General features: G+C 37.9%; 4 protein-coding genes and 1 non-coding gene across 7 annotated transcripts; 2 read left to right on the forward strand and 3 right to left on the reverse strand.

The window, feature by feature from the left end:
- Window positions 1-1317: 1317 nt before the first annotated feature.
- LOC148874928 (alpha/beta-Hydrolases superfamily protein) lies at window positions 1318-29342 on the reverse strand. 2 transcript variants are annotated; one of them, XM_088963889.1, is made up of 13 exons: window positions 28419-29342; window positions 20648-20729; window positions 20419-20522; window positions 20058-20184; window positions 19747-19841; window positions 14183-14306; window positions 10998-11078; window positions 10644-10742; window positions 10292-10477; window positions 3848-3988; window positions 3683-3763; window positions 2591-2734; window positions 1318-1882 (listed from the first exon to the last, which is right to left on the reverse strand). In XM_088963889.1, exons 1-13 carry the CDS (start codon window positions 28457-28459, stop codon window positions 1688-1690), a joined length of 1500 nt encoding a protein of 499 aa, XP_088820015.1. In that variant the 5' UTR covers window positions 28460-29342; the 3' UTR covers window positions 1318-1687. The 2 variants fall into 2 exon arrangements, with proteins under 2 accessions (XP_088820015.1, XP_088820014.1); XM_088963888.1 differs by having other exon boundaries at window positions 20419-20525; window positions 28419-29308.
- On the reverse strand, window positions 10047-10134 carry LOC148874929 (small nucleolar RNA U36a). The gene has a single exon (XR_016106011.1). It is a non-coding gene; the product is annotated as a small nucleolar RNA U36a (small nucleolar RNA).
- A 19147-nt stretch (window positions 29343-48489) lies between the features above and the next one.
- LOC148874930 (nibrin homolog) lies at window positions 48490-53327 on the forward strand. The gene is made up of 2 exons (XM_088984946.1): window positions 48490-48844; window positions 52555-53327. The coding sequence occupies exons 1-2, from the start codon at window positions 48646-48648 to the stop codon at window positions 53004-53006; spliced, it is 651 nt and encodes a 216-aa protein (XP_088841072.1). The 5' UTR covers window positions 48490-48645; the 3' UTR covers window positions 53007-53327.
- Window positions 53328-61131: 7804 nt separating this feature from the next.
- LOC148874931 (uncharacterized) lies at window positions 61132-90578 on the reverse strand. The gene is made up of 4 exons (XM_088964797.1): window positions 89944-90578; window positions 89459-89854; window positions 69205-69616; window positions 61132-61797 (listed from the first exon to the last, which is right to left on the reverse strand). The coding sequence occupies exons 1-4, from the start codon at window positions 90218-90220 to the stop codon at window positions 61593-61595; spliced, it is 1290 nt and encodes a 429-aa protein (XP_088820923.1). The 5' UTR covers window positions 90221-90578; the 3' UTR covers window positions 61132-61592.
- Window positions 90579-130552: 39974 nt separating this feature from the next.
- Window positions 130553-143052, forward strand: LOC148874932 (ubiquitin-conjugating enzyme E2 28-like). Of its 2 annotated transcripts, XM_088963902.1 has the most exons (6): window positions 130553-130885; window positions 138074-138179; window positions 141039-141166; window positions 141540-141644; window positions 142566-142725; window positions 142769-143052. In XM_088963902.1, exons 2-5 carry the CDS (start codon window positions 138110-138112, stop codon window positions 142707-142709), a joined length of 447 nt encoding a protein of 148 aa, XP_088820028.1. In that variant the 5' UTR covers window positions 130553-130885; window positions 138074-138109; the 3' UTR covers window positions 142710-142725; window positions 142769-143052. The 2 variants fall into 2 exon arrangements, with proteins under 2 accessions (XP_088820028.1, XP_088820027.1); XM_088963901.1 differs by having other exon boundaries at window positions 142566-143052.
- The last annotated feature ends 1127 nt before the right edge of the window (window positions 143053-144179 follow it).

Raw genomic sequence — 144179 nt, forward strand, 5'->3', positions numbered from 1 at the left:
CGTGCTTTGTCCTGTTAATTTTGTAAAACAAAAACTTTTTTGGTTTTAAATCATATTTTTTAATATTTTTATAAATTAAAATATAAAAATTGAATTAGAAAACATAAATATAAAATAATACATGTATTACATGAACATAATTATATTATACGTTATTTATTGATAAAATACATGTTTACAAATATATGTATATACATATTGCTAATATGACATGGTTTCACGTTCACCCGTTCAACCTAGATGATCTAGTAGAACTCGTTTGGTCGTTTTAGCAAAAAAATAAAATAAAAGAACTTGTATGGTCTGACCGCCTTAAATAGTGAAATTTAGTGGGTAAGCTGCCAAGGGCCAAGGGCAAAACAACTTGGGATTAGGGGTGCTCACAATTTGATTAACCAAACTGTGGGTTTATATTTGAAATCGAGTTAGTACTATCGGTTTTTGAAAAACCGGTAACCAATTGACCAGTTTGGTTCTTTTTTTTTATTTTTTCATATTTATAATATGTATTATAGATTAATATATAAATATATAATAAAAAAAACTAAAAATGAAAATATATGATACACATATGTAGAAATAAGAAATGCATGTATACCAATTGATTCAGTTAACCGTCGATTTTTTTATATTGGTTAACCAAAATCGAACTAGCATCTTTGATTTTTTAGAAATACTGAACTGAAACTAAACCGACTGATTTGGTTAACCAAAATTTTCGGTTTCATCTAGTTGATTTAGTTTGCTATTTGGTATTACGTTAAAAATGCGACACCACCTGACTCATCCAATGATGGTCAAACACATAGGTAATCTAAGGGCCCTTTTTCTTTTTGATTTTGGGAAAGGATAAAGTTGGTCACCAAAATACTCATTTTTTCCAGATTTATGTGGAATTCACGAAAATATTTTTCCCTGAATATCATTTACTCAGGTAAGTGATCCATCTCCCATGTGGGTTAGTGCCTAGTGGGATAACTTTCCCACCTCAGGAGGGGGATTGTCAACACTTTGATGATACAAAATTGTCCCTTTTAATAATAATTTTTATGACAAACTTAAAAAAAGAGTCATTGTTTTATTTACTCGAGGAAAAAGACCCAGGCCAAGAAACGCTTACCCGAATGAATGCATTTACCCGGATAAGTAAATTCCTATAAAGTAAACGGGCCAAGTAATTAAACATCTAGGTCAAGAAACCTATGGATGAAAGATGGAAGACGGGGGAAAAAGAAATGCTCTTGCTCATTTTGTGGATAACTTCAACATATCATCCGACCATTATAACTCTAATGAAAATGGAACATGAAAAACATATCAAAGAAACCAAAGATCAGTCCCGCAGCATTCATTGTATATTACAACCACTAAACGACAATCACTAATTCTAGTAGTGGCAATGTTTTTGGACATGTTTTAACGCAATCAGGGCTCTACCAGGCAAATACAATGCCAATACAGCCGCATGCCAAACACTTCCTTGAACGGCATAGGAAATGCCAACATTTTCCCTTAACACAAGTAAATATTGAGAAACACATACACAGCACCATGGGTTCCCCCTTGAATACAATCAAAAGCAATCCCTATTGTTTCCTTCAAGAATGAGAGGGGGAGGGGGTTACAAGAGGTAGAGACTAGAAAAATGAAAACAATTACAATTACAAATTTTATGGTACAAAGGCAGTCACGAGGAACGATGCCTTCTATGCTTAACCCGCCTTAGAATGCAAAGCCGTATACGCTGGCTTAAAGCCTCCAACTTCTCAAACTTCTCACGCTTGGGCTTCTTTGGAGCGGTTTGAACCTTCTTCTCCTTCCGCATTTCTGATGATTTTCTTTGTATTCTTCTAAGAGGTGTTGCAAGTGCTTTCAAGGTCATCTGTGAAATAATCACAAGGAAAAAAAAAATCCTAATGAAACACAAACCAGTGAAATGGAATAACTTCATTCAGATACAAACTTACAATTTAGGGATGAAATGCACATCCACATACTATGATAGCAAAAATTATCAGTTACATGTTTGATGATTCTTCTTTTTCCCTTTCTTTGTAACCAAAGACAATAATGAAATAAAGGAGGCTTGCCCCATGTACAAAAACTTGCATGGTCTGTATCAAGACTCAAATAAGATGCACAGTCCGTAAGTCTAATCCCTACAAAAATTTACCAGGACTTCTCAGGATAGAGAACCATAACAAGAGTTTTCTATATTTCTGATTCTGACCAATCAATGCCAACTTCCATTAAGGTTTCTTGCCTTGATTTAAGGGTTTGCATCCTTTCCATAAACAACAGACTATGTTTCTATTTTTCTGACCAATCAATGCCAGCTTTCGTTGTAAACAAGAATGTAATCTCCAACTCCAATTTATATGCTTGTTTTGAAAGCTAAGATGCATAAGCATCACACTGTTAATATCAGCGGAAAAGATTATGAGAAAGAAGAAACCTTCAACAAGTTCCAAGCATTCAATTTCTTTTTTCCTTCTCCGTTTTTTTTTTCCTTTTTCGTCTTTTTCTGAGGGTGTTGGGGAATATACTATTCAAAGAGAACAAAGCAGTAGAATGGAAGAAAGGAAAATACCAGATGTCTGTTGTTAGCATTCCCGGTGCAATCTGCGGAAGACGATTCCTCTTCACTGCCTCCTAGAGAGGAGCATCTTCCCCAACTTTCTCGATTTGAACTTGAATATGAGCAGCATTCCTCATTCTGCCCACTTGTCTTATCCTGGGAAATGTGCAATGGCAAAAACTTTTCAAAAGCAGACTTACACTTAAGGTTAGCCTTCATAGAATAGAAGGTACTTTACTGCTTTTGTAAATTTCATGTTTCCTGTCATCGCATAGGAATTAAAATTCTCACAGGATAGGTCAACATGTATATGAACCACTAAAAAGTCCAGAAGAGTCCTCTTACCATAAAAGAGACAGCTTACTCACCTTTCAAGTAATGTGAGACCTATTACTAATAAAAAGGGTGAACCCACAGTAGAAATGACCATCAACCTAAAGATAAGATACTAACAAGAAACGGTAAAAATTCTCAATACCTATAGATCATGATGCAATAAAAAATGAGGTTTTCTTTACACTGTTCAGAGAAGCCACAAAGGCACTGTGGGAAGTCCACATTACTATGATATCATAGAACATATAGCTACTTACTCACCTTTCAAGTAATGTGAGACCTATTACTAATAAAAAAGGTGAACCCACAGTAGAAATGACCATCAACCTAAAGATAAGATACTAACAAGAAACAGTAAAAATTCTCAATACCTATAGATCATGATGCAATAAAAAATGAGGTTTTCTTTACACCATTTAGAGAAAGCCACAAAGGCACTGTGGGAATCCACATTACTATGATATCATAGAACATATAGCTACACTAGTAATGCAATAAGAAACTGCTGAAAACTGTATGGAAGTCGGTGAAATAACAAAATGGCTTCAAATTTTCCGAACTACTTAAGAATGAAGAAGCACAGATTTCTATTCGGAAGTGAGACCTTGATTTAGCTAGACCTGGAATAAAAATCATATTGTAATCTAGACAACTTAAGGTACAAACAAATGCATTTGTATTGGGGAAGTGGGACATCAATTTCAGAAGACATGGGACCAAAAAGAAACAATTGAAGACAAAAAAAAGGTGCATCAAATGTACAATCACCTGCAAGTGTCGTGATTCATCATCATTGACCCTATCAAAATCATTAGTCATATTATCTTCAACCAACAGGGAATCCTGAATCTGTTAATGGAAAAAACATTTAAAAGAAAGAAAAGAAATTATAATAGTAAAATTAAACTAATGAACAGAAATTGCATAACACACCAAGACATTTGCAACCGGTGCAATTTCAGAAAGAAATTCGCCTATAGATTTTGTTGTAGAAATACTAGGAGGAGCTGATGATGAGCTGGCAGCCTCAGTACCCACATTACGAAGACCAGCAATAATCTCATATAGGAGGCTCTACAAACAAAAGAAACATGACTATATATTAGTCCCATACTCAACTCAACTAAGCATTATTCAAACTACATAATAGGAGTTGGCCCTCCCCCAAATGTAAATTCCCCAGTCCACCAAAATCCCGTAAAGGTGGGGTTTGATCCCAAGTCATTACTACAACCAGCCAGAGACCTTACCAGCAAGCTAGTTGGCACCTTCATGCTCAACTCAACTCAATTATCAGTAAACATGGTTGACGTAAAATAGATGAGGGTGTATCATAATACATTTTATCTTGATGTACAATAGCTAGGTTCTTTTTTATTTCTTTATCTGATGCCATTCAGTCCCTAAGAGGGACTAATCAGCAATTGTACCAATACCATGACCTTTTAAGGGTGGACGTCAATCATTTGACACCCCACCAATCAAGACTCTATAATTACAAAATGATGCAACGATAGAAATTAAGGATAACAAATAGAACTTATTGCCCCCATAGTATAAACCACACTACATGAATAAAAATATGGATCACTGTTTGATTCCATAATTTCAGAACCACAAACTGAAAGGCTAAATTAGAAGGCTTATTACATACAACAGAAAGACCTCAAGAAGGAGGCTTTCCATTGGAATGACTTGGCCCAACAGGCCTTTGAAGACCTCAAAGCCACGGTGACTAAGTCCCCTACTTTGGCATTACCAGACTTCACAAAAATGTTTTTTGTTGAGGCTGACCATCAGGAACAGGATTGGGATCTGTGTTGATGCAGGAGAACCAGCCCATCGCATTCTTTAGTAAGGCACTATCAGCCCAGGCCCACACCAAGTCCACCTACAAGAACTAGCTCATGGCAGTCATATTAGCAGTCCTCAAGTGGAGGCCTTACTTATTGGGCCAGAGGTTCACCATTCATACTGATCAACGGAGTTTGAAGCACCTCTTGGATCAATAGGCTTTAAACCCGGATCAACAAAAGTGGGCCTATAAACTAATGGGCTTTGCCTACCAGATCGAGTACCGGCCTGGACCCACAAACTGGGCCGCGGATGCTCTATCCTGGCTCTCAGAACTGAAATACGTGGGCCTACCTAAACAGGTGTACCCTCTGTTAGATTCAATTCGACAGGAAGCCCAGCAAGACGAAGGCCTCATGCACATCAAAGACTCATGGGCCGTGGATCCTAATTCTGTTCCTGGATACCAGGTGATCAACTCCACTCTTTTTTTCTTTTTTACAAGGGGTGAATGGTGTTGCTTCCAACTTCCACCTATATTCCAGAACTGATGTGCTTATTTCATGAGTCAGAAGGGGGGGGGGGGGGGGGGGGGCACTCCGGCGTTTTTTGAACTTATAAGAGGCTCCCTACACATTACGTAGCACAAGTATAACAGCCAATCCCCAGCAGGACTGTTACAACCATTCCCAGTTCCTCCACAAGTGTGGGAGATCTCCATGGACTTCATAATGGGGCTTCCCGTCTCTGGAGGAAAATTGATCATCTTGGTCATTGTAGACCACTTCACCAAGTACGTGCATTTTTCAGCACTGTCTCATCCTCACACAGCCACCCTAGTGGTCAAGGTATTTGTAAATGATGTGGCCAAAATTCATTGAACACCATTGGTCATAGTCATTGACAGGGATCCTACATTCATGAGTATATTCTGGGGAGAATACTTCAAGGCTATGGAGATGGAGTTGCACCATTCAACCAATTACCACCCTCAGACTGACGGTCAAACTGAGGTGGTGAACCGATCTCTGGAAACCTACCTTAAGGTGCTTCACAAGTGACCGGTCCAGACAGTTGGCCAAATGGCTGTCATGGGCCAAGCTGTGGTACAATACCTCATACCATGCTTCAGCCGACATGACCAATTTTCAAGCCCTCTATGGACGCCCACCTCTAAGTATTCTATTTCTACCTTATGAGGAGGGTCAACAGTGGTAGCCAAAGTGGATACCTATTTGACAGAACGAGATGAAATCCTCAAGGCCTTAAAGGCCCATTTGCATAAGGCCCAAGCACAGATGAAGTGGCTATATAGTCAGTCCACCATTGCGAAGAGAGTGTGTCAGAAGCTATCTCCTAGGAATTACGGGCCCTTCAAGGTGCTACAACCAGTAGGAGAAGTGGCCTATGTCTTGACCTTCCTTCCACTTCCAAACTCCACCAAGTGTTCCACGTTGCCATGCTTAAGAAGTGCCTCAATTCAGCAACCCCTGTAAGCACCACACTGCAAACCCAACCCATTAAGGTGCTTGATCATCGATGGGTTAAACAAGGAAAGAAAAACCATTGAAGAAGTCCTAATCAAGGTTCAAAGTATCAATACGATACGCCACGTATCAGCCGTATCATATCATATCTTTTGGATTCTGAAACTGTTTACAGGTGTTTTCAGGAATCCCTTTTCTAATAAAAAATAAATACAAAAATGTATATAAAAACCAACTTTTGGAAAAAAAAAAAAAAAAACTAAGAGAAATATGAAAGTGCATATTTTTAAGTACCGATACACAGAAATATAGAAGTGTGTCGGTACTTTGAACCTTGGTCCTAATTGCACGGGCCAGGTTACCCATAGATGATGTTACATGGGAGATTTATGAGAAGCTTAAGGAGTAATGCCCAGGCTTCAACCTTGAGGTCAAGGTTGCTGCCGAGGATGGGGCAGTTGATGGGATCCAACAGAGTCCGCAGATCAAGCCCAGCAGTCAGGCCCACAAACAAGTCCAGGGCAAGCAGCTGAAGCATCCCACAGTCACTACAGAACTCCCATGAGCTATCCGTTATGTCTACACAAGGACACGTCACCACTAGTTACAACCTTTTTGTAAAAGGAATGCAGTTAGTTAGCTTGATGAGATATATTCTATAATAAAAGTATAAATAGGGGTAAGGTTGAGTGAGGGAGGCATGCGAATTACCCTAGTCTCTTTCTTCTTCCTTTTCCTCCTCTTTCTCTCTTCTACCTTCAGCTCTGTAGGAGGTTAACCCCCTCAAAGAGGTTCCTGAGTTGGGCAGCACCCCAACACATACAAACATATTCGAAGTGAAAATGTGAAAGTGAAAGCAAGAATATTTGAATTGTAACAACATGCTTCAAGCACAAAACAATTCAAGCATGTGAAACTTCTGAGCGGTGTTTGGAGCCATGGTGTTGCATTCCCATTTTGACTCCACATAAGTGCCACATAGGTACTTTGACTTCAACATAAATGGTTGCACCACTTTTAAAATTGAGTTATGTGCATGGGGGGTATTGGGGAAAACATAAAAAAGTGTTTCCTATATGGTGCATAAATGTTCAAAACTATAACAATATATTGTGCAGCAGGTTGTGTGAAAACACCTCGCTTTCCCAATTTCCAATGTAATGATTTAAGTTGAAATGTTGAGATGAAAAACACCACGTACCAAGCACCCACTCAATCTGTTTTTTTTGTCAGAAGTGGAGGAATTGGATCAAATTTTGTGTTTCCTCTTCCAAGTTCTCAGTCCTGATAAACGGTCAATCTGTGGGGTTTTTTGAAAGTTCTAAGGGCCTTAAACAGGGAGACCCCCTGCTCTTCATCTGCCTAATGGAACTTCTGTCTCAGTTCTCCCTAAATGCTGAGGATAATGGGATTTGGAATGGTTTTGCTGCTCCAGAAGCAGAAAAGGTTAACATCTTGCAGTTTGCTGATGACACCCTCTGTTTCCTTGATGCCTCAACTGATCAGCTGGAACTTTTACTTGGAATTCTGTGCTGGTTTGAGGTGGTTTCACGTCTCAAAGTAAATCTTCATAAAAGCAAAATCATTCCGGTGGGTCATGTTTCACACTTGGAGGATTGTGCTAGGGTGTTGGCCTGTCAGGTGGACTTCTTTCCCATGAAGTACCTGGGGCTTCCTCTTGGGGTAAAATGCTCCTCTTCTGCTATCTGGGGTTCAGTTATTGAGAGAATGGAGAAAAAACTATCCTCATCCAACCTTCCCACCTCTTTCCTATCCCAGCTAAAGTAGCTAAGAAGCTTGAAAATCTGCAGAGGAATTTCCTTTGGAAGGGATGGGAAGAGAAAAGAAAAACTCATCTTGTGAACTGGGATCAAGTCTGTTTGCTTGGGGAGGAGGGGGGTCTGGGTTTAAGGAAATTGAAGGTGATAAATTCTGCCCCACTTACTTAGTAAGTGGTGCTGGAGGTTTGCCTCTGAAAGAAATTCCTGGTGGAGAAGTTTAATTGCCTCTAAATATGGGGTGGACTGGGGTAACTGGAAATCGCAGGACCCAATCCCAAATTGGGGATGCTTGGTTTGGAAAGGCATTCTTAAAAGCCTGCCAATGGTCCTGAAGGTGTGAGATTCAAGGTGGGTAGAGGTGATAGGCTGAAGTTTTGGAAAGATCCCTGGTGTCTGGATAGCCCTTTATCCAAGGCCTTTCCCCTTCTTTTCCAGTGTGCTGCAAATCAAGAAGTCTCAGTGGCTGATTCATATGTCTTCTACAACAGCACAGTAGTCTGGAACCCTCAGTTCAGAAGAGACCTGTTTGACTGGGATTGGATGGGGTTTTGGAGCAGATGGATCTTTTACAGGGTCAGAATATTGATACTAATAATGAGGATGAATGGAACTGGAAATGGAGTGGAGATGGCTGCTTCTCGGTTAAGTCCCTGACATCTAAACTCAGCAGCATTGGTTCTGATAAGTTCCCTTTTAAACAAATTTGGAACTCTGTTTCTCCCTCCAAATCCAACTTCCTTGTTTGGACTATGGTGCTGAACAAGTGCCTCTCTAAAATCAGCTTGGAAAGGAGGGTCCTACAGCTCTCTTCTCTCTTGTGTGGGCTTTGTGAACTCTTTCCTGAATCCACAGACCACCTGAGCATCCACTGCCCTATCTCCTCTAGAATGGGAACATTTTCTCAGGGCAGCTGGAATATGCTGGGTCATGCCAAGATCAGTCAAAGACCTTCTGTTCAGCTGGAAGAAAAAAAGAAAATTAGTATGGAAGACAATCCCTGCGGCTGTTCTTTGGGTAATCTGGTCAGAAACAGTAGAGTCTTTTGTAACAAGTCAAAGAGCACTGATGAGTTAGTGCAGCAGGCAGTCCATTTGGAGTCTGTAATCTGGTTTTGTGCCTTGGCTAGTCCTGTGGCTAGTTTTTCTGTTGTATCTTGTATTTCCTTTATTAATAAAATCTTACCTTACCTTTTCCAGAAAAAAAAAAAAAAACATTTTGCAGTCCCAATCCTAAGAGATTCACACCCTGCCTTCATAATGGCCCCTTGAGGCAAGCCCAAACAAGTCCATGCAAGGACTTGAAGCAGCACCCCCAACCCAAATTTTCGGCTCATATATGCAAAGGGATTGGTTTTGCTATTCCAACTGCAGCGCATTATATAAGATATTAGCTGTCTTGTTGCTTCTTTAGTGGAAATTTTTCTATTTGATATTCTATTTGCAAGAATTAAGGCTTCAAGTATTTAAAAGGTATTTAAATTGCTTATTTAAAAGTTTATAAACCATTACAACAGCAATAAAAGATAATTTAGGAGTTGATAAACCATTACTAAGGTGTAAAAACACAGAAAGATTCTACAAAAAATAATAAAAACTGAATAGTTAAAACACATGCCTTGGCTGAGGCACAAGGCACGCCATGCCTTTAAAAGGCTGGGATAGGTAGTGGTGAAGCATTATTAAGCTATTTAGAGACCACAGTGGTGAAGCATTATTAAGCTATTCAGGTCCAGTGAGAATTGGCAAGTCCTCGAGGACAGAGCTAATAAAATTGCTGAATGGTCTCAAAAATAGCTTCCTCAGGTGGTTGGTAGAAATTGTTGGTTGAAAGTGATTGCCAAGTAGTGATTGACTGGTTCATTACTAGAGGGGATGGTCCTTGGCCTCTTAGATTTCTTTTAAGAGAAGTAAAAATTCTAGCAGGAAATATGAACTGCGCATTATGGACCCCAAGAGCAGCAAATGAAAGAGACAATGCACAAGCAAGGAGTTAACAGGGAAGAACTGGTATGGGATGTATGGAGGTATGGAACTGATCTGTAAACACTGGATGATCTTATGGGTTTCTATGTGTCATTTTTTCAAGGAAGTCTACATTTTTTTCCTTCTATGCTTCATGGATTTCTCTCAGAAGCATGGATAATATATAACCATAGACAGGGTTTCTATGTGTCAGCTTGTGGATGATATTGATTTTTTGTATTTAGCCGGTACTTACCCTCAATTTTGAACACCTTCAAAAGGCTGGGGATGCCTTTTTCTTTCTACACAATTAATAGAATGTGAATTCTGTTACTGATCAAAAAAAGACATTACCTCATCCATACCAGCACCAACCTTCAGGTCCCCCAAATCATAGTACTTCTCAAGCTTGCTTGAATATGCAGAAGAAACTTGAGGCGGATGAAGGACATTGTAGAAGAAAATGGAGACTGAATCATAGTAAAATTGGGGTCGTGGAGAGTTATGATCACCATCAAATTTAATAATATTTTTATCTCCCTGCACATAGAGTAAAGTCAGAGGTAAAGAGAATCACATTCTTGATATAGAGTATGCTGCAAAACTACAAATTTAGTAATAGATCAATGAGCAGTTGAAGTGAATATAAATTCATTTAACAATACCGCAAAGGATTAATAATGCCTCATACAGAATAAACTAATACCACATAGGATTTGAAGATGATTTCAGAATGGTGGGGCTGAATAAATACATCCTCAGCAGCATGGCCAAATAGAGCTGGTATATAAGTATTAGGTCCCACCTGCATGTGTGAGGGAGCATTGACAAATTTACTCAATAATCAGACCTTGTTGTGTCAAATTTCAAGCAGTCACACAGGAAATAGAAGAAAACCAAGCACTGCACATTAGTAAGATTCATGTCCAGAAAGGACCTTATTGTATTATTAAAATGGAATTATATGATTACGAAAAAGGTTAAAATTTACCAAAACCAAATTATTTATTCACAAAGCGGGAAGAAGGGTCTATATCAACAGTTCTATGCATACACAAACCTTTATACAGTTAAGGTCCATGATGTCAAACTTTGCCTTCTTTTGAATGACACGTCGCATATACTGGACAGCCATTTTAACCTGATAAGACAAAAACAAGTTTTACAATTGCCAGCAAGAGAACTGAGAAACATAAACACCTATTTCACTGAATCTAAATAAAATCTCCTCATAATCAGCAAGAATTATGAACTTCTTGTGATTGAGAAGTAAGAATTCCATGTTATCAGGATTAAAACACTTAAAAGTGATTCCAATTCAGAAACATCAGTAGATTAATTAAATGTGGTACAAGCACGGTTCAATTATACAGGGGAAAAACATCTATGGATAGCTAGAATGTGAATAAGTCATGGAATACATTGGGGCTTAAGAATTCATATAGTCAAAACAACTTCAAAATGTAATAATAGAAAATATTCTAGGAGCCGGATAAAAGGGTATGGATTCCTAGACCCAATGGAACCTTCACTTGTGTTTCTTTCTTCAAGTCCATCTCTCAACTTTCTACTCACCAACCCTTTCCATCAAAAGAAATTTGGTGCAGGCCAGTTCCCCCAAAAATTTTAGCATTTTGTTGGGAAGTATTCCATGGGAAAGTAAACACTCTAAATAACCTACAAAAGAGAAGACCTTTCCTCTGTATTTCTCTTAATTGGTGTATCCTCTGTAGATCTCACAGTGAGGATTGTTACCACCTATTAATATCTTGTCCCTTGTCTGCAGACCTTTGGGCTTGGCTACTTTCGTTGTTTGGGAGTAGTTGGAGTCTACCAGCAGAAGTTCACATGCTCTTCAACCATTCTACCTTTTATTGGTCTACAAAAATAGGGAGAATTATGTGGAGATGTGCTCGTGTTGCCTTGATTTGGACTCTTTGGGAAGAAAGGAATGCTAGAATTTTTCAAGAAAAGGAAAGGAGCAATCAGGAATTGAAAGACAGTGCTGAGGGCAATACCTTGGTTGAAGACCTTGTAAATCTTTCATCAGTTCTCCTTTAATGACCTTTGGAGAAATTGGTCAGCAGTAGCGAGGTGTTCATCCCTAAAGGACAAATCAATTACAAGCTGGTCTCCTCCATCCAAAGGCTCACTGAAGTTGAACTTTGATGGAAGTAGCAAGGGTAATCCAAGATTATCCGCAATGGGGGGTGCTTTGAGAAATGAGAAGGGAGAGATTTTGTTGCTCTACTCGGGTCCCTTAGGAATTGGGGACTCCATCAGGGCAAAACTATTAGTTGTTGTACAAGGGGTGCAATTTGCAAACCAGCGGGGGGGTACAACACCTAACAATCGAGGGGGATTCCAAAGTGGTGGTGGGTTGGTTGAAAAATCCCAAAGAGGCTATGTGGTGTTACAAGAATGAAATGAAGATACTCCCTTGATCTATTACAAGACATAGGCAAATTAAGTGCAAGGCCAACAGATACTCCCATGGATGTTGACCACAAGTTGGGTGACTGTGATGGCGAACCTCTGAAAGATGTGAAATAGTTCCAAAGGTTAGTGGGAAAGCTGATCTATTTGTGCATGACTCGTCCAGACATTGCCTATTCAGTTGGGGTTCTAAGCCAATTTATGCACTCTCCTAAGAAACCACACATGGAGGCAACAGAGAGAGTTCTTAGATACTTGAAAAAGTATCCCAGAACAGGTCTACTATTCAATAAACATAATCACCTAAAGGTGGAAGTCTTTATAGATGCTGATTGGGCAAGTGCTGTGGATGATAGAAAGTCCACGAGTGGGTATTGCACATTTGTGGGAGGAAACCTAGTGACCTGGAAAAACAAGAAACAGAGTATGGTAGCAAATCAAGTGTTGAAGCTGAATATAGAGCTATGGCACATGGGGTGGCTGAAGTTCTTTGGCTAAAAAATCTTCTAGGGGAGTTTGGAGTTGTTGTTCATAATCCTATGTCTCTTTACTGTGACAACAAGGCAGCCATAAACATCGCCAGCAACCCTGTCCTACATGAGAGGACCAAGCACATTGAGGTGGATAAACACTTCATAGGGGAAAATTGGAAAAAAAAGGGAAATTTGCATCCCTTATGTCAACTCCAAGGAACAACTCGCTGATGTCCTCACAAAAGGGCTTCCATACTCGCGGCACAATGAGTTATGTCACAAGCTGGGCATGATAGACCTATTCAACCCAACTTGAGGGGGAGTGTTGTGAAGATTATTTAATTGTTATTTTATAGTTGCTGTTAGTGTTAAGATGCTATCAGTCAGTTATTTTCTTTCTTTCTTATTAGTTTGTTTCTAGGGAGTGCCGCCAGGGGCATACTTGTAATCTCCCATTCCTTTTATATTAAGTTAATATAAATAACTAAACTGGCGGCAGCCAGAAGGGGGTAGGTTTTTGTCTCTCAATCATATCTTCATCTTCTTCTCTTTCTCTCTCTCTCTCGTCTCTCTCTCTCTCTGTCCATGAATGATTACAAAACCCAAAGGTAAACTATGACTTAACACCATTATTATTAGTAACAGAAATCCTTGAAGTATAATAGAAAAAGATACAGGTGGCAAAAGGATAGAAGATAAAAATAGGCTGTATGCATTCTTCATTGAAAAGTCCCCCCCAAAAAACAAAAATAACCCCTTAACAGAACATCATAATCAGCCCCTAAGGAATGGGAACACCCAATATTAATATAATTCTGTCCTCCCAAACTATCTGCACCAGTTAACCAGTCAATCCTCTGGTCCAGGTGAATGAGGTATTCACCCCAGCTGCAAGTGCTTTAGATTCTCCTATAAAATGTCACATCAGACATGGACCCTCACATTCTCCATTCATCTAGCTGATAGCAACCCGTGATTCTCCCTCCACCCATAACCTTTGGAATTATAATGAATACACATCTCAATCTCTGTAATGAAGCTAGAATTTCTGCTCTTATAGCAGTCTTGTTACCAGCCATGCATGAGTAAATTATGACCTACATTATAACCTGATGAAATAAGGGATACCCAGCAAGACATATTTTCAACCTATCACAGTTATTATATTATATGGCCAACGCGACACCTTTACATCAGTGTACCATAAAAAGAATAGTTATCAATGAATATCCATTTAGTCCCAACCTTTTTTTCAATAACAAAATAGACAAAAAAGCATGAAAACAAAAGAAAAAAAAATCTCAAATGTGTGTGTGAGAGAGAGAGAGAGACATACTGTGAACTTAGGAAGCCTGATTTTGTAAACATCTACAAGTTCCATCATCAGATCAAACAAGTTAGAGAAGGCACTGTCCAACACCATTCCAGCTATGGAGGGGTCTTCAGCACCATAAAGAAGGCTGCATTTCATTTGTAACAAGGAGTTAGTGGAAGTAAAATTTATGCAGATAGAATATCAGGCAAGCCTTTCATTTGTATAAAAAGGGAAAGAAAATTATGTAATAGTAACCAGGTAAAAGATTAGATTTCTCCAGACTAAATATTTTACCGGACATGGCATTCAAGCATTATTCTAAAGAAAGTTTCAACATGGTATACAATTATAACAAAAACACAGATAATCTACCAAGATAGCAATAGAAACTAGGGCACAGACTGTTGAATGACAATGTTTTCTGATTATTGAATTTCTTAAGCAACAAGTAAATCTGCAAGAGATTTATGTTCCATAAAACATTGACTAGTTCCTCAAATTTTTGACAATAAAAACGAAACTCATTAAGAGGAAAGAAGAAATACAACAGAGGTGGTAAGAAATCACCCCAAAGAAAAGAAAAAACTACTGCTGATCAAAATAAAAAATAAAAAACTACCCCCAATAACAACCTTCAAACAACAAAACCCACAAACTCCCCTATACTTTTGAACTTAAAACTTTTTTTTGAGAGAAAGGTAACCAGATTTCATTAAGGAAAGAACAAGTACATGAGAAGATGTGCAAAAGAAAAGGGGAGGATCCCCAAGAGATTACAGAGGAGGAAGCTTGTCACTATACAAATGATCCAAAAACACCCCACACTTGGCTAAGCCATCTGCTATATGATTTTGTTCCCTTGGAATCCAAACTAAAGTAGCATTTAAGCAGTCCAAAGAGCCCCTAGCCTCTGCCAAATAGTGGCTCAGTCTCCAAGGTCCCCCCTCCTTGTTTCTTGGCCACTTTATGGTATTTGCTGAGTCACCAGCAATTGTTAGGTTCTGAATTCCCAGATTTTTTACTATTCTGATTCCGTGAGAGCAGCCATCACCTCAGCCTTTGTGGAGCCAGCCTATCCAATTGGACCACTGAAAGTCCAGCATATGTTGCCCCTTTCATCCCTTACTGTGTCTCCAATGCCAGCTAAACCAGGACTACCTAGAGCACTCCCATCAAAGTTTAGAGTCTTCTTTCCATCACTGAGAACAACCAGTTGTCTCGGGATTGTTTGATGAGGGTGAGGAAGAAAGAGAAAGCAGTGAACCTCTCTGTTGAGATCAGTGATTGAGATTCCTTCAAACAAATCTGAATTGACTGTCCAGAGGTTACAAAGGTAAGTTATATCAGAAATTAATTCTCCAAGGGGCCTAAATTTATTTTCAAAGATGCGCTTATTTCTTTCATCCCAAACTCCCCACATCACTGCATGAAAAATTGATTGTTTTTAAGCAAGCCTGATCCCTGACTATTGAGAAACAGAATCCCAACGTTATTATGGGGTTCAGAATCTCTTGTAAACTCTTCTTATCCTTCCCCATTCCACCATTCAGCAACAGATCCCAATGTTATCAAGGGGTTCAGAAAGAGAGGTTACAAAGGTAAGTTATATCAGAAATTAATTCTCCAAGGGGCCTAAATTTATTTTCAAAGATGCGCTTATTTCTTTCATCCCAAACTCCCCACATCACTGCATGAAAAATTGATTGTTTTTAAGCAAGCCTGATCCCTGACTATTGAGAAACAGAATCCCAACGTTATTATGGGGTTCAGAATCTCTTGTAAACTCTTCTTATCCTTCCCCATTCCACCATTCAGCAACAGATCCCAATGTTATCAAGGGGTTCAGAAAGAGGCCAATTTGCTGACCTTGCACAAGCCTGATTCAGCCCAACAATGTTAGTTTCCCAATCCCCAACTCTTCATATACCCCCTATTAAAACAATTCCCAACGTCTCTTAATAACATCATCCACCTCCAAACCCGATGAATTTAAAATTCCAAAAATACCCTCATCTTCCATCTCTCGACACTGACCTTTCATCTTCTGTTTCTCCAAATCCCACTCCATTTCTAGCCCTGGTGCAAAATCCGGAGAAGAACCAAAATAGAACCATCTGAAAGGAACACTTCCACCACTATCCTCAAACTGAACTGTTCTCCCGCAAATTTCAAAACCAGCACTGTTGGAATCAAATGAACTTCATCCACTTCAATTAGAATTCTTACTGCAACTACATTTTTCTAGGTTTGATTTCTAGAATTGATATTCTTAAATCTTCCACATGCATCTTCTACTTCTCAAAATGTTTACAAACATTGGGCATGAAGAGTGATACCAAATTGGTGCTTTATGTGTAAAGTGAAGGGTGAGGACTGTAACCATTTGCTGATATCGTGCTCTTTTGCTGCCATTTTGGAACTGGGCTGTATCATTATTTGGGTGCAGGTGTGATTTGAATTCCGGTAACTCCATAAAATTTTGGGAACAAACTTGGGTGGGGAGTGCCCCTCTAAAGGACCAGTTTCCTTCTTTGTATGCTCTATCTGATTTGAAAAATGAGCCAATCTCATCTTTCACCACCCCATCCTCTTCCACTTCTGGGATTGGGTGGAACTTGGGTCTAAGAAGGGATTTGAGAAACTCAAACTTCGACAGTATTTCGAGCCTTATTGCACTTCTTGAAAACGTTGTCTTAGACCCCATTAGGGCGGATTCTAGAATTTGGACACCTACCCCCAATGGCATCTTTTCTTGTGCTTCCTTCTTCAAAGTCTTAAGTCAGTCCACCAGTCCTACTTTCCCCCCTTTCCTTGTTGATGAGGTTTAGTGTAAAGCAATACCTCATAGGGTTGGTAGTTTTTGTTGGGAAGCCTATCTAGAAAGAATCAACACTGGTGATCTACTCCAAAAGAAGAGACCCAATACTTGCTTGTCACCTCATTGGTGTGTTCTTTGTAAAGCGGATGGGGAGACTGGTTTTCACCTATTGGTGTCTTGCCATCTTGCGACGTCAATTTGGGATTGGGCTTTCTCCCTATTTGGATGTAGCTGGAATCCTCCATCCGACTTGCAGGGCCTTTTTTCCCCCTTCTTTTTTCAAGTGACGGATAAAAAGGGGAAAGACTATGTGGAGAGGACTAAGGGCTGCAGTATGTTGGACACTTTGGGAAGAAAGAAATTCCAAGATATTCTCAGAAGTTGAGAGAAGAGCAGCAGATCTGAGGGCTATCATACATATTAGGGTTGTATAGTGGCTGAAATCTTTGGAGCTATTCACAGATTACACTGTGGATGACATGTTGAGGAAGTGGGCTGAAATTGCAAATTGCACACAGACCAAGTCAGTAATGAGTGTGTCTTGGACCCCTCCACCTATTGGATTCTTGAAATTAAACTTTGATGGGTGTAGTAGGGGAAATCCGAGACAATCGGGGATTGGGGGTGTTTTTAGGGATGAGAATGGGGCCATTTCTACCATATTCTCAGGCCCAATTGGAGTGGGTGACTCCCTTAGAGCTGAGATCTTTGCAGTATTGGAAAGAGTCCAGAAAACTAAGGAGTTGAACATCAGGAAACTCATAATTGAAGGGGAGTCCGAGGTGGTGATAGGGTGGCTGAAGAAAGATAACAATGGCTTATGGAAGTACAGTAATGAGAGGAGGAAATTTAAGTGGCCGGTGCAGGAGATGGAAGTTAAGATATGCTGGGTTAAAGATCGACTAATTCCCTAGCTGATGGTTTAGCTAAACAAGGGGCAAAAAGGGATTCATCGTTTTGGGCTAAGCTGTAATTTTAGTGTTTTTTCCTTTTCTTGAGGTCCTTTGTTGCTCTTGGAAGATAAGTGTGTTTGTCTTCCTCTTGTAAATCTTCTATTGATGATTTAATGGAAGTGTTATTGATCAAAAAAAAATTATTTGGGTGCAGGTGAAACTTGCCTTCCGAAGTAAAGTTGTTGTTCACTCCAGCTACCTTTGGGAGATTGACAAAAAGAGGGAAGCTAATGTGGAAATGTCTCAGAGCCACTACCTCATGGATGTTATGGGAGGAGTGAAATGCTAGAATATTTCAAAAAATGAAAGTCTTGCTAAAATTAAGGAATGTGTATTGACAAGGACAGTCTCGTGGCTGAAATCTTCACACTTGTTGGCAGATTACTCCTTTGACGACTTAAGGAGAAATTGGGCAGAAGTGGCTTCTACAGTCTCCACAAAGAACAAATCACAAGCTGAATGGAAATCCCCACAGGATGGAGTGGTAAAATTGAATTTTAATTGTAGTTGCCAAGGTAACCCAGGGTCATCCAGAATAGCAGGGATCCTGAGACAAAGACAATAACATGTTGTCTTTATTTTCAGAACCAGTGGGTGTTGGTGATTCTGTAAGGGCAGAGATACTAGCAGCAGTACAAGGTATACAGATGGCTAGTCATCTTGGAGTGAATAATTTGATAGTAGAAGGGGATTCCAAGGTAGTAGTGGGCTGGTTGACATGTCCAGAAACAGCTTGTTGGGGCTACAGGGATCTGTTAAAGAAAGTTAAATGGCTGACAATAAATATGTCAGTCAGGTTTCAATGGGGCAGCAGATCAGCAAATGCAATGGCTGATTCTCTGTCCAAGCAAGGGGTGTCAAGGGGAGATCTGTTTTGGGCCAATTTATAATTGTGCTTCAGGCTGGTGTATGTTCAGTGGTTATGGTTCAGTCCTAGGGGGTGGTAACACCTCATGCCTCCTCCTAGGCTGACTGTATTGTTGTTACTTTAATTAATAAAACTATTATCATTTATCAAAAACAAAAAAAAAAGAGTGATACCATAGACCACGATCCACACCAGGCTTCTAGCACCCTCTCCAACATTTCTAATGGCACCCACGAGAGGATTCCATCTCCCCATTCCTCAACATAAGCTCATGCGAACAGACTATTTCATTCCTGCCAAAGTACCTCCTCTGCTTCCTCTTTGCAACTCAAAATGAAAAAAAAATTAATATTGCGTTTAGTTTGCTAACCTGAAGCTTTCCTTTCAAACAAGTACATTTCGTAACCTCTTCCTCTACAGGGTCCACATTGACGAACCGTCCAACTAGACTTGATCCCAAAATTTTTATTCGACCTGAAAGTTTTCCCGCATCACTGACAATAGTCAATTACCTTCTTCATCAATAACCATGACATATGAGAAAAATTTCCTCTTATACTTCAGTCATTGCACAAGTTGTTTGTGGTGTCCAAACATATCCAAGTATCCATTAGATCCTAACTAATGTCAACTTAAGTTTCTTCAGAGTTGAGCTAGAAGTTGAGTTATTAGCATTTTTCTTCTTGTTTGGGCTGATAATGTCATTTTTATCATTTCTGTGAGTAGTACTACGATTAGGTAAAGAGCGCATCAGTTCTTTATTCAAAGCAAATAACTGACACTTGTTATCCTACAATAAGCATCTCCGACACTTGTGTAAAATACTCCCGAGAGTAACATAGAAATCAGATCTGAGGAACATCGGGGCAAGAAATGAAACAAAAAATAGAATAGAAAAGAACACAGCAAAAATACACACTCAAAACAATATTAGAACAAATAATACCTTGTGACTGCACCCATTGATCGTCCCCAAAGACCTATACATGAAATCTGCTTGTTGCTTCTTAGGTAAGACACAACAACTTTAAGATCATCTTTCTGACAGGTAGATAGTTTGAAACACATTAAAATTCCAGAAGCTCTTGAAGTGAGAAATCCATAGTAGTGCTAGGACAACCCCTAGCATCTAAACTGCCCACAATACGCCTTCAGATTGGACTGTCATACACCAACCACAGAGATTGGTTGAATGCAGCTTAATCTTAGATGCTAGAGGCCAGCCTAGTATTTTCCAAGAAAGAAAAATCAACAAACCTCATGCCAACCAAGGCTGACATATTCACCACCAGACAAGCCTGAACCCGAAAAATCAAGAGTGAAGACAGTAATATTTGAAGGAAGAAGGATAACAGCAGCCTCATTCGCATCAGCTCGGCATCCACTGATTAATCAACAGGAATGAAATGAAGATATATCAGCCCCTTCATATGTGATATGCTTTTATAAAGGGAAGAAAAACAGAAAAAAAAATAGAACAAGAGAAATTTTATATAAACAAGCAATGAACTTAAAATTACATCTCTCTCGTTTGAATGAAAATGAAATAGTTATCATTTCTCAAAAAAATTAACTTAAAATTTCAGGAAGAAAACAATCCAAGAGAGCCTGAAATGACCTATTTCCATGGCAGTATATAACACAAGGAAGAGGTGTATCTTCTGGGAAAGGTGATGGCACATAATGACTGCATTGCAATGTATGACCCCTTCCATTCACGAGCTGCTAAGGTTCAAAAATAAATAGTACAGAAAAGTTAGCAACCATAATAAATATATCAATGGCATAGAAACTCATTCATGAGTATAAAAGCCAGAACTGCCCAAGTAATTGAACTCCATACTTGCCTCCAAGTCTTGTCTCTTGTATTTTCTGCCTGCAAGAGTGAAATCTGCTTCCCATAAGTACTGATCTGGATTATACTCTGCCCTGTATATGCCAAGACAGGATATCATAAGAGAACAGATGAGACAAAGAAAGGTTTTGCCTAACAACTTTCACCTTAAAATTGCAAGAAGAGAGAGATGATATACTGCATAGTTGTAAATGTAGAATTATAGTAAAGCATATCAAGGTGCAGTTTTAGCCAATCCCATATAGTTGGGATACAGCATGGTTGATGATGATGATGATGAGATCAAGGTGCAGTTTTGCATTTTTTTTCTATATAGATATACAAATGTTCAGTTATAAGGAGAGAAACCAATAAATTTGCAAAATATATACACATGGAAAACTCCACTTGTCAAGGAACGTCTAGAGCTCCATCCAATTAGTAAAGAGCAGATAATCTCATGACTTCCCTTGGAAAGCATAAACCATATCTTTTAGCTTCTCAATGATTATGAATTTGAAGAAAATAAGCATGGATGCACTGAGAAAGTCGTCTTCAACAGTTAGAGAATTTGTCACATTATAACAAAAGGTTTTTGGGTAGTAAAACAAAATTTATTAAAAGAAAAAGAGATTACAAAAAAGGTGACCAGAAGTAACCCAAGAAAGCACACCAAAGATCCAACTCCATCCCAGAACAGTGTTATGTTTGATAAGAAATAAGGTTCAAACATGAAGTATTAGACCACTTAATAGATAATTTTGACAGATTAAAAACACAACACAGAAAAAACAACTGACAAGTACTAAGTAAAGATTCCTGGCTTCATTTTGTTATCTCCATAGAAGAGGGACAGATAACTGGAAGTCAAATTCAGAATAGTTGATTTTAGACCACTGGAAGTCATCTTGTTATCTCCTTGTTTAGCACTCACTTTAACGTTAGGATCCAGAGGAATGTCAACAAGTCAAGCACCCAACAATCCAGTCTCCTCAAAAATGTCCAATACATACTTCCACTGACATAGGCTGATTCCATGGTGTGACCTTGCTACTTCAATGCCCAAAAAATAGAGTAAAGTTCCTAGGTCCTTTGTCTAGAAGTGTTGCTAAAGAAATCTATTAAGTCTCACTCCCTGTAATCACAATATGTCATCAACATAAACTACCAATATGATCTTACCAGACTCTGTATCACAATTGAAAACAAAATGATCAACTTCCACTGACATAAGCTGATTCCATGGTGTGACCTTGCTACTTCAATGCCCAAAAAATAGAGTAAAGTTCCTAGGTCCTTTGTCTAGAAGTGTTGCTAAAGAAATCTATTAAGTCTCACTCCCTGTAACCACAATATGTCATCAACATAAACTACCAATATGATCTTACCAGACTCCATATCACAATTGAAAACAAAATGATCAACTCTGCACTGCTTCAGCCCAAACTACTTCACAAAATCACCAAACCAAGCCCTAAGAAACTGCTTCAAGCCATAAATTGTTTTCGTCAAATTTACACCCAAAAAAAGATAATCAAGTTGGTTGCTTCTAGGTTTAAAAAGAAAGAAACAGAGAAATTGAAAAGAAGAGAGAATAGAGTGACAGAACAAGGAGAGGAATTGAATAAACTCTCTCCAAACAGCAGATCTGCTAATAGACACATTCCTCTTTAAGATTCAATAACAATACTGTCCCTACTTAGTGTGGGGACAGCAACTTAAACCTGGACATAATAGTAATATAATAATATCATAAATCATAATGAATTGAATATACTACCCTTGCCTGTCGTCTATACTTATCTTTTTGAAGAATAAAGAGAAATTTTCATTAAAATAAATATGTATAAGATGGGGTGATAAGATATCACCACAAGTATGTTAGCAGCCCCAAATAAACCCCCAAAGGCCTAAAAGGAAGAACAGAACAAGCCCACTACAAAACCCAATAAAACTATGACCACCAGCCCACCACAGAACCAAAGCTGCAAGCCTTTCTGAAGCCCACATCAGTCTTCATCTGTAAGCTCATCCTTTTGAATTGAGTAATCCTCATCCCAATCCTTGCTCCCTTGATTAAAAGCTTTCTTTTTCTTTTTCTCTTCCTTTTTTGTTCTTTCAAATTTCTCAAAGGCCCTCCTGGCAAATTCCTCACCACCCCAGAAAAACAGACCCGAGCTTTTCCCAACCACCACCTCCCTATCAACTAATTTCCGGATAGCCACATCACTTGAATCTTCTCCATCAACGGCAGTATCCTGTGGCAGCTTGATTCCACTAGATTCAGAATCAACACCACCCACCTTGTTTTCCTGTTGATTCTTCAAAGTAGGGGGAAGCTGTGACTGAACTTGCAATGTCACCCCCCTGACCAGTTTCAGGAGTCCCATTACCTTTCACTCCCTTCTATATACCCATTTGTATTTTTTTGTAGGTCCTGCCCCTACCAAGCCTAGTTTTAGTCTTGAAAATATCCTTGTCACATGAACTGTGTTGAGAGATCTCAGATTACACAGTTTCTTGCTTATTAACCCATTACTCTGATCCTCATTCTCTTCCAGATTACTCCTTCAGCCCAAATCAATGCCCAGCCTTCCAATCTCGACCTCCTCAAAATACATACTATCTTCTGCATTTTTTTTCAGCCTGATCTACAGTAGACTCAACAACATGTCTCAATGATCAGCTTAATACAGCCCACATTATCCAAAACCATGTCTCTAATGATCAGCTTATCTCTAGTCAGGCACTTTTCAAGAGCTGCAGTCCACACCAAAAACTTAATCTTAGACAGAGTAGCAGACTGCCATATCCTGTTAGCAGGGAAATCACAACCCGCCAATGATTTAGCCTCTTATAAAAAGATTTGACTGGCAAACAGCCTCTGTTTTCCCACCTCCATAACTCCATTGCCTGCAATCGGATTGCCCCACCTGTGGGCAGATTTGCTGAAGAGATTGAAGCATCTCAACCACCTGATCTACCTCCCAATTATTTAGATTTCTCCTCAAAATTGGATTCCAAGTAACAACACCAAAGAATTTGGTAGTATTCCTCCACCATAGCCTTCCTGTTTTGAGCTTCCATAAACAAAGAGTGGTACACCTCCATCAACGGTTGCTCCCCACACCACCCATCCATCCAGAATTTAACCTTCTGGTCGTCCCCCACCTTATAGCTGATTCCTTGGGAAATTTGAAGTAGATTTTTTCAATGCCTTTTCATACTGATGTACCATAAGATTTCACATCGTTACCTGTTTCCCAATCCAGTTCCTTGGACTCAAACTTGGCTGTTATCACTCCCCTCCAAAGAATGTCTGGCTCCTCACTTCCCTAATAGAACTAGATTAAAAGCCGTGAGCTTTCTAATTCCCAACTCCCCAACCTCCAAAGGTTTGCATACCCCATCCCAATCAACTAGGTAGAACTTGAATTCATCATTCCACCCCTTCCACGGAAACTCCCCCATCTTCCTTTCCAACTGACTAGCCGCCCCAAAAGGAATTGGAAATAGAGATAAATGGTAAGTGGTGAGTGCAATGAGAACATTCTTTAACAAAACCACTTTTCCTCCTTTTGATAAGTGCCTTGCTTTCCACGAGACCAGTTTCTTGTCAAATCTTTTTAGCATGGGATCCCAAATACTGAGTTGCATCTGGCACCTAGAGGTAAGGCCAACTATCTAGTAGGCAGTACCCCAATTGCCCCAAATTACAGCCCAAACATCTGCCACCTCTGAACTATCCCAACAGCAAGCACTCTTCTGTAAACTTACTTCAACCCTGATACAACTTCAAACCAAGTAAGGATGTATTTTAGAGATTTTATGTTCTCCCTATTAACCTCACAAAAAAAGGCCTTCTCAACAAACTGTAGCAAAGCCACATCCTCAACACCATTATCCACATGGAAACATCTTAGAGCACCCCACCATAGCTCTCTGGACCAATCTGCTTAAAGCTTCAGCAACACAAATGAAGAGAAAAGGAAATAACGGGTCCCCCCTGCCAGAAACTATCTCCCATTTCCCCATTTTGGAGAAATCTCTTCTCTTAGAAAAACAGAGTATTTTTTTCATCCTTATCCATATCTTTGCAGTAACTTCCTTGATTCATTTAAATCTGTGTATGGAATTACATATGCTTTCTTTTATGAGTAATAGTGCAATTTTATTAAAACAGAAACTGATTCAGGATTACAATCTCATGCAAGATCCCTTAGACATATGCTTTTTTTTTTGAGAGAGAGAGTAATTTTCATTATAAACAACGGCCAATAGAAGGGTCATACATGAGAGGATGTATAAGACAGATAAAAAGATCAAAGAACACAATTCCCAACCAAAAAAACTAGACAAGCATAGTGTTGCCACCAGTGTTTTAAAAGCGCAAGGCGAGGCACGCGCCTTTTTGAGGCAAGGTGCATAATTTAAAAAAATGCAAAAAAATCGAAAAGAAATGCAAAAAATTCAAAAAATTCAAAAAAAAATATAAAACATAATATTAATAAAAATATTAACTTAAGTTTTAAAATAAATGTTTTAAAAAACCTATTATCTAAAATTAAAATACATAAATATAATATGTAAAGCATATTCAAATGAGAATTTAAAAATGAAATAAAACATATAAAACATTTTAAAGCATATAAAACCCACAATCTCTTTTTTTTCTCAAATGCATCAAGTAGCTAATGTGATATATTACATTCCTAATTCTACAAGCCGCCTTTGTGCCACACCCCTCGAGGCAAGCCCAAACAAGTCCCGGCCCAGCGGCCAGAATCAAAAAAGGGAAAAAGCAGCAAATTTTCAAAAGCCGCGCGCCTGGGCTAAGGCGCAAGGCGCACCAGGCGTGCGCCTTTTGAATGGGCTGCGCCTAGGATCTGGGCGAGGCGCCTACCCTAAAATGTGCCTCACTTGAGCGCCTAGGCGCGCCTTTTAAATCACTGGTTGCCACTATATAAAAATGCCCCCCCACACCTGATTTATCTAATCTGTCAGCCACTATATTTAATTCCCTTGGAATCCATCTAATCTGACCATTCAGCTGGGATAGGATTTTTCTAATTTCATTAAGAAAGTAATATAGTCTCCAACAACCACGGCACATTGAGACCATGAAAAAGAATTTCTCAAGCCTCCTTCAACATTTAAGGAAGTGACTTCTAGGGCCTTGGATGTTCCAAGACCAACCAACAGGGTTCTAGCTTTTCTGTGAAATCAGTTTGTCCTATTGGTCGAATGAAAGCCCATGAAGTAGCATCGTCTGCCTTGAGGATAATTCCTGCTGCACTTGGACAGCCAGGGATCCCCATTCAGCTACCATCAAAAAGTTTGAAATCCATACAAGTACTGGGATTAAGCACTGATCTTGTAGGGGGAGGGGGGAATCATAATTTGAGGATTAGAGGATTTCTAGAAGGTTACTGTTAAGGTCTCCATAGGCAATGTCTTTAAACAATTCACAGGCAAGCATTTACAAATTCGGCATTGATAAAACCCACCCCTAAGGAATTCAAAGATAGTATAACTTGTTCTCAAATATTCTTCTGTTATTCTTCCTAAATGCACCATATAACTGTGTAAGTTACAGCTTTCAGTATAATCTACTCAGCAATCCAAATTCCTACTTGTCCATTGACTAAAAAAAGTCCTCTAATGTTCCTCATAATTGTGCTTATCTTCATTCTGCTGGGAGTCAAAATCAGAACAAAATGTTAGAATTCCAAAAAAAATGACAAAATTTAAAACCTTGTTACCTAATAACTGGAAAACGAAAGTAAACATGATTGTTTCTCTTTTTTTTTATTTCTTTTCAAGTACACTAGGAATGTTTGATGAAGCCCAGAGTTACCAGACTCTGGAGTCTGGACCTTGGATCCAAGCAAGTGGTGCATCAATTTCTTTTTTTGGCATACATGTTATGTCAACACAAGCATGCCTTACCATCATAGCACGTTTTCTCTTTTAAGTTAACTAACATATTAGACATGATTGTGGAACAACATCCTAGTAACTTCTGGATAAGCTTTTTTTTTTTGGCAAGTCACTAAAAATTTGATCATTGTAAGTTTAAGACATACAAAAGATCAAGAGAGAAAAGAGCTTTACAGTATGACACTCTCTGCACCAAAATAGACCCCCAGTTAAATACAAAACCTATCCTACCAAAAGAGTTAAATTCCTTGAGAACTAAACCCCAATCCACAATAAGGTATTTGACACCACCAGCACAAAATTGTCAGGTTTCATAATCACACATTGTAACTTCTAGATAAGATTTATGCAGCTTGAAGTATATATGATAAAGAAGCAAAAGAATATTCAGGTTTCATCACCTGTTCAGTATGCACATAATTGGATGATCCAATATTCACATGTTATATAAACTATGTTTCTTTTGGATGCCACATATTAAGCCTTATCCACAATTCACAAAAGTTCCAAATTCCAATATGAAGTTTTGTGGTTCAAATACAGTTGAAATAAAGTGACAGGACAATCACTTGGTACTGTTGTACTAGAAAGCAAAACAAAAGGTGATGAGTCAACAGGAGCATTCACACTTGAGAAACACACAATTAGTTCTAATATATTCATCACTCATTGGCTTGAAAATTAAAAAGGGTTAATACATCTTTTAGCATCTAAGTTTCAAGCCATGAGTAATTAATACATCAGGTTTCATCATACAGTTTATCCAGTGTCAATGCTTTCACTGAATCATCAATCAAATGAAACTCCTAAGTCCTAATTCAGAACCTGGTGCTATCTTTACAAGACTTCATTGGCAGAACCAAAGAATCCCTGAAGCAGGGGCTAAGCGATGTCAAAAGGGAGAGAGATAACACTATCTATTTCTTCTAGGTATCACTGCACACTGTCCAGAAACTTAGAGTCCCATCCGTCCCTTTCCATTCATACTCAGGCACTTCTTATGCTGAATTATTTTACACTACAATGCTTTTTAATTGGTTTAATATATTAAAATACTAGGTTAGAGGATGTTTGGTTCCATTTCCGTTTTTTGAATAAATGTTTTGTACAGCTCTAGTCTTGGAAAACAAGAAAAGTGGTTGAAAACATTTATTAGCGTTTTTTTTCAGCTAAGCACCATTAGGCGCCACACAAGCCAAGCAGTATAAAAACGCTAGGGGAATGTAGGAAACAGAATTTTTGACATTTTTCTGATAAACAGCTCTCACATAACCTGAGATATACATTTTTCTGATAATCGGCTCAAGAAATAAAAAATTTAGGCTCCATTTCAAGAAATGCCTAATTGGTGCTGACCTGACACCAATGTTTTGAGAAACGGCAGTGGAACCAAATACTGACTTAGGTTAAATGTTCATATAATAATATAGCACGCCTCTATGGGAATTTGGAAAGAATGTTCATATATTAGTATAGTACAGCTCTATAGCTCTATAGTAATTCGGAACCAATCAAAGAACCCTTCTGTGGACATACTTTTATGGTAAATTTATTGAAATAAATAGTGCACTCTAAATCAAGAAACTAAGTTAAACAAGAGATGAGAAGCACGATAAAGCACCAGTCGGGTGGTTTTAGACTTTTAACATAATGGGTTCTAATGAAAATGAATTACGGGGTCACTAAAGAAGCAGCCATGTTAAACAACACATAGACCTTACAACTTCCTTATGAAGCATGAAGATATTGCAGTATTGAAATGGATTTTAGTTTACACTAAATGAAAGAAAAAGGAAAGAAATATAAAAGAAAGGGTTCAAATGAGGAATGGCCAATATAAGTACCTTGGAGGTCGAATGACAAAATTGATGAATTGATCAATCATCTCCCTTTTAACATATATATCCCTCAGAGTAACTCCACCTCTTTAAAGTAGAACTATAACAAAGTCGCGGAGTCTCTGAGACACCCAGAAATTCAATCCTCCACCATTTTCAGATCTAAAGGCCCTTCCAAATACTAACAAAACCACCCTCCCTTGAGAAAAAGCAAATTTCAACCGGAAAACTTCCCAAAACCAATTCCATCTTAACTTTTCACCATTTACAGATCTGTAACCTGCGAAATTACACAAAATCCCTCTAAAAACCACAGAGTAGAACTTGAATTCCCAGCTCAGCCACTTAACCTCCCAACATTTCGAGTTCTCACCATCTAAAACCCTCAGTCTGGGTCAGAGAATCAATATCAAACAAGGCATCACATTTCCACTTAATTTCAAGGCATTACCAGATCCAGACCTTTCAGCATCCGAATGGTCAGACTTTAAGATCTCAGAGCTGAATAGATGTCGTCAAAAAAAAACCACCAACTTGCCCTCCATCTTTTGGGTTATCGAGCTCGAAGAACTCCAACGAAGACCGCAGTAGCTAAAAGCCTCCGAAAAGTAGAAACCCTAGAAATTGAGTCGAGATCGTCTGTTGCTGGTCTTTAACAGTCCAGTGAAGGAAGGTCCATACGAGAATCAGACGAAATGAGAATAAGAACTTGGGAGAAACGACAAGTTCGTGTGACGAAAACGAAATGCGAAGAGAAAATTAAAATCCTCCGTGACTGCTTTAATGTAGTTTGTGGAAATGTCAGAGGGAGAGAGGGAGAAAGGAGAGAGGAGAGAGGGAGACGCGAACAGCTGAGCTTCGACACCACAAAATAACAAAAACCTCTTAAAAGAAAACCAGCGGATTATTTTAGCTCAGCAACTTGTTTAGTTGTTTAGCATTTTTGTTTTTCTTTTTCTTTTTTCGCCGAAAACATATTTTTCCTCGATGGGTCGAGTAGGATACTTCTCTGGACGAGGGATATATCCTATTTCTTGCTACGTAAGTGCCGTCGTGCCGGTTTGTGAATTGGAATCTGTTACTGACATAGCGCGCCTCACACCAACCTCACAGCTACATCTCACCCTGTATCGATAACATCTCCCATGAATAATAAAATTCAAGGATGGAGATGTTCCTGATGTACGGGCAAGTCATGCTATGAGGCCGGTGTGGGACGCGAATTGTGAGGAGCAGATATGGATTCCGGGTTTGGTGAATCTGGATATCCATGGGACCATGGCATGTGTTTTTAACTTTTTTATCTTTCACTCGGGCATCTCTCTAGATTGCATCAGCATTCTCCTCCCAATAAAAACTATCCCAACACCCTTCTCTCTACACTTTACATATGTCGCCATGAGACCGATGCACGTATAGTCGTATGCATCTAGCCATGAGATCGATGTACTTGGTTCGAGTGACAATTTGTTCCCTACATTTTAAAATACACAATTCGAGGTTGTTAAGTGACATTTGAAAAGTTAATAATGCCATATAATTCTCTTTATCAACCATCCGAACATTGACAATAAAATGAATAGTCCCAAATTTTAGATTCTTCTAAACGATCATCAACTTTTTTTGAATAGAAAAGGTTAAGATTTGGGATTGTTCAGTTTTTTGTCAACCTTTGGTTGGTTGTTAAAGAAGATTAGATGGCATTCAAAAGACATTTTTGATTTTTCAAATGTCATTTAATGGCTGACTAATGAATTGGTTAACACCAGGTATAGATTGTTACATTTTGAAAGTTCAAGTACTAGATTGACACATTTTAAAGTTTGGGGACCAAATTGTTACTTGAGTCAAAATACAGGGTACTGATTAAGAATTTTCCCTTTCAACTTTTTTATCTTGCACTCGGGGCATCTCTCTAGATTGCATCAGCATTCTCCTCCCAACACCCTTCTGAGTCTGCACTTTACATATCTTGCCATGAGATCGATGCACGTATAGTCATATGCATCTAGCCATGAATGAAAATATACAAACATACGAGATGTTTTTGATGTGCAGCTACAAGTGCTGACATGTGAGGAGGAAATTTGATCTCCTAAGGCTCACCAAACAGATGCAGATATGCGTCAAATAAGTACTTATTTTAAGTGATGGGACTACACAATAACTAGATAGTGGGTGTTTTTTTTAGGTGCTTTATTTTTTGACAAAATTGTCACAAAAATGTTTTTGTAACTTCTAGGTATACTCCCCCTTCTTGAAAGGACGATAAAAACCCCAGAATTATCTTTTTTGGCCATCCATAGAGAAGAGATGTGAATGTTAAACTCCATCTCATACATTATAAAGCATAGATGAGCAAAGTGGAGTTTTAAAAAATTTAAATGAGTTCACACATTTGAGGTTTCAATGAATGGAGGGTACGGTAAAGTCCAATAAGATCAGCCATTTAATCACTTTATGAAAACTCAAGGTATGTTTATAATAAAAATGAAAAATCAAACCGAAGTCCCCTGATCACAAAATAACAATCAGTGATCAAAATGCGGCATATGTTTGATGAATTATTGACCTTTTGTTAATGGTAACCAGCTGGTAAAATAAGTTGTCAACTTGTTCTGACGTGGCATAATTGCCTTCTAAACAAAGCACAAAAGATTTTAAAAGATGCTCTACATATAATCAATGATTGAGGCTTTTTTAACCACAAAAAGGAGATAAGTCCTTAAAATAAAATAAAAAAAATGTTGAAGGCAATTTAAAATATAGACATACCTATTCAAAATTGGATATCGATATTCAGGATGTATCAATATGACTGATAGTCTGATATTCTTTTTTATCATTTTCTTTATTTTTTTTTATTTTTCAACTATGTTCAAAATATCGATTCATCCCCGTGTATTGGCAGGGACGTATCAGAACTTAAATTAACCCACTTTTATATTTTTTTAGTTTTTTAATCTGGTTTTTGGGCATATTTTTAATTATATTTTTTTAGTGGTTTCCAAAACCCCTTTAAAAAATGCATCTTAAAACCACCAATACAATACACTCGATATAAAATATATCATATCAAAATTTTAAAACTTAATCAGAAAGATTGGAGAAACTTTCCCAAAATGTTCTAAAATAGTTGTGTATCAGTGTAAGTGTAATCATACGTATCTAAATACACCGATATAGATATAATGTGCCCGATATATGTTAATCATTGCTTATATTTAATCTTTTAACTTGGATAAGAACATTGTATAAAGATATCTTGATCTCCCATGAGGGGACTTCACACCGCTTTGAGCCTCATTGAAATCAATTCCTCCAACTTCATCCCTTTGGGCTTCAACCATAACTTAATTAATTCCATCTTCTTCAAGTTTCAGTTCCGACAGAATTCCACTCGCCTAGTATTCATCTATAAAAAATCCTCACCCAAGCCAATTCTAATCCATTAGACGTTAGACCATCACCATCCTACACCATCGAACATGGTTTTCAAAACCGGACGGTCAAATCGGAAAAACCAGGAGCCAGTCAGGTGATTGGTTCCATTTTTCACTAAAACCAATTTTTGTCAAAAAAAAAACATTGATTTGGTCAACAAGCTGTTGATCCAGACAGTTGAACCATTTAAACTGTTCAACGGTTTTGACCATTTTTTAATTTTTTTATTTTTTTGTACCTGGGAACTAGACCCTTAACCAATTCGTTATCCGGGTCAGTTTTAAAAACCTCGCCATCGAAGTATGGTTCAGTTTTAAAAACCTCGCCATTGTTTTTTTGGATTTTGAGAGGGGGAAAGTTGTCAACACTTGATAGGACAAAATTGTCCCTTTTATTAATAGTTTTTTTGTCTAAAACAATCATTTTATTTACTTGAAAAACAAAAGAACATTGATACATGCACTTATCTTGATAAATAGTTTTCCCAAAAAAAATAGGGCCATAATATAAATATATAAAAAATATAAGTTTTATACTCTATATATTTGTATTTGTACTCTTTCCCAACAGAGCCTAAAGAGAAGATTTCAAGATCCAAGTATAAGACCTTAGGCTTCTCATAGCCATCTAATTACTAGAAAATCCATTCCTATGAAAAGTCGTAACTGATTAATTAATTACTTGCATTACTATTTTAGTGTGGCCCTAGCTAATAAACCTGTTCATGGACCGGGTTGAGACTTGATTTTTACCAAAATTTGAATAGGCCCAACTCAAAACCCGAGCTTAACATAGTGTAAGTTAAACCCGAAGCCTGGCCTGTGAACTAGTAGTTGGATAGTTCACAGGCCAACTACTATTACCACCTACAATCAAGAGTTATTAATGCATTCTGTTAAATACAAAAAAAAATCCTCTTTTTTTTTTTTTACTTTACAATATTAAATTAAGTCTAATTTATAATTAAACATATAACATATAATTTATAAAAAAGAAAATGACTTGCATCAACTAACATACATCTTTCAAAACCTTATGTGATTGGTCATTTGTTTCAATCGAGAATGTATACCAAATTTTATTTGTAATTGAAGGATGTGAACTAACTTTTAATCTAAACTATAATTTTTGAATTAAAATATTGAAAGTCTCAACGACCTGGTTGTGATGGCATTAACCTGGCATTGACATCTATACAACAGCATCCACACCAAACAAGAGATTCAAGCGAAATGGTGGTATATATTTGTGTTTTCGACTCAAAACACTTTTTAGGTTGAAAAACCAATGGCGCGAAATACAACCTCAATAATACAAGGTAAGTAGGAACCTTGCAACCTTATGGTGTCTCTTGTATCGAACCTTTAAAAAAAAAATCTTTATTTTAAACCAATGTTTTTGAACCGCCGTTGATCAGGATGGTTGGACCGTTCAACCCGGGAATCATTCAGGCAACCAGTTCCGTTTTATTCCAAAGCTGATCCCTGACCAAAAACCATTAAATTGACCAATGATCTATTGATCAACGGTCAAATTGTTGATTTGTTTGACCTGTTTAATGAATTTTAGCCATCTTTTATTATAATTATTTTTAATTTTTCATCAGAATGGGCCATCCATTCAAACCATCGACTAAGAAACCAGTGGCCAAAGCGGTTTTAATTTTGGGTCATTTTTTAAACATTGGTGGAGACTAAAAAATATCATTGAGGAAGTGCTATCTTAACATTCATGACCTTCCATGTAGAGGTGGCAACGAGCCGAACTTTTCATGAGCTGCTTGAGCTTGGCTCGTGAGCCTCACGAGCCGGCTCAAATATATATATAATATAATTATAGAAAATAATATATAATAAAAATATTATAATTATTCATTATTATAATTCTTAAATTTTTTAAATATCAAATAAAAAAAAAATTGTATATAATTTTTTATTTTTATAAAATATATTTTTTTCAAAATCGAGCTCAAACTTATGAATTTTTTACTCAAACCGAACTCGAGCTAAAGGTTCTGACTCGAATAGAGCTCGAGCCTTATAAAACAATCAAGCCAAGCTCAAACCTGATAGTATTCTGCTCGGCTCGGCTCAGCTCGAATCCACCCCTACTTCCATGGTCCCTTCATATATTTTGGCTTGTGATTTGGGGACGTGCTATCTCCCCACTCCTTGTGTCTTATAAAAAATATAATTAGCTATAAGTAAATCAATAATTTGTTTGATTACCAACTGTATCATTGACTGAATTTCATAGTCTGTTATACACCTCTTATTCATAGCAGATTCAAAGTATGTTATTCATTTAAACACAAAATATATATAAAAAAAGCGACTTCCTTTTCATTGATGACCAACAGAAATTCGATTTCCTCCTCACAGCACTTGCAACTATGTATTATGAATATTTATTTCCTTGTGAATAAAAGCATACATTATGGGAGATGTCAAGTCTGCAACGTGTTGTGAGGTAAAGCCATAATGTGGGTCGAGGTGGTGGTAGGTTGGCATGGCCTAGCACAACAAGGGTTGTGCCTGGCATGACATGGCCGCTACAGGAATCTGGACCGGGTCGGGCCTAGGCTATAGAGGGGACCGGGCTTCCAAGGCACAACTCAACATTGCCGACACGAGTAATTTGATTAAAATATACCTCCCTAACAGTTATAAATCATCATTAGGGGGTATTTATGTATTTTAAATTATGGTTAAAATGACTTAAATGCCCCCTAACAGTTATATAACAGCTAGTTTAAGGGGTATTTAAGTCAAATAACATATAACCCTTAAAATAACCAAAATATCCCTCCTAACAGTTACAAAACAGTTATTTTTAAGGGGTATTTTGTCAAATTAATTTCCTATTTCTTATAAATACCCCTACCCTTCCTCATTCTCACTACAACTCTCTTACTCTTTCTACAATCAACATACTCTCGTACTCTTTTTAATTTTCTCAATTTTATTTTTTATTCCAATTTCCAAGTTTCAACAAGGAGGAACATGCTTCAAGTGTCTGAAGTCTGCAAACCAAATATTGCAATTTGGGAGCCCGAGATGCTTAGAAAGCTTCATCAGTTGAAATTAAAAATACCGACAATTGGACTGAGTAAGCGGTAGATTAAATTTATTTTTTTCTAAATTTTAATTTTCATTACAATGGTTGGCTCTTCCCAAAATCCTTTTCAAGTCCAATCTCAATATGACAACACCTAAAATATTGGTGTCAATAACAATAATGTTGCTCCAAGTATGGCTTCTCCGATTGGTGCTACTACTAGTAATGCCAAGCCCCACTCTAGTAAGAGATGGACTAGCAATGTTTGGACTATGTTTGAAATTGGGGGGAATCCCTAGAAAGGGAAGAAGATAAGTTTGCAAAAAATGCAGACATGATTTCAGTTATCACAAACACATGGCATCTCACTTAAGATAAAGAGATGACAACTCAAAGCAAATACAGATTTCTTGTGGGGTATTTGGGAATTTCTAATATTCTCAAGAGAAAATAAGGCAATAATTAGAAAAAATATATATATTGTACATGCTATGTAACCCTTTATATTTTTTGAAGACCTTTGATAAGAAAAAATTTTTGCAACATGTTGTTAATCCTCAAGTTAGGAAAGTTTCTAGGAATACAATTAGAAATTATGCTTTAAAAAATTTTCAGTTATATGAACAAGATTTAATTTAAACTCTTTCTAACTTAAATTATAAAATTTCTCTTGCATCTGATATATGGACATATAAATATAACATTAGTTATATTTGTGTCATTGCATATTTTATTGATCAAGAGTGGAATTTGCAAAAAATAAATTTAAGTTTTACTATACTAGAATGGCCACATACTGACACTGCAATCTTTACGAGTATTTTAAATTCTTTATATGAATATGAAATTAAAAATGATTTTTTCTTTTATTTTTTATAATGCTAGTAGTGATTGTACAATAAAAATGTTAAACCAACTTTTAATGGAAAATTAATCTGTGCATGTCACATATTAAATTTATGTGTACACGATGCATGGGAATTTTTTTCACCCCATATTAATAAAGATAGAAATGTATTGTGTATATTAGAACCTTAGGGGTTAAAAAACAAAAATTAAAAAATTTATGTCACTAATATGGAAAAAATATAAAAGATTAGTATTAGATGTTGAAATTATAGAAATAAAACTTAATATTGGGAAAATATTTATCATTTATATTGTTTAGCTACAACTTTTTACCCTAGAATTAAAAGATCAGGTTTAGATGTTTTACTTAATCTTTATTATGATAAATCAAATTGGAACAAAAAAAAAAAAAAAAAGATGATGTTAATACTTTGTCATTTCAAATGTATGCAATGCACGAATCTAAAAGTTTAGTAAGAAATAGGAGAAGTTCAACACCTACACCACGTGAAAGTGATAGTAGAAATAAAATTTGGTCAATAATAAGGGGAGGGAGGCAACAATCAACTACCACCTCTTCATTCATCAACTTCCTCATTTAGTGAATTTCAATTTTATTTGCAACAACCAAGTATGTTTGAGTAGCTTGGCTTAGAGGAAGTAGATAGATGGTATTTTAGCCTGGTGAAGAGAAAAAAAAAAAAAAAAAATCAAATTCTTTCATCCATAACACAAGATATAAAAACATCTCCAGTGTCAATAGTTACATTGAAATCTTGTTTTTCTGCAACTAACTGGGTTTTGAAGAGAAAAGAAATAACTTGAATGATCAATCTTTGGAGATCTGCATCTTTTTGAAAGATTGATTAAATGCAGAAGATAAGCTATAAGACAAAGGACATGATGAGATGAGATCATCTGCCCACATAGAACTCTCCACGGGCACCCCACAACCTATTCCCTCCGTACATTGGGAGTATCTCCCCATGACAAACACAGGAGATGTTCCCGGTGCATAGAGGGGATGGGTTGTGGGGTGCCTGTGGGTCATGCTCTGTGGGCAGCAGATCCAGATATGACACCTCCGCTAATAGTTCACTAGATGCATATGATGGACATAAAACTTGAAAAAGTGTTGAATCCAATATTTTTTGTATTGTTTTTATTTGTTAGTTTCAATTTTATTTGAGAATTATTTATAATATTTTCTAATAATCCAATCTTATTATAATATTTTATCTTTAATTTTATCATTTTATTAATTCAACTCCATCGTATTATTTCTAGGCGGACAAACAAAGCCTAGAAAAATTTTCTTCACATCTATTATGCCGTTGCCAAAGAAAGAACTTGTCATCACAAGAAAAATAAAATAAATTGAAACTTGCTGCTATGCCTCCATTGCTCCTTTCCAGAAAATACATACAACTAAAAGATATCATGGGTTGGGTTTTGAGGTGAAAGAATAAATCAACAAAATAGTTATGGTTTATCTCATATTCTCCAAAAGCTAAATTTAAAGGTTTTACATCAAGAATTAAAAACAAAACATGAATTAAGAATAATTTGATGATTTAGAAAACTTAAATGGTTGAATAAGAACTTTTCCAAGTTAATTGACAAGACGCTGTGAGAGGAGGATGGGTATCTAACTATCTATCTATCTCAAAGTGAAAGTTCAGGAGGTATTGTCCCAAATGAAAACCCTATAGTACAGGGGTCCCTATAATTCACCCTATTTTTGACCTTTTTCTGTTGTTATTACTATCCTAATTGGATTTAGTGGCCAGGACTCACGCGCGTCAAACAACCATTGGGTTGTATTCTTCAGACTTGACAGTTGTAAAGCTAACAAAACTTGTTTTATTGCTTTCCCATGCCAAATTGCCAGCTAAACGTATAAAAAAACCCCTTCTAACTCAATCCCAAAAGACCATAATACCCTTGCAAGATTATCATCCCCTAGGATTAATTAAAGGTCCGTTTGGTTCGCAATTAGAATTGGAATCAGAATTGAAATTTTTTAGAATCGGAATCAGAATGGTCCATTCCCATAATTTGTTTGGTTCATACAGAAATGAAAATGGGAATTAAAATGAAAAGAATTGAATTTTATTTTCAAATGATGGATAAAAATAACCATTCCCTCAAATAGAAGAATGTCATTCCAGCAAGAATGAAAATGAAATTCCAATTCCACCCAACCAAACAGTTGAAATTAAAATTCCAATTCTCCATTCCCATGAGCCAAACGGGCCTTAAAATCTTAATTTGGGGTCAACAGCCAAGGCTGATTATAATAATTCTGGGAGCAATAACACAGTCACAGACCACCCAACAATATCCTTGGGTGTGAAGCTACGTAAAGTGAACGGTATCTGCCCACGCAGATAGAGATGAGAGATCCACTATTGAAAGACGGCATGGCCAAGAGCACAGTATTCCCAGCTAACTCATTAAAATAGTGCAAAAGAGAGAGAGAGAAGGGGGAAATTGGGGGCCCACTTAATGTGATGTCTCGATCCTTTGAATTTTTTAGGGTAAAGCAGGTGGAAGTCTCCATCCTTTGAAAGTGATGGATATGGTGATAGATTAGAGCCTCAAAGCCAAGCGTCCTCCAGGCTCCAACCCATGTTGGGAGTCTTGTAGGACCCATCCATCCATACTGGCAGCTCCAATTTCTTTTCTGTTTTGTTTTTTCACTGAAGACGTGACTGAGAAGGCATATTGTGCTGCCCACCACCACTACCTTTTTTTTCCTTTTCTTTGATTTTTGCCCACCACTACTACCTAACTAAACACTATCAATCCAGATATAATTTGATTGATAGGAAAAAAATATAAGCAAAAGTGCTTTCTCTTAGTACCTGTTCGGGAGGGTTTTTACAGTTTCTGACATGACATGAGTTGAGAGAGATTTGGAATGCTGTCAAAAATAAGTTTAGATAAACCATAAAATCGATTTTCATATGAAAATTTTAAATTATGTGCCTATTTGGGCTCAACGTAAAAGTATGGTTTTTAAAATCGGACCGGACCAGACGGTTGGACTGGAAAAATCAGGAACCGGTTAGGTGACTGATTCCATTTTTCTCCAAAATTGGATTTTCTCCAAAAATCGTTGATTTTGATCAACAAATCGCTGATCCGGACAGTTAACTATTCAAACCATTCGAACGGTTTTGATCATTTTTTAAATTTTTTTAATTTTTTTGTCAGAACAGGCCGATTGTTTGATTCAAACGGTTGGACCGTTCAACCCGATAACCGAACCCCTAACCGGTTCGATATCCGAGTCGTTTTAAAAATCATGCGCAAAAACCCTCCCAAATGGGCTGTATGTTATGTAGCTTTCCAAAGTGGTTCAATCAATGCAACTCAATCATCCTACCAAGCTGGCTTTTAAAATGGGCTCCTCCATGCAAAAAAAAAAAATCCCCTTTTGGTTGATTCTTTTTATAGGTGGGGTTGGGATAAACACTAATGAGAAAAAAAAGGGAAGAAAAAAAAAGTAAAATGACAAACAATCAATTATTAATCATATCACAAGTTTGATTATATATGGCACAAGAAAAACAAAAGGTTTCTAAGACAAAATTTGAAAAGTGATGCATTGATTGTCACAAATGTACGTACAACTCTTGAATCAAGGTTCTTTTTAGGCGACCTTGGACAAAGGATCTTCATTGGTATTGTTTTAAATAATTATTCCTCAATTGCACAATTACCATTAAAAACCGGATCAGGCTGGATGGTTGGATTGGTTGACTCGAGAATTGGTCAGGCATTTGGTTCTGTTTCATTGTTTTTAAGTAAAAAACTGTTAAATTGGTCAGTGATTTGTTGATTTGGGCGATTGTACCTTTGGTCTATCGGCCCGAACAATGGGGTTTTTAACTTTTTATTTTAATTATTTTTAAATCAAAATAGACCATCCATTGAACCAAACAATCAAATCGTTTGACTCAAAAACCAATGGCCAGAATAATTCAGCGTCCAGTCTGATTTTTAAAACATTGCTTTAAATAGACATTTTTATTGCGTTGCCAATCCAGTCTTAGCAATTTAATTATTTGTTTGTTCGGTTTTGGTGAGAGAAAATAATGGATATTTAACATATTTATTAATTGACGAGATTACAACAAAGAAAAACAAGATGGACTCGTTTACTTCAGCATCAGCTGCACGACTATCTTCTATCCGATTATTAACTCCTTGAAGGTTGAGACTTTGGACCAAGGTTGAGAAATGGACTGCACTAAACTGAGGAGTCCTGGTAATTCCAAAATACTTCGAAACTCGAGACCTAATTATTCTTAATGTGTTTGTGCCTGTTGATCATATGACATTGCTGGTCACATCTATGCAGTCATATAATGACAATATCGATGAAATAAAATATAAGAGATGTTCATAATGTATGACTGCAATTCACGGTGGATAGAGAATAGATAAGAAAAATGAGTAAAAAATCCTGTTTGAAATATAGCCATCAATGCCTTGTAATCTGTAGATCGGAATTGCTATATCGTACACATCAAAATAAATAAAGGGCAAGGGTTGAACTACCTTTTAAATAACAAAATAGGAAATAGTTAATAACTCCTACTTAAACACCATTTTATTAATTACCACCAAAATCTATGTTTAGCTTTGATGTTTAGGGCTGTTCACTTATTGCCTTTTTTTATAAGTTATTATTTAGGAGTATCACGGCTAAGTATCTAATAAGTAGGGATGGCAATGGAATGGGTTTAGGGAGGGTTTTGTAAATTCTAGACTCTATTGTATTCTTAAACCTCCCAATCTGTATCCGCCCAAAACCCATGACGGGCCAAATTAACCCTCCTTACACACATGGAAGCGCAAAACCCTCCCTGACCCTACCCTCTTTGCATTCAAGGGTGGGGGTGGGTTAGGTTTAAAACCCGTATCTAATTTCCTATTTTTTCTTGTCATATATAAGCAATAAATAAGTAAAACAATACAAATAAACATCAAGATATCTAATTATTTGATTAAGACATGTAAAAAACACAAACTGTCAATTATCATTCACATGAAATTCAAAATATTATTAAATTCAACACCTAGCACTTAAAGTTTATATGTTTTCCAACAATATTCGAGTCGGGTTTAGCCTAATATTGTACCCATATGAGTTGTATAATCCCAAAACCCATACTCACTCCAAAACCCATCATTTAAGCAAAAAAAACCCCGTCGGGAAGGGTAGGGGCAGGTACCCACCAGGTAGGGTAGAAGTTGCCATCCCTACTAACAAGATCGTGTTGGGTGAAAAAAAGCTATTTTTAATTTGTTTACTAACTGTCCTTTTGGGACACTACTTAAGCTATTTCAAACTGAATCTTAGGCCATGCTTGGGAGTACTTATGTTAAAAATAAGTGCTTATTCGAGTAAACACTTACTTGCATTTGGCACCCAACATTTTGTATTGATCGTTTGGTTGCATTTTCTCTAATAAACACTTAAACAAGTAATTCTGACTCTTTTGTCCTTTATTTTCTTTCAAATTTTCAAAATATCCAATCCAAAGTGAATGAATAAAAGTACTTTGATAGAAGTGATTTTATAAAAGTGCTTTCATAAAAGTATTTTGATAAAATTACTTCTGTAAAATACTTTTATGAAAGTGCTTTTAAAAAGTACTTCCATAAAAGTGTTTTTATAAAAGTACTTTTATAAAAGTGCTTTTGTAAAAGTATATTCATAAAATTACTTTTGTAAAGGTACTTTTATAAGAGTGCTTTCATAAAAATACTTTTATAGAGTACTTTCTTAAAAGTGCTTTCGTAAAAGTACTTTTGTAAAAATGCTTTCATAAAATTACTTTTATAAAAGTGCCTTTGTAAAATTGCTTTTGTAAAAGGGTATAATTGGCATTTTAAAAGATTTATCAGGGACAATTTTGGGAGAAAATTTTGAATAAGTGCTTATTGTATGAGCACTTAAAAAAATGTAGAAATTTGGGCTTCAAAATAAGCCCTTATTTTAAAATAAGCATTTATTTCGAACTTATTTCTCAAACACCAATAAATGCTTAATGATGTGGTCTCCACCTAAATAATCACTTATTTTTAACCACTCCCAAAGTCTTACATGCAATTCGCCCCAAATGTAAAAAGCTGTTGCAAACGACTCAGGATCTACTACCCACAATACACCACCCCCCGTGAATTGGAAACATCTTCCCCTGCATAATACTATGCAGAGGATGAGATATTCTCCATGTATGACTACAATAAACATGGGCAGAAAATCCGAACTCGTTGCAAACAGTGTCCTTCAACTCCGAGTTTAAGCTCATTCGACTAAAAAGAACTCAACCTAGTTCAAGCGTGCATTTTGATGCTGTCACAGTCACACATTGAAAAAGAATTGAAACTTGATCAAATAATGAAAATGCTGACAAACTAAATGAATAAACTAGCTACAACCATTACCTAGATGGTGTTTGGTATAGTGGTGCTTATATATTTAGAGTTGAATCATAAAATACAATGCATGTCCATTTATTTTTTTTTTTGAGGGAAAATCTACGATGCATACATGAAAGACGTGGTATCAAAAGAGTTTTTATCCATCAAAATTCACCCGTGAATTTAAGATATAATTTTTTTAAATATAATGTCCTTCTGGTATCAAAGTCGAACCCTTTTTTAAATCAACCTGTCGGATTTAAGTATATGCCAATCAGATATTTAACATTTCATATTTTTATTGAGAAATTTTATTACAATCAGAATCAACGACTGAGAAAAATGTGGTTTATTTCCCAATTTGCCACATCATATATAAGGTGCTGAACACCCATCCTATTTACAATTGGCCTCCTGCATGAAATTCTAGGCATCTGTCATCAATTGTGTTGGTGCTTCTGCTTTATAAAAGTGCTGATTAGGAATGAAGTCATTGGGTCAAATTTGAGCCAAAAATTACATTTTCCGCCAAGTAAAGATTTGAAGTTTAGAATGGAAAAACTAGAAGTAGCTTCAATAGGCGATAAAATGAGAGAGTATATACTAAAATGGTTTGGTCACAAGGATAATACCACCAACAATTTCAGTTAGAAGTGATACGGGGTAGACAAAAAAATAACATAGCTAGTTGGTATAAAGGTGTAAATTGGGCCGTGCTGCTCTTGGTCCCGCACGACTTGACCCAACTTTGGACCAGCCTGGCACAATGGCATGCGGGTCGTGCCAAGCCTGACATGGTTGTATGGGCCGTGTTAGGCCTGGGGTTTTAGGTCTGCATGCCATCATGGCCCAACCCGTGACCCAGCTCGGCCCATATATATTATTTATATATAATATTTATATAAACTATAATTATACAATAATATATAGTATATAATATATTAATAAAATAAATAAATATTTTCAATTTTATTATACTAATTTATTTAAGTATTGTATATATAAGCAATTTTATACATCTAAATTCATATAAAATTAAAAATTCAAGTTTCTTTTTCAAATTGTTTAAATAAATAGCTTTGGCCCGATCTATGGCCCGGTCTAACACAAGGCTTGGTCCACGGACCAGCTCAAACCGCGACATGGCACGGACCCACATAGGCTTGGGCTGTAGGCCGTGTCAGGCCGATCCCCCAAGTTATCCCAAGGAAGAGCGGCATGGCCTGAAATGGCCCATGGGCCGACATGACCCGTTTTACACCTCTAGTTAGGTAGAAGTAGTAAGAAATAATGATTTAGGCACCAATAATTTAATAGTGGATATGACTTTAAATAGAGCAGATTGGTGAAATAAGATTCATATAACGGACCCCATATAATTTATATAAGGCATTTGATGATGATGATGATGACGATGATATATACTTAATGTACATTATTTTCTTCTCTATCAAAAAAACTCAATTTCAATATATACAAGAATTATGAGGGTGTTATAGATTTTTCCACCTTATAAAATTTTATAAATTTATGTTGTATAATTGAAAACAATGACAAATGGAAATACAAGGTATACAATAGAATAAATAATATTTTGGAACAATACATTAATAAAAATTTCTGAGGAAAAACAAACCAAAAATTTCCTTTTTTTCAGTCCTATCGATATGAAATCATACCTCAAAAAACATTATACATGCACCCCGAACTTAACTTTCAAAGGGTTTATTAACTAAAAAAAGTTGGTTGCTTTGATTCAGAGGGTCCAACTTCAAATACGATTTGTATAAATGGATCATCTAATATACTTATCTCTTTCCATTTTCTAAATTGGTTTTGTCACTTCGTAACTTCTTTATTGTGGAGTTGTCATTTTCTAACTTTAACCAATGTTGTGGTCCACTTCAACTCTTCAAGTATTTATTATTTCCAAACCAAAGTTAGTTGATATTTTATGACTGTAAGTTGTATCCGGATGTGTTGACAATATAAAAGCGTGCAGCACGGTATGTTCTGACAAGGATGAACCGAACCGTGGGTATATATTGAAACCGAATCAGTACGTTTGATTTTTGAGAAATACCAAATCAAATTAATTGATTAATTAGTTCAGCGTTTTAGTTTTTATTTATAATAAATTATAAATGATATATATATATATATATTAAAAATATATTTTATATATCCAAATATCCAATTAGTTTGGTTAACTGCGGTTTTTGAATACGTTAATCAAAATTTTACAAAATAACAAATGAAACCAAACCAACCGATTTAGTTAACCAGATTTTTTGGTTCAGATTAACAGCTTTGATTCAGTTTTAAATGCATGGCTGGTTACAGTGCTGTTTGCTTTGCTGTCTGCTGTCTGCATATCTGGGGTCACCGAAAAAGGTTTCAAGTCAAACTACGGAGGGGAAAATCTTGAACTTGGATTCATTCCTCATAAAAATCTGCTTATTCATAGCCACTTGCGACCATGGTATTTGAACCACCGTTGATCTAGATGGTTGGATCGTTTGGCCCAAGAATTGTTTAGATAATTGGTTATATTTTACTCGAAATCCAGCAACCATTTGGCCAAGGAATTGTTCAGGCAACTGGTTTCATTTTACCCCAAATCCGGTCACTGCCAAAAACTGTTGAATCAGTCAATGACTCGTTGACTCAGGTGGTCAAACCATTGACCCGTTTAACAGTTTTTTGGCTTTTTTTTTTTTTTTGTCAGAACGGGGCCAATGGGCCATCCATTCGAACCGAATGATCAAACCGTCGACCTGGAAATCGGTGGCCAGAACAGTTCCATTTCTGGATAGTTTTTTTAAACCATGCTTACAACTGTGTATCAGGAAATATCTCCATATGTTTTTATTCATGGGGAGATATTCCCAATGCGCAACTGTAAATTGCTGTGAGTATGGTGCAAGCACTGTTTTGTGAGGACTGAATCCGATCTTAAAAATCTTAGGGTCCATTTGGTTCACAATGGGAATTGGGATTGGAAATCCTCCAGAATCAGAAACGGAATGGTCCATTCCTATAACATGTTTGGTTCAGACAGGGATATGAATGAAAATTGGAATCAGCAAGAATAGGATTTCATTCTCAAGGGGGGGGCAAAGAATGGTTATTTCCTCAAATGGGGGAATGCCATTCCAGAAGGAATGGAAATGGGATTCGATTTCACCCAACCACAGTTGGAATCAGAATAATCCATTCCAATTCCGATTCAAGACCCTTATTCCCATGAACCAAACGAGGCCTTATATAAGGGATGTCACTATTTCAGTGAATCGGATTGTAACCCACATTGACCTAACCCTGTTGGTAGGGTCCAGTCCATCTTAGTTGAGTTCCAGTTCGGACTCGGGCCAAACGTTGCCCCAGAACACGCCTAATACGTTAGTATAGTGACATAAAAAAAAAAAAAAAGTGAATTGGGGGTGCAGCTTGGGTGAGCTATTGGGCTCTTGTTAAGGAAATGTTTTCAATGGACCTGATCTGAAATGTTGGGCCCAATGCAGTTTGAACTGGGTGGGTTGGGTTGCTGTTGAGCCAAACCCACAAAAACCGAATCCAACCCATTTGGGTATTGGCATCCCCTATTCCCATGCTTCTCTCACTTGTTTATGTAAAGAAGTCGCTAGGACTATTTTGTCCATACCCTTTTTGATAGTTTTAAATTTGATTGGCCTCTTAAGTTCTGGTATCTGATATGTCGACGTTACATTAAATTCAACCACCATACGACTTGGTAGTATTGTAATAAATTCCTCCCCTGAACTTTACCCATATGCTGTCTTTGTTTTAAAGGAAAAGATAGGAAGGGAAAGGCTTAACTACCACCACATTTTTTTTGGTAACATCTTTTCGTCTCCCATTAAATTTTAGATACTCCTTCCTCTTTTTTGGTAAAATAACTGTCACAAAGATAAACTTTTACTATTATCTATATTTATATAGAGCCAACATGTATCTGCTAGCAAAATTGATTTAAGTACTGTTTATACTTTTATGAAAGTTAGCTTTAATTCATTTTTTTATTAATATATGTGATGCTAATGCCATCTCTAGCAAATTTTATTAACAATAAATGATGTCCTGTTTGTCATTTATGATTTACCCCAAAAAAAAAAAGGATGCCTAGTCCATTTTTAGTTTCGTTTTTTGGTAAGTTATTTACCCGGGTGAATGTAATTATCTGAGCAAGTTTTTCCTGTGAAAAACTTATTCGGGTAAAAGTGCATTTACTAATGTTCTTTTATTTCTTAGGTAAATAAGGTAACACCCATTTTAGCCATAAAAATCTTTTATTAAAGGGGGTATTCTTGTCCCATTCAAGTGTTAGCAACTTTCCCCTTAGGTGGGAAAGTTATTTATCCACCTAAGAGATGGGTAAGTGATACCTAGGAAAATAAGCTTTCCCTGGTCCCCACATAAATCTGAAAAATAAAAATGGGATAACTTCCCCCCTGTCAAAATCCAAAAAAAGAACACCCCCTGATAGAAAAGCCCATATGCAGAAGATGAAATGGGAAAAAAAAAAATAGAGAAAAAAAAAGTTCCGATTGAAAGATGTAAAGCTGCAATAACTATTAAAGGGGTGTGTACCCCTCGTTTTCAGTCTTTCTTTCTTTTTCCTTTTTATTTTTGAGGGGGGTGTACATTGCCCCTAGATTTGATTTTTGTAGTTAAAACAAGGCCACCTGCCATACGAAAGTAGTCCTTTTTTTTCTAATCAATGCAACTTGGAGGGGTCCCCCTATTTCTTGTATGTCAGCAAGCATTAGACTTGGAGTTAGACCTGCTCATGGGTTGGGTGAATGGGCCCAGCTCAAAGCCCAAGTCTAAAACGGTGTAAAATTGGACCCAAAACGCGACCTATGAACAGGTCTACTTAGAGCACTCCTGTACCAAATATCTATCCTCTACACGAAATTATAACCCTAGTTACATTTATCATCTCCTCCAATTTCTATATTTGCTACATTCTCTAATTTTACAATGTGCCGTATATTTATGTTACTAGAGCATTTGCAAATTGAGGCAAATGATTGTAACTAGCGGAGCAAGATTACAATAGGCCCTATATGAGCAGGACTACAAATTTGGTTCTTGAGCTTGGTCCAGACCCAAACTCAGTCCAAGAACCAAGATCCTCTGCCTACGCCAGGTTATCGTTTTGAGCACTACAGAAGGGAAGCAAATGATCTAGCACATGAAGTGGCTGGACAGACCAAGTTTCATGAACTCAATACAAAATACAAATATGCTAGCTGGTACATGAAAATGCAAAGGTATTTCAGTGTGTTGTACAGTATTCTGTGCCTTGCAGGAACAATGTCATTCTGTTATTTTGACTCACTGCTGGAAGCGAATAGGTATGCTGTAGTTTAGCAAATATGGCTCTTACTCTTAATAATAAGTGCAAATGGATGGTCAATCCCTCTCCGGAGATTGTCTTTGCTCTAGGACGACATGGTTGGTTTACCTCAGTGGCGCTTTAGTGATCGGGACATATATAGTGTTGTAGTTTTTCTTGTAGTCAGTGAATGAGGAAGCTACTGTGACTGTGTAGAGGACAGAAAATTAGATGGAGAGTTGGAATGACTTATCAGCTGGGGCGTATTTGAAATACTGTTTTTAAGCAGAATTTTGCCTCTTCTGAATCAAATCTGGTGCAATACAGGAATTCCGGCGTTGTGCTCTAGGATTTAACAGCCTTAAAGGCACTCGGTGCAATACAGAAAGGTTGGATGCAATGACTAGTTCGTGCATGGGTGTATAAATAGGCCTACTACTTTAAGAATGAAAGATGGCGACCTTTTCTAAAGGACGCCATTAAAGGGCTTGACAGAGAGATGCGAACTTGAAATGAAAAAGCGGATAGTTGTTCAAATTTTCAAGTTATAAAAAGTAGCGGGTAAGGGAGCCCGGCTCGGTGCGCGCATGAGTCCCCGTAAGGCAAAGGCCATTTCCTATTAATAATCTCTACACTTTCTTGTAATTTTCCCATGTGGGATTCAAGCAAAAGCTTGGAGAGGAAAAGTGGCTCATGGGTGGTGGGAAATTTTGAAATTTGGCAAAGTGACTTATGTGTCAATCGGGTTGGACTCCATCCGGTCGGAAGTGTTATGGACAGATTTGGACAGTCCTAAAATTGGTATGGACTCGGACCGGTCCGAACATGAATCATTCATTCATAGAATGCACCGAAAGCGGACAAAGCCAAAATTTGCACGAGCCTGCTGGTCCGTTCATTTTCGTTTGAAGTTTGAATGTTTAAGGCTTGAAGCATGGAAACTTTCGAAGACTAGGGTTCGGTGACTCCACCGCTTCATCTCAAAGTATCGTCAGTGGTATTTCGTTTGAAGCTTCGAACAAACTCTGGCGGTATTTCCCTCTCTCCGGCAATCTTCCTCTAGCCCTTTCACTTTCTCCAATGACAACACTCCTCTCAGTGCCTCTCACTTTCTCTAGCGAGCAGTACAACACTCTCTCTTCTCTCAGTGCCCTCTCACTTTCATCAGCGGCAACAACACCCCCTCTTCTCTCAGAGTCTTCTCTCTTTCTTTGCTTGGATTTCAGGATGTTTCCAAAAGAAACGTTATGTAGTTTTGGTGATCTTCCTCCATCTCTTGGTTTGTGATTTTCTTGATCAACTTGCATTTTGTTATTCAATAGTTCTTGATATTGATATATCATTAAGTATGAATTCGTGGGATAACCATTTTCAATGCCTTTTCCCTCTTCTTATGGATTATGCTTATTTATCATGCATTATTATATTTGGTTGTGTTCTAACCTTTTGAATTTGCTTTTGACCATTTATTTCTTAGGAAATCCCTATTGTCTAATTTGCACTTGGTAATTGTGTTTTTTTTTTAATGCCACTTGGTAATTGTGTTAGTTTGTGTTGAACAGATCACTTGTTATTTTATGTTTTAGAAATATAGCTTGGATTTTGTCTTCTACATTTGAAGTAATTTATTTTTTCTCCTTTTTTTGTGTAATTGAGTGATTAACCATTATGATTTGAATACGTTTAAGTTTGAAATCATACTATCATCTTGTTTTTTAAAGTAAAACTATAGAAGGAATGCTTTTTAAATTCTATTTATCAAATTAGTAAGTTGATCCCAACAATGGGCAAAGGTTTGTTATTGCTATTGATTTTGACAACAATGCTAAACTAAGAATTTTGAAACTAAGATTAATTAGGAATCCAAGAACAAAAAACTTCATTGGGGAGAATTTATGCTATCGAAAAGACATGATACTGGAACGGCTTTGACCAATCAAACCTGCCCAGGAATTTTGATAAATGTCATCTGATTGGATACCGGTTTTATGATATTGGTTGATTGGTGATTTGGTTTTAGGTTTTTTCTGGTATCATAGTTGAACCCTTTTTCTTGTTCTTAAATTTGGTATTCACTTGCATTTTCTTTTTATTTTTACACTGGAAGAGGCATATTCAACGCACAAGCTGTAAATAGTGAAGGGATTTATAATTGTATCCTTATAAATGGAGGTGCCAATGGACTGGGTTTGGTTGGACCCTATCTAAATCAAAACCAATTTGGATGAGCTCGACAGTCCAATAATACAATGTTGAATTAGACTAGTCTAGACCTAATTGACATGGTCCATTTGTAATGGACTCATATTGGAGCAGATCAAATTGGAACAATATCCAATCCATTGACAACCCTATTTGTAAACAATTTATTAGACTTTCTTGTATTTCATGTTAGTGTGAAAATTAATTTATTTTCTTTCTTATTGCATTAAGGATGGATGAACCAATTGCTGAAAATGCAAGTGTGCCTAAAAACCCCAGTGAATCATCTATGGCATCTAATTCTATTAGAAAGAGAGTTTGGTCCAAAGCATGGGATCATTTTAAGAAAATAAAATTGGATTCAGGGGAGCGGAGAGCTATTTGTAAGCATTGCAGAAAACAATATATAGGAGGAAGTTCTAAAGGAACAAGCCACATTTTAGGGCATGTACTAAAATGTCCTAAATTAAAACAAAAGGGCACAAGTGAACAAGAAGTTGTAGAAAACTTCAAATTTGACCAAGATAGGAGCCCAATGGACTTAGCAAAGATGATAATGAAGCATGGACATACTTTTAGTATAGTTGAAGAAGATTTTTTTCAGATATTGTCAATAATCTTCAGCCATCATTTAGGTTTGCTTCTAAAAATACAATAAAGAATGATGTGATGAAGATTTACTTGGATGAAAAGGAGAGGCTATACAAATACTTTGATGGTTTGGATTGCCGGATTAGCTTAACCATCGATATGTGGACTTCGAAACAAAATTTGGGGTATTATTGTTTAACAACACCCTTTATAGATGATGGACGGGAGTTAAAGAAGAAAATTATTGCATTTGTGGTAGGTGAGTGTTTCCATGTTATAAACACTTTGTATGAAGTCGATATGGAGAGATTGTTAACTTGGAATATTGGTAAAAAAAATTTGTTCTATAACAATTGGCAATGCCTCTAACAATGATGTTATGGTTAGGGATCTTAGGAATCACTTCTGTGTTAAGGGTTTGCTCCCATTGCATGGTGACCTATTTCATGTGAGATGTGTTTCTCACATCTTAAACCTTATTGTGCAAGATGGGTTGAGAGAAGTATGTAGCCCATCATCCAGAAACAATGGTCATGTACTTGCGCTGCCCCTTAGTTATCTGTGCGGTCATGAACTGTTTCAGGACCTTTTGTCGAGTAGAACGATTCTGCTCTTCGTATATAGTCTTCAGACTATCCAATATGTCTTTAGTGAGTTCGATCTGATCAAATTGCCTCTGTATCGGATTGTCCAAAGAGGCTATGATATAGCGGTGAGCCAAGGAGTTTTTATCCTCCCATTCTTGGTATTCTCTCCTTCAAGTCTCAGAAGCCCTGTCCCCCGAGCGATCCGGAGCAGGATTTTTAGCCACCTTATCAAGTTTTTCTGAAGCCAGGACCAGCATAAGGTTTCTGTACCAGTCAACATAATTGGGTCCCTTAAGCTTGTTGTCGTCAAGCAACTTAGCAAATTGTCCGTTTGCCATTTTTTGGTAAAACAACAAAACGTTAGTCCACAACCTTTAGTTTGATTCATGTTACCTACATAGATATGACTTTTAATCTATGTTCCATTTCCATTTGTTCATCTCTGAGATTTCCCTCCTATCTCAGTGACGGAGATGGCGAGATGTCTCTGGAAATGTGGGAAATCACATAGGGTGCATGGAGCCAACTGTTTCAGCTGCATAACCCCACCACCTTTCTGCGACGAATCACATCCACTCATCATATGAGTTTCCCTTTGGCCTCTGTAGACAAGGTTCAAAGCTATTTTCAGGTAAACCTTTCTGTTCAATGAGTGTTCACCCATCATATTCAGGTTACGCCAAAGTACCGTGAGAGAGTTCCCATTTTCTGGTGAAGCCCCTCCCACATCGGTCTATGACGCCCCTATCATCATATGAAACACTCTGACAGACTAAATCAAGACTTTACTATGAAACAAGCCAAGGTCTATGACGCACCTATTTAGGGAAGGTTGAGAACTGAAATGTAACCTAGAAAGACTTTACTAGGTGGCAATTGCCAGACTAAATCAAGGTTACTTGGCAACTAGAACATAAGCCATTTTTTATTATTTTTGGCACAATTATCAGTTAACTAACAAAAAAGAGTTCAACATTTAAGTATTAATATTAATTGGATGAAATCAACATAAGATGTATACAATGGAACACAAAAACTCTTTCCCCAAAAAATAATTATAAAAAGACCTCAGTGACCCTATACATCAATTATCCTTTGCAATAGACAAAAAAAAATATTCTTTACTCTTTAAGTTGCCAAAAAATAACCCCTCCCCACTGAAATAATTAGTAATCTAACAATTGCCTATCAATCAGAACATGTTCATAAAATTAACTAGAGCTCTTAACTAGAAAATCAGGTTACAACCTTGTAGTCTACATCAGATTTCATTAGTGGGGGTTGTTGAAACATTGGGCCAGCATTCATAATCTCTTTATAGCAATGCCACTGATTAATTTTCCTTTCCTGTTCATGATAGGTATTTTTCATGTTTCCTTTAAAGCTATTACCATCATTAAGTTTGTATTACTTTGTTGCTACATGATTCTTAATGTCTTGATTCCTGTGATGGATCATATCTTTTGATAGTCAAGGACTTATATTCTTAAATTTGCTTCTTATTGGGACACTTTCTTGCAATTTAGTATTTAAGTCCTATTGTTATATTTTGGTTTGGTATCCACTTGTCTCTACCAAAATGCTGCACCTTACAAGATTTCTTCTGCAGTACTTGTTTCATCCTCATGCTCTATGGATGAGATGATAGTTGCAGATTCTGATGTGGAAGTGGACACAACTACATCTGATCATGTGACTGAATCTTCTCAATTAGAAGAATCCATAAGACATGAAGTTAAAGGGCAGATATATGTAGATCATGCTTATACTACTTCACAGAAGGTGCAAAGTTCAAGTTTTAAGACTGAGGATGGTGGCATTATCATCACTAAAGGTGACAAGCTTATTGAATCTAAGACATCTGAAAATCAAAATTCAGATGTTATATTCAGTCAAGATTTGGTTGTTATAGATGCTAAGGCACCAGGTTCAGTTTCCTCCATGACAAAAAGTGTAGTAGTTAACTTCAAATGCTTTAGAAAGGTAATTCACATATATGAAAATGAAATATTCCATCCAATCCTGATTTTGAACGGGATGCTATGCATTTTTGCTTCTTAATCCCTGGTTTTACTTGAAGCCTTTGGACAAAGAATTTACTTGGTTAAGTTGCTAGTCTGTCTAATATGAATTTTAGTTTTGCCTGATGAAAAGGTCAAACCACATGCCTCCCCACTCCCCCTATAAGAAAAAACCGAGTTTGTGGCAACTTCAAGTCTTTGCAATCTCTTCCTACTGAACCAGGTGTTGGTAAATTTATTGAAAATCATTGTTTCCAGGCTGGAAGGAAAAGGAAGAAAGTGGGCTTACTAATGAGTTCCTTGTGTTCCTACAAAATTTGTTCACCACTTGACTAATGGATTGTTGATTGGTTGGTTTGAAGTATCTTAGCATGTGTTAAAACTCTGCTAGTCATGACACATAAGGTAGATAATCTTTCTCTGAATCTCAGTTTGAAGGATATTGGTTGAGATTCTTAAAACTAATGTTGACTGTTTGCTAAATTTGCTAGTCTTTATGTGTGATTTTTTTCTATGTTTCAGGGTATATGATATTTCTTAACCTCAGTTCAAAGTAAATGTATATATCAATAATCTTTTGTGGGACTTATTCATGGAAGTTGTACCTTCATCAAGGGAATTTTAGTGATCATAGAATCGAATCCATTTGTGTCACATGTATATCAGGATAAGTATCAAAATCTGAGATGGCTACAAGGTAGTAGACTTTTTTTTTTAAAGATACAATTGAAAATTTTATTAATATAGCGGCAAATAAATGTGTAAATTAGAGATATTAAGTTTCATAGATAGGCTAGAAGATTCCACCTATCCCCAAACAAAAGTACTATTTAGATTTGAGCCCAAAAGACTTGGTCCCTATATAGTCTCTAAATGATATTAGAGATATCAGATATCTAGAACTCCTTTTTGGTTCTTTGAGATGGTTCCTCAGGGAATAGAACACTATGGCTGATAATTTATCTAGGAGGGAAGTGGGAAGGATTTGTCCTGTAATTTCTATCCCTCCATTATTTTTTAGGATGAATGTCTTACATTTTTTAATACTTTGTGTACTTCAAATCATGTACACCTTCTATTCAATAGATATGTTATTTTCTTAAAATAACATATATTATTTCAAAAGTTTAGACATTGTAAATTTGGTGCCTCATTGATTGAGTTCCACTGTATAGCCTAGTCACCAAGATTGCTTTAGCTAGAAATGGCCATTTGGTAGTGTTGATGAGTACTCCTTGGATCAGTCTCCTTATGCATAGTAAAACAGACTTTCATCTGTATTTGTTTCTTCTATAATACATAGTGCTAAGCATGTAACAGAGTGCAACACAATTCTTCTGTACTTGTTTCTATTTTGGATTATTGATGAGTTGTTGATGCCGGTAACAACTTCTTTAGGATACTTGGACTATTGCAGAATGATTCAGATGGTCAAACTATCTACAAACGTCCTTTTACAAAATGCAGAAATGGTCAATAAACTAGATATTAAGTTGGTGAAGTCCACCAAGTGTTGCAGTGGGATGTGGTCCTTTTAACATGAACAATATCTTTAGGAAATGATTATATTTTGGTGTTTGATTGCAAATGGAGATGGAAACCATTTTGTTTATTTTATGAGAAATTAGGGAAGTAATTTATTTCTTATTGAGTATTATTTTCTAAGGAAAACATTTTGTTTCCTTTCATTATTTTAGTTGCAACCAAAATATTTTCAAGGGAAAACATTTTCTAAGGAAAACATTTAATTTGGACCGGATTGGGCCGATCCATTTGCATCTCAATAGGACTGGACTGTATCTGGTTTGTGTGGAGTTTTGACCAGATTTGGTCTAGTCCATTTGTAAATGGACAAATGTTGGACATAGTCCCCCACATGATTCAAAAGTTTGATGCAAAAAGTGATATTGAATTGAGATTTTAAAATAGAAATGCAATGGTGTAGGTCTTTTGGACTATGAACATACAGAGGAATTCCATGGCACAACACCCCCACCAAGTGTAAAAGTATAAACATTGGTAGAGTTGGATTTTAAATCAGAAATCCAATTTATATCATTGTATCTTTCTAATAATGAAGGATAACCTCAATAAAATAAGTCATAATCCATAGTTCCTTTAAGATATTTTAAGTCTAACAATAGCATGTCAGTGATCATTACTAGGACAGTGAGTGTATTTACTTATTTACCAACAATAGATGCAATATTAGGACAAGTGCAGTTTTTCAAATACATCAAACTTTTAACAATTTTGGAGTATTCTAATTAAGACACAAATTTCCTTTGTTCTTAACCAAGTGAATATTAGGATCATAAGGGGTTTTAACTGGAATATTGTCAAGCCACCTAAATCTTCTAAGTATTTTCTCAACATAATGTGATTAGGATAATAAAGTACCCTAATTAGTTTTGTAAATTTTCATTCCTAAAATAACATTAGCTTCACCCAAATCTTTCATATCAAATTTGGACATTAAATAATTTTTGGTATCTTTCACAACAGGCAAGTCAATTCTAATGTTTGTTGGACTTAAGTGGGGATAGAGGGTACAGCCACTGCAACTCCTATGTTCTTGTCGGCAAAGACAATGAACAGTAGGATGGCAACGAACAAAAAAAGGAGAGAGAGATAGAGAGAATAGAGAATGGAGAGAATGAGAGACAAATGGAGAAGAGAAAGAGGAGGGAGATGGAAGTGTTTTTGCCAGCTTGTTGTCGTTATGTCAAGAGTTGGAAGATGACCACTATATAAATAGTAGATTTGAGCGAATTAGGTTGAATCTGAAGCTTAGGCCAGCTTTTATAATGGGGTTAGGGGAATTTGCAAATTCTGGGAAGTCTAGGGGTAGTTTCATAATTTTGGGAAATTTGGGCCAAAACCTGTCCCAGGGATCAAATCGGGGGTTATGGCTCAATGGTGGGGATTTTTGGGTCAAATATTAGAGGGTTGAAACAAATCGGACCGTAGAGAGGGGTTTTGTGTGTAGACCTATTCATGGGTCGGATCGAGCCAGGCTTTGCCCCTACATTAACAGAATATTCTTAGGCCCAAGTCCAAACCTAGCCTGACCATCGGGCCTAGGTATTAAGCCTAAGCCCGGTCCTATTGGGCCCAAATAGAAATTTAGAAAAAAAAATATAATTTTTCCTTTTTTATTCAATTAAAACTATTTTATTTATATTAAAAGATGCTCAAAACCTAAAAAATTAATGAAAGATCTCACTATTACTTTAAAAAAGAGAAGAAATATAAAGAAAAAATATATCATATTTATTTTTTATTATATAATACATTCTGAAGTCGGGCTGGGCTTTTTTGAGAAAGCCCAAAACAATGGACCTAAAATCCTATCCAAGCCCAACTTGGATTAGGCTAGGCCAGCCCGACGATCTACTCGACCCATGAACAAGTCTATGTGTGAGTGTGGGTCAATAAGATTGGTTGGATGAAATCTTTTTAGATGAATAGGCAAACATGGGTATTTTTTGTTGAAATTTTGGCAATGTGGGATTTTTGGACATTCTGAATTGATTGGTAGCATTAGATTGGCCCAACTTCGCCAAGATCAGGCTAACCAAAAGGGTTAGTGATTTATTCAATCGAAAGCTTTGAAACATAATCTTTTTAAATTGAAGGGCAAATGAAGGTAGTTTTAGGTGAAATTTTATAGGTGTGTATTTTAGAGTGCTTGGGATCTAGTGGTGATGTTTGATTAGTTCTGGAGGGTAAAGATCATAGGAATTTAGGTCAATGAAAAGGTTTATAATGGAATATTGTCTTGATGAAGGGCTAAATGGGGATCTTGGGTTAAAACTTTGTGGATAGGTATCTTGGTATGTATGGGGTTCAATTGTGTGGTTTGTTTGGTTCAGATGTGTTAGGATCAAGGGGATTTGGTTTGTGGTTGTTTAGGCCAATGAGATGACTTGAAATGGAATCTTTGCTTGATAAAAGAGTAAACAGAGGAATTTTGAGTTGGGATTTTTTTGGGTAAGCATTTTGGTAGGTCTTGAGTCCAATGGTGGTGTCTAATCTAATGGTCAAAGTGTAGATGGGGGTTGATCAGGGCCATCAGATTGATATCAAGTAGATTTAACTGTGAATTTAAGGGCTTTTGGGCTTTTTGTGTATTTAGATGTTTTGGAGAGATTGAAAGAGTTTGATTGGGTCTTTAGAGTGAATCGGGGGTTTAGCGGTGGATTGAGAAAAAATCGAGTACTGACACTCCTTTTGATAGATTTACTAATTCCCAAGTATGGTTTGATAAGATAGATTCTAGTTCACTATTAATTGCCTCTTTCCAAAAGGCTGCATTAGATGAGGTAATGGCATCCTTATAGGTTTTAGGATGTTCATCAACCATGTATGTGAACACATCATCACCAAAGTTAGTTTCTTTTCTCGCTCTTTACCTTTTTTAAGATCAAAATCTGACTCAGAATTATTATCAGGTACTTGGGTGTTGGGACTTTTCGGTATTTTGTTAGTTATACTTTCTATGTTAGTTTCATCCCTTTTATGAGGAAAGATGGTTTCAAAAAATATATATATTAAGACTCTAAGATAGTGTTAGGCTCTACAATATTGCCTTTAGACTTTAACATTAGAAACTTGTAGGCCAAGGTTCAAAATATCGATACAGGACAATACGCTGGTAGGGCGTATTGATATATACCGATACTATTTTTATATTTTTTCGAAACTAGTTCAAAGGGGCTGGTTTAAGGCCGGTCTACCCCCTGAACCACTCGCCGACCCAAAACACCTCCATGTTGGGACGTATCAAGAAGGCTCCGATATAGGCCGATGCATGATGAAATTTTGATCCTTGTTGTAGGCTACACTATTTTGTGCATATCCAATAAATGTACAATCTACAATTCTTGGTTCAAATTTCCTCTTTTTAGGTTCATGGGTTCCAACTTTTGGTAAGCACCCCACACTATAAGAAATTTTAAATTTGGTTTATAACCCTTCCAGAGTTCTTAGGGTGTTAATGCAATTTTCTTATGTAGAATTTCATTTTGTAGAAAGCGCAAAGTTATTATGGCCTCCCCTCACATATTTTGAGGAAGACCAAAGCTTATTAGCAATAAAATCCTATTTTTCCTTTCTGCAACTCTATTTGATTTAGGAGAATAGGGAGTAGCGATTTCATATATTATTCTTTATTTTCACAAAATTTCTTGAGGGATAATGAATCATATTCTCCTCCCCTATCAATTGCGAGTCTTTTAATTTTCTTGCTTAATCGTAATTTAACTTCATTTTTGTACTTGTAAAACATTTCTTCGGTTTCATCTTTACTTCTAAGAAGATATATTTTAGTAAACCTAAAAAAGTCATCAACAATGATTATGTAATATGAATTTCCTCCTTTAGACATAGTGTTTTTCATATCTCCTAAGTCACTATGTATTAATCCAAGTAATTCATTTTCTCTTTGTACCGACTTATGACTTTTCTTAATAAATTTTGATTCCACGCATATTTGACATTTGCCAAGGTTGTTTTCTAAAAAGTCAAATAATCCTATTTTCTTCATTTTCTTTAAGTATGGAACACTAATATGTCAGTGAACAATATAAGAAGTAAAAGCATTTTCATTCATGATTTTATACACATTCAGAACAAACAAACCATAACTGTAATGACCCTTCTTGACAAATGCCCCATTTATGTTGAGTATAAGTTTATCGGACTCAAAGGAGAGTTTTACTCTAACTTTATTGAGTAGGGAACCTGAAATCAGGCTGCTATAGATGATGGGAATATATAGGACATCATAAAGGGATATATCTTCCCAGAAGTCACTTTTAAGAGAACCTTTCGTTTGCCAATAATGGGAGTGGGGCTAGAGTCGCACAAGAAAACCTGTTCACCTTCCCTAATGGGAGTACAAGATTGGAAACAACTTCAGTTATTGCAACTGTGTATTATAGCCCTTGTATCCAAAATCCATTCCTTAGAAGCTGTTACCATATTAACCCCAGAAACAACCACTAAAGCCACGACATTTGATTCAGTCAAATTAATTGAATTTTTGTTATTGTTGCCATTGCCCAATTCTTCTTGTTAAGTTTGCATTGTGGAGCCCAATGTCCTCGCTTCCCACATTTGTGATAGCCACCTTTATTCTTAAAGTTGGGGTTGAAGTTTTTCTTGAATTTCTTGCCTTGGTGGTGATGCTCTCTATTTCCCCTTCAGTCCTTTCATGTTTTTTCCTACTTTATCTTCAATCAAATTTGCCTTCAAGGCCAATTCACTCATTGCATCAGCCCATTCTTTTCTTCAATTCTGATGTGAACCACAAATTCTTGCAGTGTCATTTCTTTCTACTTTTGCTTCATGTTTTTATAATGTTCCCATGATGCAAGGAGCTTTTCAATGAGATCCCCCAATAACAAATTGCTCTTAGAGTGTGATGCCTTCACTTTGCGGATCATTTATAATCATATAGTAATCACGAATTTGTAATAAGACAGACCTCTCCTCAGTCATGGCAAAGGATAGGAGTTGTTAATGACATATTTTTGTCCCCAACATCCTCAATAATATATTTAGGTTTAAGAGCATTCCAAATTTCAGCAATAGTGGGGTACAAATGATAAACGTCAAACAAGTAGTTGGTCATAGCATTCAACAGTCCATGGTGACAGATTTTATCAATGAGAATCTAGGTTTGAGTGTGTGCAGATTTAGCAAGTCTATATGGGTTTTCTGGTGGTGAATCATCAAGTACGTAAGCAATTTTAGTAGCATCCATGTCAACATACGGAGCAAACAGAGAGAGAAAAGCAATTCTGCTTAAGCCTTAAGGTGCAAAGTGTGAATGAGGATGCTACTGTGAGTGTGTAAAAGAGAAAAGCAAATGAAGAGTTGGAATGACTTATCGGATGCGGCGTGTTTGAAACACTGTCGCTAAGCTGAATTTTGTCTCCTCTAGATCAAATCTGGTGCAATATAGGAATTCCGACATTCTACTCTAGGATTCAACAGCCTTCAAGGCACCCAAACAACAGCAATCTCACAACTCGGCAATGAAATGCAGAAGTGTGATGTAAAAAGGTTGAATGCAATGACTAGTTCGTGCATGGATATAGATAAACCCACTTCAAACCTTTCTTAAAAAATCAATGTTTAAGCCAAGTTAAAAAGAAAAAATCAGGGTATGTTTAATTCTTTTACCCAAAATTAAAACCAATTTGAACATATTGGGTGGTCTAAACATTGAATTAGACCAGACCAGAATGGTCCAAAGTATTCATCTTCATCTGATTGGATTGGATCTGATCCATATGTAATGGACTCATGATCAAGTTGGACCAATATCCGGTCCATCGACAGCCCTACTTACAGATATCGTTAATTTCATTGCAGCTGCCAGCTGCTACCACCATCAACCTTACCAGAAAATTAACTAATTGCCATGTCCATGCGGAACTGATAATGACTGAGTTTTAGTCAACTAAATTAATTCCTGATATTAATATCCCAAAATCGGGAGTAACCCATCCAGCCAATTCAGAATTCAAGCGCAGAAAATAACTATATGCGATAAGACCTACATCTACATATCCAAATACGTTTGGATGCACCGATATACAAATATTTTCAAAAGTGTAAAGGATCTCAATCTCTCATACCGAAGCATATTAATATTTTAATCCTTGCATGGATTGCATGATGGTAAAATTCTGCATGCAACTGCTGTCAAGCCCAGGTAGATAAAAACAGTATCATCATCCACACCTCTGCTTGATGATGGCCAGCGGAGTAATGAGAAGATCTTATAGGGAGATGGTAGAGGCTCAGCTTCTGTCATTGAGAAACGTAAAAAATTAGTGTGGCAGACATTGTTAGCTCCATTTCCATGTCTAGCTTTACTTATCAAATATATATATTACACTCAAAATTGGGGGGTAGGAGGGACCAACTGAAAGGGCTTCCACAGAGTTAAGAGTTCAACTGTTCAACATACAGGAACGCTAGTACCAGATGTTGGCACAGCTCGAGTTACCTGCCAAAAGAAGGTTCAGATTCTGCAAACCAAATCGGAAGCGAGGATTGACCAATTTGGTTCAAATCAAGCTGCAACAAGGAACCCTTTTCATTGTTTTCAAACACAAACAAGGCTCAAATTAGAATTAAAAGATCATCCATAAGGCAAAAGATAAATAATTGAATTATTAGAATAATATTAGAATGTTGAAATGGTTCAAAAACAATGGAATAAGGGTCATGTAAGATAACAACCCATGGCCCTGTATTGTATCATTATATTTAGAAGTTTTCTTAGCATGACATGAACCATGTCAATCTTTCTGGGAAAATGGTCTAGGAGCAATAAAAATTCCAAATCAGGTTAACAGCGACCAAGCAATAACACCAGCAAAAATGTCAGCCTTCCCAATAGTTCTAGGTCTTAAAGCAATGTAAAAATAAATTAAAAAAAAAAAAGTGACATGAGAACTTTTTTAATGGCTTCATCCAAGATACAATCAGGACATCTTTGCTAATTAATTTCTTGAAGGGTGACAAGGGCTATGGCAAATATGCGTGCTGTACTGAGGTGAGACATGTAGAAGATCATTTGCTGCCTGGCTGCCAATTAATTTAACAATCATGAAGGAAGTGCAGATTGAGATGCCCTCATTTCCATGGTTTTGGCCCGTAACCTCTCCATGAATTCTGGATTGGCTCTGAGTCTCTCCTTGACATACAAGGCTCGAGTCTCCTCCACCAGCTTATCGGCTTTCGCTGCCTCCTCAATCAAGGCAAGTAGTGTTCTCAAACAATCCTTCCTATTTTCCTCACGATGCTCAAACCTGAAAACAATTATAAATGAAAATGGTAATGGAAAACTATTTTGTCCCTGTTGCATGGAGTATGTAAACTATCCACACAAAGCACAGTAGGAAAGGAGAAATGGCAACAAATATACATTTTCCTCAAAATTGATACAATAACATCAATTCCAACGTTTCATACAAGAATTCCACTTTTCCACCATTAAGGTAAAAAAAAAAAGGACCTCAATATCAATTTGAGAAGGAAAAAGAGAATTACAAACTAGTCATGCTTGAAGAGAAACCCTCTGACAGAACTAGATTGTAGTTGGGCACAAATAGCAATGGCATAAGTGGTGAAAAAAAAACTCCACAATGCCATTTTTCTTGGCTTTAAGCGGAAAGGGTTCCATAATATGTTTCATGTTTCTTACACTTGGACCAACAATCAAGAGCAGCCTTCTCTGGTAAGGCTGGACATATTTGTTATTTCCTCTGAATGGGAAAACTTTTTTTTCCCTATTCTATTCAAGAAGCCCTTCCGAGACCTGTGTCAGATCCATGTGCCCCTGCAGAAGACAGGCACAACCTTTCAGGTTGTAACATTGTTGGTTGAGGGTGGAGTTTGACTCCAACATAAAGAAGTGCTGGTCTGAAGCTTCTTTTGATGGCACCACAAGTCATGTCCTGAGCAAGAAGCTTCACAATCCATTTGGTTGCTCAAAAGGGATGGAATGAGAAGGGAAAATTTATTTTCTCATTTTGGCATTCTGATGTTTGATTGCTGAGAAGGGAAAATTACTGTTCATCGTCTTCCTTCGAACTCAAACCGGTGGCGTGGACGAGGTGAGTTCCAATCTCTCTCTCTCTCTCTCTCTCTCTCTCTCTCTCTCTCTTCTTTTTCCTCCTCTCCCTCTTTCTTTTTTTTTTTCTCTTCATCTTTTTCTTCGCTTGCCACTCCTACTTGAACCAGAAACTGTGAGCATGCGAAGAAGATAACAAATCCCATGAACGAGCATGACTGGAAAAGCAAGTTGAAAGAGAAAAAGCTTGCTGCGACATGAATACTCTTTTACCAAAACTCTCACAAGGCTCAGCTATTGTTTGACAGAGGGTTTCGTGCTGGCATGGACCGTTGTGAGCAGAAAAGGCTTGTTGCATGCGAAGAATGACAAAGAAATACAAGAGGAAGTACGTAGAAAGGAAGGTCTGGAGGAGAAACTGGAGGAGGCCGCTGCGTGTGTGGTTTCCTTTCTCACTGGGGTCGCATCGTTTCAGTGCGACCCCACGTTCCAAGTTTTGGGAAACGGCATCACACTATTTCTCGCACCATTCCATCAAACAAACATGGGTTCCAAAGAATCTAACCCAAATATTCCATATTTCTCATCCGCGTCGCATCAACCAACCAGACTGTCAATGGCTTAAAGGAAAGATCAAGTTCGGACATAAGGAGAAATCAAGAGCCAATGAGATCAAAAAAGCTGAATGCCTAAAGACTATTGTTGATTTGGATTTAGAAGAGGAAGTGGGACCTCTTGGGGAGGACCTAAGGCAAAAGAGGTTGTTTGCTAAGAGGGATTATGATGTTTTGGCTTTTCAGGAGGTTAACCAAGTGGTTGAAAGCAGGTGACACCGATACAGCTTTCTTTTCACAAAACTGCCAATGCATAGAGAAGAGCCAATTCTATCAAGAGGCTGTTTCTTGATGATCAGGTGATCGAAAAAGGAGGAGTTGAAAAGGCTATTGTCAGCTTCTACAATAACTTATACACAGAGCCTTGTAAATTTAGGCCGAAGTTAGAAGTTGAGGAGCTTGAAAAACCCTTTACAAAGGATGATGTCAAGAAAGCTGTGGATGAGTTGGAAGGGGAGAAAGGCCCTGGATCTGACAGTTTCACCATCTTGTTCTACAAAATATATAGGAAATCATTAAACAAGATATAGTGAAAGTTTTTGAGAGTTCAGCTGCTCTTGAGAGAAGCCTCAATGCAACTTTTTTCTCCTTAATTTCCAAGAAGAATGGAGCTGCAAAGCTGAAAGAAATCAGGTCCATCAGTTTGATTGGAAATGTCTACAAGAATCTGGCTGAAGTGCTGGCTAGGAGGGTTATGAGTTCTGTCATTTCCATCTTTCAAGGTGCTTTTGTTTGCAACAAGCATATCCAGTGTTCTTATAGCCAATAAGCTTATTGATTCAAGGTCTAGGAGTGGCAGGAATTGTTTGGTGTGTAAAGTCGATCTAGTGATGGCTTATGATCACATAAACTGGGCCTTTCTAGATTACACATTGGACAAAATACACTTTGGCCAGAAGTGGAGGAACCGGATTACACTGTCAATCCTTGTTACTGGAGCAGCCAAAGGCAAGTTCAAAAGTTTGGCTTAGACAAGGTGACACTGTCACCCTTACTGTTTTTGATAGTAATGGAGGGCTTGAGTAAAATGACCGAGAAGCCTCAGAGCTAGGTCTTGTTAAAGGCTTTGAGGGTTGTCCTGGCAGTTCGAAGGTCATTTGTAGCTTTCTGATGACGCTCTTTTTTTTGTGAGGCTTCACCGGACCAAGTTCTTAATCTCCGGTTCTTGTTTTGCTGGTTTGAAGTGGTTTTAGGTTTGAAAGTCTTCTAAAAGTGAGATGATAAGAGTTGGGGATGTTCTGAATTTGCAAGACTTGGCTGAAATTTTGGGGGTGCAAAACAGGCAATTTTCCTTCCAAGTATCTGGGTCTTCACTTTGGGGCAAAGTGCAATTCAACCAGTATTTGGAATCCTACTTTGGAGAAAGTTGACAAGAAATTAGCTTCTTGGAAAGCCAGATATCTGTCCAAATGGGGTAAGCTAGTTTTAGTAAAAAGTGCTCTGGCCAACCTTCCTGCTTATTTCATGTCTCTCTTTTTAATGCCCTCTGAGGTGGCTTTGAAATAGGAAAAAAAAAAGACGAGGGATTTTCTGTGGCTAGGGTGGAAGGATTCTTCTAAATATCACTTGGTTAACTGGGATGAGATCTGTAAACCTATCTCTCAAGGACTGGGGGATTAGAAAGGTGAACTGTTTAATTTAGCACTTTTGGGGAGTTGATTCTGAGATCCTCTAATGAACCTCAGGAATTATGGAGAGTTTTAATTTCTGAAAAATATGGCTTCAATGATAGTGGGTGGGATGCAGATGGTTCACCTCTGCCTTATGGGTGTAGCATCTGGAAAGGCATCTACAGAGCTTACCCTCACTTCATCAAGGGCATTTCTTATAAAGTTGAAAATGGAAGAAGACTGAAGTTCTGGTTGGACCCTTGGTTTCGTGATACTGCTTTAAAAGAGAGGATTCCTTCTTTGTTTGTTGTGGCTGAAGATATTCAGATTTCTGTTGCCGATTGACTTGCACAAGAGGGTAATAGCTTAGTCTGGTTCCCTATTTTCGGAAGGAATTTTTTTTAGAAGAGTCATATTCCATTAATTCAAAGATCAGTTACATGAAAATCCCCTTAGAGAGGCACGAGGTGCTGCCTCTCCATACAGAAAACACAAAAACTACATCAAAAAGTGCATGACTGTTTAAAAGACACAAATTTTACAGTTGCGCCCAGAACAATGTTTCCCTATCTGTACCTTGTTTTGCCAAGACATCACCAAATGCATTAGCTGATCTCCCAACCCACTGTACTGTTACAGACATATTCCTTGTCAGCCATTTGAATTTCTTTATCTCATTCTTGTAGTCCCACATAACATCCTCTGGATTATTTAACCAGTAGAGTTCCCAACACCCATTTCTTTTGCAATAATTATTCCTTGTATTGCATCTAACAGCTCTGCCCGAATAGAGTTCCCAACACATAAAGGGCCAGAGTATAGTAAGACAGCCTCTCCAGCCTCTTTCCTCAGTACACCTCCCAAACCAGAGGGACCCGGGTTGCCCTGGCTACTTCCATCAAAATTCAGCTTCAAAGAACCGTGAGGAGGGGGGACCCAGCTTGTCATTACCTTTATCTTTGAGGATGAACAACTTGCTACTGATAACCAATCCCTCCAACAATCAGTAAAGCAGAAATGATCAAACAAATCCAAAGTCTTTAACCAATGTATTGCCCTATACAAAATGCAGTCCTTCAAGGCCTGACTGCTTCTCCCCTTTTCCTGGAAGATCCTAGCATTCCTTTCTTCCCAAATTGTCCATAAAAAGGCTGCTCTTGCACACCTCCACATTTTCCTTCCTCTTTTATGGGGCCAATAGAACATAGAAGGGTTAAAGATTGTACTTACTTCTATTGGCATATCCCATCTACACCCAAACAATGATAGAAGCCAAACCCAGAGCTCTGTGGTGACACTACAAGATAAAAATAAGTGATAACAGTCTACACCATGCCACACTTCCCAACACAAAGCCATAACCCTGGGGGGGACCAGTCTACACCAGACTTCTTTGGAAGGGAAACTTTGCTGAGAGGAGGTTTGGCACAGGAAATTAAAAAAGGAACCACAAGAAAATGACCCATTAGGGTGAATGGCCCAAATCCTTTTATTAGGCTTCAAAGGATCCAACCAAACCTTATCGTGGAGACCAAGAAGAGTAGACAAACAATCAACTTCATACTCCCTTAACCCTTTACAAAAACCAATGTCCCAAGACAAAGACAACAACTTTAAAATTGAAGGAAGGAATTTTAAAATCACCTCTTTTTTATACAAAGAAATAGAGTACAAGGATGGAAAGAGGTCTTTTAGGGGAAGATCTCCAGCCCAAATGTCCTTCCAAAACTGAATAGAGTTACCAGAACAAGCATTATACCTGATACAAATGAGGAACTGCGAAAGAATTTTGTGAATTGCTTTCTAAGGTGTTGCTAGGTTAGCCCTCCTTGAAGCACCAGCATCCCATCCACTCTCTGAGCATCCATGAAGACTCTTCACCACTTCATGCCACAACCTATCTCGCTCCATAGGCCACCTCCACAACCACTTCCTTAACAATGCTGAATTCTTTTTAAGCACATTCCCAAGCCCTAATCCTCATTCCTGTTTGCTTCTACCCACAACCTACCAACTGATTAAGTGGTCTTTTTTCCCTTCTCCCAGTTCTCAAAGAAAATCTCATTAATTTTTCCAGTTTCTTCGCTTCCCTAGATGGTATCCTAAAGACAGAGAGGTAGTAAGTAGGTAAGTTCACAAGGGTAGCTCTTATCAAGGTGATCCTCCCACCCAAAGAGATGTAATTTTTCTTCCACACAGCTAATCTCTTTTCAAACTTCTCTATAACCGTGGTCCAAAACCTACTCTACCTAGGGTTTGCCCCTAACGGCAGACCTAAATAGGACAAAGGCCAAGTAGAAATTGAACACTGAAGACAATCTGCAATAGCCTCAACCTCCTCAAAGTCTAGATTGACTCCAGCAATGCAGCTCCTTTCTAAATTGATTTTCAAACCGGACACTCCTTCAAAGGCTTTAATCATTTCTTTCAAGTTTCCCACCTTCTCACTAAAACTACCACCACAGAAGATCATCAAGTCGTCCGCAAACTGCAAATGAGTTACTAGAATTTGGTTTGTGCCTACTCTCCATCCCTTTATCACATCTTCCCTATCAGCCCTAGTGATAATTCGACTGAACACATCAACTACCAAGGTAAAGAGAAAAGGTGAAAGCGGATCCCCTTGTCTAATACCCCTACTAGTTGGAAAAAAATCCCTTACCACTCCATTTACTAGGATGGAGTAGTGACAAGAACTGACACAACCAAACATCCAACCACATCATCTTTCCCCGAACCCACACTTCCTCAAAACCTCTACTAGGAACTACCGTTAGAAGGAATTTTAATGACTGGGAGTTGGATCAGGTGGTAGAACTCCTTTGTTTACTTCAGAACTTGAGAATCAGCACCAAACCTGCAATCTGAGGATTGTAGATGCTGGAAATGGGCAAAAGCTTGTAGCTTTTCAGTCAAATCTTTCTATCTGGGGTTCCTTGGAGATGATCAGCAGCCTTTCCCTTTCAAGGCCACTTGGAAAGTATTAGCTCCCCTAAAAGTTAAATTCTTTTTATGGGTAGTTGCAAAGGAGAAGTGCCTCACCAAGGAAATGTTGTTGAGGAAAGGTTTCACCTTGACAGACTTGTTTTTCTCTTTGTACAATTTGTATTCTGAGTCTTCAAATAACCTGTTCATTCACTGTAATTTTGTGGCAGTGGTGTGGTAGCATTTTCTCAGAGCAGACAATCTGAGCTGGTGCTGGCTGGAGTCAATCTCTTCCCTGTTATCTGGGTCAATATCCCAAGCATGTCTAAAGAAGGAAAGCAGGTGTGGACTCTTTTATACCCTCTGCAGTTTTGTGAGCAATCTGGTTGGAAAGGAACAATAGGGTAATTAATTTCATAGTGGAAGAGCCGAGGAGCTGATTATCAATGTCTAATGATTTTAGATATGCTTTTTGTTCTGGTTCTGTTTTGAGGGTGGACGTCTTTGGGGGGTCATAATTATGGTCCATTTGTACAGTCTCTCTTTGTACAGGACCTTATACTGTTGATAATAATATAAGGCTTTACCTCTTCAAAAAAAATGTTTCATGTTTCATTTCCATATTCATTATTACCATATATTGGTATTAGGGCACAATGAATATCTAAATAGGTTGAGTTTAATTATCCTAAACAGGATTGCATGGACACAGACATGAGAATCAGGACCAAATACATGTGCAAGAGTCCGACTTGGCAAGACGAAAAAACAAAGACTCAAGAGACATAAACTGATATTTTTTTAAAAGTAAATAAAAAATTATTTAAGAAAAAAAAAAAGAAATACAAAGTAAGGTCTTAAACAATCATCCAAGAGAGAATACAACCCAACTATAAACCCCATTAACAACTCCCATAAACTACCTCTCAACATCACAAGAATTGGCCCTTACTACGTAACACCCCAACAAAAACCAAACTAGATTAACATAAACTCACAAACATGGCAAAAGCTTACCTGAATTCCTCACATCGCCATAAAAATCCAAATACAACACTAGAGATCCCTATCATAGTACCAAGCCAAACCCAAACCAGTTGATTGTTGTGATTACTTCAAGGCTTTAGATCCTTGAATGATGTCATCTTTTATTTATATGACACATAAACAAATACAAATTATTAATTATTAAAATGCTCCATATTTTGTTGAATTTCAACACTAAAAACCTATAAAGCACATTTCAAAGATTAGCTTTGTTACTTGTTATCACTTTGTAGGAGAAAATGGCATTCAATATGTGCATTAGCTGTTCATTTAGCAATGAGATAAAGAAAAATGCCACGTATAAGTGTTCCTCAAGAGTCCATGAAGTGTCAGACTCCAGCACACTGGCACTTCATCTGTTTCGGTCAGTCCATGCAACTCTGGTTAATAACATTTTCTGGTCCTAAATCATTTTTGCAAGAAAAATAAACAGTGCACTTAACTTACCTCTCACTGGTAATTGTAAGTTCATCTTTCCCAGGATGGTAACGTTTTCCAACTAATTCTCTTAACCGCCGAAATGCATGCTTTGAAAGCCCAAGCTCTTTTACAGTGACAGAAAGTTTCACTTTTCTGTTTTTGGGGTGCCATGCATCACCGCCAGGAGCAAAGACAACCCTTGTTTGCCACCTCAGAACTGGCCCCTCACCAGGTGGGTCATCAAGGTCCTTTTTCTTGTCTGGCACAGCATCATCAAACTGTGGGGGTCCTTCTGCCTCCATCATCTTTGCACATTCCAGAACCATCTTATCCTCGAATTCCTTGAACATCTGATAAGCTTCTTCAGGTTCAAGCTCTCCCCTTTCACACATATCCCCAAGCTCATTAAACTTTGCTTCCACTTTTTGTTTTACTTCATCTGAAATCATGGAAAATATAAAAAATCAGTTATGCAGCTCCCAAGAATACATCAAAGAAAAAAGCGCACACCAAACTGACGTTAGATAAGGTGCCAAGACAAAATTGTTTGATTGAGATTTGGAGCATGACATAGAATTTATTATATGAACACAAAACAATTTTAATCACCATATATGCATGTTCTAGAGACTCAGGTTCAGGAAATTCGCAAAAATATGGAATACACAAACTTAGGAATACAATTACATCCAAATGGAAAGAAATGTTACATTTTAATATAGAGATTCCATTAATAACTTGAACAGGACAGAAAATAACATACAGCACTGTAGAAGGAAATTTCAAGGTTTTCTTCAATTTTCTCAATGATGGTGATGCAAGGATTATTTGGGTTTGAGGTAGTCACTTATACATCATGCATGAAAGCGCCTGTACGGTCAACCACAAAACATGTCACTCAAATGAAGCATTGCCCACACATCAAGCAGTAATACACGTCATTTTTTGAAACCACCTGCACTTGTCCAATTTTATAACTTTTGAAGGTGGCATGAACAATAGGACCCAAATCTGTATTCAAAAATTTTCACAAAGTACATAACTTTCAAAATACTACAAGATCAGACATATATTGTTGAATGACATTTTTTCTTACAAAATGTTGTAATTTGAGAAGGAATTTAAATTATACAGAGAGCGCATAGGAGAGTTCTATTACCCAATTCGCAAGTTAGTAATGATGGGATTAAAGTGAGAGAAAAGAAACCAAAAACTAAGAAACTGATTTATTTTTTTTTAAGAATGAAATATTAACGATAAGATTAAGAAGTCTAAATAAGAAATAGCAATAAATGAAGAGAGGAAATAATCAACTCACATAAATACACATATATTCTTTTATCTCAGTAAAAAGGATCACTTGATAAAATGGGAGGTGGTTTGCCGGAATAAAGAGGAAGGGGGTTTGGGGATAGGGAATTTGATTAAAAAAAAATAAAGCATTGCTGGGGAAGTGGCTATGGAGGTGGCCAGAGGAGAGAGAGAGAGAGAGACTTTGGCATGAGGTGGTAGGTAGTATTCATGGCCGCTCAGAAAACGGATCGGATGATAGGGTATCATGGCGGGCAACCTTGGCAACACCTTGGAAAGCTATTCATGGCATTCTTCCTCATTTCCTCAGTTTTATCAGGTATGATGTTTGCAATGGTAACTCAGTCCTATTTTGGGAGGATACTTGGGTGGGAGGGGTTCCACCGAAGGACCTTTTCCCTTCTTTGTTCTCTGTTTCTAGGTACAAAAAGCATGTTGTGTCAAAGTTTTTTTTTTTTCATTATGAATAACCCATTAACACCAAACTGGGACTTTGGGTTTCGTAGAGGTTTAAGGGAAGAGGAAATCGTGTCTCTCACAAATCTGCTAAGTCTACTTGATACAGTATGTTTGGACCCTTATGAACATGACACTCGGATTTGGATACCCCAGCGGAGTGGATCCTTTTCATGCGCTTCTTTTTTTAAACCCATTACTCAGTCTACCCCCAACCAGCCTTTCCCTTTTAAGGAAATTTGGTGCAGGCCTGTTCCCCCTAAGGTTATGGCTTTTTGCTGGGAAGTGTATTATAGGAAAATAAACACCTTTGGCATTCTACAAAAGAGAAGACCTTTTCTCTGCCTCTCACCTTCCTGGTGTATTCTTTGCAGGTCACATGGTGAGGACTGTAACCATATACTAATATCTTGTTCATTTACTGCAGAGTTATGGGAGTGGCTCTTCTCATTGTTTGGGTGCAGGTTGGTTAGGCCAGCAGATGCAAGTTTGGTCTTTGATCCAGCTTTCTTCCCTTGGCGGTACAGAAGAGGAAGAATTATGTGGAGGTGTGCAAGAGCAGTGCTGATGTGGTCTGTGTAGGAAGAAAGGAATGCCAGAATTTTCCAAGAGAATGAGAGAAGCCCAGAAGAGATGGACTGCATTCTAAATAGGGTGATCTTATGGCTAAAATCACTGGATTTATTCCATCAATTCTCATTCAATGATGTGTGGAGGAATTGGTTAGCAGTGGCTAATTGCTCATCCAAAAAAACTAAAATGAGCATGGCTTGGGAACCCCCTCCTGAAAGATTCTTGAAGCTGAATTTCGATGGGAGCAGATCCTGGTCCGTCAGGGGTGGGAGGGGTACTGAGGAATGAGAGTGGGAATGTGGTCCTTATTTTCTCAGGACCCATAGGAGTTGGAAACTCTACTAGAGCGGAACTTGCTGCCGCTATCCAGGGAGTACAATTAGCAGTGCAGATAGGTGTGGAACAGATGATAATAGAAGGGGACTCCAAGGTAGTAGTGGGCTGGCTACAAAATCCGGAATCTGTTGTGTGGTGTTTTAAGAATGAAATTAAAAAGTTCAACTGCCTAATAAGAAGCTTGACTGTAAGAATACAATGGGTGGGGAGGTCAGCAAACTCTATGGCTGATGGTCTTGCAAAGAAAGGGGTAAATAGGGAAAGTTTGTATTGGGCTCAATTGTAGACTGAATCTGTATTCTATCTTTTGTCTTTATTCCTACTGGTAGGAGAGGACGCAGCTCGTGCCTCCCCAAAGGAAACTTGTAACTGAACTAGTTTTTATTAATGAAATTGATCCTTTTTAATTATCAAAAAAAAAAAAAAAACAGTTACAAACTTCTCCCAAAACATGTTAAATAATGATGTACAGAATTAGTATTCAGGACCCCTCAAAGTTAGCTAGCTTTGGCTAGGCACCACTTTCAGCTTTTGCAAGTTCCCTAGGGGATTAAGACACGAAACATTTGAATTCTGCTCGTCACCCTTGTTTTGCTAGTTAATCAGATATGTAGTTGGCTGATCTCAGTATCCACCTGTAATTTGTCAGCCCCAATGCCAACAAATATTTTTAAGGCATAATCAAGGGAATTGTTAAGCACGTCTTTATAAATTAAATGTTCAAAAGTCAAAACAATGATGACAAAAACAATGATGATGAAGACCAATAATCATCATCTGCCTTATTTCAACTTCGCTGTATTGTTTCCAGAGTAGATAATGCTGAACTACTGACTACCGAGATCAGTGTTTTAAAAGCACAATGGGCCAAGTGGTGGGATCTGCTCCTCACACAAGGCGCCTCACAGGCACATCCCACCGTGCATTGGCAACATCTCCCATAAATAATAACACATAAGTACAGGAAATGTTCTCAATGCACAGTGGGATGTGCCTGTGAGGTCGGGGTGAGGCACCATGTGTGAGGAGCAGATCTGGTCTCCGCAAGGTGAGATGCACATCTTTCTGAAGCAAGGCGCAAAAATACAAAAGAAAAAGCTAAAAATCAAAAATAATGTCAGAAAATTCAAAAAATGCCAAAAAAAATTTAAAAACCAAAACAAAATATTAAAGACAATATTAATAAAAAATATAAACTTAAATTTTAAAAATAAATGTTTTAAAAACCTATTATCTAAAATTAAAATACATAAACATAAGAACTAAAGCGTATTCAAATGAAAATTTAAAAATAAAAGCAAACATATAAAGCATTTTTTTCACCAGTAACATATAAAGTATTTTCAAGCATGTAAAACCCGCAATCTCTTTTTTTCCTCAATTGCATTAAATCAAATAGCTAATGTGATGTAAAACATATTGCATTCTTGATTCTACAAGTCGCCTTTGTACCATGCCCCTTGAGGCGAGCCCGAAAAAATCCATGCTAGGGTCTTAACATCTTATTCTCACATAAAAAATAATGATTTTATAACTTTAATTGCCTTTTAAGAAGATATTTTATTGGAATGAAAGAAGGAACAACATTAGCAAATAGAGGGTTCTCGGAGGGGCGTGGTCGGGGGTCCGGGGCAACCCAACCTTTAGGCTCAAAAAAAAAGCAAAAAGCGCAGAATTTTAAAAAGGCGCATGCCTGGGCTAAGGTGCAAGGCGCATACCTAGGCACACCAGGCGTGCGCCATTTGAAAGGGGTGTGCCTAGGACATGGGCAAGGCGCATGCCTAAAATGTGCCTTAACTGTGCGCCTAGGCGCACCTTTTAAATCATTGACCGAGATACATTTGAATCAAGAAGAAAGAGTAGTGATCACTCACTAAAATTTGCTAACAACAAATTATCATCTCTTATGAGGATCAAGGGATAGAAAGGATTAAAAACTTGTTTCTTCAAGATGCTCTGGAAGCTCATCTGAAAATAAACCTAGATAAACTTAGCACTACAAGAGTGAATTTTGAAAAGTGGCAAATCACAAGACTTTGCAGGAAGTTTAAGTCATAATACCTCTCAATGGATGATAAATCATCGAGTTCGTGCTTAGAAGTAATCCTCCCTCAAGCTACAATAAAAGCTCATCTTAAATAAACCTTGATAAAAGTAGAACTGAAGGGGTGAATTTGGAAGAGTGCAGATAACAAGACTTCCTAGGAAGTTTAGGTTGCAGTACCTCTCAATGGTTGATGAATCATTTGGGTCCCCTACGTAGAAGTAATCCTCTCCGATCATGTGGTTTTTGGTAATTCTATGTTACAAGTTGAAAAGACTAGAAGAGTGGGGCAGACTAAAAAAGGACATGGATGGAAATAATGTGACACTGAACATAATGGAATGGCAAAATAGGATTCATGTAGCTGCCCCATATTCTCTTAGATGATGTTGATGATGATTGTAGACATAGTCAATTTATAGCACGAAAGAAAGGTCACTATTACATTGATTAAGTTAACTTTGTGAAAATTGTTTGTGTTTTTACTCAATCTTAAAAACTCCAATTTATTGGTAGGGAAATGAACAAAGACAATTACAAAAGGCTTTCTTAAGGTGACAAATACCGATAGGTCTTTTCTAGTTCTCAAGCCACTCCAAGAGAGCTCAGCTGAGAGAGAGAGAGAGAGAGAGAGAGGGAGGGAGAGGGAAAATTCAAAGTTCCAATTCAATTCCCACCATTTCACCATGGCTTACAATAGTAGATCATACTTAATCATTGGAATAACTGACTTGAGTAACGTGGCATCCTAGCACAAAGAAACTTGATGGGAGGCATTAAATGTGTGGTACTCCTGGAGGCATGTTGTGTCATCCTAGCCCCTCGTTCTTGGACCTGGACTACAGTCACTCGGGTCTTGGGCTGTAAGTAGACTTGGGTCCCAATAAACACCCCCCCCCCACCTAGGACTCAAGGTTGACATGGGGAAATTGCTTTTGTAGATTAAAATAGTTCTCCTATGTAGCATCTTCAGGAGGTAAGTTTGTCCATGAGACCAAGGCTTGCTTGATAACCTTCCAGCCCACTTTTAGCCACCATAGGTCTAGTATTTTGTGAGGGTCCACAATCAATTCTCCATCTGTTAAAAATTGTGGAAGGACTGGGCTTACTAAAGTAGAAGAGAGAAGGCAAGGCTTTAGTTATGACACATGGAAGATAGGGTGCAATTGTAGTTGGGTGTTGGGCTAACTTTAAGCCCCCAAGCCCACTCTCTCCTCCAATTTGAATGGGCCAAAGTGTAGAGAACACTGATGTGGGCCCCATAGCTACGGTCCCACTGTGTTCGTAGGGTAGAAGATGTTCTAGTCTGCCTAGGGTTAGCTATTGGTCATTTAGTTGTTTCAGTTGTTATTTATTTCAGTCTTTGTTTTACTCTATTTGTTATGTAAAGATTAAGGGTAGATCTGTCCTTTCCATGTAATGAGCATAACCTATAAATATTAATTAAAGTGGCGACGGCAGAATATTAAGCTTTTGCTCCTCCTTTCAACCCTTGTGTTCAACTGCTTCTCCTCCCTCTTTCTCTTCTCTCCTCTTTCTTTCTTCTTATCTTCGATCCTGAGATTCATTAGGGTTCAAGACTGATAACAGTCCTGAACTTCTAGTTGGTATCAGAGCTAAGTTCTCTCATGTGAGTCTAGTCCAGCCAACCACATGAGAACCATCTAAGGCTAGAAGCTGAGAAAGCAGAGTTCGTTGATTGGTTCTTGGAGATCTCCAGAGGATTAGCAGCTGTTTGAAGAAGCGTTACAGTTGTAGCAAGTTGGTGATCAGGAAGAATCAGAGAAGGCTAGGATTCGGGTAACCTTGGTAGGCAGCGAACTGCATTCTACTGTAAGTTTTTACTTTCTGAGAGAAGTAATATCAGAAAAGATAGGTTGGACCTATCCAGTAAGGGTGGCCGAACTACTCTAGGGTTTTATCTCTCTATTCTCTAGGGTTTCTCTAGGGTTTTGTCTTATCCCTACGGCAAACCCTAGTATTAGGCCGAAACTTGTGATCTGATTCCTGCGGCATAGCCTAGAATTCTCCTCAACATTGATCAGTTTTAGGGTTTCATATTAACCCTAATACAAACCTTATCCGTACAGCTCTTAGGACTGATTAAAACCTCGAATTGGCTTCAGCATATCAGATTGCTCTTCAAACTGTGTTTCAGTCTTCTTTTGGAGTTTCGAACACTTTTGAAGGGGTGAAAACAGTTCGGACTGTTGCTGTTGTGTGTGGTTATTGATTTCAGATCAGTCTTATATATATTTCATGCACATCTATTGTGAGTACAGATTGGTTCTCTACTGATTTTGTGACTGTTGTTGGGAGTTCTAGTGTTGGTTTTGACTGTAGTAACCACAATCTTTGATACTCCTGGTTCTTGATTGAAATGGAGTTTAAGAATCAGGCAGAAGGCAGTTTTGGGAACAGCAGTTATGGTGGTGGTTCTGAGACAAGTTTTCATATTACAACCGTAAAGTTTGATGGATCAAACTACTTGGAATGGGCCCAATCAGCCATGATGGCTATTGGGGGAAGGGGCAAAGTAGGGTATCTCTTGGGAGATGTAGCAGAACCTTCCAAATGAGACCCTATGTATACCAAGTGGGTCCAAGAAAACTACTTGGTTATGACATGGCTCTGTAATTCAATGCAACCCATATCAGCCGAAATTACTTATGGGCAAAGACAGCCAAGGAGATATGGAATGTGATGAAAGAAACTTACTCCCAACCCCTTAATGTTGCCAGAGCATATGAGTTGAAATGTGAGGTGAATGCCCTTAAACAAGGAGAGAAATCGGTGTCGGTCTATTTCTCTAACTTGCAGTCCCTATGGCATGAGATTGATCACTTAGAGACTCTTGAGTGGGAGATTCTCAAAGATGCTCAGATACATAGAAAGCACATTGAGACAAACAAAGTGTTTGAGTTTCTGGCAGGACTGAATTCAGAATATGATATTGTGAGGCAGCAGATCTTGACCAGAGATAGTGTGACCCTCTCTCAGGCATACTCCTTAGTGCACAGTGAAAAGACCAAGAGGAAAGTCATGATGCAACCTCAGCCGCTTACACCTGCCTTGGTAGCTGTCAAACCCAAAACAGAGGGTTATTCAAAGAGGGACAGAAAGAAGGAAGATAAAAGGGATGTGGTGTGCGAACATTGCAAGAAACCTAAACACACAAAAGAAACATGTTGGAAGCTGCATCCACATTTGGTCTCGGCAAAGTTGAGAAATAAAAGGAGTAATGCTCATGTGGCTACGACTACTGATTCAGCATCCTCATCTGGCACGAGAGGCACACCATTAGAGACCTTAGCTGCAGTTCGGGCAGCTCTAATACAATTGGAGAAGGAAGTTGGCAATTCAGTTTAGTTACCGCAATCATCATCAGCTCCGGCTACATCGGCCTTTGCACACTCAGGTACTCGAGCCTCAGCCTACCATGCCTCCGCTCCAGGTACTACTGAACCGTGTTGGGTAATAGATTCAGGTGCATCTGACCATATGACCAGCTTGCCCTCTTTGTTTACTACTCATCACTTATCTTCTGGTAGGGATAAAGTATCTATAGCTGATGGCTCGCTTGTCCCTATTTCTGGCAAGGGTGACATCAAACTGTCAGATACTATATCCTTGTCCTCTGTCTTGCATGTTCCTAAACTGGATACCAACCTCCTTTCCATCAGTAGCATTACCAAACATTTGAACTGCTCAGTAACTTTCTTTCCTGACCGATGTGTTTTTCAGGACATGGAGACGAAGAAGGTGATTGGGACTGGCTGTGAGACGAATGGGATCTATCTGCTCGGGGAGAGTTCTCGTCGGGAAGAGTCAGTGGATAAGAAGTTACTGGTTTCTCAAGTTGTGAGTCCAGTTATGTTGTGGCATAACCGATTGGGTCATTTATCTTTTCGGTCCTTGAAGAGTTTGTTTCCTACTTTGTTTGAGTCTGTTGAGTCATCTCAGTTGAAGTATGAAAGTTGCGAGTTGGCTAAACATTGTAGAAACTCTTATTCATTGAGTAATAAAAGGAGTAATAGTTCTTTTGATATTGTGCATACTGATGTTTGGGGGCCATATCACATTCCTTCTATGGGGGAGTACAGGTATTTTTTGCCATTTGTTGATGACCACACCCGTTTTTCATGGGTTTATCTTATGCGATCACGAGATGAGGTGCTTGTCCTGACCCAAAACTTCCACCAAATGATCCTAACACAATTTGATGTCAGGATAAAAGTGCTTAGATCTGATAATGCAAAGGAATACTTTGCTAAGCCATTGGCATCGTACCTCCTTAATCATGGGGTTATCCACCAGAGCACGTGTCCTCATACACCTCAGCAGAATGGGGTTGCAGAGAGGAAGAATAGGCACATCTTAGAGGTGACTAGAAGTATTATGTTTACCTCCAACGTCCCTATTCGCTTCTAGGGTGATGCTATCCTTACGGCGGTATATCTTATTAATCGGATTCCTTCTCGGGTTCTTGATATGAAACATCCTTTTTCCCTTCTATACCCCAATGAGGAGTTGTTCACTATTCCCCTCAAGACATTTGGTTGTACCTGTTTTGTTCAGCTTCTTGGTCCCAATCACTCCAAGTTTCAACCCAAGGCCTCCAAATGCATCTTACTTGGTTATGCACAAATTCAAAAGGGTTATTGTTGTTATGATCCTGTCTCAGGGAAGAAGTTTGTATCCATGGATGTCACTTTCTTTGAGGAGACACCCTACTATTCTCAGGTCTCTTCTCAGGGGGAGAGTAGTGAGCGTGGAGATTTGGGTCTTTTTCTTCAGGGGGAGGAGGAGTGCAGTGAGGACAGGGTTAATACCTTTGGGGCTGTTCCTTTACCTATTCCAGTTGATGATGAGGGCTGTAGTGATGAGGGTTGTAGTAGCGAGGGTGGTCAAAGGGATCGGGAGTTGAGAGTCTATCATAGGCGATGCAGGCAGATTGATCCTGGTCATCAGCAGTCCCAGCCAACTACAATCTCTTCTGCGGCTCTAAGTCCAGATATTACAATCCCAGGGCCCACAGAGACTCCTTCCATTGTTGCTACCTCACCCTCTGCAGATGACCTTGACCTTCCCATTGCCCTCCGTAAAGGAAAACGGCATTGCACCACATCTACAGCCCACTGCATCTCCCAGTTTTTGTCCTATGATCGCCTATCTCCCTCCTACAAGTCCTATCTCACCTCTGTTGCTGATGTCCCTATTCCGAGAACAGTGCAAGAAGCCCTATCAGTCCCGGAGTGGAGAGGTGCAATGCAAGTTGAAATGGATGCCCTGTTGAAAAATAATACCTGGGAGCTAGTTGACTTGCCCAAAGGAAAGAAACCAGTTAGATGCAGGTGGGTATTTACTGTGAAGCATAATGCGGATGGTTCCATTGAGAAGTATAAAGCTCGGCTAGTTGCAAAGGGTTTCACTCAAACTTATGGTATAGATTACTTGGAGACATTTGCCCTGGTAGCCAAAATGACCACCATTCGGGTTCTATTATTTCTTGCAGCAAGCTACACTTGGCCTTTGTACCAAATGGATATTAAGAATGCTTTCCTGAATGGGGACTTGCAGGAAGAGGTCTACATGCAGTTGCCTCCTGGATTCTATGATACAGAGGCAGGTAAGAAAGTTTGTCGGCTCAATAAGGCATTGTATGGTTTGAAGCAGTCACCTAGAGCTTGGTTCGACAGATTCAGACTAGCCCTTGGGAAGTTCGGTTATGTACAGGCCCAATCAGATCATACATTGTTCATCAAGAGGGTGGAGTCGTCACTGACACTACTTGCAGTTTATGTTGATGATATTGTGGTCACAGGAAACGACAATCATGAGATTGAGTCCCTCAAACAGCTCATTCATCAAGAGTTTGAGGTGAAAGATCTGGGTACACTACGGTATTTTTTGGGTATTGAGGTTGCTAGATCTAAGCAGAGGATCTTTGTCTCTCAGAGGAAATATGTGTTAGATCTCTTGGCTGAAACTAGAAAGCTAGGTGTCAAACCTGTAGATACACCCATTGAACAGAACCACAGGATTAATGCAGAGAGTGGGGAGCTGCTTGAAGACAAAGTTATGTTCCAGCGGTTAATGGGAAAGCTCCTATATCTATGCCTTATCCGACTAGACATCAGTTATGCCGTTAGTGTTATCAATCAATACATGCATTCTCCTAGAACCACGCACCTTCTAGCAGCAGAAAGAATACTAGCATACTTAAAGAGATGCCCGGGTAGAGGTATATTGTTCAAGAACAATGACCACATGAAGGTGGAAGTCTATACGAATGCCGATTGGGTTGGGAGTGTTGATGACAGAAGGTCTACCTCTGGATATTGTGCTCTTGTGGGAGGTAACATGGTTTCTTGGCGGAGTAAGAAACAAAGTGTTGTCTCTCGATCCAGTGCTGAAGCTGAGTACAGGTCAATGGCTAATGGAGTGGCTGAAATTCTTTGGTTGAGATCACTACTTGAGGAGTTGGGTGTTGAGTATGAGAAGCCCCTGATGTTGTATTGTGATAATCAAGCGGCTATTAATATAGCACACAACCCAGTGAAGCATGACAGGACTAAACATATTGAAGTTGATCGACACTTTGTACAAGAGAGGGTCTCATCACAAGAAGTATGTCTCCCATACATCACCTCCAATATGCAACTGACAGATATCCTCACTAAAGCTGTATCACGGAAGAAGCTAGAGGCAGATCTATCCAAGTTGGGAATGATAAACATTTATTCCCAACTTGAGGGGGAGTGTAGAGAACACTGATGTGGGCCCCACAGCTACGGTCCCACTGTGTTCGTAGGGTAGAAGATGTTCTAGTCTGCCTAGGGTTAGCTATTGGTCATTTAGTTGTTTCAGTTGTTATTTATTTCAGTCTTTGTTTTACTCTATTTGTTATGTAAAGACTAAGGGCAGATCTGTCCTTTCCATGTAATGAACATAACCTATAAATATTAATTAAAGTGGCGGCGGCAGAATATTAAGCTTCTGCTCCTCCTTTCAACCCTTGTGTTCTACTGCTTCTCCTCCCTCTTTCTCTTCTCTCCTCTTTCTTTCTTCTTATCTTCGATCCTGAGATTCATTAGGGTTCAAGACTGATAACAGTCCTGAACTTCTAGTCAAAGTACTCAGGAGAGAGTTTCTGCCACGCTCACTAGGCCAAGGAAGATTGGTGGTAAGGCTGTAGCGTTAAGTAGACTAGGTCCCCAATCTTGTACTTTGACTCACAATGCTTTTTATCATAATAGGCATGCATCTATTGTCGGGCCTTCAATAAGTGGGCCTTGAGAAACTTCAGAACTTTGTTGTTGGAATGATTTGTTAGCTGTTTCTGCTGTTATAGTCTTTTATGCTATTAGTCTTAGGGTGCTATCAGCTTGTTTACTGTTTTTTATTAGGGTGTGCCACTAGGAGCAAGCATGTAATTTTCCCTCTTTTATTTTTATCTCGTTAATATAAAAATAGAAAGCTGGGTGCCGCAAGCTAGAAGTTTTGGCTCCCAAACAACTATTCTCTCTTCTCCTTTTCTGCTCTTCCTCTTCTCTTCCTTCTTCTCTCTTATTCTTCCTTTCTTCTCTTCTTCCTAGAAGAAAACATGGTATCAGTCTACTTCTGGGCAATAGGGGTGCTCTTTTCTCTCAGAAGTCAGAAATTACACCTCTTCTCATCAGTTTTTTTATTTCTTGAACTATGCGGTGCAAGATCCCTATCGGACTGGTCAGAACTCTCAGGTTGTGATTTCTCTGGGTTCTTCCTTGGTCGTAACATGGTATCAGAATGTACTTCTGGGCAATAGGAGTACTGTTTTCTCTCAGAAGTCAGAAATTACATCTCTTCTTGTCAGTTTTTTTATTTCGAACTGTGCGGTGCAAGATCCCTATCAGACTGGTCAGAATTCTCAGATTGTGATTTCTCTGGGTTCTTCCTTGGTCGTAACACCAAGGAAACCCTAGTTGGTGACAGCCGATGCTGTGAAGGCTGTGTTCTTGTTATGTTCACCTTCATACAGGTGCTGTATAGGGGGTTGTGTGCTCCCTCATGACAGGTATGTGCTGTCCTCTTTTAGTGTGTGGCTTGTGGCCTAATGGTCATTGAAGACTGAATTTTTGGGTCTGTTAGTTACTGGTAGTGGTCTTTCAGCAGTGGTGTCCCATTCTAGGAGGCAGATTGGTGTGTGTTTTGTGCCCTACGTGCGTGTTGGGTAGTAGAAATAGGGCGGAGACTTATTTCTGTGTACAACAGTGGTTCTTTTTGAACTGTAAAACCTGTCTAACATGGCAACTGATGATTCAGTTTCGTCTGGATTACATCAACACGTGGTACAGTTGGTATGAATGCTGAGAATATGTTTTTTCCAATGCCAATCACCCCTTTGAATGGTTTGAACTATCTAGAGTGGGCTAAAGGTGTAAACTATATGTTACAGTTAGGGGAAAAGCTGGATACGTAAATGGGAGAGTAAAAGAACATAAAGGTGGGACAGCTGGACATGATAGGTGGGATCAGGAGAACAGTATGGTGATGTCTTGGCTACTTGCAGCTATGGAACCAAGTGTAAAGAAGAATTTTATATGGGCAGAGACTGCAAATGAGATATGGGAACAAGATAAAACTACCTACTCGGAGCAAAGACACTATGCTAAGATTTATCAGTTACAAGTTGAATCCTCAACCTGTAAACAAGGTGACCGCAGTTTGTCAACATATTATTCATCTCTTACCTTTGTTTGGAAGGAGTTGGATCACTATCAGACTATAGAATGGAAGAATGATGATGATGCCAAAGCTTATAAGATGTTGGTATCTCAACAACAGGTCTTTGCTTTCTTGTTGGGATTGAATCTTATCTATGAGCCTCTAAGAGTTCAGATTTTGGGAAGTCATGAATTGCCTTCGGTCCAAGAGGTGTACACCTTGGTCCAATCTGAGGAAAGTAGATGGAGTGTAATGGTTGTAAATGAAGGGGAGCAGCAGATTGCATTAGCTGCAACAGGTGGTACTAATGTAGGAAAGAAAAGTGATCCCAAGAAAACTGATGACAAGGACAAGTTGTGGTGTACTCACTGCCGGCATTCAAGACATGCTCGTGACACATGCTGGGTGCTCTTTGGGAAACCGAAGTGAACTGTGAAAAAGGAAGAGCAACGTAGGGTGCAGGGTCAAAAGAAGTACAATGCAGCAAATGTAGCAGCTCGAAATTCTTAGTCTGACCCTAAGGAGGATATTATGAACTCATTTCAAAATTATCTGGAACTGTATGGTAGGGCTCTACGTCAGATGGACAACTTGGTTATTGGTACTCCTACTTCATTTGCATCTACATCAGGTAATGCGGCCTCTGCCTTCCATATTTCCACTGTCGTTGATTCCCCTTGGATTATTGATTCGAGGACCTCGAACCACATGATTGGTAAGCCAAATCTTTTCCAGTCTTATAGCTAGTTGTTTGGGAGAGATAAGGTGAGGCCTGTAGATGGATCATTCTCATCCATTGCAAGCCAGGGATCAATATCTCTTCCCTATGGCCTAAACCTTAATAATGTATTAAATGTACCTAAACTTCTAATCAATTTGCTTTCCATTAGTAGTATCACAAATTCTTCAAATTGTAGTGTAACCATTTTTCCTGGTTCATGTATTTTTAGGATCTAACTTATTGGAGGAAGATTGGTAGAGGAAGCTTAGTAGATGGTTTCTATACTCTCGACAACAAGTCTGGTTTCTCGGTATCATCTTCAATTGGGTCATCTTCAGAGTCACATAGTCAGTTGGATTAGTCCAATAAGAGTCAAGTTTTTTTGTGGCATAATCGTCTAGGTCATGTGTCCTTCGAAATATTAAAGGGTTTATTTCCATTTTTATTTCAGTCATGTTCGGTGTCAGATTTTTAGGGTCAAACATGTCAATTAAGCAAACAATGTAGAACAACTTTTCATTCAAGTAATAAAAGAGCAAATTTCCCTTTTCGTATTGTGCATTCTGATGTCTGGGGGCCTACTACTATAACTTCAGAGGATGGATATAAATACTTTATGACATTGATTGATGACTTTTCCCGTTATACATGGATATTTCCTATGCGTACTAGAGACGAAGTCCCAAAGATTATAAGGGACTTCCAAAAGATGGTGTTCATACAATTTCATGTTGAGATTCAGATCTTTCAATTAGATATGCGAAAGAATATTTCCATTGTGAGCTTCATGAATTTTTTGTATCCCATGGATCCCTTCACAGGAGTTCATGTGCAAGAACACCACAACAAAAATGGTGTTGCTAGAAAAAAGAAAAGACACCGTCTTGAAGTAGCACAAGGGATAATGTTACATATGAATGAGTCAAAACGTTTCTGGGCAGATGTTATACTTGTTGTTGCATATGTCATCAATCGCATGCCCTCTAGAGTATTTAACTACATGTCTCCCCATCAGTTGTTGTTTCCTCAGTCCCCTTTGTTTTCCATCCCTATGAGGGTACTTGGTTGTCATGCCTTTGTTCATGATTTATCTCCTCGTGGTAAGTTGGACCCTCAGTCTATTCCATGTATCTTCTTTGGGTATCCCTCCTCTTAAAAGGGGTACCGGTGTTTTGATCTTGTTGGTCATGTGCAAAAACACCACAACAAAAATGGTGTTGCTGAAAAAAAGAAAAGACACGGTCTTGAAGTAGCACAAGGGATGATGTTACATATGAATGAGTCAAAACGTTTGTGGGTAGATGTTATACTTGTTGTTGCATATGTTATCAATCGCATGCCCTCTAGAGTATTTAACTACGTGTCTCCCCATCAGTTGTTGTTTCCTCAGTCCCCTTTGTTTTCCATCCCTATAAGGGTATTTGGTTGTCATGCCTTTGTTCATGATTTATCTCCTCGTGGTAAGTTGGACCCTCAGTCTACTCCATGTATCTTCTTTGGGTATCCCTCCTCTCAAAAGGGGTACCGGTGTTTTGATCTTGTTGGTCATAAGTACTTTGTCTCAATGGATGTTTCCTTCTTCAAGTCTGAACCGTTCTACCCAGCTTCTCCTTAGGGGGAGAATAGTACAAAGGAGGAAAAGCTGGTTCGCCCAAGTCTTTATTCCCTCTATTCCGAATCCAACTCCATTTTGTGTCTTCCTACGTACACACCGTAGAGACCAATAGTGTTCTAAAGATGTAGAGCTATCGAATACTGAGCAACCAACGCCATCAGACTCTCAAGAGGTAAGTCCAAATGAGCCAAGCACACTTGTCCCTATTGATTCCCCTATTCCCATTTCGGTTGTGAATGGTCTTGACATCCTGATTGCTCATAGAGAGGGAGTCGGATCGTGTACCCTATTACCCACTATGTATTTTATGACCATATTTCCCCCACTCACCAAGCATTCTTATCTACACGATAGTGGATCTTCCAAAGAATCACACTTGGAAGTTAGTGGATCTTCCAAAAGAGAAAGAACATGTGGGGTGTAAGTGGGTGTTTACAGTGAAACACAAGGCTGATGGAACGGTAGAAAGATACAAAGCAAGGCTGGTAGCAAAAGGGTATACTCAAGTTTATGGTATTGATAATGATGAGACATTTTCCCCTGTAGCGAAGATGAATTCAATTCGGGTTTGTTATCATTGGTTGCAAATCTTGACTGGGAATTGCATCAACTTGATGTAAAAAATGCTTTCTTAAATGGTGATTTGGAGGAGGCGGTTTTGTATGGTTCAGCCACCAGGCTTCTGTGTCAAAGGAAGTGAGAATAAGGTGTTCAAGTTGAGAAAGTCTCTCTATGGCTTAAAACAATCTCCTAGAGCATGGTTCAGCAGGTTTTATATGGAAATTCAACAGGTAGGATTCAAACAATGTCAGTATGATCACTCTCTCTTTGTTAAGAGGTGTTAGGAACAAGTTGCAGTGTTGATAGTGTATGTGGATGATATCACCATTACAAGGAACCGGTGCTCTGAAACACAAAGGTTGAAGGAGTTCTTGGCTTCCCAATTTGAGGTGAAGGATCTGGGTCCCCTAAAGTACTTTCTTGGGATTGAGGTTGCCCGCTCAAAAAGGGGTATCTTCATCTCGCAGAGGAAGTACATCCTAGTTCTGCTACAAGACATAGGCAAGCTAGGTGCAAAACAAACAGACACCCCTATGGATGTTAATCATAAATTGGGTGATCGTGACGGTGAACCTCTAAAAGATGTAAAACAATTTCAAAGACTAGTGGGAAGATTGCTTTACTTGTCCATGACACACCCGGACATAGCTTATCTTGTTGGTGTTCCAAGGAGCAGCTGGCCGATGTTCTCAAAAAGGGACTGCAATACTTGCGACATAATGAGCTATGTGACAAGTTGGGCATGATAGATATATTCAGCCTAACTTGAGGGGGAGTATTGTTAGAATGATTTGTTAGTTGTTTCTATTGTCATAGTCTTTTATGTTGTTAGTCTTAGGGTGTTGTCAGCTTGTTTACCGTTTTTTGTTATTGTTTTTATTAGGGTGTGCCACCAAGGGCAAGCATGTAATTTTTCCTCTTTTATTTTTCTCATTAATATAAATAGAAAGCTGGGTGCCGCCAGCTAGAAGCTTTGGCTCCCAAACAGCCATTCTCTCTTCTCCTTCTCTTCTCCTCCTCCTTTCTTCTCTTCTTCCTAGAAGAAAACAAACTTGATCTTTGTTGGTGAGCTACTGAGCTGCTTGTTAACTTTTGCTACTGCTGATGACCCCTTTTCCTAGTGCAAAATTGGGGACAGATCCCACCAATACAGGATTTTGAAGGGTGTTATGTCCGTAGACACATGGTATGTGGCGTCGCAACAATACTCAATCCATGACAACCATTTGATCCACTAGTTGGGTTGCTATCCTGCAAAGCATCTCAAATAAGTTTCCAAACAACAGTTCACGTGTTCAACACTTCTGTTTGTTCGTCAAATTGCAAATATTGACATAATTGGGTCCCTTTGACTCAAAAAAAAAAATCCTTAACTCAGAACCAGCTCAAAAAAGTAATGGGTATGGAGCTTGGTTATCTCTTGAGCAAAGACATGGGCCACCTAAGCTGCAATGCAAGGATAAATAAGGACAATGAAGCGAGCATACTAGATCATTCAGTCCACCACCACCAAAAGTACAGAATTCCCCAAAGATTTGGAAAGCCAATAACGAAGTCCATTGAGATTCCATCCCAAAACATGCTTGGGAATTGGAAGTGTGATGTAGGTCCAGCTCAATTCTAGTCCTTAAGAGAATGTTGAATGGTCTTCTTTGATCAGAAATTTATGGCTGTTGATGGCTGTAATGGCTTCTTCAAGAAGAAGAAGAAGAAGAAGAAGAAGAAAGAGAATAGGGAGAGAAAGAAGAGAGAAAATACCCGGAATCACTCAAGGGTGCCTAGAATCACTCTAGGGTATGGGAATCACTCACCATGATTAGCATAAGTTGAAAAAAAAATCAATAAGTTTCATTGCTCTTTATGTAAAAAGTCCATACATATTTATAGACTCTAAACTCATAATAATACTAGCAGTCAAACTGTTAGACTCAATAGTCCTAGGACTCAAACTAAGCTATCATTATCTTATTTCAATTCAAAGAAGTCTCAACAACTCTAATCCTACTTATGCAATGACTCTGAAATTTTAACATAAACAAACTATAAATAGATAAGTTAGACCCTATCATTGGACCCCCCCCACACACACACACAGAAAAATTGTAAAATGGCAAAAATATCCCTATTGTCCAAAAATACAGAAATACATAAAACTTCACAAAATTCCAATTTTGACTATTCCTCTCCTGCATCAAAGTGACTGCAACAATCCTGCACAGAGCTTGCACTGTGTACTTTTACTGTGGGCACAGGGTGCATGCTGCCACCAACTCAACCCTTTTTTTAATCATTCTCCAGTAGTAGTGTGAAGCCAATTGTCAGAAAGTTCAAAGTACCCCCCCCCAAATGCCCTCCAATTACTGATTCATAGAGTAGTTTGAGTAGTTATTTGAGGAAGGTTGACTTAGATACCATGACTACTAGATAGCCAAGTACAGATGTGGGGTTTTATTGCCACTAAAGTCATATCTGGACTAGCTCTGAGCCATGGAGGGCCTATTCTTTTGGGGCTTTGAGATGTGTAAATGGGCCAACTCTTCAGCATGTGAAAGAGCATCAGCTACAGCATTTGATTGGCTTAGCTTATATTTGATAGAAAAATTGTAACCTAACAATTTGGAAGCCCACTTTGTTACTCTAGACCAAAGATCCATTAGTCCGATAAATGCTTCAGACTCCTTTGATCCATGCATTTTGTAAACCAGTGGCCCAACAAGTAGGCCTACCACTTTTGGATGAATAGTACCACTTCCATTTAATTCTTCTAAAATGTCAACTTCAGTTGGGCCTAAGCTGAGAGGGCCTTGTTGAAGTATGCTATTGGTTGGTCCCCTAGAGCATGATAACCACTCCAATGCCTGAATGCCCTTCCTCAAGGCATCACATTCTACTACAAACTCCTTGGAGAAATCCAACAAGGATAATCTCTCCCATTTGAAGGAATCCTTAACCAATTGAGTTAGCAGTGCTGCTGGACTTTCATACCCCTTGATGAACCAGTGATAGTATCCAGTTAACCCAAGTAAACCTCTTAGGGCCTTAGCTGTCATGGCCAAGCCCAATTGGCCATACTCCTATTTTGTCCAGACTAGTCATCACTTTACCACAAGAAATGATGTGCCCTAGGTAATGGACCTAGGTTTGGACAAAAATGCAATTGGATGACTTAGTAAACAGTTAGTGCTTTTGCAAGATGTCTAAAGTGGTTCTAAGATGCCCCAGGTATGAAATCCAGTCCGGGATGTGGTCGAGAATATTTCCAAAGAAGACCAATATATATCAATGAATGAATGGCCAAAAATATGTCATTCATCAAGCTCCGAAATGTGGATAGATCATTTGGTTTAACAAAGAACTCATAATGTGTTTGCTAGTGTGCACACATGAAAACATAATTTTTGGTGTAAGGTTCAACACTATATGCCCTAAATCGGGTGTAACATATTGGCAAGCCCCCAATACCTCAAATATGAGGCCTTTGGAGCTTTGACCAAATTTATAGGGCAGTCAGGCCTAAGATCAACCCAGAGAAGTAAATTTAAGAAAATTTAAAAAAAAAAAAAAAAAAAAGCAAAAAAGCCTTGTGTGTGGTCGAAACACCCAATACCACACCATCTGGCGTATCAGGATGTATCCGATATTTTGAACCGTGGTAAGGATTTGCTGATAATAAAAGTATCGATATTTGATTCCTGGTGAAATGGTTCTATGGATCCATAATTTACTTCAATAAACTCTAACAAATTGTAATTAAGGGATTCGTGGTTTCCAAGCTAATGGGACAGGAACGAGCCTGATATGAAGATTGCTCATTGCATTCATATAAGAATTCTCAAATAGATGATGTCACTAAAGGTTGCAAAATTTTATGCAGGTAAGGATGAAATGAGAATTCAGTTTATACAGCAAGCAACACACTGATTATAAAACAAAGAGAGAAGTGAATATTTATATGTACCCGGGAGGAGCTTATCCCAGCTGAGCATGTCCTCGAGAATCTCCTCGCACTCCTTTGTATCCTTGAGGTACCCTTTCTCAGTAGCTTCCTTAATCATCTCGTCCCATTTGCGGTCGTCCATGTTAAAGTATTCGTCCTTTACCATCCTCTTCTCGACAATCTGCCTCGCATTATACAGATTGTCAATCTCCTCGTCAGTGTCATACAGCTCCTCAAAGTCCGATTCGAACTCTTTATCTTTAACATCATCAAGGGGTTTCTGCCTAAGCTCTTCTATCAACTCGTCGTCGGTCTCCTCGTGCTTCCCATGTAACCTTCTCGCAAGGATTGCTTCCATGATCGACGGGAGAGCCTCTTCATCCCCCTTGAAGTACCTCTCAATCCGATCACGGAACTCTGCATAAATTGCAAACGATCCGGTCAAAAACAAAAAGTCAGGAAAAATTTTAACTATAGAACAAATTACTTCAGTTTCTTATACCAACCCTTGTTGCCGACGTCTTTGACATCAATGGAGATCTCCTTCTTCGGTGGCTCATCGATGTCTTTCTTCTGTGGCTCTGCTAAGTTGGTCTCAGGAGCAGGAGGATTTTCGTTGGATGAATCAGAAGAAAAAAGTCTGAGCGGGAGAGTGGAAGAGATAGGGTTTGGAAGGGCTGCAGTGAGAGGGAGAGTGGACGAAATAGGGTTTGGTCTGCAAGTCGGAGCGGAGAGGAGATGGCGAGCGCACAAAGATGCGCATTTTAGCATAGACAGTCTCATGGCTTACGGGGGTTATGGCTTAGCATAGACAGTCTTACTATTGGGTTGCTCGGGATAGCCCAACAACGGAGAATGGAGAATGAATGAAGAGGCAGTGAGAGTCTGAGAGACAATCGACGATGAACAGTGAGCTGCTCAGTTGCAGAAGATCGACAATTCAAAAACCCCTTTCGTTTTTGCCTTTTTTCGAATGGAGAAGAGATGGAGAGAGACGGTGAGTCTGGAGAGAAACGATGAAACTTGAGAGCGAGAGAGAAGAGATGGTAGTGAGTCTGTGACTACTGACCAGTGAGCTACTCAGCTGCAGAAGGCCAAATACCCCTTTCGTTTTTGGTCATTTGGGATGGTCATTTTATGATGGTCATTTGGGATGGCCATTTGGGATGGTCATTTTGAATGAAACCCTACCGAAATTACCATTTTATGCATATGCTAATTTGAATATTAGTATATCTGTACATGTATATATTAGTAGGGGTTTGTTAAAGAAAAATTAAAACAATTGAAATACATAACAGTGTAATTCATATTTTAATTTTTTAAATAATTAATATTTATTTATATTTTATTTAATATTTTTTATAATATAAATATAAACAACAAAAATTATTTTTAGTTAAGGTTGTTCATTAAACCTATGAAATTGATCTATTCAACCCATGTTGGCCAAATTTATAGTATTTTTTTATCGATTTTAGTTTAATAATTTTCCAATTCAACCAAGTTAAGTCAATTTTGATTTTACGATTTGTAAGCTGATCAAAATCAAACCGACCCAATTTGGCCAACCAATGTCATGTCATATGCAATTCTCTTATTTGCTATCTTCAACCGAATAAAAAGCCAAATCGAATCGGTTTGGTTTGGTTTGAGTATATATTTCATACCGGTTCAATTTAGTTAGATCAAATGGTTAGACGAAAATATCAATTAGGTATTCGGTTGAACAAACCGATCGAATGTATGCCCTTTAATCCCATTAGCCCAAAAAACTCATTGGAAAATTCACTGATGACATTAGACGATGACTGAGAGTATAACTTGTAAAAAATGATGAGAAAATGGGAAAAATCTACACTAAATGAAGCCAAAGACAATGGCAAGAAAATTGAATGTGAGAAAAAATCTATTTTATTAATTTATAATATATAAAATATATATAATATACATAAAATATATAGAAATCTATATATATCGGTGATTCAGTTTCAATCAATTCGGTTTTTTGGTTTTTTTTGCTCAGCCCTAATTGGGACTGAAAGTCCGAGAATGACAAAACAAATTAAAAACACGTACTTTGTATTTGGAATTGAAAAAAGACATCAATGATTGAGAATCCAATCGACCAAAATCCGATAGAGATGGTAATCGGTCCAAAACTGATCAAGGCTAACTATGAACGTTCTAACCAACCACTTGCCTACTACCAAAGCAAATACAATTAGCCAAAAGGGATCGAAACACTCTCCCCTGTTTTGGTCTGTTCAAGTTTAAAAACGGCAATTTGAGAAAGAAATTGTAATGAAAAATGCAAATACAGCACATTGCCTACCTCTTAAGGCGAGTTAAAGCGAGTATAATACAAAGCAAGTAGATGCAGTAAAAAATTGTTGGATTCAAACAACACAGATGTATTGTTGGAATGAGAAAGAAAGAGAGGAAAATAAATGTTGGAATGAAAAAAATAAAGTTGTTCGTATTGCTTGAATGGAAAAGAAGAGAGGAAAATCTAAAACCTCTTAGAATCCAGAGACCCACATTCTCCAAAACTCTATTTCCATATATGCGCATTCAAAAAATCCAATTTATATGAATTAGGTGATTCCCGCTCCTATCCATGATCATGATATCAACCTTCCATAAAAAAAAAAAAAACATATTTATTCTAATATTAACGTGTGAGGTGGAATGAAAGGAGAGAGACTGATGATTCATTAGTTTAAGTGTGGTGGGAAGGGGAAAGAGAGAGAGTCAAGGAGAATGCAAGGTTGGGCAATGAAGCAAGAGAGGCCCTCTCACGTGGACCACCTTGTTATATATATATATATATATATATATATATATATATATATAGAGAGAGAGAGAGAGAGAGAGAGAGAGAGAGAGAGAATAGTTACCTATTGGTTCAAAATAGGGTATATTTGGTCAAACAATATATTAGAAACCGGAACCAACCCATCAAGATATATCCTAAACCAGAATTGATTCAATCGGGTCACTTTATTAGATCGATCCTAATCCATTGACAACCCTAGTGACATTGAGTAGATTTGATCTTGCCATAGGTGGCTCTTCTTATTCAATTGTTATCAACAACCATTCTCACTTCCTCAATTGTATTTTGTAAGCAAGGATTTATTTTAAGGGAAAATTCCCGATAGGTACCCAGTACTTTAGGCCAAGTGCTACTTTAGTACCCAACTTTAAAACACGACAATCTAGTACCCGAACTTTCATTTTGCAACGATTTAGTACCCGACGTTAACTCACTGTTAGTTAGAAGACAAAAAGACATAATTACACATAAGTTGTTTCGAGCAATGCATGAATTCAATTTCGAAATAACGAAAATGACCCCAGTGTGAACCCTTTCTTTGCAAGTGGGAACCAATATTCACCCACTCTGTTACCTGAAATTCTGAAAACTAGTTCCTCACGCGAATGATGCCAAGCAAATGCCACGCTAGAAAAGTTGAAATCAACAGTCGAATGCGATGCCGGAAAAGTTGAAATTGAAGAAACCAGTGTTGTTGCCAGAGAAGGCGACTCCTGTTGCCATTGCTAGAAGAAATTGTGTCCCTTTTTTTAACTCAACCTCTGCCAAAGAAGACGACTCTTGTTGGCGGCACTGGAAGAGACAACCAAGGTGTTTTTTTTTGCTATTGTTTTCTATTCTTTTTAACTATGTTTATATTACATGGACTTCTTGATTTTAATGCAAGAGTTTATAGGGTTCTATTTTTTAGGGTTTTCGTTCCCTTAGTTGTGGACACATGGTTAGATATGACCGAGATCCATGAATGGCATATGTTTTGAAGTAGGGTTTAAGGCTTGTAGACATGGTTTGATACATCCGAAATGGATGAATGTCATATGTTTAGTAGGGTTTAATGTTGTGCATGGGGGATTTTTCCCTTTCTTTATATGATCAGTCATTGTTAATGGTGGTTCCCCACCTTGTCTACCAGACATGCATTTATCTTCACAGACAGAAAGTAAATGTACTAACAGATATGCATTTGACAAGTGAGACACCCAATGTAATTGGGCACTAGATTTTAGCTACCCACTTTGTTGACTTGTTCTTAGTTACCCAATCCCTAACAAGTGAGACACCCAAGCCCTGACCTGTGGTTCAAACCATGGTTCAACCATATGGTTCAGAAACATTGGACAGAATTGTGGTTGAGACAATGGTTTAGACAATGGTTGAGACATATGGTTTAGACACCCAATCTTTGCATCTTCCTCTTTTTCCTCACAGAAAATCTAGATGCTCTTAACCAAGACTTCCAAAATATGCTACATGAAGGTCACCAAACAGGGGTAGAATTATTGAATATTCAACCACATATCCCACAAAATCTTCATGACCTTTGGCAATTTTCCTTCAGTGGACGACTTTTTCCTTATCTTACTAATCGATTTTATGAACTTGAACAAGGGCTCTATAATCTTTGGTGCTTGAATCAACCACAACTGCTTATATCCTTATTTCAACGTGGTTATTTTTGTCTTAGGTTCATATACGAGGATGATTTTATTAGTATTAGGGATAAAGGTCGGATGGGTTTTTAGGATCAATGGATGATTTTGCAACCCTAGAAATTGGATTGACCTCAATATGCTTGGAATCTAGCTGAGATAGACATTTGGCTTTGGATTCATGGTATTCCATTTGAAATTTTGGATGTGAACGCCTGTCGTTCATTAGTGGAATGAGTAGGACTAGTTAAGTCCATTTCAGTGGCTTAAAACTATGTTTGTGCCAAAGTAACTATGTCGATCGATTATCTTCCAAAGACAAGGGTTTCCTTTAGCACAGATGTTAGACAATGTAAGCCCTTAGCTCTAACCAGTTTTATGTACATATACACATATTGTACATGAATAAAAGTGCATTATTGTTTCATGTTATCATTGGTGTGTTTCTTTGTATTTACCCCTTAAACTAGACACTTATGAGACTTGTGTTAGTTAAAAATGTTCTCAGCCATTGGATAGACTTGTGGAGTTTATCCTACCAAGGCTGACGCTGATGTGCTGCCAAAGAAGTTGGGGAAACTTGTCTCAGATGCTAGTGTTAGACCCATGTAGTGTGTGTTTGTTTGAAGCAATGAACCAGACCATTTTCCAGTTATGCCTTGGACCTTGGAGATTGATGAGAAAAACTAGAAAGTTACACATAATCCCTACACTTTATTATGGTACTGCACTAGATGTCGAATCGGGCCGTCTTTGATATGCCAATCAGTGAGATCTTTCGGGGGTCAAAACTTGGGTATGTCGGGGTAGTCTGAAAATTCACTTAAATGGGTGATCATAGTGATAGGATTAGGCCCTTTGCCAGACAAGGAGAATGATTGGGACTACACTCTCTTTGATGGAAACCAAAACTGCCAGCAGTAGATTTCAACCATGTTTGAGATTTGTTTTGCAAAATATATTTATATGATATATATATTATGTTCCAAGAAAAATGCTTGCAAAAGATTTTAATTCCCGGGATTCATCCAAGCAGAGAATGCAACATTGCACCTTGCAGTCAGGGGAGAAGTCCTTCCATATTGGGCAGTGTTTGATCATTGTGGGCTGAGAGGTTAAGTGTAAGATACCATTAAGGGTTATTTACCTGATGGGCAATATCTTACTTAAGTCCATTATTCTTGGGCCTTCATAGGATGGCTAGACTCAGAGATCATTTAACTGTAAATGTTGGGCCCGAGCTCATATTGATGGACTCAGGGGTTCACTGCATTTAGCAGTGAAATCGGCCAAGCCTTTTCATAGAGATTGGGCCAAACCCATGTGGGCTTATGTGAGGTCATTGTTGGGGTCCCGCGCCATACAAATTAAACCTAAATGGGCTAGCAAATCTCTTGGGACGTGAGCCACTTAGCTAATGGGCCTAAAGCCCATGAATAATATGATTAATCAAATGGTCATATGACTGCTTAAGTTGTCATGTGACTTGCGCAAATATGGGTTTGGAGCACTCATTCTCATAAGAGGATAAGATTTATCCATTGATAGAGTCTAGATCCAAATAATGATTTGGATTATAAATCTCCTAAGTCGATTATGAGTAGTGTTTCTCAAGGATTAAGAAAAGAGATATTGAATTGCTTCAGATCACTACACTTTTAGTCCTCTCTCTCTGCTCTTACCGCCCAAAAACCCTAATTCGATCTCCAATTCTTGGGACTGATCTTGATAAGTTCTATCTCTGAATTTTGCAAGAAAATTGCAAAGAAAAACCGTGCTCACCTCCCTTGTTCGACCCATATAGTTGGATTGTAGTTTTGCTGAGAACTGCATTGCTGAACCGACTTCACTCCAAGTTGTGCCATCTTTAGTGGAAGTTGGTTTTGGGATTCAATTTGGGCGTGAATTACCACTTTGAGAACTACATCTGTTGAATCTGTATCAAGTATACTTCTCCCTCCTTTTGGTTTCAGATCTGATCCGGTTTCGATGTAAAAACGATCATAGAAAAATGTAGTTTTTTTGAAACTAGGGAATAAGATTCTTGGAAGGCTAAAATAAATTTTTGAAAATTTGCTCAACCATCCAGTATGGTTTGGCCATCCATATGATGGATCTCACATTCCTTCAATAGATAATTGGGTGACCTTTATATATGAAAAATATCCCTTTGGTTTGCTCTCTATGTGAAAATCTTGGTCATTTGTTTGGACATTGCTCTTTACTCCTCCCTAAAGGGATGGGAGATCCATCATATGGATGGCCAAACCTTGCAGGGAGGTTGGGAGAAATTTTAAAAAATTTCTTTCTCTCCCATTCGGGAATCATATTCCCTAATTTAAAAAACTACATTTTCAAAGTTCATTCTTGAAACAAAACCGGACCAGATCTGAAACCAAAAGAAGGGAAATGGAAATACCTGATACAAAATTAAAAAAAACTCCCAACGTAGGTGTTCACACCCAAAGAGGATACCAAATCCACCTCCACTGAAGATGACATAGCGTATGTTGAGGCAAAATCAACAAGAATGGTTCTTTTGCAAGAACCCGGGATTCTTCAACAAGAATCAACTAAGGTGGTGTGAGCACAACTTTTCATTATTTATTCACCAAGAAATATTATCAAGAACACTTCTTGATCACTCTAATAAGTGGAGATTGAACTGGGATGGCGCCAAGAACTAGGGAAGAGAAAAGACTGCAGAGAGAATTGTGTTCCTTCTGTGGAATTCACCCCCTATTTATAATCATTTCAGGATCAACTTCCTAATTTGATTATGAATGAGATTTCCTACTCTATATCTTGTATTTAGATTTGGACTTTCAAATTGATAAGACTTATCTTATTCAACTACTAATCCCAATAGGATTATAAACCCAAAATGACCCATTTTAATTAAACCATTTAAGCCCAATTTGAAATGGGCTTTAGGCTTGTTAAGCCATATTGCTTACTTAACCCATTATGTGTTGGCTAGTTTGGTTTCTTTGTATGGCGTGAGACCCTAGCATTGATTTACACATCAGCCACATGGGTTCAGTCCAACCTTTGTTACAAGGGCTGACCAAATTCACTGTATGTCACAGCAAACCCCTAAGTCCATCACCATGGGCTCTTAATTGACCCAACATTTACACTAAATGGTCATTGGGTCGAGCCGTCTTGTGAAAACCCAATGACTGTGGGTAGATGCAAGATTATCCCATCAGGTATTACCTTCAATGGCCTTACACTTAATCTCTCAGCCCTTAATGATAATACATTGCCCGATAAGAGAGGACCTCTCCCTCGACTACAAGGTATATTGTTGCACTCTCTACTCACATGGATCCCGGGAATTAAAACATTTGCAAACATTTTGTGAAACCATAACATATAAGTATATCTTTATATAAATATATTTTGCAAAACACATTTGAAATCCACTGCTGACAATTTAAGTTCTCATTAGAGAGATTGCATTCCCCAATCATTCACTTTGTCCGACAAAGGGTTGATCATGTCACTATGATCACCCACTCAGGTGAATTTTCGGACTGCCCCAACATACCTAGGTTTTGACATGGTAAAAGATCTCACTGATTGGCATATCAAAGATAGTTCAATCCAACACCTAGTGCAATACCATAATCAAGTCTAGGTGTCAGGTGTAACATTCCAATTTTGCCCATCTATCTCCAAGCTCCAGGGCAATAAAGGAATTTGGCCTGGTTCGAGTTTTCAAGAAAACTCACATTACATGTACCTTAAGTCTCACCCTGGCATTTGAGACAAGCTACCCCAACCAATTTGGTAGCACATTAGTGTCAGCCTTGGTAGGATAAATATCCCCAAATATATCCAACGGTTGTGAAGATTCTAAACTAACACGAGTTTCATAAATGTCTAATTTAAGGGTATTACACAGAAACACACCATAATAACATGAATCAATTATGGACTTTATTCATTTACAATAAATGGTAATAAGTACATAAATCTGATTGCATCTAAGGGCATGCATTGTCTAACACTCCCTCCCATTCAACATCATTTTTATGAGTTTCACTTCCATCAATGGTCCATGCACCCACTGGGGCCTTGGGCATATGCAGAACTTACACCTCGTAGATGAAGGAGGTGCTCTCGATTTAGTTACTTTGTCTAATTGCCTAATGGACCAACTCCTTCCTAATCACCTCTAATCGAGGGGTAGTAAGGTTCAAGGACTGCAACTAATCCAGTTCAAACAATCTCAGTTAGTCATCTCTGTGGAGTTTAATGGCAAACCCAACCTTGGGCCTCCCACGCAAACCATGTACACCTCTCCTACTTCTAGTTCTACTACGGCTATGGTTTATCCTGGAACCTTTTGTTTGGCCACTCAAGTTCAAACTACTCTTAATCGAATTTTGGATGATGACCTCCCAAGTTCATTTTATAACTTTTTGGTTCCATAGAAAATAGCCACATATTAATTTCCTTTCAGCTTTAGAGATGAAAGAGGAGAGGCTCGATCTTCCCTTGTACGATCGCCCTCTGTTGAATGTAGATTGCATTGTGCATTTGGATAGCGTGGTGATGCATGAGTTCTCATTCCCCGCAATTGCTTTCCTTCCCTTCTATGGAAGGTGAGTTCCCTACTTACAAGACTCCCACAATTGAGGTATGTTTTACCGTGTTTTTGTCTTTTCTCTGCTTAAGGCGGTCAGGACGCAGTTTTGTCATCCATTTGCCAAATATTGTAGTCATGGTATGATGCTACAACTAATAGGATCCTAATGGATTTAAGCATGGCCACAGGCGAAAATGTTTTCTCATAATTGATTTCGTCTTTTTAAGTGTACCATTTCGCCATAAGACGAGCATTTCCATCAGGGCCCTTCTTCCTCTTATAGATCCATCTGCAACCAATTACCTTTACTTTAGGGGGTGAATCTACTAGAGTTCAGACTCCATTGGTCTCCATTGAGTCCATCTCAACTTTCATGGCATCTACCCACTTCAAGGAATTTATGTCCAACATAACTTTCGAATAAGTCACGGGATCCTCATCACTATTCGTAGCTTCCACCAAATAACTTTCTTGGTCATAGTCGTAACGAACTGGAGGCCTAGAAAACCTGGGTAAATCTTCTAGGTTCATTATTTTGTGGAGCTGATGAGACATCTCCCACTACCCCTGGGCTCTCCTTACCAAGAACAACTTCCTGATGATGATTATCTAAAATGCAATCTTCTTATAGGAAGTGGGAATTTTGACTATAAAACACATTTTATTTTTTTGGATCATAGAATAAGTAACCTATAGAGCCTTTAGGATAACCTACAAATAGGCAATGACTGGTCTTGGGTTCCAATTTGTCAGCACTAGTTCTTTTAACATGTATTGGACACCCCCAAATTTTCAAGTGCCTTACACTTTGTTTGTTATTGGTCCATAGCTCATATGGATTCTTAGGAATGGATTTGGTTAGAACTCGGTTCAGCATGTGAATCGTAATTTCTAATGTGAAACCCCAAAAGGATGTAGGTAATTATGAGTGGATGAGAAGTGATCGGACCATATCTAATAGAGTTTGATTTCTCCTCTCTGACACACCGTTTATTTGTGGTGTAGTAGGAAGAGATAGTTGTGATACTATCCCATTATCCTTTAGGTAGTCCCTGAATTCATCAGAGAGATACTCACCACCCCGATCTGATTGAAGGGTCTTAATTTCTCTCTGTAACTGTTTCTCGACTTCTTATCTGAATTCTTTGAACTTTTCAAAAGATTCATACTTATGTCTCATTAGGTACACATAAACATACCATGAGTAATCATCAGTAAATGTTATGAAATAAACGTGTTTGTTACCGTCCTAACATTCAGGAGGCCACATACATCAGTATGTATCAAGTCAAGTGTGTCTGTAGATCTTTCAGGCTTACCGGTAAATGGCCACTTCGTCATCTTACCTTGAAGGCAAGGTTCATAGGATGGAAGATCTTCTACAGTTAGAAAATCCAAAGGACCATCATTTACCAACCTTGTGATATGATCTATATTAATGTGGCCAAGTCGGTAAAGTCACAGGCATGTGGGATTAACTGTACCACGGGTCATCTTCTTAGGGATTATTTCCGATGAAATTTTGGTAATTTTTGTTTTTAGAGAATGATGGAGAACATAGAGACCGTTCTCAAGTTCTCCGTATGCGAGGAATTTGTTATTCCATTTAATAATAATCACATTATTGAATAAGGTAGAATAACCATCCATGCACAATTTTGAGACAAAAATCAAAATTTTTCTTAAATTAGGTACAAAAAGACAAACTTTAAGTACAATTGTTCATTCTCTGAAAACTAGTTCTATAGTTCCTATGGTTGTAGCTGCAACTGTTACAGAAGTCCCCAAGTAGAGCATCACTTCTCGTCACTCAGTCTTCTACTTATCTTGAACCCCTGTAGTGAATTGCACGCATGAGTTGAAACCTCAGAGTCAATACATTAGAAATCAGAAGTGACCAACAAATTGGTCTCTATGATAAAAGATTCGAAATTACCTTGCTTCTTAATCTCCAGATATTGAGGAGAATTCCTCTTTCAGTGGCCGATCTATTTGCAGAAATGACAGGCATCTGATGCCTTATATTGCTTTTGCTTTTTAGTTTTGCTACCATTCTTCTAAGCCTTCCTTTTAGCATTTTGCTTTTTCTTGCCCGATTTGCCACCTTCAACAAGCATGGCTATCAGCTTATAATTCTTAATCAGTTCTTCAGCCCTCTACAATATATTGTTGAGTTCCTGAATGCTATATTTAAGCATATTCATGTTGTAATTCATGATAAACTGATTGAAGGACGGAGGTAAGGAATTGAGGACTGCATCAATTTTGGTGTCATGATCTAGCTCTAACCCAAGAGCCTCCAGTTCATTGATATAACTCATCATCTTTAGGCAATGGTCATGAACCAATTGGTTCTCAGTCATCTGTGTGGTCATAAACAATTTTAAGACCTTTTGTTGAGTAAACGGTTTTTCTCTTTATACATAGTCTTCAGACTATCCGATATATCATTTGACACTTTGATTTTATCGAATTGTCATTGTATCAGATTGTCCAAAGAGGCTATAATATAACATTGAGCAAGGGAGTTTTTCTCTTCCCACTCTTGATACTCCATTCTTCGGGCCTTAGAAGCCCTGTCACCCGGACGATCCAGAGTAAGGTTCTTTGCAAACTTTTCCAATTTCTCGAACGTCAGAACCAACATAAGGTTTCGAAACCAGTCAACATAATTAGGGCCCTTGAGTTTGTTATCATCTAACAGTTTGGTGAAATTTTTGTTTGCCATTTCTGGTAAAGGCAAGACAGATTTGTAAGTCCACAACCTAATTGATTCATGTCATCACATAGAAAGGGTTTTTAATCTATGTTCCATTTCCATTTTGGGCATCTCTGAGATTCCCTCCAATCTCAGTGACGGAGACAGTTGTGTCTCTGAAAATGTGGGAAACCACATGGGGTGCATGGAGCCAACTGTTTTAGTTGGAAAACCCGGCCACCTTCTGTGAAGGATCTCATCCACTCATCTTATGAACTTTCCCTTTGGCCTCTACAGACAAGGTTCATAGCCATTTTAGGTTAAACATTTTTGTCCAATAAGTGCTCACCCATCATGTTCGTGAATGCTAAGGTACCGTGAGAGAGTCTTCCATTTTAGGATAGGCCCCTCCCACATCGGTCTATGACACCCCTATCATCTTATAAAGAAATCCAACCGATTGCATTAGCAAATGGATAACCCAATTTTATGATGCATCTCCACCCACCAATACAGCCAACCTTCATGCTAATGATGGAAGACCTTTAGAGAGTTTCATCATATGAATCTACCTATCACATTTACTTATACTTTCAGGAGGGAACGAATAATTACGCCATAATTTAATTTAGGTCAAACCAAAGTGGCTTCCATTGGCTTTCATAAAGCCAGATTTGGATGGGCCCTAAATGGCTAGGGTTTCGCATGGTTCCTCTTGGGGAGGAAATTGGTATGGGGCCCACCATGCAGAGAGATCATCCAATGATCTTAAGAACAATATGGAAATGATGTGCATTCAGTTATGGTGTGCAAAAGAGTCACTATCGAATCAGCATGGGCCAAGTGCTTATGGCCCATGAACGTAGCACATCACACATCCATACATCACATGCATGAAATCCATAATTGATCCAATCAATTAAATAATTGTAAAACCCATAAATAAAGCCCATTTAATCCATAATATTACCAATTAATGTCATGTAGGTATATAGACCAAACTGCAAAGAGCAGTTGGGCCCCATATAGCATTTATGTTGAATTAGGATAAAGCGGTTTTAACAGATTAAAACTAGGTTTTACAGATGTGGGCCGAATTGTAACTTGCAATTAACCATAAATCCCTCTGCCCATATAGGAAATTGTAGGGTTGAGAACAGCCCCCATCGAACCACAGATACGGTCCAACCAGTTTGGTCCAATCTGGTTCGAATGGGTTTAGGGTTTGATGTTTAATTCAAGATTCAATTCAAGATGATCTGAAATTAAACAACTGATACATGACAATCAAGAATCAGTAAGAGGGTTGTTCGTAAGATTGCTACCCTGCAAAAGAAAGATCAGTTCGTAGTATGTAGTTTCCAAAACTGCAAATCGCAAATCGTTGAACCCGAATCTGCGATATTCTCTCCTTTGCGCTTTCTACTTCGTCTTTGAATGAAATGAAAATAGATAACCTAATTTTTCCATTAATATTACATCAGATTCGAATTCCTGTACATTCCCTCTAAAAAAATAAATAAAATTAATTACAGACCAATAATGAATAGAATAAATCAGCAGGTGCGCAAATTTCTTGCACCAATAAACGATCTCCACTATAAGAACAACCCAAAATCCATGAAAAATATATAGAACAATTCTAAATATAAATTATATTAACAAAGATTTAACTTCAGATCATTCACCCAAAAATTGGGAACCAATTTCCTAGAAAATGCTAACTACACAAATCGGGTAGAATGCCTTCTGCCCATTTGTGCAAATCCAGATCTAGTTTAATTCGGTTCAAGATTTGAGCTGGCTTTGATACCACTAAAAGGATGAGAGATCCATCATATGGATGGCCAAACCTTGTAGGAAGTTTGGTTGAAATTTCAAAAATTTCTTTCTTTCCCATTTGGGAATCGCATTCCCCATTTTAGAAAACTGCATTTTCAAGGATCAATCTTGAACCAAACCGGACCAGATCTAAAACCAAAAGGGAGAAGAGGGATATACCTGATATGGAGTATCAATAACTCCCAATGAAGGTGTTCACGCCCAAGGAGACAACCAAAACCTGCTTCCGCTGAAGATGGCACATTTTGAGGTGATGTAGGATCAACAGGATGGCTCTTCAGCAAGAATGAAGTAGAGGGATATTGAGCACGACTTCAGATTGCTTGTTCTACCAAGAAGCAATATCAAGAACAATTCTTGATCACTCCCACAAGTAGAGATCGAACTGGGTAGGGGCGACAAGAACAAGGGAGAACTTTGCAGTTTGTTGTGTCTTGTCTGGTGTCTTTTGCATGTCCGCCTGCTCTCTTATTTATATCATTAAAGAGACAACCTCCCAATCTGAGGAGTTTCCTGATCCAAATTTTTATTTGGATATAGACTCTTTAAGTGATAAGGATAATCCCTTATCTTATCTATGGTTTAAGATCAGCTTAACGCTAATGAAATTAGGAGTTTCCTTATCCAAAACCAGATTCGCCCCTATTTAATTAATCTAATTAACCCAATTCGAAGTTGGGCTTTAGGCACATTAAGTTTGTGTGCTCACTTAACCTCTTAACTTGCTACCCAGTTGGCTCTCTTTGTATGACGTGGGACCCAAACATTGATCTACACATCATCCACATGGGTCCAGCCCAACCTTTGTTACAATGAATCCCCGAGTCCATCACTATGGACTCTTAATGAACCCAACATTTACACTAAATGGTCATTGGGTCCAACCATTTTATGAAAATCCAAGGACTATGGGCAAATGCAAGATTATCCCATCATGTATTACCCTCAATGGTCTTACACTTAACCTCTCATCCCATAACCTCTACTCACATGGATCCCGGTAATTAAAATCTTTTGTAAAACATTTTGAAACCATTATATATATATATATTGCAAAAACAAATTTTAACAGTTGAAATTAACTGGCGGTAGTTTAGGTTTCCATTAGAGAGAGTGCATCCCTGATCATTCATTGTGTCCGACAAAGGGGTTGATCATATCACTATGATCACCCCCTCGGATGAATTCTCAAACTGTCCCAATTTACCCAGGTTTTGACCCCCTCTAAGGAACTCATTGATTGGCATATCAAAGACAGCTCGATCTGATACCTAGTGCAATACCATAATCGAGTCTAGGGGTCAGGTGCAAGATTTCAGTTTTGCCCATCTATCTCCAAGGTCCAAGGCAATACTGACATGTACCTCAGGTCTCACCCTGGCAGCTGACACAAGCCACCCTAACCACTTGGTGGCACATCAGTGTTAGCCTTGGTAGGATAAATCTCCCCAGATATATCCAATGACTGTGGAGATTCTAAACTAACACAAGTGTCATAAGTGTCTAGTTTAAGGGTATTACACAAAAATACACCACAATGACATGAATGAATTTTTTACTTTATTCATTTACAATAAATGTCAAAAGATACATCAATCTAATTGGAGGTAAGGGCATAACTGTCTAACACATTTCCTGTTAGAGTGTCTTGGATGCCAATCTAGATAGTTCAGCAGGAAGACCTGTAGAGAGACTGTGTTAGAGTGTTCAAGTTGATTTACCCAGGGTGTACACTCCGATTCTCAAGTTAGTAAACTGGAGGTTTTTTAGAGAGAGCTAGAATTCTAGATAACCAGAGTATGCGAGAGCTAAATCATGCATATGTTTTCTTAGGGAAGTGATGCATTTATATAGGTGTATGGAACTGAAGGTTCTTTGTAACAAGTCCGAGATTCCCAAGGAACCATTCTCGCTAAGTTTGAAGAGGATCACTCAGTCAATTACGCAACTCATGTAGAGGGCTATGGTCCGTTCAATCAACTTTGATGTGAATAATGCGGGTAGGTGGGCTTAACAGTTGAGCATCATTATCCCAAAGAAGTCGGTCTTGATAACCGGGTTAAGGAATAGGCTAACTAGCATGTTTTGCATGTCGCTACCTGGACCCTAGTTTGCTTGGCAGGTCTTCGAGGAGGTTGCTCCTTGCACTTAGGTCCCCTAGACCAATAAGGTCGAGGTACTACAGGTCAACCTTGGATGAGGTGCTTCTAGCCACTCTGTTGAGGTGATCTACTGACTCGATGTTAAGATGTCATCCAGTTCCACATGTCATGATGTTATTTGGGGGACCAAATTACTTATCGTCACATTTGATCAAGACATTGGAAGGAGACAACTTGCAAATATGATCATAATGCATGAATATCCCCATTCTATGGTGGAGCATGTTGGATTTAGGAGATGTTGAGTTACCCTTCAATCTTTATTTAAATGCCCTTCTTTGAACACAATAAAGAATAATATATACTAAAGATTTATGACTTGAAACAATGAAGACAATGAATGTGCTAGAGAAAAATGAAAGCAGAGTAGCCATAACTATTAACATGTGGACATGTAACAATTGGAAGAGGGGGTTTATATTTATTACAACACACTTCACTAATAGCTCTTGGACATTAAATAGCCAAATTTTGTTGTATATTTTAAATTTAAATATCTTTCTCCATTTTTTAATTAATTACATGCATAAATAAGATATTCATTGTAAATGATAGTTTGTAATTATATATGACTTAGATTTTTTGTTTTAATTTTTTCTTTATGTATAACTTGATCTATAAATTTGAGGATAGATTATTATTATTATTATTATTATTATTATTATTATTATTATTTTGATTTAGGTTTGTTTATGTGCCTTGTCCACATACAAGTTAGGTGGTTTGTGAATTTTTATTGGATGGCTTAATGGACTGGAATTTGGATACAATATTGTCCACTATTACATTGGATAGTTGTACCACTAATGATATTATGATTGAAAGGACATTAAGGGTAAATTCCAACTTGATTCATTGTTGATGTTTGGCATTTATCTTCATATGTGTTGTTGTGCACATATCTTGAATTTAATTGTGAAAAATGGACTATGTGTCATTACGAGAATGATAGAAAATTTTTGTGATAGTGTTGTATATTGGATTGCAACACCTAAGATGGCTCAAAACATTTTGTGAGATTAAATCAACATCGTCTTAGTAGCTCAATTCTCCTTGTGTAGTGATTAGAAAGATGGCTCCAAACATGTTGCAAAAAATTGATTAGTATTTGATTGTGGTTCATGAAATTACGGGGGTTGCAGTTGTTTTAGACCCAAGGCACAAGATGACTTTTCTTGATTTTTTTACTTTTCCAAAGTGTATGGAATTGAATCTTCAATGCAAATTGAAAAGACTTTGTTATAACTTATATCAACTGTTACAGTTTAGAGATAAAATGCATGGTAGCACGTCTTCATCTTCTATTCAACATGATCTCACTAGTTCTAAAGGTGATGATTTTTTAAATGAATATGATTTATTTGTGAGGACAAGAAAAAAATTATGGAACTACAATTGTCACGATAGAGTTGGATCATTATTTAGAGGATGATGCTTTACTAGGGAATGCAGATTTTGCTATTTTCCTTTGGTGGAAGTAAAACAGAGTAAAATATCCAACATTACGTGCAATTACTAGAGATGTATTAGTCATACTTATGCCTATTATGGCATCTGAATCTATTTTCAGCACTAATGGTTGGTTAGTTGGTCCACATCATAGTATGCTTCATTTGAAAACATTAGAAGTATTGATATGTACTCAAAATTGGTTGTGGGACGAAGAATTTAAAGGTAATGTAATAAACAATTTTAGTTTTTCTTTTATTATTTCACTTTATTTTCTTTGTATATTATTATATGATTTTACAATTAAATTGTATACTTACTATGTTAAATCTTGATGGAGATACAATGACTTCAGATGACTATGCTACCATATATGATGACATGGATCAAGATGATAGGGTTATTAATACTTAAAAGGTTCTCTTATGGCTATTTAGTTATTTTCTTTCTTCGCTTCTATTACCATTAATCAAAATAAGATTCTTTGTTTATAGAGCTTTTTATGTAGCAGGTATGCATCTTCCTCACCACTATTTTATATGTAAAACATAACAATCATCTATGATGCTAAACAAAAGTGCAAAACCAAGTGATGGGCTACCATCTTGTCACAAAATTAGAGTTTGGTAGGTGCCTAGGTAGCATTTACCTAAGCACAATGCACCAATTAGGCAATGGTTTTTGGATTTGAGAAATTCCCTAAGAATTTTTGTATTCGAGGATATTTTGGTTATTAACTATTGCCATTTTAATTTTTTTGCCTCTTTTTGATGGTTCTAATGCGATGGATCTATCAAGAACTTATGCCAATTGCCAAATTATTGTTAATTTCACTCATTTCTTTTTGGAAAATAGAATGTTGTACTTTAATTTTTTCTTAAGTTTCTTAAATTTAATTTCATGACCTTTTTTTATGTTGCATTATCCTTATTTTGATTATTCCAAACTTCATGGATCTATGATCCATTTCAAGGAACATGTACTAGTTGGTTGAAGTTTTTCATGTGTTGTACCATAGAGATGGTCTTGTAAAAAAAATAATGGAGGTATCTTCCAAACATAACTCAAGTAGATATCCAAAATGGTCGGCGCAAAGTAGGGTAAATTTGAAGATCCCTGTTTCCCATGGGGACGATGATGGAGCGGGGATTTTAACTCCATCAACGAATAGGGCGGGGACAAGATATATAAAACCTAGCTCTGCCCTTCCCATCGAAATTCCTAATGAGGACAATGTTGGCCTAACTACTTCTCCCGCTATTGAGGATGTACAACACACTATGTTTAGCATAGGATCCTTAAAACCGATAACCAAATGAAATGTTTGCCTTGATTTACTGAGAGTTTTGGGATTTCGTGGGCTCTGACATTGTTTAGTATGTACAAGATTTTTTTTATGAATAAAAAATTCAAATGAGGTTGAACTACATGTTTATTTGCCTGATCCCTTAGAAACTAGGCTATGCTAAAATTCAATAGTCGGCCTATAAGCCTTTGCAATGTGATTTATAAAGTTATATCTAAAATCTTAGCCTCTAAACTTAAGGGGTTGTTGGATAAATTCATCTCTCCTAGCTAGGTTGTTTTAATTCATGGAAAGCAGTTGTTGAACAAAGGCTGACACATGAAATATGCTATTATTTAAAGCATAGGAAAGCTAGCTCGGGGGCTTTGGCTTTAAAACTGGATATGACAAAGGCTTATGATAGGCTGGATTGGCCATACTTGATTCACGTTCTAAGAGCTTGGGGTTTTTCTAAAGACCAGTGCTATATGATCTATTAAAGTACTTCCACAGTTTCCTTTTCTATCTTGATTAATAGTACTCTAGAAGGTCAATTCAATTCCCTCTTGGGGTATTTGTCAAAGAAACCCCTTAATTTATTTTTTCTTGCCAAGGAAGGTCTGTCTAAGTCATTTCTTAGGGTAAAAGAAGAGAATAGGGTACATGGAATCTCTATAGAGAGGGATGCCCCTTTTGTTTCATATTTGTTTTTTGCAAATGATGTGATGCTAACATTTATTAGAGCTCATAGAGATGAGATAGATAATCTTAAGGAGGTTTGAGTAGTATCGACATATGTTTGGTTAGTTGATTAATTGTCAAAATTTAGGTATTATCTTTAACAAGAATATTTATCCTAGACATCAATGCACATGATTAAGAGACAATTCAAGACAAAGCACTTGGAGTCTAAATATTTAGGTACACCCATCTTTGGAACAAGTACAAAACAATAGCCCCTATCATTCATTATTAAAAACCTAAAAGTGAAAATGTTCAAATGGAAAGCTTTTGCCCTTTATTTCTATGGCAGGGAGACAACCTTAGTTCAATTGGTCCTGTAGGCTATATCGAAACATTGTATAGTGGTGGCCCAATTTCCAAAAAAAAACCTCATGGCTATCAAAAGGATTATTCATAGAGACTTTTGGTGGAATGCAAAGTAAGGAAATGACAAGTTCAAATAGAGCTCTTGGGATCAACCTTGTACCCCTAAACTATCTCGGGGGGGGGGGGGGTCTAGGGCTTAGATCGACAAAAGTGGTTTATAAGATTCTATTGAAGTGTTTATCTTGGCGATTCCTAAATTAGAACCAAAAGTTGTTGGCAAGTATGTTGAAAGCCACCACAAATTGATCGTGTCTTGATTGACAAATCCATGGAGGTAGATTTTAAAATCTATTACGATGGGTCCTTGCATCTTGAGTATGCTTTTGCTGCATAGGTTGTTGTTGCCAAGCAGGGTTTATTTGTGGAGGCTGGTGTAAAACCTACCTTTGTTCCTGATGTAGGGGCATTAAAAGCTAATGTAGTATGTCATGCAATCCTATGTGCTCGAAAATTCTTGGATAAAGTATTCCACATAATGAGTGATAACATAACAATGATTAATTTCTTGCATAGGAAAAACTTGTCATGTTCCTGGCTCAGTATGCCAACCCTTATGGATGCTTTGTCACTCTTTGATGGTTTGAATTGTTTAAGTTTCTTTCATATTCATAAGCATGTGAATGTTTTAGTTTACCATCTTGTCTCTTTGATGGTTTTAATGCATAAACTTATTTTCTTTGTAGCAAAAAAAAATGTATGCAGAAAACCAAATATTTGATGAATGGCTAGTTATTCCCCTTTAGGTTTAAAAGGAACACTTTGTTCTTCTAGAAATTTGGGAGTTGAGTTATGTGGGATATGTTTAGGGAGGTGGGTTACTTAGCCTCCATTTCAAATGAAAATTTCCTCTATTCCTTTTGGGGGGTCCCTAACCATCAGCAATGTATCTTCAAAATTGGAGTATGTTCAATTTTGTTGGGGAGAATGAGTTTTGAAACTTACCCTACTTCATAGTCTATTCTTGAAAAGAATTAAAGTGAGAATAAGAAATACTCCCATTTGTCCGAAGACTTTGAGGTCTAATGGGTATGGATAAGGGGTTGTAATGTTTTTTTTTTTCTTTACCATACAAGCTTATTTCCTAAAGTGCAATTCCTGGTAGCTCGTTGTACACCCATCCGAGGATCAACTATAAATGGGTGTGGAGATTAAAAATTCATGATTTATTTAAATTGGCTTGTTGCTAGCTATTTCTAATTTGCTCCCAATTAAAGTGAAGATAGGTTTGAGTTGGGAGGATGCTCTATTTGCCTTGTGTAAAACTCAAGGAGAATTAGTGGATTATTTGTTTTGTCATTGTTTGTTGGCCTCTACTATCTCATTCGAGTCTCCTTGGTCTCATTAATTATAGGATATGCAAGACTTCTCAATCTCAAACCGGTTCCATCACCTCATTCCATCTATGCTAAGTAAAAATACTATTTTTGATGTTATCTATTGTATAACAATTGCTATTTATTATATTTAGTTGCATAGAATTGAGTTTGTTTTTAATGATAATTTGTTGGATGTGTCTTGGATTTTAAATAAGATATTTTCCTAATTTCAATTGCTCTTAAATTCCTTCAATGTGTCCTAGTCTCTAGTCCATAGTAATACTAGTTCCTATATTACTATTTCTTTTGATATTCAATATGATATCTTTTGTGATGACGACTTGGCCAACTCCTCAACCAATACCTATGGTTTTGTTTGTATTGATAGACTGGATTCATATGTAGGTTCAATTGTTAGTTCTTTTGGCTCTTAAGGAACAGTGGAGGAAGCATAGAACATAACTATCTTCAAACATTTGTTTATTGCGGATTTGAAAGGTTGGATGAGGTGATGTGTTGTTAAGACTCCCTCTTAGTGGTTAATATTATGAAATTTTCTTCTATTTGAATCCATTGGCGTGTTAATCATCTTTATATTTTTGAAATATAGGCGTTGAAGATGAGCTTTCATTTCCCCCCTTTTGTGTATGTAAATTGTCAATCTAACGTTCATGCGCATAGTTTGCTCAGTTTGCTAAGTATACTCATGAGGACTTCTTTGGTTTTATTACCACCCTACCTTGATGCCTAATGTGTATGGCTTTACACATTTTGGTGCTTAATATAGTATTTTTGTCTAACAAAAAAAAAATACAAGAATATCTTAGTGTCCATTTTGTGTTTTTGGAATTAGGGGTATCCTTAAAAACCCGAAAAACCAATCTAAACCTAAGAAAGCAATTCAAAAAATCCAATTAACCGAATCGGTAGGTTCAATTTCAATTTGGTGTGAGATCAATCCTCCACCTGTAAGTATCAATCTTCCACCTATAAGCACAATAAAAAAACCCCTTCCTATACCTCCAAGTAATGATGGCAATGCATCAAATCCACCTATTGTGGAGGTTGATTCAAAGGTTAGTGTTGTTTCTACTTCTAGAAAAAAAAATTCTTGGGTGTGAGATCACTTCACTAAAATAGATTGTCAAGCTAAAAGTGATAAAAAACCATGTGACTATTGTGGTAAGGACTTAGCTTGTCCTAGTGCAAGTGGTACAAATTGTCTGATAAATTACTTGTCTATATGTAAAAATTATCATTTTAATGTGAACAATAAACAAAAAACCTTAGAGTCTTCATATCGAAATGCAAAAAAGTAGGCATAACAGTAATATTTGTGACTTACATGTTTGGCCAAAAAGATTGTAGAAAGGCACTTGCTAGAATGACCATTGCCTTTACCCATGTAGATTGGAAGGTATTTAGTTACTTCTATTGCATCATGCAACCACGATTTATAGTTCATTCATGCCAAATAGTAACTATGGATTGTTATCATCTATTTATGGGGGAGAAGAGGAAGTTGAGAAAATATTTTCACAAATTGCCATTGAGGATCTGCCTCATTGTAGGCACATGGACATTTTGTCAAAATCTTAGCTATATGTATCTCACTACTCACTTCATACATGATGAATGTATATGAAATAAAAAAATTTAATTTTTGTTTGATTTCTGGTCATTCAGGATAAGTAATAGGCGAGGTAGTTGAGAGATGCTTGCTTGATTGGGGCATGAAAAGAGTTTTCACGGTAACAATAGACAATGCAAATTCAAATGATATGGGAATTCTAAAATTGAAAAAGAGACTCAATAGTTGAAGAGAAGTATTTTAAAGAATGGATCCTTACACATGAGATGTGGTGCACATATTTTGAATTTAATTGTCAAAGCGGGTTTGTCATAGTTGGGTGATTTTATTTTTAGGATCAGTTTTGTAGTGAAATATGCAAGATCTTCTCCATTACGATTGCAAAGGTTTAAGGATTGTGTAGAAAAAGAAAAGATAGTGAATATATGTTTTATTTGCCTAGATGTTGATATTAGGTAAAACTCTACTTACTTGATATTGGAATTTTCTTTAAAATTTAAGAAGACATTCGATTTATTGGAGAGCGTTGATAGTAAGTACGTAGAGGTGCTTATTAGTTTAGAAAATAAGGGTTTGTCTAGTGATAATGATTGGGAATATTCTTATAGTTTGTTTCATTTTCTTACAACTTTTTTTAAGCTACATTGAAATTGTTTGGGTCCCTTTATATAATTGGAAATGAATACATTAAATAAATTTATGATATTGGGCTTGTTATGTTGATAAGGTGTATTACTGATGATTTCATTGTTAGATTGATGGCTTCCAATATGAAAAAGATATTTGAAAAGCATTAGGCAAATGCCAAAAATATTAACATCATGTTGTTCATTGTAGTGGTTCTTAACACTCGATGTAAATTAGAGTACATGGATCTAGTTATTAATGAATCATATGATGTTGATATTTGACAATGCTCAAGTGTTGAGAGTGAGTGAAGTAAGTTTTGGTCTCCATGTTTGAGTTTTATAGTTCAATTAAGTCACATTATAATGTTCAATCAAATATTCAAATTCAATACACAAATGAAATGAAAGTTGATAATATGGAAGATGTTGTTGATTTTACGAATAATAGTGTATAAAAAGCAAAAAAAAAAAAAACATGCTAAGAAGATGTAGATACCAAAATAGAATTGGATAGATATTTAGGGAAGGAATGTGAATATTCAAAAAGTAAATCATTTAATATATTGGCTTAGTAGGAAAATTCCTCTAGATATCAAGTGCTTTCTATGACGGCTCGAGATTTGTTAGTTATGCTTGTATTTACAGTTGCATCTAATTCTACTTTTAACACTAGAGAACATGTGTTTGATTCATTATGTAGTTTTCTAACTTCGTTAATGGTGGAAGCTATCATTTGTGGATAAGATTGACTACGAAGATCACATGGTTACCTTCATTTAAAGGAGAGTTCAGATGAACTTGAGAGTATGGAATTAAGTAAAGTTTTTATTTTCTATTTTATTTTTCTCGTTCGTTTTTATTTTGTTATATTTATTTTAATTTGCATTTTTTTTTTGTATAGACATCATGTATTAGCGAGGAACATCCTCCTATTACTATTGATGATTGAGTGTTAGTGTTAAGAAACTGAAATGGCTCAACTGTTGAAAGATATATCTTCTTTGTGGACCTTGTTGAATGGTTTAATACTTTATGATACATAGAGATAGATTGAATGGTTACCACTTACCACCAACTTTCTTGATTAACTTTTATGTTATGGGTATAAGTATATTGTTAGATGTACAAGTGGATTGATTAATGAATATGCAGGTTTATTAGTGGAGTCCTTCAAACTAGACGTTCATGTTCACCAATGGGTGTTGCCTCTCTTATGATATAGATAATAGGCATATTGGTTAATGAATGTACATCGTAAATGGTTGATTGATTTTTTTAATGATGGATGTAATGTTTACGTGTTATTGGATGTATATGTTTTTTTAGAGAAGAAAATGAATGTGCGTGTTGAAGGTTGACTGATTTTTTTATGATAAATGTATCGTGTAAATGTTTTTTTGAGAGGAGAATGGAAGTATAATGAATGGTAGACTGCTTTTTCTTATGATAGATGTATCATGTATAGAATATGAGGTTAATGGATATACAAGTTTTTTTTTTTTACAGAAAATAATGGATGGGGTAAATTTCTTAAACTATTCTTATGATTTAGCTAATTGACTAAGTATATCCTTACTATTTGAATATTGTCTAATACTACTCCTATTGTTTTAAACAATTGACAACTTCTACTCTTATCGTCAATATTCCGTCAAAACTCATATAATTTGTTTAAAACCCAATTTTACCCTTATCGTTGGCAAACCAAACTGGCTTGGACATTAACTAGAGACAATGATAGCCCCCTCATTCTCCACCCACTCTCTCTCTCTCTCTCTCTCTCTCTCTTCGGTTGGTGATTGTCACCGCCTTGGAGATGGTACTTTTGTGGAGGTAACGGACTGTCCTATGGATCACAAACTAGAATGACATATAAATTGAAGTAAACACCACCGATGAACGTTTCAAACGCTCCATCCCAGACTGAGATCTGGTCTTGATCTAACGATGTAACTGATGACAATCATACTTCTTGTTTAGTATGAGCAGCAAAAGAAATTCCATGTGGCTCTTCTATCTCCTCACTTGTTTCCATCGGCAAGGTAACCTCTAGTAGAAGCCCTATTGTTGAGGAAAAAAGCAGAAGCCCTACCATTGAGGAGAAATACGAGCGGCAACTGTTGAGCAGAAGCAGAGTGTGAGAAATATAAGTGACACAGTAACCAGAGATGGAGATTTTGCAATAGTACCGATAGACAGAGTCTCCTCCATCCCCTCAGTTGTTTCCATCCTCAAGACAATCCCTAGCAAAGCCCTACTATTGAGGAGCAAAAGTAGAAGCCCTATGTTAAGGAGCAGAAAGAGGAGTGTCGTTGCCTGATGAGGGTGCTCCGCCCCCAACGGAAGCAAAGAAGTTGCCTAGGGAGGGAGTGCCACCACTGCCACCTGATGAGGGGGCCTCGCCCCCAAAAGAAGCAAAGAAGTTGCTTGAGGAGGGAAAGTCGCCACCGCCTGACGAGGGGGCCTCGATTTCAAGCTCTTATCTGGTGTCTTTCCTCTTTGAACTTGTTCAAAGCTAACCATGGAACTCGAACCAGATCCAACAAAAGACAATCAGTGGTTTTAGAAGCAGTTGTTGGTGATGCCAATGGTTGGTTGTCGATTGGAAAGCAAATGGTGTGAACAAGGGCTTTTAGCTTTAAAGAGAGTGATTCGGGGAAAAAAATGAAAAGGAAAGAATCACACCTGAGATCTGTTGCTATTCGCAAGAGTTTTACAACCACTAGTGATGCCCTTCCTCGCCATTGGTAGGAGAGGTAGGGAAGAAACAGAGATTTGGTGGGTTTGGAGATAAAATCGGGAGAAGCGGTCTAAGATTCTAAAAACTTTCAAATGAAATGAGGGGGCCGAAGGTGGAGGTGGCCTCTCTGAAAGGAAGAAGATGGTAAGGGTAATATTGGGATTAAAAAAACTATACATCACATCTATACAAGTTTTAACGGAATATTAATGGTAAGGGTAGAGTTTGTCAATTGTCAGAAACAGTAAGGGTAACGTTAGACAATAGTCAAACAGTAAAGGTGTACTTAGTCAATTAGCTAAACCATAAGAATAGTCTAAGAAATTTACCCTAATGGATGTAGAATGAATGGTTGATTGGATCCTTTTATATAGATGTACAATGCACAATTTATCCTAATGGCTGTACAATGTAAAATATTTTTTGATAGATTGGTGGATATATATATAGGTAATTTTGAGAGAATGGATGAGGTTGATTGATTTTATTTATGATAGATGTATCATGTACATGTTATTTTTTATGAACTTTGATTATTTTTTGCCACTTCAAGAAGAGATCGATTCACAGGTTAATAGGTGTATACATCAAACTTAGATGTACTCATGCATAGGTTATCTTGAGGTTTTGTTGATACAACCATACAAGTTAATCATTTAATGGTGGACTAGTTATTTTTGTTCTTTATTTTTGTGATAGATGGATTGGTTTTCAGGTTTTTTCCTTTGTTATTTGACTATACAATTACTTTTCTAGATATTTGTGGAAAAGAAACTTTTTTTTATACAAATGACAAAATAAAAAATATAAAAAATTGAAGATCCATTAACCGCTTAATTGTTGAATCAATTAACTGCTTGTTCCGGTTCAAATTAATACAAAAACTGGTGATGCTAGTTCAGTTTAGAAAATATGCCCACAATTTGATTGTGGCCATCCTTATCTGTAATACGTGCCTCGAATTGGGCCACTCCAATTCCAACTATTTATTTGGCAACAATGGGGTTCCAAATCCTATTCTTGGGGGAATGATCATTCCAAGCCTCCCTAGGGACTAGGATTCCCAATATAGTCAAGAAGTAAAAAACTAATAACGAACCCCCAAAATCGTAATATTAATAAGATAATAAAAAACTATTAAATTAATAATAATAATAAAATATTAATAAACTATTAACAAAAATATTGTAAAGTAGTAATAAAATAGTAGTACTATAGTAAAATATTAATAATTAATAATAATAATAAACAAATATATTAATTATTAAATATAATAATAGGAAATATTAAGAAATATTTCTTGAAATAATAAAAGTATTAATAATTAAATAATAAAATATAATAAGATAATAGTATATTAATAAAATAATCATAAATTAATGATAAATGCTAAGATATTAATTATTAAATACTAATAGATAATAATAACAAAGTACTAATAAAAGAATAATTATATATTCATACAATATTAATAAATTACTAATAAGATAATAAAAGACTAGTACCAAATTGAAGATTCTCAAATGATTCCAATTCTAACTCCAAATGAACCAAACAACAACAATTGAAATCCGATTCTGATTCCAATTGAACCAAACAAGCATTAGAAATAGGTGATTTCAATTCCGATCCTGCCTGCAAACCAAACAGACCCATAAATCTGATTAAGTCCACTTAATTCTAAGGCCATGTTTGGGAGTGCTTATTTGGGCTTGGACCACACCATTAAGCACTTTTTGTGTTTGGGAAATAAGCTCGAGAAAAGTGCTTATTTTAAAATAAGGCTTATTTTGAAGCCCAAATTTCTAGTTTTTTTTCTAAGTGCTTATACAATAAGCACTTATTCAATTTTTTTCTTCCAAAATTATCCCTAGTAGAATTTTAAAATACCATTTATAAAACTATCCCAAGTTGAATTTTATAAAAGGACTTTCAATGAAGTACTTTTATAAAAGTATTGTTATTTAAGTGCTTTCATAAAAAAAGAACTTTTAGAAAAGTACTATAAAAGTGCTTCAATAAAAGTAAAAATACTTTTATACAAGTGATTTCATAAAAAGTACTTTCGTAAAAATGCTTTCCTAAAAGTACTCTTAGAAAATTTCCCCTTTTTTTGAATTTTTTATTTTTTTAATCCATGTAATTTTTGAAACTACCAATTAGAAACTCTACTTCCCCAAAAAAACTCTCTCTCTCTCTCTCTCTCTCTCTCTCTCTCTCTCTCGTTCCAATTACCTAAATAATATATTATCCTAAAATTTCTCCTAAACAACCAGCCCCACTATCCCCAACTTTCTCCTAAGTTATCTCTAATTTAGTGGAGAGTTTTTCTCCTAAAATATATCTAATTCTTATTTATCTTAGAAAGTTTCAATTAAAAAAAATTAAGAATTATTTAAAATTCTAGCAAAATTATATAATAATTTTAAAGTATTTATTAAAAAACAAAAATAATTATAATCAATTTAATAATATTCATATTCTTAATAATTATATATTTTTACAAAATTCATCATGAAATTATGTACAAACAAAATAAATTAAGATTTTCTGGACAATTCAATCTAAATGTTATTCAAATAATAAATAACTAACCTTAAAATGAAATATTATTTAAATATTTCAATAACAAAATATCTTAAATAACAAAGTATTAAAATTAATATTTTAAATCAATTAATAATATATTTTAAATAGTTACTAAATAACTTTCAATTATAATAAATAGATTAAGATTTTAAATATTTAGTTAAATAACTAAATACTTTAAATAATGAAATATTTAACATAACTAGGTTATAAATAGTTAAAATAACAAAATCATGTATTAATAGTACTATAATTTTATGGATTATTAAATTCAACAAGTAATTAATATTTTACAATTTAAATACTGATATTATTTCAATAAATAAATAATATTGTAAATAACTAATTTCATTTATACCAATTAATAATTCTATAAAATAACTTTCAAAAAAATCATTGTTTATTAATAATAATTTAAAATTTTAATATTTATTTATTATATATTTATCTATACTAAAATTAAAATTTATTGTATTTCAGTAATTATGTATTGTTTTGGTGATAAATATATTTTCATTCATTATTGGAGTTTAAACTAATATTATTTAGATTTTTAAATTTAATTTATTGTGCATTTTTTGCTATAAATTTTTGGTAATTATTGGAGATTAAACTATTGTTCATGGGTTGGTTCGGTTCAGCTGTAGGTTGTTTAGCCAACCAAATCGACCTGGTGAGGTTGGGGGGTTGGTCACTCAAGTTATATCGGTTTGTTTCAATTTTCGGTATGGTTGATCATTTCAAAAGATTTAAACTAAAATTTTAATTTTTAAAATTAAGTTTAAATAAAAAATACAATGGCATTATTAAAAATAAATTTAAAAATTAAATTTATGATATAAACTATTTTAGCCTATGAAACATTGGAATTTTCCCACTCTTCCATATTAAAAAATATATTTAAAACTTATCTAACCTTGTTGGGTCGTTCGATTTTAGTTAGTTTATAAATGGCCAAAGCAAAACTGATCTAACCTAGTTAGGTTGGGAAATTATTGAACCAAAGCCGACTGAAAATAGTAGAAATCGGGTTGGTCAATTTCATTAGTTTGATTTGGAATGGCAATGGGGCAGGTCGGGGACGAGGAGGCTCTCCCCATCCCCGTCCCCACGAAAATCCCCTTCCATGTCCCTATCTCCATCCCCGCTAACGAGGACAAAGTTATCCCCATCCCCGTATCCACGAGAATCCCCAATCCCCATGATTTTTTATAATGCCAACCATTATGTTTTTTTTATTCTATTTAAAGAGTAAAATAAAACAATTAAAATTTACAATCCTGTTAGAAAAGACTCAAACATATTCAACCATATTTTCAAAAATATTAACATATAGACATGTGTCTACGTATATACATATATAAACGTATGTGTATTTATACATATATATTAGCAAGGATTAGGGTCCACATGGGGTAGGGAGTGCTCTCCCTGTTCCCGCACCATCCCCGCCAATAGGGATAGGTTGAGGGCAACACTATCAATTCGCTTGCTCCTAAGCCGAGGTGTGGTCGAGTAGTCTGAGGCCCAAAGTGGCCAAGGGCTGGTAGGCCTTTCCTGTGAGGAGTGAAGAAAGTAGAACGTCAAAGGCCCCAGTTTGGTACCCAAGGCAGAGACTCTGACGGTCAAGTTAGTACAAGAGGGGTGCAAGGTGGATGAGGCCGCAAAGGAGACTAAGAGTTCTCAGGTCTAAGTTCTTGATCCTAAGTTCCAGTCCTTTACCTTAAGGGGGTTGTCTCCTATTTATACTTGAGGCCGCTTGGAGGTAGGTGGGCTCGGACGGTCTGGATGTGGCTTGTACGCAAGGGGCACAGTCATCTAAGGTTGCCAGGTGACTCCACGCCATTGGTTCCAAAATTCCCGCTGATCTCTATTCTATGTGCACCCTGATTGGGCCCGCCGTGAACGCTGTCGTCTAACACGCGCAGGAGAAGTCCTGTAAATGAAGCCAAGCCCCTAGTGGAGGAGGATCTTCACTCTGAGCCTGCCTGCCTCGATAAGAAAAGTCCTATTGTTGACTTTTGACACGTTGGTCTTTCATTTTACTTGGGGGTACTAACTCTCGTTCCGTCTTCTTGTAGAGATGATCGTCGATGCGAAGAGGTTTTTGTTGGAGAGTGCCCCAGCCAAGAAGAGTGCCCCAGGCGAGGGCACGTCGGGGAGACAGACGCTAAGGGGGTCTGCTCCTGTACCCGCCAAGAGGACACCTCGACCCAAGCTACATCTGGTAGAGGGGCTGACCGAGGTAAGTAGTCGGGCAAGGTGAGCTGGCAGCGGAAGGCCAACTAAGGCACCTCATCCTCCTTCAGGGAAGAGATTGGTGCAAAAGGACCACCCAGTCGAGGGCGGTGAGTGAGGAAGGGAGGCCACTGTTGCACTAAGGGGGCCTTCAGCAAAGGGTCCCTTGATCGGGTCTTCATCCGCTTATCCATCTTCAGCAAAGCCCCGGGAGGAGGGGGTGCTCGACACTTAAGGAGTGTTCTGCCCATGGTGAAACATTTGGGAGGGGGATTCCATAGACACCGGGGAGGTTGGAAAGGCTTTGGTTAAGGGGATGATCCCTCAGGGGGATCGTCTCGCCCTGATGAACGGTAATCCCCTTGCCCTCCAGGACCACGGTCTGGACCACCTGGTCGAGTATACTTTTCTTTCCTTTGCTTCGTTGGTTATCTTTTTTTCTTTTTTGGTTAAATTTGCTAATGGGGACGATTTTGTTGCAAGTCTACCAGTACTACATCGGTTTGGGTGACTGAGTCGGGCTCCACCTCAATGTTTAAAGAAGCTCGAGGAGAAGAATAAATGGTTCGCGATATGGGTCATCGAGGCTGAGAGCAGTCGAGATGCCGCTGCTCGGCTCTTGAAGAGGAGAAGAAGCTCCAGAAGATGCTAGAGGATGACTTGAAGGCAGAGAAGGTTCAGACTATCGAGCTTTAGGAGTCTTTGAACAAGTTCGAGCTCAAGCATGATTGACTCGACGAGGCCGTGGGAAAGGCCCAGGCACGAGCAATGAAGGCCGAGGCGAATGCCAAGGATGCCGTCCTCGTTTTGAAGATGATAGAGGAGTACCAACGTGCCCTCGCCGACTACGAGGCCAAGTCCTACTTGGAAGGAATCGAGGATACAAAGCTTGAGGTGCTAAGGTTGGCTTCGGATTTCCAGTGGACGAGCTGAGGGTCCCTCCGGATGTCAAAACTCTTCCTGTGTCAAGCCCCCACTGCTCCTACTGCCGCCAAGGATTCTGTTGCCCCTCCTACCGAAGGTGATGCGTAAGTGGCCTTCCTTCCGACGTATCCCCCCTACAAGACGATAATGACCTCTACCTTTCAGCATAACGCCCCTACAAGATGATGACGGTGTTGTCTGGCTTTAACTTCACCATCCTCGACCTGTCTTCCTGCTTAACTATTGCTTTCTTCTTTGTATTTTTGTTTATCTTTTTTGTAAAGGTCTCGGTCTCCCTATCTGAGGTCTCATCTTTTGTAAGTGTCGAACATAAATACTTGATGAAATATTCTTTTTAAATATCTTGTGCCTTCGCTGCTTGTGCTTGCTTCTCTTCCTTCTTTTCTTTTTTTTTTTTTTGCTTGGGGGTCTTTGCCCCCTTTAGAGAGGTCTCAAGTAGTAAAAAGTTGAAGTCCAAGGTGGCCTGTTACTTAGTCACTTCGCCTTGGAAGTTAAAGGGGTTTGGACGAGGTTGAGATGTGTGCCCAAAGTGCTCAGGGCCCCTTCCCTTGGCGGAGAGGAAAGGCAGTTGTCGTCAGCTCTCCTGGCCTGCTCTTTGTCTCCTTTGGAATTGGTTGGACGAGGTCGAGGTGTGCCCCACCTAACCTTTTCCATGCTAAGTGTGTGAAGTCGAGGTGGCCTGTTGCCGCCGAGGGTCGGGGTAAGGGGTATACCTTGGCTAACCTGGCTTATAAGTGCTCTTTGGGTGGTCCTTCGGACGACCTAGGTTATTGAGGCGTGCTTGACTGAGGTCACCATATTTTTCCTACTTGGCAAGGTACTTAGTTTACTTTTACTATGTTTGTTCGTTATAAGCCGAGGTTATTGGTTGATGCTTGTAGCCAAGGCCCCTGTTATTCCTTGCCTTAGCACGAAGGCGAGGCATACGTATGGTTTGTGAAGAGTTGTGTGTCCCGACCACAGTCTAGTCCGAGCGTGGGGCCTCGGAGGAGCTTGTACGCATTTGCCAGTTGTGTGGATGAGGGGTCCTAGTCACTTATTAAAAATAAGAATTTGTACACTAAAACACTAGGTCGAGGGGGAGGAACTTTGCACTTGCATTCACTGTTCTACTAGTAGGAAGCACATTCACTAGTAATACATCCAGAGATTTTGTGAGTTCCATGCCCGAGGGACTGATCTTCCTTCTAAGTCTCAAGCCGAAATGTGTCGTAACCAACAACTTTCTTCACTCTGTAGGGACCTTCCCAGTTAGGGCCGAGCATGCCTACACTGGGCTCAGGCACCATGACTTTTTTGAGGACGAGGTATCCTTCTCTGTAGTGTCTCTCTTTCACCCTTGAGTTATAGTAGCAAACCACTCTTTGCTAGTAGGCTGCTACCTCGACTTGTGCTTGTTCTCGAACTTCTTCCAATAGGACTAGGTTGGTTCTGAGTTCTTCGTTGTTCTCGGTTTCACTATATGCCTCGGTTGGTTGATCTCTACTGGGCTCGGTGCCATAAGTTAGGTTGAATGGGGTCTCTCCTGTAGCTGTCTGATGTGTCTTCTGGTAGGCCCACATGACACTATTTAGTTCATCGGCCTAGAGTCCTTTAGCTTTATCAGTTTTGGTATTCAGTCCATCTAGGATATTTCGGTTGGTGACCTTGGCTAGGTTGTTAGTTTGAAGCTAGCCCTGCTTGATGCCGAGGGAGGCACACCATTCTCAAAACCTCGCATTATCAAACTGCTTCCCGTTGTCAATGACTAGCATGTGGGGGAGGCCAAAGTGGCAGATGATGTTCTTCCAGAAGAAACTTTGTATCATCATGGCCAGATGGTAGCCAGGGGCTCGCCTTTGAAACATTTGATGAAGTAGTCAATGGCGACAATGAGGTACTTTGTATTTCAGGTGGATTGAAGGAAGGGGCTGAGGAGGTCCATGCCCCACTTGGCCAAGGGCCAAGGGCTATTAAGGTCCAACAGGGTTATGGCTGGTCGGTGGGAGAAGTTGGAGTGTCTCTGGCATCGATTGCATTCCACACCAACTTGGCTACATCTTTCTGCACTGTCAACCAGAAATACCCTTGCTTTAGCACTTTTTGGGCCAAGGCTTTGCCTCCAAAGTGGTTGTCGCAAATGCTTTCATGAATCTCTCGGAGCACATACTTTCCCTCCTCCCGGTGGAGGCATTGGAGGTAGGGCATGGTAAAAGATCATTGGTACAAATTCCCTTCAAGCAGGGTGTAGTGGGCGGCCTGCCTTCGGATTCGTCTGGCTTGGTTTCTATCATTGGGAAACTGCTCAATCAAAAGGAAGGCAATGACTGGGAGAACTTGAACTTCTTCAATGGAGGGGCAAGCTAACTTTTCCATGTGGACAATTCGGCCAAGGGCTGGGCAGGAAGTGCTTGCTAATTTTGATAGGGCATCAGCTATCATGTTCTCGGGTCGTGGGATTTGTTACAAGGAGAAGTGCTAGAAATGCCAGGCAAGCTCTTGTAGCTTGGCTAGGTATTTGTCCATGCTTTGTTCCCTGGCCTTGTACTCACTAGGAGTCGCTGAAGACCTCAATGTGTTGGGAGTCGAGGTCTTATGCAAGCTGTAATCCGACGAGGAAGGCTTCGTACTCGACCTCATTGTTGGATGCCACGAAGTCAAACCTCAATGCGTACTCTATTTCGGTGTTGTCCAGGGTAAGGAGTATGAGGCCGGCTCCACTTCCCTTGGAGTTGGATGATCCATCAACAAATAACTTCTAGGTAGGTCGAGCTCCTTCAATCGGCTAAGGCCTTTCTTTCTCTTCTTCTTCTTCTAGGGCATGGTGATGGGCTCAGCTGAAGTTGCACTCTACCACAAAGTCAACCAAAGCTTGTGCTTTGATTGCAGGTCTCGACTAGTACTGGAGGCCAAACCCAGATAGCTTGATGGCCCACTTGATTAGTCGTTCCGAAGACTCAAGCTTGGTAGGGACGGCTTTGAGGGATTGACTAGTCAGGACCGTGATAGTTTGAGTTTGAAAATACAGCCTGAGCTTCTTAGCCGAGACCACTAAGGCGATTGCCAATTTCTCCACCTCGAGATATCGGGTCTCAGCATCGTAGAGAACCTTGCTGACATAGTAGATTGGTCTCTGTACTCCGTCTTCTTTAATCAGTACCGAGCTGATGGCCTCATCCCTGGCCGAGAGGTATAGGTACAACATGTTTCCCGAGAGTAGTCGAGTGAGGAGGGGAGGCGAGGCGAGGTAGGACTTTAATTCTTGAAAAGTGTGCTGGCACTTTTTTGTCCATTGAAAGTTCTTCAATTTCTTAATGGCTCGGAAGAAGGGCAAATGATAAGCCTATATTTGTACACATTTTCATACTACTAACTTGATGATTTTGGTAATTATGTTTTTGGAATTAGCATGGTATTGCACTAATCATGATGAAATTGTCTTGCAATATGATTTGGAGCTTAATTGTGTAATTTTAAGGAGGAGTTTGATTTAATTGATCAAGATAATCATAGAGGAAGGACCATGCGAGATACAAGTTTTTGAGGTGATTCAAATGGCTAATTAAAGCTAAGAGATAGGGCTACAACTCTTGTGTTTATCACTCAACCCAATTCCGCCACCAACCAAGTGCAATTCGAGATACAAGTTTCGGGTCTCGCAGTTGGCAATGTATAAGATATAGGAATTCAACTGAGATAAAGACTAAGAGACCTAATTTGTGTTGAATTAGGAGTCTGCATTGAGAAGCAATTGAGGGGAGGCTACACTATAAAAAGGACCATAGACTCAAGGCAAAATGGCACATCCTTAGAGAGAATTTAGTAGAGAAGAGAAGATGAAGCAGTCTCAGCACATTAGAAGAGAAGATGAAGCAATTTCAGCACACCAGAGAAGGAAAGGAAGAATCTGAATTCAAGAGGGAGAAAGGCTTAGCTGCTACACTGGTCTTCTACCTTCAAAGGCTAAAGTTTTCTTGTTATTCTATTCATTCTTTGATGTGTTTGTGCTGTGTTTCCCCTTTAATTTTCTTGAGTATGTTGAATTTAATGATGTCTAGCTAAATTCTCTTAGATAGGGTTTAGATGGATTTTGATCCTAAGATTATATAATTATTTGTTTAATTCAGTTCGAGACCTTTATTATTTGCATGAGGAATTTTTATTGCTATGCTTAATGCTTTAAAAGAATTGGCCGATTTTTTAATGATTTGATGATTCATGCATGACTGAACAAAGGATTATTATGAATTAGATCCCTAGGAAATAAAAATCGCATGATAGACTATGATATTGAAAGATGATTAGCTCATGTGTGGGAATCAATGAAGCTTAGTGAGTCAAATCCCCTTATACGATTAGAGGTTTTCAAAGAAATTAATGCTTATTTTTCCTTTTGACAACACTTAGAAATTTGATGATAGAATTGGATTAATAAAGGATTAATATGACTTGAGAAAACTAATTTATGGAAATCCACCATCACATGCAAATAACTTTAATATACCTTAGGATAATTTCGGTCTTGAGTTGGATTAAATAGGTAATTATATAACCTTGATTTAATGAAATCTAAACCCTAACTGCACTCATCCATCAATTCAGTTTTTATAAGTTCTTGGATTTGTATTAATTCTTTTAGTTTTTATTCATTCAATGGATTCACGAGTTCAACTTAGGTTAGTTTAAAATTAATTTGGTACTGTGATCTAGTATCTGTGGGATTGACACTTTTCTCATCATTATACACACATTTGACTAAGGTACACTTGCTTGAATTAAATGTGCATAAATTACACAACAACAAACAACGATCGGCTGACTTCGACATGAAGCAACTAAGGGCAGCCACTCGGTCGGTAAGTCTTTGGGTTTCGCTGACCGACCGAGGTGGGTCCATATCCGAGATGGCTCGGATCTTCTCTAGGTTGGCCTCTATACCTCATTGCATGAGGACGAAGCTAGGAACTTTCTTGATGTGACACCGAAGGCATACTTGTTGGGGTTGGGCTTCATGTTGTATCTCCACAAGGTGTCAAAGGTCTCGGTTTGGTATGAGGTGTGTTGGTCAGTTTTCAATCTTTTCACCACCGTGTCATCCACGTAGGCTTCGACGTTTCTCTCCATCTGGTGCTTGAAGATTTTGTTGGCGAGGTGCTGGTAGGTAGCCCTGGCATTCTTGAGGCCGAAGGGCATGACCTTCTAGATCGTTCTTGGGGTGCATCTTGATCTGGTTATATTTGGAGAAGGCATCCATGAATCTGAGTAGCTCGTACCCTACGGTGGCATCGATGACGTGGTCTATCCTCGGCAAAGGAAAACTGTATTTGGGGTAGGCTCAGTTGAGGTCTGTGAAGTCAATATAGATCTGTCATTTCTCGTTAGCATTCTTTACCATAGCACATTTGACAACTAGTTAGGGTAATGTACCTCTCGGATGAATCCGACGTCGAGTAGCTTGTCAACTTCCTCTCCTATAGCCTTCAATCGCTCTAGTGCAAAGTTCCTATTTCTTTGCCGAAATGGCCTAGAGCTCAGGTCCATGCTCAGCCAGTGAGTAATGACTGAAAGGTTAATTCTGGGCATGTTAGCGGTAGATCAAGCAAAGACGTTGGCATTAGTTCTGAAGAAACTTACCAATTCGGATATGCTTTTTGGAGGAATGTTGGACCCGACACAGATTGTTTTCTCAAGCTTGACCTTGTCTAGGGGGACCGAGACGAGGTCCTTGGCCAGTTGGCCTCAACTAACTAGTTCCTCCCTGAGGTTGAGGCCCTCAAGTGGCAGGGCTTCCTTGTTTTTACCCTTTAGTGTTGTCACATAACACTAGCGAGTGACTTGTTGATCCCCCCAAACGACTTCGATGTCGTGCTCGATGGGGAATTTGAGGGCGAGGTGGTAGGAGGAGGTGGATGCCTTGAGTGCATGGAGGGTTGGCCTTCCGATGATGGCTTTGTAGGGGGAGTTGATCCTCATGACTAGGAGCTTATTCATCCTCATCACCTGCTGAGGTTCCGTCCTTATCGTGACAGGTAGGGTGATTCTTCCTTCCGGCCTTACCACATTTTCGAAAAAGACAACGAGTGGTACGTCAGAGGGTTGAAGGCGCTCAGGCACCAACTTCATTCTTTCAAACGCATCATAGAAGGGAATGTTGGCCGATGAGCCGTTGTCCACTAGAATCTTCTTCACTAAAAAATTTGCGACAATGGCGAACACTATGCCTTACGGGCCGAGACCGAACGCCCAACGATGACATCTATGACGTCTGCTAATTGTTGTTCTTGTTGTTGTAAGGACGACGCACCAACCGGCCATGGTGGTACTTGTAATGCTTCTTCGGGTTTCCCCTCTTGGGGTTCCTCTTCATCTTCTCAGGCCACTTCACATACTCCTCCTTCCCGACCTGCATGAGGATCTACGTCCAGGTGGAGTTGAGTGGCATATATTGGTTATAAGCCAGGGCCAAGGCCGATGGCTTGTTGTTGTTGTTGTTGTTGTGGTTGTTGCCATTGTCGTTGTGACCATCTCCATTCCTTCTCTTCTTCTCTAGATCTCTGTGGTGGTGGTCGGCCCCTTCTTTCTAGCGATTGTCGGCCGAGGTGGTGATGTACTTCTGGGCCTTCTTCAGAAATTCCATCTTGGACTTCGGTGGGGTCTTGGCTACCGAGCACTTGAGGGCCAAACTAGGGAGGAGACTGTTGATGGCAGTGTGCAGGGAAACTATGGAGTTGAGGTTTTGAACCTCGAGCTCTTCCTTCTTGAAGTGGTCAATGTAGGACCGCATTGAGGGAGAAGATGCTCTTCTAGCACCACTTGTTGCTAATGAAGTGGGCGAGGAAGTGGCTGGCGAACTGGTCCCATGAACTGGTGGAGCGAGTAGGGATCCTGGAAAACAATTGGCGGGCTGCCCCTCTGAAGGTTGCTTGGAAAGTCGATACGTCAGGGCGTCGGAGTATCCATATAGGAGCATTAGCTCCTTGAAACTTTCCACATGTTAGTTTAGGTCAGTCATCCCATTGTACATTTTGAGCATAGGTGCTTTAAAGTGTGGGGGAAGAGGCTCGAAGATGACATTTGAGGTGAAGGCATCCATCCTCCCGGATGGATGATTTTGGCTGACCAAGGTCTCAGCTTGGCTTTCTCTAACTTGACGGAGCTCATCCTTGACAGCTCCAAGTTGTTCTTGTAGGTCAATGATTTTTCGGTAGAGGGGGGCCTGGGCCCCGTCTCAGTTCTCTCGGACTCGGTAGTGGTCGGCCCAATTTTATCGAATACTCTGATGTGGGCCCGTGTCTATTCCTTCTGGCCCGATTGTCATTTAGGAGGTCTCAAAGGTCTGAGACGTGAGAGGGAGAGGTGCGGTGTCAGCCCTCGAGAGGGGGTTGTGATGGCATGATTCGTCCCGAGAGTTCTCTCTTTGGCGATGGTGATGATGTTCTTGGTCTCGGTGGTGATTGCGAGATTGTGTCGATTCTTCCCTCTTTGAGGGGTCGGCTCTGTTGGATCTGACTGGGCCAATGATTAAGGAGTTTAGGGAGGCACGTTCTCCATGGTGCCCCAAGCTTCCAGTGGGGTGGCTACCCTGAGGGTGGCCTCCTTCCGAGCGCCCCACCTCGTCTAGCCTTTATGCAAGGTTATAAAGCTGGTCAAGGATTGCTTGAAACTAGTCCATTATGACTAGGTTCTGAGTGTTCCTCGTGTTTCTTGCCATGTCAGTTGAAGCTTAGGCTTAGGAATTAATTCTTTTAAGTTTGAGTGAGGATGGATTTAATTGAGGAAAGTCTTAGCAGCATTCCCATAGACGACGACAATTGTTGCCGATCAAAATGGGTTGAGGCAACACTATCAATTCGCTCCTAAGCCGAGGTGTGGTCGAGTAGTCCGAGGCTTGAAGTGGTCGAGGGCTGGTAGGCCTGTATTGCGAGGAATGAAGAAAGTAGAACATTAGAGGCCCCAGGTTGGTATGCAAGGCGGAGACTCCGATGGTCAAGTTAGTACAAGAGGGGTGAAAACTCAGACGAGGCCACAAAGGAGACTAAGAATTATCAGGTCCAAGTTCTTGATCCTAAGTTCCAATCATTTACCTTGAGGGGGTTGTCTCCTATTTATACTGGAGGCCGCCTAGCGGTAGGTGGGCTTGGACGGTTTGGATGCAGTTTGTTCACGAGGGGTGTGGTCATCCAAGGTTGCTAGGTGACTCCACACCATTGGTTCTAGAATGCCCGCCGAGCTTTGTTCCGCGTGTGCCCTGATTGGGCCCGCCCTGAGTGCCACTGTATAACACGCACAAGCCTGCTATTGGGCAAGGCCATGTGCGCCTACATCAATATTGTTTATCTTTAACTTAACAAATCCTGTGCATCGCATGGCTCCCCGCTGGTTTGAAAGAAAATGAAGGACAAAATAATTACAAATGCTTATTAGAGAAAAAGCCTATCAAACACCCAATATAAAATAAGTGCTTGTTTTTTAAGCACACAAATAAAATCTAACCCTAATTATACGTAAGGTTTAGGATTAGCTAAACACAAGGTTTAACGTATCGAAAATGTAAGGTGTATCAGAAAGATAATTTTAAGAGACGTATCGTGATACGCTTTGGATACGTATAGATACAGATGAAAAATCAAGATATGCATAAATATGCTAAAAAACTCAAATAAATCCTAAAACTATATTAATAACAATAGTTACAAGTTTTATATGATTGTAAATAAGTTATTTAAAAGTAAAAAAAACTGTAATTTAATGGTCTATATAAAATTCAATATATCGGGATACACTTAGTAACTATTCACAAATGATGGAATAACTAAAACGTGAAAAAACAAAAAAAAAACTAAAATGTATATTGAAATATATATATATATATATATATATATATATATATATATATATTAAAACAATACATATAATTTATCTTATTAATACATAAATTTTAATAATTAATTCTAACATTTATTGATAAGCATACACTAAGAAAAAGAGAAAATTTATTTAAAAATAAAAATGCATAAACCTATAACAAGCAAAAGGGCGTGGCTTAGTGGTGAACCTCTAGTTGTTAAAGCCTAATGTCCAAGGTTTGAATCTTCCTATTGCTAAGTTTGTTGTTTTATACTAACAAAACTAATTTAATGAGAAAGAGGGTTATTAATTAACAAAATTAATGTGGAGAATTGCAAATAGGCGCTACATTTGAAATTCAAATTTAAAATTATGCATTAATTACCATAGTAATTAACTAATTAATGAGAGAGAAGGGGACTTGTATTAGGCTGTATCAGACTGTTTTGGAACCGTATCGGCCTACATAGGAAAAGGAACGCTACATATAATTTTTAGGAGTTCCATGTAAAACCAATAATGAGGTTTAACGCCAATAATAAATTCATGGGCCTCATTGTAAAGATGCGGTTCCCGTGTATTTAAATACTGGCGTGATCCACAACCCGCTGAACAGCTAAATCATACTCCTTTAATTAGGTTTGGGTGGAATTCACATCTGCACGTCATAAGAAGGCGCCTCACAATGCCCCACGGCACATCCCTACCATGTATTGCGAACATCTCCCGATGAGACAGATGTGAACTCGTTTATGCCCCACGGCACATCCCCACCTTGTATTGGGGACATCTCCCGATGAGATGTGAAGCCGAAGTTGCAGCCTCACCTACCTATATAAAAGCAGGAGAACTGATACAGCAGACAGCAGAGTTCAGAACAAAGCACCGAGTAACAGAAAAAAAGGATAAAACCCTTGCGTGCGCTATAATTCTCTCCACTTAGGTAAGGATCTTAGAGGCCCTTTTTCGTGCTCCCTGTCATTCTGTTGTAGGATTCGTTCTTCATTCATTTTTTTGTGCTTCTGCATGCCTTCCCCAAATTCTAGGGCTCCACATGTGTTCTGCTTCAATCTTTGCGTTTTCGTTCTTGCGGTTAGCGTCTGATTTCTAGGGTTTTGATGGATGAGGACGTTGGATTCTTTTCCACAATTTGATGTTTTTGACATCGTTAGTGGTTTCCATCATCGACCATATCATGTTGCTTTCTTTGTGTTAATTTAAACTGACTAAAGAAGATTCTTTTCTATGTTTATTTCTTTTCTTAATATGATAGTTATTTTTAGCGGATAATCTAATGTAACCGCTGAGACAATGATATACCCTAGCAAATAGTTAAAACTTACAGTTAGACGACAAACGCTAGCAAGAGAAATAACAATGCCAAAAGAGAAAACTGTAAAAATGATAATGCTACTTATTGATTTGACAATTAGTCGAGGCACAATAATCTGTTAATGCTTTCATTGAATATGATTTTGCCCCTTATCGGCAATTCGGCATAATATCACCTCTCCTACCTAGTTATTTTTTTCATGAATCAATCACACCTTGATGGACATCACGTTGTATTTGTGATTCAAATCCTACAAAAGCTTCATAAATTATATTAAGGGTTTATGTCTGTAAGGATTCAATACTATATCCCTTTCCACATGAGAATTTTGCTTCCCTCTGAAAGAATTTGGGCACCAAAAGCTCCTGAAATCAAATGACCATAAAAGTTCAACAATCAGATATAAAAACTAAGCCCAGCAAGGACATGTCAAAAAACACAAAAGTTAAAGAGATAAATTCTAAAATACCTATATAAAAATAATTTAAAAACTAAGTTGGTGCAGAAATTTTTAATCCTAGAGACTTTAATACAAAACAAAGTATACCTTTGATGAAACCATTTCTAGAGAAACTGAGCTGTGGGGCCACTCTATCCGTAGGGTAGAATGTACCTAGTCTATTTGTTATGTTTTTCTATTATTATAGTTCTGTTATTTGAGTTGTTATTTACTTTTCAGTTTTATATTGTTAAGTGTTATGATGTAAACACCAAGGGTAGATGTGTCCTTTCCTGTAACTAGCATAACATATAAATATTAAGTTGAAGTGGCGGCGGCAGATAATTCATAATCTGTCATTCCTTTCAAACCCGTGTTCTACTGCTCTCTCACTAATCTTTCTCCTCTTTCTTCTTCACTTTCTCTTCTGTTCGAACCTGAAATTCCAAGACTGATAGCAGTCTTGATCATCTTCATGGTATCAGAGCCAAGTTAGGGTTTCTTATATGAGTCTAATACTAGCCGACCGCATGAGAATCTCCTAGGACTAGAAGCTGAAGTGGAGTTCGCAGGTTGATTCTTGGAGATCGCCAGAAGTGCTAGCAACTGTTGGAAGTTTTGTTATGGTTGCAGAGTATTGGTGGTCAGGAAGGATCGAAGAAGACTAGGGTTCGGGTAACCTTAGAAGGCAACGAGCAATTCTTTTCTTGTAAGTCATTTACTTTTCTAAGAAAAGATAGGTTGGACCTATCTGGAGAGGAAGGCTGAACCATTCTAGGTTTTCATCTCTTCGATTCACTAGGGTTTTACAGCAAACCCTACTGTTCTGCTGTAATTAAAACCCTATTGTTTTACACTTCGATTCACTAGGGTTTTACAGCAAACCCTACTGGTTTACACCGAACTGTCTCAGCCTTGTTTCTTTCTGCACTAGAGTTTGAAAGTGATCTTGTGGCAAGCCTTAGTGCTGGACTGAACCTTGTGATCTACCTAGAGCTGTCCTCAAGTTTATTGTTGGCATTGATCAGATTCTAGGGTTTCATATTAACCCTACTACAAGTGTATCTATACAGTACTGATTAGATTGTGCAACTGAATTGATCACTTTAAGGACTGATTAAAACCCTAATTCTGCAACGGCAAATCATTCTTCTCAGTTGTTTTTTCAGAGTATTTTGGGGTTTTCGAACTCTCTTAAAGGGGTTAGAGCTCTACGGACAGCCACTGTTGTGTTTGTTAGTTGATTTCAGATCAGAATTATCCTAGTTGTGCACATACACTGTGAATACAAATCAGGCCTATACTGTTTTTGGTTGTGATTGGTAGTCCAAGTGCTGTTTTAAGACTTGATCGAGATGGAGTTTAAAAATCAGGCAGAAGGCAGCTTTGGGAGCATCAATTATGGTAGTGTTTCTGAGATGGGTGGTCAGATTACAACCGTAAATTCAGGTACTCTAGGTTCAGCCTACCATGCCTCAGCCCCAGGTGCTACTGAACCTTGTTGGATAATAGATTCAGGTGCATCCGACCACATGACTAGCTTGCCTTCACTGTTTACCTCTTACCATTTGTCATCTGGTAGGGATAGAGTATCTATTGCTGATGGCTCCCTGGTTCCTATTTCTGGGAAGGGGGACATTAATTTATCAGATACGATCTCCTTGTCTTCTGTCTTACATGTTCCTAAGCTTGATACTAACCTCATTTCGGTCAGTAGTATTACCAAACACACGAACTGCTCAGCAACTTTCTTCCTTGACTGGTGTGTTTTTCAGGACCTGGAGACAAAGAAGGTGATTGGGACTGGCCGTGAGACGAATGGGATCTATTTGCTCGGGGAGAGTTCTCGTCGGGAAGTGTCAGTGGGTAAAAGGTCACTTGTTTCCTAGAGTGTGAGTTCGGTTATGCCAAGGCATAACCGATTGGGTCATTTGTCTTTTCGGTCCTTAAAGAGTTTGTTTCCTACTTTGTTTGAGTCTGTTGAGTTGTCCCAGTTGCAATGTGAAAGCTGTGAGTTTGCTAAACATTGTAGAAACTCTTATTCATTGAGTAATAAAAGGAGTAATCGTCCTTTTGATCTTGTGCATACGGATGTTTGGCGGCCATATCACATTTTACAAATATTTTTTGTTATTTGTTGATGACCATGTCCGATTTTCTTGGGTTTATCTTATGCGTTCACGAGATGAGGTTCCCACCCTAACCCAAAACTTTCACCAAATGATCCTAACCCAGTTTGATGCCAAGATTAAAGTTCTTAGATTTGATAATGCAAAGGAGTATTTTGCTAAGTCATTAGCATCTTACCTTCTTACTCATGGGGTTATCCATCAGAGTTCTTGCCCTCATACACCTTAGCAGAATGGGGTTACAGAAAGGAAGAATAGGCACATCTTGGAGGTGGCTAGAAGTCTTGTGTTTACCTCCAATGTCCCTACTCGCTTCTGGGGTGATGCTATCCTCACGGCGGTATATCTTATTAATCGGATTCCTTCATGGGTTCTTGATTTGCGATCTCCTTTTTCCCTTCTATACCCACATGAGGAGTTGTTTTCTATTCCCCTTAAGACATTCGGTTGTACCTGCTTTGTTCAGCTTCTCGGACCCCATCACTCCAAGTTTGAACCCAAGGCCTCCAAATGCATTTTCCTTGGTTATGCACGAACTCAAAAGGGGTATTGCTGCTATGATCCTGTCTCAGGGAGGAAGTTCGTCTCCATGGATGTCATTTTCTTTGAGGAGACACCCTATTATCCTCGGGTTTCTCCTTAGGGGGAGAGTAGTGAGAGTAGGGGTTTAGGTCCATGTCTTCAGGGGGAGAGCAGTGAGAGTGGGGTAGTTCCTTTACCTATTCCATTGGGTGATGGGAGCTGCAATGGTGAGGGTGGCCAGAGGGATCAAGAGTTGAGGGGGAGCTGCAATGGTGAGGGTTGTCAGAGGGATCAGGAGTTGAGGGTCTATCACAGGCGGTGCAGGCAGGTTGATCCCGATCATTAGCAGTCCAGGCCAGCTCCAATCTCATCTGCGGCTCCAGGTCCAGGCATTACAGTCCTAGGACCCACAAAGACTTCTTCTATTGTTGCCATTTCACCTCCTACAGATGACCTTGATCTTCTGATTGCAATCCGTAAGGGGAAACGACATTGTACCACATCTACAACCCATTGTATTTCCCATGTTTTATCCTATGATCGCCTATCTCCTACCTACAGTGCAAGAGGCCCTATTAATCCCAGAGTGGAGAGATGTAATGCAAGTTGAAATGGATTCCCTGTTGAAAAATAATACCTGGGAGCTAGTTGACTTGCCCAAAGGAAAGAAACCAGTTGGATGCAGATGGGTATTTACTGTAAAGCACAATGCGGATGGTTCCATTGAGAGGTACAAAGCTCGGCTAGTTGCAAAAGGGTTCACTCAGACTTATGGCATAGATTACTTGGAGACGTTTGCCCCGGTAGCCAAGATGACCACCATTCGGGTTCTATTATCTCTTGCAGCAAGCCACACTTGGCCTTTGTACAAATGGATGTTAAAAATGCCTTCCTGAATGGGTATTGCAGGAAGATGTTTACATGCAGTTGCCTCCTGGATACTATGATACAGAGACAGGTAAGAAGGTTTGTCGGCTCAATAAGGCATTGTATGGTTTGAATCAGTCACCTAGAGCTTGGTTTGACAGATTCAAACTAGCTATTGGGAAATTCGGTTATGTACAGGCCCAGTCAGATCATACACTGTTTATCAAGAGGGTGGAGTTTTCACTGACACTACTTGCAGTATATGTTGATGATATTGTGGTAACAAGAAATGACAACCATGAGATTGAGTATCTCAAATAGCTCCTTCATCAAGAGTTTGAGGTGAAAGATCTGGGTCCACTACAGTATTTTTTGGGTATTGAGGTTGCTAGATCTTAATAGGGGATCTTTGTCTCATAGAGGAAATATGTTTTAGATCTATTGGCTGAAACTGGAAAGTTGGGTGTCAAACCTGCAAATACACCCATTGAACGGAACCATAGGATTAGTGCAGAGAGTGGAGAGTTGCATGAAGACAAAGTTATGTTCCAGCGGTTAGTGGGAAATCTCCTATATCTGTGCCTCACTCGGTCAGATATCAATTATGCAGTTAGTGTTGTCAGTCAGTACATGCATTCTCCTAGAACCACGCACCTTCTAGCAGCAGAAATAATACTAGCATACTTGAAGAGATGCCTTGGTAGAGGTATACTGTTCAAGAACAATAACCACATGAAGGTGGAGGTCTATACGGATGCCGATTGGGCTGGGAGTGTTGATGACAGACGGTCTACCTCAGGATATTGTGCCATTGTGGGAGGAAACATTGTCTCTTGGAGAAGTAAGAAACAGAGTGTTGTCTCCCGGTCTAGTGCTGAAGCAGAATACAGGTCCATGGCCAACGGAGTGGCTGAAATCCTATGGTTAAGATCTCTACTTGAGGAGTTGGGTATTGAGTATGAGAAGCCTCTGATGTTGTATTGTGATAATCAAGCAGCCATTAATATAGCACATAATCCAGTGCAGCATGACAAAACCAAACACATTGAAATTGATCGACATTTTGTACGAGAGAGGGTCTCATCTCAAGAAGTATGCCTCCCTTACATTACTTCCAGTATGCAACTAGTAGATATCCTCACTAAAGCCGTATCAAGAAATAAGCTAGAAGCGGATCTATCCAAGTTGGGAATGATAAACATTTACTCCCAACTTGAGGGGGAGTATAGAGAAACTGCTGTGGGGCCACTTTATCCGTAGGGTAGAATGTACCTAGTCTATTTGTTATGCTTTTTTGTTATTCTAGTTCTGTTGTTAGAGTTGCTATTTACTTTTCAGTTTTATATTGTTAAGTGTTATGATGTAAACACCAAGGGCAGATGTGTCCTTTCCTGTAACTAGCATAACATATAAATATTAAGTTGAAGTGGTGGCGGCAGATAATTCAGAATCTGTCATTCCTTTCAAACCTGTGTTCTACTGCTCTCTCACTAATCTTTCTCCTCTTTCTTCTTCACTTTCTCTTCTGTTCGAACCTGAAATTCCAAGACTAATAGCAGTCTTGATCATCTTCACCATTCCCATTATCCCATTTACAACTCAACTCAATTCAACTAAGCCTTGTCCCAAGTCCCAACTATATGGGGTTGCTGCATCTGCTACATGAACTTGTTCTGCCACCACTTTATTCATTTCCATATCCATTGGTCGTACTCTACTATATGATTCACACAAACCTCAATTAAATTAGATCAACATTTATATGCAGTGGTGATTGAATGCAATTCATTTAAGGGCTTGGGTTAGGTTGAGTTTACCAAGGTTTCTGATAAAAAAAGTTGACTTTACCAAGGTCAGACTTGCAGTCAAAATGTTAGCATTTACCACATTAAAAAAATACTTGCAGAAGAGGTAAGAAAGAAGTAATGGCCATCAAAGTTGAATCATGCTTATGTCACATGGGTTAAAACATTATGTTTTGTAATCTAGAAATAAAGATAAATGCACATATTAGACAATACAACATAAAGAAAATATATTGTTTTTTAAGTAATTCCATGTCTACACAAATCCATTTTGCAATTCAACCAATGTCCTCAGCTTTTATCATATCATTCCTTTCACTGCCCCAGTAGGCCAGTTAATGATCTCTTCACATAATGAAACCATATGCTACCTAGTACCTACTGCCTACTGGTTTCATTTCCTGGAAAACTTGGTCACTGAATTGGAAATATCCTATATAGGAAGTGAAACATTGCCGGGTCGAGAACCAAAACTTGAAGGGACTGGGATGGATAAAAGATTATAAATGGCTCACATAAAAAGCAAAATAGTGATACAGAAGAAAGAAGGAAAGGATGTTACATAGAACCTATTTTAGAAGTTGAATAGGCTAAGATTGTAATGTGAAATTCATGGATATGTTCAACACTTCAACTTCAGCGCCATTGAGTGGGGCATACTGGCTGAAGTTTTCTTAAGGAATCAGGACATTACGTTATGTGTTAAGGATGATTGTCATATGAAACCTTAGTGGACAATCAATTATGCTACCAATAGACAGGATGAGCAAAATTATGCTCAAGAAATCAGGAAGAACTAATTGTCTCATCCCACTTTTTGGCTATAGTATTTAGAGAATAGACAATTTGGTGTATAGGCAGATGTGTAGCGGTTGCTTCTGCTTTTTCTTGTTAATTTGATTTTTTTTTTAAATTTATGGAGTCTTTACTTGAGTAAGAAGGAAAATCTTTTTTTTTTCTCCTTGTGTTTTCAAGATTGGTTAAATCTATATTGCTGGTTGTTTGTCCATAACCTGAAGGTTTGTTCTTCTTGCAGTGTTAATTTCTTTCTTTGGGCTTCTTATAATCATCGATGGCTTCAAAACGGATTCAAAAGGAGCTGAAGGATCTGCAAAAAGATCCTCCCACCTCTTGCAGTGCTGGTACATTTTATTGTCTCTCTTATTTCTTGTTTGTCAAATGCCCTATTTGATGCAAAATTTCAAGCTCTTGAAGTCGGGTTGAGCAATGTGGTAAACTTGTTATTGTCTAGCTGGTTTTAGATGATCATAGGAACTTATGTAAATATATGAGGTGAACAGGAAAATAAAGTGCACTAGGAAACTTTTTAGTAGAGATGCTTTGCCAATACTTATATTTTGTAGATTACAAGTTTACAACATTTACGATACTCTTTACAGAAGTGTAAAAGTAGCTACTTGTGATGAATTATATTAGACTTTTTGTTTAATAGATCAGATGGAATGGAGTTTGGAAGAACTTCCCATGTTTCTTGATTCTTGTTTAGTGGTTACTCTTTTGGTTTAGAGAGCATAGATATTGTTGGGATGCACGTCTGAGTGTATGAGTGCCCACGTTGGAAGGAGATAAGAGATGTAAAGGACTTATATACAAGGATTGACTCAACCTAATGGCTTAAGCTTTTGAGTTAAGCGTGGTGTCCAATTCTTGTAATTCCTATATATGTGTAGACTGTATATGAACTCCCCAATTTTGGTGACTCTCCTCATTGCACAACAAGCACTAGAGTTGAAGGTTTGGCTGAGTGCAATTTATGATGGATGCACATGGTGACTCCTATGGCTTTGTTGGTATCCCATGGTTGAGTAGTTGGCATGAGCAGTTGATCTTTCATGATGACTTCACCCATGGTAATGTACTCTCATTGTTTGTTTCTTATAATTATGAGCAAAGAACTCTTGCTTGGTGTGTGTCAATCCTGGTGATATGATAGCGACTTCCATTTGAGAGGGAGTATGGAGCAATGTTTTGAAAAATTGTATCGTAAATCATAGAGAAAGTCGAATCGAATTGAATCGTGAATCATATCCTAAATCGCAAGATTATTGTTATTTTTTATAAACTTGTCAAAAAATCAACTATAGATATATTAAAAGGTCAAATATAATATAGGAAAGTGGCTTTCCCTTATTTTTAATCTATATATTACCATATATGTACCTAAAATAATAGAATTTACCACTTATACAATAGAACCCTGAGATGATATAATCAAGTTTGGCTTGAAAATCAAACAAATCCACATATAATGTCTCTTTAACCTACAATGGTGGAAAATAAACTCAATTTCTAGTCTTAAATAACGTGAATAAATCATTTTCTAGTAAGGGCTTAAAAAAACCCTTGACAAAACTAGATATACGCAAAAACATAACAAAGTAGAGAACTAATTCTTAATTCAATTTGTTTGAATCGTAGAAATAGTAAGATTTATGAATCAAATCATAGGATTCAAACAAAAATCATAAGATTTTTGCAAAAAATGATTCAGGCATAAGATTTGAATCGAAACCCTTGGGATTCATGATTCAAGTCGTGAATCATATCGTAAATCGTAAGATTTTGACAACATTGGTATGGAGTACCTAATGTGGAACGTGTGGGGGAAATTGTTGGGATGCACATTGTAGGGTATGAGTGAAAAATCCCATATTGGAAAGTGATAAGAGATGTAAAGGACATATTTGCAAGTATTGGCCCACAACTAGACCTGTTCATGGGTCGGGCCGGGCCGGGCTCGGTTCGGGCTTTTACTCATCATTAATGGAAATAAGCTTGGCTCGAGCCCGAGCCTGGTCCGACCAACGGGCCTATAATTTGGGCTTGAGTCCGGCCCTGATAAAAAGCTCGAAGCCCGAAGCCCGAGCCCGAAGCTCGACCTAATAAAAAAAATTACAATTTTCCCTATTCAAATTAGAATTAAAAATTCAGATGGTTTTTTTTCCTATTTAAATGAATAATGGGCCTACAAGATGGTTTTTTTCCTTTTCTTTTACGTTTTAAAACACAATTTTACATTCTTAAATAAAAAAATTTATTCAAATGGACATAATCACATAACCCATTTTAAGTCTAATTTTAGGTCGGGCCGGGCCGGGCTATTTTGACAAAACCCGTGCCTGGCTCGAATTTATTGCGGGCCGGGTTTTTTGTCCCGAGTTTAAGCCTGCGGACCTATAAACATGTTCAAGCCCGTCCAGGGTCCGGCCTGGCCCATGAACAGGTCTACCCACAACCTAATGGCTTAAGCTTTTGGCCTGGTATCCAACTCTTGTGTACTAGTCCTATGTACATTTACGTGAGCTCCTCGGATTTTGTGACTCTTCATTGCTCAATTAGGTTTGAATATCGCAATGTAGTTGGGTTCAGCCTCAATTTTTATGTAGATTGGTATATGTTTCATGGTGGTGTTATTCCCCTTATTGGGTTCTCTTAATTGTTTCATTTGCCAGGCTTGACTACAAGTTTATGGATAGAAATCAGAAGAAGAAAATGCATGGCATGTCTTTGTTTACTTATGAATTGATGCCTGATCATATATTCTACTGTATAAATGAAGTGAAAAGTAAATTGGAGGTGCTTATTTTGTCATCTTCGTTTCTTATGTGATGTATGGATAATCTATGCATGTGTGCACACAAACACACATTTCTGTTCAAGTTCCTAGAGCACTCATGCTGTAGGTTCACCCATTAGAACAATAATTTCCTTTTGTAGTATCTATACAGAAGTGTTTTAGGTATTTCTGTGCCATAGGTATCTTAGATCTTCCATTTAATTGAGATGATTTTCTCATTTCTTTGGGATATTAATGAATTATTATTTATCAGAAAAAGATTTTCCAAGTTCCAACTAACAATGAATGCCACTGAATGAGAGAATCACTCATTGGAATTGTTTGTGTAAGCTTAATTAGGTTTAGGTTTCATGAATTACAGCTTTATGTTATTTATTCCAATCTGAATATTGTGTTTCTGTAGGTCCTGTGGCAGAAAACATGTTCCACTGGCAGGCAACAATCATGGGTCCATCAGACAGTCCTTTTGCTGGTGGTGTTTTTCTAGTAACCATTCATTTTCCACCAGATTACCCGTTCAAGCCGCCAAAGGTAGTTTTAACTTCTTTCATCTATTTAAGAGATGTCATATGGTGATCAGGGGTTTACCCCTTTTTTCAGTAATACATATATCATCACTTATCCAAAGAAAAGAGATGTCATACAGTGCTAGTCATGAAATCTCTCCTTGTGTTCCTTGATGCTTTTATTTCACTTTTTGGGGGTGACCGGGAGTGAACAAACATGAGAATCTAGTTTTGGGTTTGATGTGTTGTGGTTAAATCTGTATCTACCCCTCCCAAGATTCACAAATGGCATTGGCTAATGGCCTTTCTATTTTAAGTGGAAAAGGTATCGTTATTCCATATTTAGTTGGTAGTTGCTATTGAGCATTTACTCTTAGAAATTAAATTTTGTTGGTCAGGTTTCTTTCCGCACCAAAGTTTTCCATCCCAACATCAACAGTAATGGGAGTATCTGTCTTGACATTCTGAAAGAGCAATGGAGCCCTGCCCTTACAATATCCAAAGTGAGTTTCTGTAATCAGTATTACTGTTTCTTGACTTCTGTGTGGTTACCAAATTAATGTTTACCATTGCATATTAAAATTTTTAAAAATTACCAAACAATGTTCCCTACTGAGTCTCTTCAGTCATACTTGAGAAACTCAAATTTTACCCTCAGGTTTCCGGTAGGTTTAATCAGGATCCTTGTTTTAAAAGTCGGCCTGAATTTAAGCTAGGCATCTCAGGACCCAGCTTGATAAAAGCCTTCTAGTTCTTTTACCCTGCACCCATGTGTCGTGTGCAGTAAACTCCCAAAAATAGCCAAGGTTTTCCAGTTCGGCAAACTTCACAAGCTTCGCCAAATTTTGATGAAATAAATATCTTCCCTTATAAAATAAGGAATATAATGTAGAACTCACCATGACTTTTTTTGCATATCTCCTCACCATGACTTTTTTTTGCATTTCTCCTCACCATGAATTTTCAAAACCTCCAAAAGAGCCCCCTGTCAATGAGCTTTATTGTCCAAAATTCACCTTCCGTTAAGATTTCTCCTCACCATGACTTTTTCGTTCAGGGGTAATTTTACCATGAAAAATAGCTTGATTGGCCATTCAGGGGTAGTTTGGTCATGTAAAATGCTCAAATGCTTATTTGGACAACTTCTATTAATGATCACTAAGGGTGATTTCTGGAGGTTTTGAAAATCATGGTGAGCTTAAGAGAAATGCAAAAAAGGGTGACTGTTTTTTCACTCAGTATTTGAGATCAGGTTTTATCTTTCAATTCTCTCCCCTTATTTTTCGTTGTTGCTTCGAGATCACTCCCTTATCTGTTGATGGCTGAGATATAGCTTCCATCTATTTTCCGTCCTGTGGTATTTTCATCCCACAAGGATGGTAGTATAGTTGGGCATAATTCTAACGATGGGGTGAGACTTGTAGGTGCTGCTGTCAATTTGCTCTCTGCTAACAGATCCAAACCCAGACGATCCTCTCGTTCCTGAGATCGCCCACATGTACAAGACTGATAGAGCAAAGTATGAGGCAACTGCCCGTTCCTGGACCCAGAAATATGCCATGGGATAGGAGCTTTGGATTCTGCATATATAATATATATATATATATATATATATATATATATATATATATATATATATATATATATATATATAATATGGTGGCCTATCCCACTATTAAATAAGTAAACGAAAACGATAGTCTATAAAGGTTAGAGCATATGTGAATCAACTTGTGTTCTTGGAATCTGGTAATCATTTTATGTTACTGGATCCTAAGTAGGTTTTACTTACTCTGCTTTTCTTTATGTGGGTAAAGATCCACAAAGCATTACATGTCATAGTATAGCTTGTTGCAGCTTTAAGGTTACTTACATTCTATCAAAATAAGTAGCATACTGCTATTATACCCACCCACCTTCAATGGAGGAAATGTTGGGTTTGTTGCAGCTTTGCGAGGTCTGACCGTTCAAGTAGTCTTGACTCCAAGGCTGTGTTTGATTTGTGTGAAGGTTTTGGTGGGATGATAAAGGGAAAATGGGTGGAAATTTTTCATGTTTCTCTGTTTGATTGCAAAAGTGAAAATAGTGAGAAAATCAACCCTAGTAATAGTTATTAATTAATTAATTAATAATATTTTACTATTATTGATTACTAATTATCGATATTTTAATGAAATAATTTTATAATTATTTAATATTGATAACTATTTTATTAATTACTAAATAAGAATTATTATTTTAAAACTGAATTTATTAATATTTACTATGAATTGATTAAAAAATTTATTTTATTATGATTTTTTTTAATTATTTACCATTATTATTATTTAATTATTTTCATTGAATCATTAATTAGATTAATAATAATATCATTATTTATTTGTTCATTAATTACTTAATTAATTATTAACTAATTTTTTGTAATTATTAATTAGTTAATAGTAATTTCTTATTATTTGATATTTTATCATTAATTATTTAAAGTCCATGATTATTTAAGCATTCTTTTAATTAATTAATATATTACACATAGTTTTCAAGGCACCAAGGCGAGGTTAGGCGATGGTTTTTTTATGTTAAAAACATAGATCCTAGGTACCACAACCATATTTCTTTAATAATTATTTATGATGTTCTTAAGAAAAGTATACATTTCGTATTAAAAAATAAAAAATCAACATATGCATGAGAAGAAAAGGAAGAAGGAAAATAAAATTAAAAAAATATAGGGGCTGAACCCTTATTTTTATTACAAGAAAAGAAGAAAATAAAAAGTATTGGTAGTAGAAGAAGAATATGGAAGAGGAAAATGTGCTGATGAGATAAAATTTTAAGTTATTCCTTACTTATTAGTTTAGGTTTTTAAGTCTTAGGGTTCAAATATAGCATTTAGCAATGTTTGTGTTGATTAAACCCTAATAAATAAGAAAATAATAAAAAGAAATTAGTATATAAACACACAAAATGATTCTTTTATTTTAATAATGTTTATTTTATAATAATAATCTAAAAAAATAATGAATAAAATAGTATTTTAT

This window comes from Nelumbo lutea, chromosome 1, assembly GCF_056320005.1.
Source record: "Nelumbo lutea isolate HS-2025 chromosome 1, American lotus-T2T, whole genome shotgun sequence".
Classification (NCBI taxonomy): domain Eukaryota; kingdom Viridiplantae; phylum Streptophyta; class Magnoliopsida; order Proteales; family Nelumbonaceae; genus Nelumbo; species Nelumbo lutea.

What these genes read in the sequence shown, in the direction of transcription:
- LOC148874928 (XM_088963888.1), bottom strand. Translation starts at nt 28,459, where the DNA reads ATGATTGATCAATTCATCAATTTTGTCATTCGACCTCCAAG. An exon ending in TGGACCTTAACTGTATAAAG is followed by an intron (nt 10,743 to 10,997) that starts GTTTGTGTATGC and finishes TCACACATGCAG; the next exon opens with GTGGGACCTAATACTTATAT. An exon ending in CACCGGTTGCAAATGTCTTG is followed by an intron (nt 3,764 to 3,847) that starts GTGTGTTATGCA and finishes TTCCATTAACAG; the next exon opens with ATTCAGGATTCCCTGTTGGT.
- LOC148874930 (XM_088984946.1), top strand. Translation starts at nt 48,646, where the DNA reads ATGACAACACTCCTCTCAGTGCCTCTCACTTTCTCTAGCGAGCAGTAC. An exon ending in TGATCTTCCTCCATCTCTTG is followed by an intron (nt 48,845 to 52,554) that starts GTTTGTGATTTT and finishes TTTCTTCTGCAG; the next exon opens with TACTTGTTTCATCCTCATGC.
- LOC148874931 (XM_088964797.1), bottom strand. Translation starts at nt 90,220, where the DNA reads ATGAGACTGTCTATGCTAAAATGCGCATCTTTGTGCGCTCGCCATCTC. An exon ending in CTGGGATAAGCTCCTCCCGG is followed by an intron (nt 69,617 to 89,458) that starts GTACATATAAAT and finishes CCATGATTTCAG; the next exon opens with ATGAAGTAAAACAAAAAGTG. An exon ending in CTTACAATTACCAGTGAGAG is followed by an intron (nt 61,798 to 69,204) that starts GTAAGTTAAGTG and finishes AATTGTTTTCAG; the next exon opens with GTTTGAGCATCGTGAGGAAA.
- LOC148874932 (XM_088963901.1), top strand. Translation starts at nt 138,110, where the DNA reads ATGGCTTCAAAACGGATTCAAAAGGAGCTGAAGGATCTGCAAAAAGAT. An exon ending in ACCCGTTCAAGCCGCCAAAG is followed by an intron (nt 141,167 to 141,539) that starts GTAGTTTTAACT and finishes TTTGTTGGTCAG; the next exon opens with GTTTCTTTCCGCACCAAAGT. An exon ending in CTGCCCTTACAATATCCAAA is followed by an intron (nt 141,645 to 142,565) that starts GTGAGTTTCTGT and finishes TGAGACTTGTAG; the next exon opens with GTGCTGCTGTCAATTTGCTC.